General features: G+C 38.6%; 5 protein-coding genes across 12 annotated transcripts; 3 read left to right on the forward strand and 2 right to left on the reverse strand.

Annotated features, from left to right (window-relative positions):
• Positions 1–12,578: 12,578 nt before the first annotated feature.
• Positions 12,579–35,294, forward strand: tgm1.S (transglutaminase 1 S homeolog). Of its 2 annotated transcripts, none has more exons than XM_018241643.2 (15): positions 12,579–12,681; positions 19,501–19,796; positions 20,072–20,263; positions 21,312–21,530; positions 21,707–21,825; positions 22,136–22,243; positions 22,409–22,583; positions 23,419–23,557; positions 24,457–24,560; positions 24,692–24,780; positions 24,959–25,112; positions 25,804–26,100; positions 27,985–28,145; positions 33,978–34,114; positions 34,894–35,294. In XM_018241643.2, exons 2-15 carry the CDS (start codon positions 19,535–19,537, stop codon positions 35,033–35,035), a joined length of 2,298 nt encoding a protein of 765 aa, XP_018097132.1. In that variant the 5' UTR covers positions 12,579–12,681; positions 19,501–19,534; the 3' UTR covers positions 35,036–35,294. The 2 variants fall into 2 exon arrangements, with proteins under 2 accessions (XP_018097132.1, XP_041436106.1); XM_041580172.1 differs by lacking the exon at positions 12,579–12,681 and adding an exon at positions 12,745–12,768.
• A 15,732-nt stretch (positions 35,295–51,026) lies between these two features.
• gmpr2.S (guanosine monophosphate reductase 2 S homeolog) lies at positions 51,027–68,309 on the reverse strand. Of its 4 annotated transcripts, none has more exons than XM_018237082.1 (10): positions 68,219–68,309; positions 63,548–63,643; positions 61,734–61,853; positions 59,304–59,387; positions 56,919–57,092; positions 56,748–56,829; positions 56,317–56,423; positions 53,055–53,097; positions 52,376–52,535; positions 51,027–52,212 (listed from the first exon to the last, which is right to left on the reverse strand). In XM_018237082.1, exons 2-10 carry the CDS (start codon positions 63,632–63,634, stop codon positions 52,029–52,031), a joined length of 1,041 nt encoding a protein of 346 aa, XP_018092571.1. In that variant the 5' UTR covers positions 63,635–63,643; positions 68,219–68,309; the 3' UTR covers positions 51,027–52,028.
• On the forward strand, positions 68,252–72,757 carry LOC108707006 (NEDD8). The gene is made up of 4 exons (XM_018243896.2): positions 68,252–68,391; positions 70,224–70,271; positions 71,911–71,993; positions 72,496–72,757. Exons 1-4 carry the CDS (start codon positions 68,374–68,376, stop codon positions 72,578–72,580), a joined length of 234 nt encoding a protein of 77 aa, XP_018099385.1. The 5' UTR covers positions 68,252–68,373; the 3' UTR covers positions 72,581–72,757.
• A 4,185-nt stretch (positions 72,758–76,942) lies between these two features.
• On the forward strand, positions 76,943–86,036 carry tm9sf1.S (transmembrane 9 superfamily member 1 S homeolog). Of its 2 annotated transcripts, none has more exons than XM_018243897.2 (6): positions 76,943–77,135; positions 79,614–79,930; positions 80,012–80,612; positions 80,710–80,895; positions 81,303–81,576; positions 84,427–86,036. In XM_018243897.2, exons 2-6 carry the CDS (start codon positions 79,616–79,618, stop codon positions 84,818–84,820), a joined length of 1,770 nt encoding a protein of 589 aa, XP_018099386.1. In that variant the 5' UTR covers positions 76,943–77,135; positions 79,614–79,615; the 3' UTR covers positions 84,821–86,036. The 2 variants fall into 2 exon arrangements, with proteins under 2 accessions (XP_018099386.1, XP_018099387.1); XM_018243898.2 differs by lacking the exon at positions 76,943–77,135 and adding an exon at positions 77,161–77,322.
• A 6,303-nt stretch (positions 86,037–92,339) lies between these two features.
• XB22041731.S (uncharacterized XB22041731 S homeolog) lies at positions 92,340–97,623 on the reverse strand. 3 transcript variants are annotated; one of them, XM_018243900.2, is made up of 3 exons: positions 97,394–97,623; positions 97,025–97,283; positions 92,340–95,648 (listed from the first exon to the last, which is right to left on the reverse strand). In XM_018243900.2, exons 2-3 carry the CDS (start codon positions 97,161–97,163, stop codon positions 94,975–94,977), a joined length of 813 nt encoding a protein of 270 aa, XP_018099389.1. In that variant the 5' UTR covers positions 97,164–97,283; positions 97,394–97,623; the 3' UTR covers positions 92,340–94,974. The 3 variants fall into 3 exon arrangements, with proteins under 3 accessions (XP_018099389.1, XP_018099388.1, XP_018099390.1); XM_018243899.2 differs by having other exon boundaries at positions 97,025–97,307; XM_018243901.2 differs by having other exon boundaries at positions 97,490–97,622.
• Between the last annotated feature and the right edge of the window lie 19,256 nt (positions 97,624–116,879).

The raw sequence follows: 116,879 nt of genomic DNA on the forward strand, positions 1-116,879 counted from the left end.
ACAAACTCACTTTATTAAGAACTGGAAACTCTGTGTTATAATGTTACGTCACAATTCAGTCCTGTGTAAGAAAGTCACAGGATTAACTACTGGGCTTTCTGACCAAAAGCTTATTGGAAAATTGTCCATTACTTTATTTTGTGATTTTTCAATTAAGGGCTAGTCTTCATATATTATTTACATTGATAGATTGCTCAACTTTGTGTCCTGTTGTGAGCGCTAGCTATAATTATTTAGATGTTTTACTCTTAATATATGCCCTAATATTTGATTAATGATTTATTGCCTGAGCACAAAAAATTAGTTCCATGTTATTTGGGAAAAAACATAGAATATATAGTTAGGACTCAGTTACTACAAGTGCAATGTGCTAAGTGTCGAAATAGATGAATTTTCCATGTTATTACCAATAAAACTTTATTTCACAAAATTCCGGAATAATAGCAGGTGCCCCCTCAAATAGCTGTTACACACAGAAGCAAAAAACGTACTCAGAATAACAACCAAGGAGACACAACACAGGGGTCAATGGTCTAGTTTTTGTAGTAGGGACTAAGGAGGGAGTAGACTGGGAAACACAAAATATGCTTGGCACACAAAAACACTTTTATAAAGCATAAGCGGAGTGAACAAAACAAAGCAGATTGTAGGCACTGGTACAGGCAGAATTAACAGATAAAAAGGTAATCTCTGCTGTGAGGTCTCTAAGAATGAGCTGCACTTGACAATTCATTAAGGGACACAGATCGAAATTTAAAAAAAAAACTCAATACAGGAAAAGCCAAAGCCTCTATCCTTCATATAGCAATGGTGAAGGCATACAGCCATAATGTAAGTAAGGTAATGAAAGTCATAGTGTAATGAATAATCTTAAGGGTGCATTTAGTAATGTAAGTCATAAATTTTAAAATTGGAAAGCAAATTTTTTTTTCATTTTCTTTTTATCAACGTAGGTACAAATTTAAAGGAACAGTTCAGTGTAAAAATAAAAACGGGTTAAATAGATAGGTTGTGCAAACTAAAAAATGTTTCTAATATAGTTAGTTAGCCAAAAATGAGTACAGGGACCACATAGTTACATAGTTACATAGTTAAATTGGGTTGAAAAAAGACAAAGTCCATCAAGTTCAACCCCTCCAAATGAAAACCCAGCATCCATACACACACCCCTCCCTACTTTTAATTAAAATTCTATATACCCATACCTATACTAACTATAGAGTTTAGTATCACAATAGGACATGGGACATAACTGTTCAGTGAGTTTGCAATTGATCCTTAGCATTCAAATCAGATTCAAAAGCAAACAGGAATGACCCATGTATTGGGTTGCCACCTCACCCCTTAAAAACAGAACACAAACAACCTGCATGGCTAATTAGCAATTCCTTTCGATGCATGTTGCAGACAGAACTAATTTATGTGCAGTCATGCATCATGCATCTAAATGAATTGCTAATTAGCCATGCAGACTGTGTATTCCATATCACGAAAAAAGAACCGCTCCGAGTTTAACACTTCCTGTTTGCTGCTTCAAACGGGTGCTCAGTCCGCAGCGTCCCCACTGCTAGAATTCACATAGACATCCAAAGGAAGGACGGCACTCCAATACTAGGAATAAATGTTTATTCCAAACACATACAAGGATCCAACGTTGGATCCTTGTATGTGTTTGGAATAAACATTTATTCCTAGTATTGGAGTGCCGTCCTTCCTTTGGATGTCTGTGTATTCCATATGTGTCCAGTTTTAAAGGAATTGTTCAGTATAAAAATAAAAACTGGGTAAATAGATAGGCTGTGCAAAATAAAAAAAATGTTTCTAATATACCTGTAGTACATACCTGTAGTACAGCTGTGTCGGACCCGGTCCTAGATTGGCCCCCCTGAAAGGAAAGAAAAGTTGTGCAGCGATGTTTGCTCGCCACTTGCGCATGTGCACATTGGGCCTGTCATTCGCCCATGTGCACAGTGCGTCTGTCATTCACACACGCGCACAAGCTTTTGCGCATTTGCACTGGGCCCCCGAGGTTCACAACCCGGTGGGCCCCAACTGCACCAGTCGGACTCTGCTGAACAGTTATGTCCCATGTGGCCCCCCTTCAAGTCGCTGACTAACTCAATGTTAGGGAGTTAAAAAGCAGGAAGTAGTGTTCTGGCTATTATGTTAGACATCCAGTCACTCCAGCCTTTATACATTACATTTCTGGCTAACTAACTATATTAAAAACATTTTTTATTTTGCAGCCTATCTATTTACCTAGTTTTTATTTTTATACCGAACTGTTCCTTTAAAGGGATGAGGTGGCAACCCTACCCATGTGCCCCCCCCCTCAAGTCACTGATTGGTTGCTGCCTAGTAACCAGTGGAAACCAAGAGAGCTGAAAAGCAGGAAGCAGTGTTCTGTTACGTCACACATCCAGTCACTCCACCCTTTATATATTACATTTTTGGATAACTAACTAAATTGAAAACATTTTTCATTTTGCACAGCCTATCTATTTAAAACAGTTTTTATTTTTTTACTGAACAATTCCTTTATTAGTGTCAAAACAATGTAAGAATAAGGTTTAGTTTGTGTACAGTGGTGTATATCAGTGACACAAATTTCAGCTCTTAAAGTGACCAGGGGCAAGCACCCCTGCTAAACTGCTCAGTGTCGGACTGGCCCACAGGGATACCAGGAAAACTCCCGATGGGCCAATGTGTCAGTTGGCCCTCATGCTGCTAAACTTTTGGCCTATTTCATGGCCATTCCCTATTTCTATGAGAACAAAGAGGCTAAATAGATGGAATAATTGATTATAGTATGTAAAGAAAACAGACTAGGAGAATAGAGTTTGATTGAGGAGATGAAAAATAATAGTACTGAGAGTGGCCCCTGGTCTAAGGTTTTATGGTGGGCCCTGGTCTAAGGTTTTTGGGTGGGCCCCTGGTGTTCCAGTCCGACACTGAAACTGCTGCACTCTGCAATCCAAGGCATAGCTCTTACTTTTCCTCGTGGCAGGAGAGGCACAAGTAAGCTCTAAACCACTTTACCACAAAAAAGCTAAATAAAAATAATAAAGGACATAACAAAGCATTGGAGAGTATAAATGAATTACAAGGCCCAATGACAACAACACTTGTGGTAAAAAACCCAATTAGAAACTAGCAACTAAAAAAAAATGTGAATTGAAATATATGTTCTTTATAGCTTTCCTTCCCATGTCTTGCCATTGCCAATAAATACCAACTCTGAGTAGAGTAGACATCAAAAATAGCAGATTCAGATCCAGCAACAATTGAAGAGTATTCAGAATGACAAATGGCATGTTAGTGCAAAGGCCTGTTGCCATGACCCTAGTATTTTGTTAGCAGATTTACCTTTTAGCCCCTCATATTCCCAGCATGATTTTAGTATGTTTTGTATTTCTTCATATTGTGAGTGATTACTAGATCAACTAGCAGTTAAAATAGAGTTCGAAATTTGACCTAACTTACTATGTTACTATGTTACTTTGTTACTATGTTACTTCATCCAAAGCAGCAATATTTGTATAATGCTAAGGAATGTACCCTTTGTGTCTGATCCCCTTCAAGTGCACAGTGTTCAGCCACTCAGCCACAGTGTTCAGCCACTCCCTCTCAGCATTTTACAGTAAGGCTTCACCCTATATTTCTCCCTCTTCTCTTTTTTTTATCACCCCTACCAGAATGGAATAGAAAAAGATTCTATGAAGTTTGATACACAGCGGCATTTAGTAGCACTTGCATTATATCCCCAATAAGTGAGGAATGAAGATTGGGCACATTGTAAAAATACTGTAGTTGCACCTAATACAGTTGCACATATCATTCAATAGCCAATTGTGTTATGCACAGATACATTTGTTTTACTGCATATACTATGCACCTAACATCAGCCCCAAATATAAAGAATATTCCCTGTCTTGATGTATTGCAAGTTCTTGAAATAGCCCATGTGACAATATATTACCCATATATATCACCCATTACCCATATATATCACCCATAAGAGTCATATTTAGGGGGGGTATATATATATATATATATATATATATATATATATATATATATATATATATATATATATATATATATATATATATATATATATATATATATATATATATATATAATTAATAAATAGAATAGTAACCCATTCCAAATATCTAAACAGATGCAAAATATCAAAACAGTGTTTGCATCCGATTCACTGGGAGCAAGTCTTTGAGAGCACTGTGTCTGGAGTACAGGTCCCAACTGAGAATTAAAATAGGCCCTGGCATTTCAGGTACACAGAGGTCCAATCAGCCCACATAGAGGCCCAAACAGCTCCCACCAGCCCACTAAATACTGACTTTCTATGGCACCTTATAGCAGCCCCTCTGGCATTTGCCAGAACCCACAGATTGCCAGTCCGGGCCTGCTGGAGTGGTACCTCCAGCGTTCCCTTTCATTTGTAGGTATACAAGCAATCAAGTGGAAGTGAAGCAGCATGTTTGGACACAAGTAGAGCCACCTAGAGCAGGGGTCCCCAACCTTTTTTATCTGTGAGCCACATTCAAATGTAAAAAAAAGATGGAGAGCATTATAAGCACAAAAAGTGTTTCCGGGGGTGCCAAATATGGGTTGTAATTGGCTACTGGTAGCTTCTATGTGGCAACCTACAGGAGACTCTGTTTGACAGTACATCTGTTTTTTATGCAACTAAAGCTTTCCTTCAAATAAGGAATTGAAAAGTAAGCACCTGCTTTGAGGCCACTAAGAGCAACAACCAAGGGGTTGGTGAGCAAAATGTTGCTCACAAGCCTCTGGTTGGGGATCTCTGGCCTAGAGCGACAGGAGTCCTAACTATCTCTCCACAACCTGCATTGTTGGTTAATACTAAGGTCACTAACACACTAACTTTAAAAGAGAATTGATGAGTGAATAGCCTGGTATTAGCAGTCTTAAATTACTAATATCTCAGAATCTGCTAAAAAAGAAATAATAATCTGAATTGCAAAAGTGATCAGAGAAGCAAGAAGAAACTTTGCATCATTACATTGTTTGGGTCTTGATGGAGAAAGAGAAAAAATCACCTATCCCAAACCTTTATTATCTTGGCTAATAATTTGGGAATAAGACGGAATTCCCTAACTGGGGCCAAGGCAACATTTCTCAATATAATGGACAGGAAGAGGAGGCGTGACCACCATTTTTGTTTGCTGAGACAGGAAAAGATGTGTTAATGGATGCTTTTGATATTGACAGTCCTTGGACTGATAGCAGAGGAGTTTGTTTGAATTCAGAGATGTGTATGGAGGTCACATCTGGAATCCATCTTGCTGAACCATAGAATGCTGCAAGTCAGTACTGTTGATGGCCTATAAGACACATTAAAAATGATTGTATGACTTACTTATATCCATTATCCCATGCCAGTTTTTCCATATTTTCACTTTCTCTGCATCTCCGTCTCTTTCCAGTGTTTTACTGGTACCTATTTCTTTTCCTTTGTTCTGCACCATCATCCTCTTTTTTTTGGCACTGTTCCTGCAACATGTCTAGACACAGATATTGTAATGTAAACAAACCCATTTTCTGGCACAGTTCAACAATAATTCTTGTCTTAGAAGGAGGTATTGTTGGGGCATGCTGTTGTGCAGTGACGCTGTTCTACCAACGTCACAGGCCAGTCTGGACACTAGCATGCTATACTCTCATTGCCTAAGCTTTAACATTGTTTAGTGCCCATTTATTGCTAACTGCAAGTTGTTGTATACAAGACCTAAAACATGAGAAAAGGTACTGTATTACATTGTGAATTTCTGAAAACATAGATTACCAACAAACCTATAGTGCACCATGTTGTACATAATATCTGCCCTAGATACCCAAGAACCAGCAGTGAATATTGCACAACTCACTGAATAAGACAACCCCCCTAAATTCCCTTTGCTCAGTTATTTTTATTTCGTAGTTGTATTACATTTACTACTTGGTGTGAAAGCACTTTGAGAAGAAGTATGTAAAAAATTGTGTAATAAAATAAAACATAATTCCAAGCAACTTTGCAATATACATACATTACAAATTCTATATAATTTTTAAGTTCTTTGTACATGTATTGCTATTGGAAGCAGTGTTTGTCTGTCCCTTTCTATTCTCTGCCCTTGTGGCTCAGACTGCTGATACAATGTAAGACAAGCAGATAATTAACAGACCATTCTTTGCTGGGGAACTAAGACTTTTGAAACATTGTTTAAAAAGTATGAAGAAGTTAAGCAAATGCTGCTTTAAATAGCAAATGGTTTTACAAATAGCTTTAAATGTGTGTCACTTGAAAAAGGGCCCTTGGTGCCTGAAACATGTTGTGTTGACGCACAATAAAAGATTAATTTGCAGTTATTCTGCTTTTGTGTGTGCTTCCCAAATCTACAATTTTCCAACGCCTAAATTCAACATCAACAGATGCTTTACGCTATTAAATGTTACACTGCACAGTTGTGTAATGAACTATATCCAGGACAATGGGGTAGTAAAAGTGGGCTGTTTCAAAGGATCTATGGGCCCCATCTGCAGGGCATTAGCTATGATCTGAATTACACATATAGTTAGAATATTCTATAAATTCTATAAAGGCAATAAAATATTGCAAAGCCTGCAAAAAGATCCTAATCCCAGCATACGTCATACTGCTCTGCCCACTGCCAAATAGCCTGAGGTATTTCTCCTGTTCCTGGAATGACAAATCTAACCACACAAAAGTCTTTAACCTCCATTAACTTATGAAGGATCCGTCATATGTGGAACTATTGAACCTGCTCAGAGGAATGCTACAAACATTGGATAATGAAGACAGAGGAAAGATCTCCTTTACATTTACTGGAATGTGTTTAATTAATTACATTTTCTGCATGCAACAGCGGTGGTAGTTCTGCTGGCAGATTTAATAGTCAAGACTAATATATTATTAGCAGCAGTGAAAGGTGTGGATTTGCTTTATCACAGTCAGAAACATTGGATTGCCACTCTACAGCTGATGTAAAATAATGCCATTTGTATGATATTTCATTTGGCAAAGAAAATACTATGGCAGCGTCTAAATCCTTAAATATGCAAATATACCCATAGAAATGCTTTTTCTCCTGCATGATTATATACCCATCTAATATGATTTTATGTGAGCAGCATGGTGGCTCTGTGGATAGTACTTCTGCCTAGCACCACTTTGGTCTTGAATTTAATTCTGGTTTGAGAACGCCCTGAAGCATTGTGTTTTTTGAGTGACGTAATTAACACACAAGGGGATTGTCCCCTGTTTGAATCACCTTGAATGCTGGTACCTATTTCCTTTTTTATGAAGGATAGGTTATATCAGACAAATTTGATATTTATTTTATTATTTGCTATGAGGTAAGTAAGATGCTGGGCATCGGGAGCAGTAGATGTGATCTATTTGGATTTTGATACTGTGCCCCACAAACGACTGCTTTGTAAACTAAGATATTTTGGGCTTAATAAAGTCGTTTGCACATGGATAAGAAACTGGCTACAGGATTGGGTACAGACGGTGGTTGTTAATGGTACATTCTCTACTTGGAGTTTTAAGGTTCTTAGTGGGGTCCCCCAGGTTCTCGGTATTGTGTCCACTTTTAATTAACTAGTCCTTAGGGGAGGGTATTGTAAGTAATGTATCAGTGTTTGCAGATGAATGACACAATGAATTCCATCCAGGATGCGGCATCCTGGCAACAGGGTTTTGACAAACTGGCAATCTCGTAGCAGATAAGATGTTGATACAGTGAATGTAAAGTCATGCACCTGGCATGTAAAAATAGGCAGGCCACTTATACCCTTAATCAGGGGCCATCCTGGGGCTTCTGCCACCTGAGGCCGCCCCCCACCCTCCCTCTCCTCGGTTAAAACAACTGCATCAAAGCAAGCCAATAGCGTACTCTACACTAGCACAGCTGAATTTCCAGGTTAAAACCCAGAAATTTAGCTCTTAAAGTTACAAGAGGCGGCTTTTTGCTGCCCTTGTTACTGACCACAAGCTGCCGCCTGCGGCAAGGTTCGCACCTTGCCTTATGGCAGGAGTGGCCCTGCCCTTAATGGGACTGCACTAGGCAAATTCATTATGGAAAAGGACATTGGAGTCCTTGTAGATGATAAACTTGGCTGTAGCAAGCAATGCCAGTCAGCAACATCAAAGGCAAATAAGGTCTTGAGCTGTATTAAAAAGGGCATAAATTCATGGGAGGAAGGGGTTATTCTTCCACTGTTCAGATTGCTGTTAAGGTCCAATCTAGAATATGCCATACAGTTTTGGTCTCCAGTGCTCAAACAGAACATTATTGAATTATAGAGGGTACAGAGAAGGGCAAATAAGCTGGTAAAAGCTATGGAAAATCTTAGCTATGAGGAAAGACTGGCCAAATTGGGGATGTTGATGCTGGAGAAGAGGCGCTTAAGGGATGATATGATAACTATGTATAAATATATAAGGGGATCATATAATAATAATTTTTTTTTACATTGAGAGTTGTGAATCAGTTGTACAGGCTGATACATTAGATAGCTTTTAGAAAGGGTTGGATGGCTTTTTAGCAAGTGAGGGAATACAGGGTTATGGAAGATAGCTCATAGTAAACTTCAAAAACATACAGGCAGGTTAACTAGCTCCTAATAAAATTGACCCTACTGCAGGGCTGGAATTGGAGGTAAGCAGAAGAGGCACATGCTTAGGGCGCAAAGGTAGAGGGGCACCAGGCATGTACCTCTTTGTACATCTTTTGCTGTCTTCTCCTAGTTCAGAGGTGGGCCATGCAGGCGGGGCGCCCTAGGCAGCCCAGATGGCCAGTTCGGCCCCTCTCCTTCCCCCCTTCCCATCGAGCTTGCACGGTAGCGTTGTTTGTGCGCGTTAACGCCGGTTGCATAGTGTGCAAGCTTAGTTACAGGTGAGTCCTTTCTAGGGGTAGGCAGAAGAGGTAGGCAGAAGAGGTAATGGTTGGACCCTAGGCAGCTGCCTCTTCTGCCTACCCCTAGTTCCGGCCCTGCCTTAGTTCCTACCCGTGTTACTACGCCTATGGCAGTGATTGCTGTTTAGATGGTGTGTGTGCGTTCTTCCACACAAGGAGAGGTGCACCCTGCAAACTTGGCCCAGCATTGCCCTACTGTGTGTGAATGTGATGGGGCCCTTAGATTGTAAGCTTTACTGTGACAGGGACTTATGTGAATAACTTCTTCTAAATGTGTCACAACTATATATTAATATATATATATATATATATATATATATATATATATATATATATATATATATATATATATATATATATATATATATATATATATATATATATATATATATATATATATACCATAGGAATGAATGAAGCAGCACTCGATTAATGCAAAAAGTGTATTAAAATTCAGTACATCACAAAGCGACGTTTCAGACAAACTATGTGCCCTTTCTCAAGCCAAATCATTTGGCTTGAGAAAGGGCACATAGTTTGTCCGAAACGTCGCCTTCTGATGTACTGAATTTTAATACACTTTTTGCATTAATCGAGTGCTGCTTCATTCATTCCTATGGTGTATAATACAAGGGGATGAGACGGCGTCTCCTAGGGAGAAAGCACCGAGATTTCCACTGGCACACTGAAGAGAGTGCTGGGGCATACCCTACTGTTGTATACACATATAACCTCTTTGTCACTTTGTTACATAAATCTAATTGCCATAAGTGCTTTCAGCTATTGGACTTTTTTTATTGATGGTGAGCACCCTAGTTTGTTTTTTGAATAGTGAGTGCCGTTGGAGCGGTGTTAAAAAAAAATACATATATATATATATATATATATATATATTTTTTTTTTTTATTTTATTTTTATTTTTATATATAACAGATTAAAAAATGTTTTTGAAGGGTTTTTATTTACAAAATATGGGAATATACTGCTATTGCTAGCTAAAACTAAGAGAAGATGCATGATGCATTTGTTAGGCAAAAATAACGTATTGTTAGTCCAGCACTGGACTTCTGTTAAAATCTTCCTTATTTAAGTAAAACACAATAAAAATCTTAAAATATGAATAAGGTGTTGTTTTTTTTGAAAGTTTCCTGAGTGATTTGGGTCATTTATTGCAGAGGTCAGATCATGACTGAGGGGTTTACAGGGTGAATGACGTGTGGGTCGAGGGGGTTGAAATTGTCAGTCGTTAATTCTTTTGCTGGTAGGGTGGCCTGCATATTGTAGGGTGCCCCCACTTGAGCAGTTTACATTAATTAAAGGGGTTGTTCACCTTTTGTTTGATAAGAGTGATATTCTGAGAAAATTTGCAATTGGTTTTCATTTTTTTTATTATTTGTAGCTGTTGGGTTATTTATCTTTGGATTATTTATTAGCAGCTCTCCAGTTTACGATTTCTGTCTGCAAGGGACCAAATTACCATAGCAACCACTCGTTGATATGAATTTGAGACTGGAATATAAATGGGAGAGGCCCTGAATAGAAAAATCAACAATAAAAAAAATATGTAGCCTTACAGAGCATTTGTTTTTTAGATGGGGTCAGTGACCCCTGTTTGAAAGCTGGAAAAAGTCAGAATAAGAAGGCAAATATTTCAAAGACTATTTAAAAAATGACACCAGGCCCGGACTGACAATCTGTGTCTTCGGGCATTTGCCCGAGGGGCCGCTCGATATTGGCCGCTCGATATTTTGTTTAAATGGGCCGCTTCTCAGCTGAAACACAGTGCTGATTACCTCTGAAGTTTTTTGAGTGCATCCGGCGGGCTCTAGGACCGCTCCTCCGTCCTATCTCCGTTCCTGGCTCTGCCCCTCCCACTCCTCTCCTCGGCTCTCACGCTGCTGCTGCTGCTGCTGTGTGAGTGTCCCAGCTCAGCATGGAGTACTCAGTGAAGTAATTAAGGCCCCTGCAGGGGGGGGGGCTCCAGAAGCGGGGCAGCCCAGGCCTGTCCTGAAGGGGGGGGCAGTCCAGTCCTGTGGGGGGGGGCAGCCCAGTCCTGAAGGGCCCGGGACCACCTCGGCATTGGAGAGTCACCAGGTGGCTTCTTTACACCACTGCTCAGTGCCCAGGCCGGTTCGGTGCCCTGCTAGTGGCTCGCACGACACCTATAATCTTCTAGCTCAGCCCAGGATACAAACAGTGCGCAAGAAAACTTCCCTTATTATATATAATGTACCCCACTGCGTGCTGCCTGGCCCCACTCTTAACAGAGAATCTGTTCTATTTAAAAAAAAAAATTAATTCCACCTTTTGTCATTTTAATATGTTTTCTTATGTATGGAGACACAATTTTCTAAATTCCACGTTAACCGTTATTTATTTAATGTACTATACTGTGTTCACTGTATCTTTATATTGAATATATTAAAAGATTTTCACTTAACCCTATCCCACCTTTCTTCCAGAGCTGGCAGTGTGTCTAGCTTCTTGGTTTCCAAAAGTCAGAATGGAGCACATTTGGCTTCACTCATTATATATATATAATGTACCACACTGTGTGCTGCCTGGCCCCACTCCTGCTGGGGACTTGTACCCTGTTGCCTCCTGCCTACCCCGTCACATTGTTCCTCATGGCTCCTGGCACTCTATGCACATGCCGCTTGGAGGTGGGGGTAACCGATGTTGCTTAGCTCAGGCTTTTACTGACTGCACAGAAAGGCCCTCTTTCCGGGTGATCCTAACAGGGACTGTCCCCTTCACCCAGGACACAAGCCAAGCCTGAAGCAGGAGCAACAGCCAGGATGGAGGGTGAGCATTAAGCACTACGGGAACAAGCTATGTGGGGCCTATGTGAGGGATTAATAGCTTTTTTTACCCCAACATATGAGTGGATGTGTACAAGATCATCACATGTTTACATATGGGCTGCTTAGATTTTTTGCCCGTGCTGCTTTTTACCCCCAGTCCAGCCCTGAATGACACCAGTTGAAAAGCTGCTTAGAACTAGCTGTTCAATAACATACTACAGTTAACAGACTACTACCTATCCTAGTTCCAAATACAAATGTAGCCGCCATCGTTTATAGCCTGTAGCTGGCTCATCATTGCAGTGAAGTTTTCTTTTTGTTTTGTTCAAAGTCAAGTGTATTATATTGACAAGACAAACTGCAGCGGGATGAAAGAATGGCGGGAGAATGTGCTGTGTGCGTGTGTATGTTTGTGTATCTATTCTCCTGGCAGCCTCCATACAACAAGATGCACGGATAAAGAGCTTGAAGCTTGTGCAAATAGCAGCACAATACAGACAGGTATCACTCCACAGAGAAATTATTGCAGTTGTTTCCATCGTGTGGCTCAGCAGACAAGTCGACTTATAGTGCACTTATATCAAGTTATAAACTAATCATGCATAGCGTGAGGTACCCTGTGAGTAACGGGCTAGCAGGTGTGATAGTCACCCTCATGACGTGTGTTAGCAAACAGAGGACCCTGTAGTAGAACTATGATGCACACTGACACGGTTACATGTCCCACATTTCATGCATTCCTCTCCCTGTTGGATAGGGGAGAACGGGATGGGGCCGCCTTGCTGGGTGGGGATGACAGATCAGAACCACCCCGGGATTTAAAGCCACCCCTCATAGCACAGAGCTGACAAACACACACAAGCATCAAGGAGCTGTCATTATCGCCACCACAGCAGCTGCACACAAAGGTCAGTGCCACGTTTATTTCAGAGGGAACATGGGTCTCCTCCATCTCAGCGGAGTGATACAGCTGCTACACTAGGACTGCTGCCTGGGTAGTTTTCCATTCTTAATTTTGTCCGTCCTTTGCCAAGCACTTGGGGTTATTGAAAAAAAAATATACAAGTAAAGTCTGTGCTACCCTTTTCCTTATTTCTGATATTATGGATGTTCTACTTGTTGGTCATTCATTCTAGTTATACTAAAGCCTCTGTATCCCTCAGCTGGACCAAGGCTAGAGAAAAGAGGGTCCTAGACAATGCAGACTACAACTTCCAAAACTTAAACTCTCAAAAGCTCCCAGCAGTCTTAATGGATGCAGTGCGTGTCCAAGTGAGAAAGATGTTGTTTTTTTCCCAAAGTAATATATTCCTGTAACTACAGTTCTACATAAGGATCAGAGGAAGGGTTTGCGATAGACATCACTTGCTCCAGCTGTTGGCAGTCTGTCTTTTAATCTTTACCTTTTGTTTGTGGTAGTTTTATTTTATATATAATTTGACGGTCCAGTGTACAGACCCGTTTATTGTAAAGCATAGACGCAAAGATCCGATCGTACGAATCAACGTACGATAGGACTTTCCCATCTCCCGACCCTCCACTAACCATTCAGATCAAAGTCTTACCATTTCGATCAAATAAAGTAGTAAAAGAACAGATCAGCCGATGTTCTGCCCCTGACAGCAATCGTACGAAAGTTAAGTCCGACAAAAGCTAGTGACAGTCTTCCACTGAAAATCGTACGATCGGCAATACACGCAGAGATATTATCGTCAGCCAACAGAAATTTTCTAACCTGCCCGATCGACCAAACGACCGATCTCCAACGGACGAAAAAGTCGGGACTCTCCACACACCGTCCGAAAATCGTACCAAACCACGATTCGTACGATCGGATCGTTGCGTCTATGGCCAGTTTTAAAGGTTCATACTTATATTGTTCCTTATTAGAGGATCCTTGATAATACGGGTTGTCTATAAAAAGTCCATCTTTAAAAGTTTCCGCTTGCTGATGTGCATGACATAAATACCTTAGCATATGTTATGTGACTGCTGGAAAAGAACCTGCGACTGTCAGATAGAAGGATAAAGCGATTGGGAGGAACCTTATTTGTTTGCAACGGTTCTTGGTGGATTTAGAAAATGACTTGTTTTGTTTTCTCGGTTGCTGATTTAAATGTAGTCAGTTAAGTATTACTTGTCAAATTAAGCTACTTAGGACCTTTCTGTGTTTTATAAGTAAATGATTCAATTATAACATGCCATGGTAAACAGAATATGTCACAATTTTTATTGCAGTTAGAAAAGCTCATATAGCCATTGCAAGCTGCATTACTTCCCATAATTTGGAGCTTTCTGGATAATGGGTCCCATATATATATATATATATATATATATATATATACAGCTGTTACATATTTGTAAGCTGTTGAAAATGATTTCTAGGGTCAATTTTTGATGGGGGCTTCGTGCCCTATGAGAACGTAGTGGAGAGGGTCAAGGTGGTCATGACTGTAGCAATACTATTATGAATAAAGGGTGCCTTTTTTATTTACAATAATTGTAGATTGAGGTGTTAGTGTTGAGGTGTAGTGTTAGAGGTGAAGATCTTCTGTGCTGTTGGCTGGTTTCTAAAAAAAACAGCAGCATTTCCAAGGACAAAAAGGGCATGGTTATCAATGGGGGAAAGTGAGAGTTCATCCTTGTGAAATGTAGAAAAAGAAGCAGAATTTCACTATGGCAAACTGTGGGGAAGTTGAGTTTCCTTTGGGAGTCAAAAGAAGGGACTGACCCTAGAAACTAGGTATGTATATATATATATTTGTAAGCAGATTTATATCCTTTTCCTAGCCTTATTCAGAAGTAGGGTCACCCTGAAAGTAAATATCATTTATTGTATTTGAAAGTAACATTTACTCGTCTCCTTTCTAAAGAAAAGTGTGAAAAATGCTTGTAGAGCATACGACGTGCAAGCTGTACCCATATTGGGGCATATGAACACAGATTAAACCAGATGCACAGGCTTGTTCACCTCTAAAGTTACCCCCCTGTATCACATCCTAAACTTTAATATAAAGGAACAATAAGGAATCCAGCACCTGATACAGGAATAGGCAACCTTCAGTATTCCACATGTTTTAGACACACTCCTCCCAGCATCCTACTGGCATCTTTTGAAGTGCTGAAAGGTAGCTATTTCTATCCTTCTGTGGTAACTCAGTCGCTCCCCACAATGCTGGTTTGTATATAAATACACTGCTGTGGGACTGGGCAATCTGTGCAAGCCAGGCTGTGGTGCCGGTATGCAGCATACAGATGCCAACAGCCAAACGTTTAATCATAGCTTAGACATGGTACAGTCATTTCTCATTAAAGGGTTTCTTCCCTTTAAATTCATGCTTATATGTGTCCGCTTACAAACAATTATGTATTTGGTGTATGTCACACAGCCTTGCTGATTAAAGTACAGGTATAGGATCCCTTTTCTGGAAACCTGATATCCAGAAAGCTCCGAATTACGGAATGGCTGTCTCCCATAGACTCCATTTTATCCAAATAATCCAAATTTTTAAAAATGATTTCCTTTTACTCTGTAATAATAAAACAGTAGCTTGTACTTGATCCCAACTAAGATATAATTAATCCTTAAGCAAAATCAGCCTATTGGGTTTATTTAAGGTTTAAATGAATTTCTAGTAGACTTAAGGCATGAAGACCCAAATTACAGAAAGATCCGTTATCCGGAAACCCCCAGGTCCCGAGCATTCTGGATAACAGGTCCCATACCTGTATAACTGTATGATATTTGTATTTGATTTGAGTAACATGCACAGGTTCCTCAAACAGAAGCAAGCTGCCATATGTTTTGCACTTTGTACCCTGTCCCACAGCGAGTGACCACAGGAGCAGATATTTATTCGTGAAAGTAATGCAAATGCTCAAGACACAAGTTTGATAAGTGAGCACTAAGTTTACTGAAGGTGAACATGTCCTAGTGCTTGCTTTTGAAAAGAAAATAGTTCAAAAATTTCTGCACAGGTACCGAAATAAAATTTTGTACACAGGGGCACATTAACCTCTATTTCCAGCCCTGGGTGGTGGCCAGTCCTCTTTCCTGATCCACACAGGTTTTCCACCAACCTACCCCAGAGCAGAGCTAGCATTTGTTAGTGTAGCCTATTGGGAGTCCTGAATTATGTCAGAAACATGTGCAGAGGCCTTTTTCATATCACTAAATGTACACTATGCATGAGCACATTAAATTGAAAAAAATGGGGGAGTCCATAGTACTGGGTAACTGTCAGGGAAATTGGGAGAGTTCACAGGTATGCCACTTCAGCTCCACTCCTGTTCCATCCTAACTCTGCTCCCTTTCACTGTGACTTTACTTCATTTCAAACTATGAGCCCTGGCCCACCCTAAGCCTACTGCAACACAAGGATCTTTATCTGCCGTCATTTATACACTCATTCACTCCCACCTGGCCTTCCTGTATCTGTACTGATAGGCACTGCATTGGTCTGTGTACAGACACATGGAGTAGATTTCGGCATAAAAATGTATACTTTTCTATTCCAACAACATGCCTGTCAGTGCAGATATCAGGGTTGAGATTGGGCTGGAAGGAAACTTGGAAATAGTCTGCTCCTCCGATCAACTACCCCTTAAAGTGTGATGTGCAATGGTGCGTCAGGCTGGGGGTGGGGTTTGGGTCCTAAAGCGTCAGGCTGGGGGTGGGGTTTGGGTCCTAAATCTGAAGTCGGGAAGGGCATTTCGTGCCACAGCCCCAGTGGGCCCCAATGCTCCAGTCTGTGCCTGCCAGATATTATATGTTTATACACAGTTGGTAGTCTAATGGTAATTCACCACTGTTTGAACACAATACACTACATCTGGAAGTCAGGGCCAGAACTAGGGATAGGCAGGAGAGACATGTACTTTGGTTGCAATGGGGGGGGGGCCCTGGGCATGTAGGCATGTATCTCTTTTGCTAGCCTTCAGGGCCATAACTACAGAGGAAGCAGGCCTTCCAGTTGAAGGAGGGGCTAGGAGTGGAAGGGCCCATTGAGGCTATAATTAATAAGCAAATTTAATATATCTTGGTTGAATAGTCAAACATGAATATTTCGGGCCCTAAATTGAATTTGCTGTGGGGCCCAGTAACATCTAGTTATACCACTGCTTGCCTTCCACTAGTTTCGGCCTATGTGAATCCAGATTCCGCACACAATTCGGCACCTGTAAACAGGGCTGATGTGGGCAAGACTGTGCGTGAGTGTTTTGAGTTGAGCGGAGCAGCAGGTGTGGATGGCACTTGTCTTGGGAGCTCCCAGTGCTACGCCCAAGACTGCTGGAAATGCATGGCAGGTGTGTTTTCAGTGATTTAAGGTTTTTAATTTGTGCTTGCTTTTCTTAATTGTATATTGTTTAAATCTATAAGGTTGTAAGGGCCATTTATAAACGCAACTGCAATTTTTGATGCAATCATTTTTTACTCATAATGCAGAAAGGTTTCGTTTTGAGAATGTTTTTAAAATTGTTTACTGTTTTTTCTTTGCCTCATTCTGTATTCACCATTCCGTATTTACAAGAATTCGTTTTTTGCTGTGTGAAAACGTTTGAAAAATATTGTTCTCCCCGTACTGGCTAATTTTTCCCAGACTTTTCTTTAAAAAATGTACAGATATCATGAGACAAAAATTTCATCCAGGCATTAGAATATTTGGTGAATTTTTCCAAATCCATATGGTGAAAGAATTTTGCCAAACTTTGGAAAGAATTTTTGCTATAGGCTATGGTGTTTGAGAAACAAAGAAACATTTGCAATTTCATTTAAAAATTTTGTACACAGAGGAAATGTGAAAAAATACTTACATGAGGCTTTTCTAAAAAATGTAAAAAACATTTGCACTTGCAAAATGCAATTTATATTCAAATTCAGAAACTTGTCCATTATAAAATCCACACATTTTACTGTTGTTTGGTTCCCAGAGTCAGTGGGTTTCATTTTGTTTGTATGGGTTTCCTTTGGGTACTGCAGTTTCCTTCTACACTCCATGACATGTTAATTGACATGTTAATTGGCTCCTGATGATATTGGCCCTACTGTGTGTGAATGCTACACAATGTTGCACTAATGCAGTAACCCATATATAGCAATTATCTTTGATCAGTATATTGTAGGCAAAATAATGAATGTTCATATGTGATGAGTTGTTATGTTTTGGCCCACAGGTGTAAATCTGCTCTGTGTTAGGAAATGAGCCCCAACAAATCTATCAACCAGGCAGTAATTTTGATGAACTCTATGGAAAGTTAGCAGATATTTGAAATAAAAGTAGTAGAAAAAAAAGAGGGAGATAGAAGAGGGATGGTTTGTTGGACGTTAACTTCCTCTTCACTTTCAATTCTTATTTTGGTTTTCTGTGTTAAAGGAAAACTATACCCCTCAAACAATGTAGGTTTCTATAAAAAAATATATTGCAAAAAACAGCTCATATGTAAAACTCTGCTTCATGTAAATAAACCATTTTCATAATAATATACTTTTTTTAGTAGTATGTGCTATTGGGTAATCATAAATAGAAAACTGCCATTTTAAAAAATAAGGGCCGCCCCCTGGGATCGTATGATTCACGGTGCACACAAACATACCAAACCAACCTTACTTGGTCACATGAGCCAATTAACAGGCAGAGTTCTATCTTTTGCTTCCATACTTCTTCCTGTTACAGTTAGGGGAAAATTTACTCCAAATGCCAAAAACCCCAAAAATTTGTGTTTTTTTAGAATAAAATTCAAATTTTTAGTGGAAAAAACCCATACATTTTTCGGGATTTATTATACCCAGAGGATGGAAAAAGTCTGAATCCGAAAATCCGGCATCTTAGACCTGCCGAGGTTGCATATACTATTAGTTAATGGGATAAGTCCAAAAGATTTTTTGATCTGCACAGGGTTTCGTGCAATAACCCGAAGATTTCAGGGTTTTTGGGCAAAAATCTGAAAAAATCTGAGGTTTTGGGTGGAAAATATGAAAAATACGTATGATTCGTATTTTTCCCTTTTTTTTGTTTTTTTTTTTGCCCGCAAACAAAATTTTCGGGAAAGTGTATTAATAGATAAGGGAAACAAACCCGTGCGGATTTGGTTAGAGTTTTTTTCCGAAAATATTGAGATAAATTCAGACTTTGATAAATAACCCCTTAAAGTTCATGGGGTGCCAAATAAGGGCTGTGATAAGTCAATTTGGTAGCCCCAATGTGGACTGGCAGCCTACAGGAGACTCTGTTTGGCCTGGTTTTTATGTGGCCAAAACTTGCCTCCAAGCCTGGAATTTAAAAATAAGCACCTGCTTTGAGACCACAGAGAGCAACATCCAAGGGGTTGGTGAGCAACATGTTGCTCATGAGCTACAGGTTGGGGATCACTGCTCTAGATGAACACTGCTCAGTCAAGAGAGTGCAGTGAGAGAGCTTTTACTGTCACATAAGAGAGGCTCAATCTGAGAGCCTTCCTCGGATGATTTTTTTGCTCTTTATATTATCCTGTCAATGTTTATATCATCACAATAAGACAATATTATGAGTACAAATGCTCCAAATTATAGAACCAGCATCGGGCTAAACAGCCATAGTAAATTAACATCACTCATCTGCTAAAATAACTCCCAGCCAATAACATCTGTCTCTCACAGGGCTATTACTTTTCCTGCTTCTCTTTAAGAATTTAGTTCTGTTGATGTGTTAATTCAGATGTTTAACCCCTTCTTCCTTCTGATTACACAGAGCTGTTTGCTTTGCACTTACTGCCACATGAAATATGGCTCTGCGCGAGGAGAGGAAAAAGTCTTTCTGGGAGAACCTTTGCTCATGTTGCTGCGGAGACAGAAGCGAATATGAGCCAGACAATCCTATGAGACCAGTAGTGAGACCTGATGGAGGGAGGGACATAGACATTCCTGCTTCTCCTTCATCTAGACCTTCACCTGCATCACCTTCACCTGCATCACCTTCACCTGCATCACCTTCACCTGCATCACCTTCACCTGCATCACCTTCACCTACACCTTCCCCATCTATAGGTGAGACAGTAAGAGAAAACTATCCGCCCTGTCTAGTCTCTTCAGTCTTGTTATTCTGATGTGTTACCTTGCTGTTTTTAGTACTTGTCTTCTAATTACAGAATATATCTTCACACAGTCTTCTAATATTCTCTTTCCATCCCACCAACTCCTCTTTTTTCTTTATTAATCAATTTTATCTTGCTCACCTATCAGTCTCTGTAACATTTTCTCCCACCCACTGAATAAGTCCTAGGGCCTCCAGTAGATCTCTTAACCTATTCACTGAATTTCAGGGGGAGCACTGCAGGTTCAAAGTGTGGATTTGTTGAAGCAACGTGGAGGAGAAACACGTAGAGCTCACCATACTGATGAATTTGAATATGATGAGCTGATTGTGCGTAGAGGTCAGCCCTTCAAAATTTGTGTTACTTTCCAGAGAGCATTCATCCCCAAGAGTGATCAGATCTGTGTTGTGCTGCAAATGGGTAAGAATACAAAGTACTACTACTACTCGTATTACTGTGTATGGAACTGGTTGCCATAGGACTGTCTGTGTGGTAAAGGAGGGCCCCACCAGCACTAAAATTTACCTTGCCAGTACTGATGTCCAAGAAGCATTGCTTTATAAAACAGTAATTGCCATTAATTGGGTTATTTTTGTAAGCTGTTAAAGGAAACTCCCTTTTTATGTATTTACTTAAGTAAGGTGGTTTTAATAATGTATGTGTATCTCTAGATATTTCTTAGTTTGAAATTGTTCTTTATTCGTATAATTTGAAACAAAGGATCCACAAATCATTCTACCCATGGACTCTCCTTGACTATACAAGGACACTGGCAACATTGCTCCTTTGTCCCTTTAGATCCTGTGCTGTCTCTATATAAAAGTTGATATGTCAAGGGCAAGTAGAGTTTTTGGACAGTTGGCTTCTTTAATTCATGTAGATTTCTGAATACTTTTGCAGTTTGCATAATTTTCTATTTATAATGGTTTCTGAGATGTTAGCAGTTTTAGACAGCTTTAAACTGGTAGGAAGGCTTGGCTCAACAGCTCTCTTTGGCTGAGAGTGTCAGGGACCCTAACTGTGTGTGCACCTGCTAAGAATGCAAATATCTCAGAAAATAAAGGTAAATTGCAAAAGTTCTCATGTATATGAAAGGTCTACTCTATTTAGATCAAAATAATCATCAGCAACACTTTCAAGAGTAGCCTTATTGCAGTTTTCTAATACTGTCGTTTCCATGACCACACTGTATCTCTCTAAACAAGAATCAGATTTAGCAACATTTCCCTGTCCTTTGTGTGCTTCCTATTCCAAATCATTTGTCAGTCTTTGATTTCATGGAAGGCTGCCATGTTCTAACAGCACTAGTGGTTATGTATGGAGCAATTCTTTGTGGTTATGTTGCTTTATCTTGAGTTAGTTGTATGTTGCTTTATCTTGAGTTAGTTTTGTGTTACTCTTACACTCTTACTCCAACTCCATTCTCTTATGCTGTGACTATTAATACATCTCACTGGTTCTCTTTCAGCAAATGCTCAGCCAGTCACCCTTTCACAAGTTAATGAATTTGAGCAAAGTGGTTGGGGATGTCAAGTCGCTGAGGTCAGTGGTTCCAAAGCATTTGTATGGTTGAACACATCAGCTCAGGCTCCAGTGGGACTATACCAAATGAATGTGAAGACTAACAGCGGTGGAGGAGCAAACACCAATCTCAGGGTCTATATCCTCTTCAATGCCTGGTGCCGAAGTAAGTTTGGCATTATCTTAATCACCACTTCCAAAACATTCTCTGATGCCTAAATGCTACATCTCTACTTTCCAGTTTCTTTTTCGTGTCCTTACTTTTCTTGCTGTTTCTGACTCTAGCAGTATTTTCGCCATTTCTTTTTTAATGGTTATGGTTTGCATCTTTACCTCTAACAGTGGATTCAGTCTTTATGGATAATGAAGCATGGCGTTGTGAATACGTGCTTAATGAGATTGGCAGGATATATTATGGCACTGAACATCAGATTGGAGAACGATCCTGGAACTATGGACAGGTCTGAAACTGAGGCATAAGTGACTCTTTCTATACTCTTTCCTTTCTTCAGTCACATCCTTTTTACGAATATTGTTTTTTTCAAGAATGTCCCTTACCAGCTGTATTTTTTGTGTTTTTCTTTATTTCTCAGAATCTCAAAAATTGTGGGGATGTGTGCTTTATGATACATTATAGCTTTGTGATGATATTTAATGTTATTCTAACTATGTTAGATAAGGGGGGGGATAAACAAATGATTGACCATAGAGTGGGTTTTGAATTTAGATTATCTGGATAATATAATCTAAGACCAAATGTCTTTCCTACAGTTTGATAAAGGAATCCTTGATGCCTGCTTCTATCTGTTAGACCGTGGTCGTATAGGACCTGGTTCACGAGGAGATCCCATAAGTGTCACCCGAGTCATATCTGCCATGGTGAGAAACTTTGTTGTAAAGTACTATAACTAATATTTGTATGATAGGTTAACTGAGAGGAGGTGAGGGTATGCAGTTGAGGAGGGGTGGGGGTTCTTCTGCACTAGCAAGAATCTCCAGCAATTCACCTTCCTGCCTTCCTTTTATCTCCCTACTCTTCCACAGGTAAATTCAATGGATGACAATGGAGTGATTGCAGGAAGTTGGGCTGAATCTTATGCAGATGGAGTGAATCCCGTTGCCTGGGTTGGAAGTGTAGACATTTTACTCCGATTTCACCAGACTGGAAACCCAGTTAAATATGGACAGTGCTGGGTGTTTGGTGGTGTCACAACTACAGGTAATAAGAGTGGTATAAACCTCATGATTTATGAATGAATAGATGGCATGTCTTAGTATGCCAAGGTCACAAAAGTAGTAAGTCAACCAAATCAGTAATTGTCAACTGAACTGACCAAAAACTTCATAATCAAATTCAGTCATTAGAATTAGAAATGTATTCCTTCTTAGACATTCTTAGTGTTATATTTTTCTAACCAGAGCTTACTGGTATGCTCAGCTATGTATATTCATACACCACACACAATGTTATTTATTGGACTGTGGGTGATATGATGTGATTACACAACATTTGCCCATATGTCGTGAGGTTATCAAATGAGTGGATGACACTGCCATCCCACAAAGACCCAACAGAGGAGGACCACATTACTGTGCCAATGTGGTCCTTGTCCAATTGGGTTTCCAGACCTGCCTGATAGATATTGATTAACAGCCAGATATTGGTTGAAAAAGCCTTCCTAAGTGCCCATACACAGGCTAATAAAATGCTTAATCTATTGCTGTGTTTTGGCCAAGGACTGTATCTATAATTTATATTTTTGTCTTGAACGGTAGAACTATGCTTTATAGTATTAATTAAAAATATGCAAACGATGGAGCTTGAATTTTACCTTTTTGTAGAGGAATGAAACAAAGGGAAGTAAGTATATTACAGATCCACTAAAGCCAGACCCACTAAATTGTGACATGACAAATTATTTCTTGCCCCTGTCCAAAACAGGCCCTGCTGAAACTACATGTTCTTGTTTAAGTTCAAAAGTATATTGTCTTTCTGTGTTCTCTCCCTGTCCTAATTACTTTCAACAACCCTCTCTTTTTGTTTTCAACTACAGTACTACGATGCCTTGGAATTCCTGGACGAACCATAACCAATTTTGCATCTGCGCATGATACTGATGGAAACCTCACATTTGATGTTTATTTTGATGAGAACATGAAGCCCATTGAAGAAAAGAACGGTGACTCGGTTTGGTGAGACTGCAATTTTTTTGTACACAATTGCAGAGAGAAATTCAATCCAAGTTTGAATCCTGTACCTCCAAACACTTGTAGTATGTATGTCTCTATGTACAGTATGTCTCTAGTAAGCGGCTTCAGCACCAAAAGTCTAAATAGGTTCCAAATAAATAATTAAATGCCTTCTATAAGAAAATTCAGTTTTAAGCATCTTTTTATTATATATATATATATTTTATTAAAGCTTTCCAGTCATTTTAAAGTTATTTGTAAATGGAACTGCTTTTAAAAGCAGTATCTATCTGTCTCTTGCTATTATCTTCCCTTGAGGTCCTGACTTTTGAAACAATATCCAGCTTGTCAAAGGAGATCTAAACCCAAAAAAAATTGTTTTAATCTAAAGGTGCTGATTCGGCATCTTATCTGCCCTTGTATGGGGCCCTCCAACGTGCTTACCTGATTGATATTTGGGTGAAAATCTGACAAATGTTGATAACTTAATTTTCCCAATTGGATTGAGGGTTACATCAGCAAGTTGATGGGGTCTTCGCTTCAATGGTTTATTCCCCAGTTGGGGAAGCCCTCCATACACTGGTCAATAAACTGCCGACTTGGTCTGTCGGCAGCTTTTGTCGGCCCATATATGGCCAACTTAATTCTCTGACCAAAAGTTTCTCTCACAGCCATATAGACTGTCAAAATCAATTCAAGCTTGTACTAGTTAGGCATCCTGTATAAATTGCATTATTTCAATCTCAAGTTGTCTCCCTGCTATAATAAAATCCGACTCTTACCCACAAAATGTGTTTTTTACGCTCTTTCTTACGCCAAACAAATGTACATTTAGGCACACATCCACTTTGCATTATTTCTGTTTGGCATTATTTAATTTTCTCATGTCTGTTTCTGCCCAGGAATTACCACGTGTGGAATGATTGCTGGATGACACGCCCAGACCTACCTGCAGGATATAGTGGTTGGCAGGCGATTGATGCTACCCCTCAGGAGACCAGCAATGGTGAGGAAGCCCAACCTCTTTATTTGTTCTCATTTACTCGCACTAAATTCTCTTTTACCTTATTTCCTCCTCTACCTTCCCAATGTAGTTTCAGTTTTTTAATATGTTCATTCTGTTATTCCTTTCATCAGGTATTTACTGCTGTGGCCCTTGTCCTGTACTTGCCATTAAAAATGGACAGACTAATATAAAATATGATGCACCATTCATCTTTGCTGAGGTACTTTAAATCGGTGTGATTTATATTTTCAATTATTGTGTATGTCGGTGTGCATGTTGTTTACACTTTAGTATGCCTTTATTGATCATTTCTATCAAGTTGTCTGCTAGTCTGCACTTCGAACCTTGTTTGCCTGGTTTTGAAAAGTAGTTTCATCAATATATATTTATGTGCAAAGGTAAACAGCGACAAGGTCAGCTACCAGCGAATGCCAAATGGTCAATTTAAGCGGGTTCTTGTGGAGGAGAGAGCAGTTGGCCACTGCATCAGCACCAAGGCAGTTGGCTCTTTTGCACGGGAGGACATCACTTACCTGTATAAGTACCCAGAAGGTAAGTTAAGTGAACCAGATAACATAAATTATTATGAGTAGATTTATTGCAGTGAACAGACCTAACAGACAAACAGACCTATAATGTATTGTGTCTCAAAGCTGCACCCTACAAGTCACAGATGGCAAAGTAGGAGTTAAAATGTCAGTGCATCAATAAAAGGGCACAAATAGTATCGTAGTTAGAAAAAAACAGTGGCACAGTACATGGCTATAATGCTTGGTAAACCAAAAATCAGACCCGCTCGTTATAATGATATTTTAAGATGAAACTTTTTTGTATGGTTTTTCCTGCTGAGTAAAATGACATTTTTTAATGAGATTTAATTTGCTCAATGAAGCTGACAATGCGTTGTACCAACCATATTACATTTTACATTTTAGATTTGCCTATTGGAGGCCACTGTGTTATTAGACTCTGCCGATTACAGCTCAGCCCACGTATATAATAAATAGAAATCTCTGGCTACATGTAATGTTCCCTGTGTGGAATAAACATATCAGTATGTTTATATAAAATACTGACTGCAAAATCCTACCTGTAAATAAAGTATATAAGATGACACTGTTTTGGTTTACCTTGTGTCACATTGTGTTTGCCATAGGATGTGTGTGTTATAGTACAATAAGTCTTGTATCAAGTATCCGTTGTACTGCAATAGTCATACTGTTTTTACCTTTGCATAATCCAGGATCAGCAGAAGAGCGTAACTCAGTCCACACTGCTGCGCGCATTTCAAACAAACCACTGGCAGCTGTAGATGCATCTGCGAATGCTGTAGATACAAGTGACGTGTCGATGACTATTGAGTCACAGGATGGTGTTATCAGGGGAAGTGACATCAATGTCCGGGTAACGCTGAAAAATAACAGCAACAGTCGACGCTGTGTGTCTTTGTCGATGGCCGTTGGTGTCATGTTCTACAATGGAGTTTGCAAAGAATCATTCAAAAATGAGTCCAGAGAGGTGTTATTGAATCCAAGAGAAGGTTAGATTTACTTTGTAATTATTTTGTCATCCTATAACCTTACAGGGAGTTTAATAAAACCCTTCAGGACCCTTGGACTGATGGTGCATGGGCACAGGAGTGCTGGCTGACATGCCCAGTTGCACAAGCAGTGTTAAACATGAACATGTCCCCCATGTGAGAGTCTGGGGGCCACAGGTTCCTAAAGCAGAAGATGGGGATCCTGATTGACACTTATTTAATGTCATATTTGGAGCTGCGGTGGCAGATTCAAGGTTCCTGAGAAAGATATATAAAAAATAAAAACAATACAAATTGCAATAAAATGAGTTCAAGATATGGTATTGCTCTGTTAACAGAGGACCAAAGTAACTCACACCGAATATGCGGCTAGATAAATGTGATAAATACACATATTTCTATTTACAGCTTTATTCCCTCTAGATATGTAATAAGAAAATTCTTTTGCAGAGATGCTTAAGAAAAAGACAAGCAAGACAGCTATGTTTCATAATGATTAATCTTGTGCTTTCTGTAAATAAACATTTCTATATATATATATCATATCCGGTACATTTCACCCTTACAAAACAAAACATTACAATTATTATGTATATTCTAAAGGAAGTACACATACAATACACGCTGTCATAGACTTTATAGCAGGGGTGCCCAAAAGGTAGATTGGGATCTACCAGTAGACCTTTAGCTGGTGATCAGTAGAGCTCAAGACACTGTCAATAATCAGCTTGTCTAAATCACTCTGCTATTTCATGCTTTTCATTCACATATTTATTATTTTATAGTTATGTAAGAAATAGTGGTTTGTTAAATATAGCAACATACATTCTCTCATAAATTAATATAATGTTTAAGTAATATTTTCCATGGAACAGAATGCTAACAATGCTTTTATGGATGTAAATCATAATGGGACATCATCACTAAAAGTAGACCTCACATTATTAGTATGGGCACTCCTGCTTTATAGGCAACATGACATTTTTTCTTGTATTTGTAAGTTGGAACATATGCTGCATCACAAATGTCTGTTTAACCAGTAACTCACATATGTGATAAAAGGCACTGAGTTTGCCCAGGTGCAATAAGCTATAGTAACCAATAAGATGTCTGCTTTTAAATTGGTGACCAGTAGATGATACCTGCCCCAAAACTCTGCTTTTGTCTTTAGTTACAGTCCATTAATATACCCACTGTTTATGTACGCAGTGTATATAGGTAAGGGATCCATTATCCGGAAACCTGTTATACAGAATGCTCCAAATTACGGAAAGGCCGTCTCCCATATACTCCATTGTAATCAAATAATCCAAATTTTTGAAAATGATTTCCTTTTTCTCTGTAATGATAAACCAGTACCTTGTACGTGATCCACACTAGATATTATCAATCCTTATTGGAAGCAAAACCAGCCTATTGGGTTTATTTAATGCTTTCATGATTTTTTAGTAGATTTAAGGTATGACGATCCAAATTAGGGAAAGATCCGTTATCTGGAAAAACCCAGCATTCTGGATAACAGGCCCTGTACTGTACTTGCTGCTGGATAGCATCAGTTTAGACTCTAACATTTAAAGAGAGGCCTTCTCATCTTTCCTGATATCCCATGAACATTCAGCTGTATCATCACTTCAATGATTCTTTCCCTGTGTTCATTGATAATTTGGAGTGTATCATGCTACATTGCATTTTAGTTGTTTTGTCCTTTATTTTATTTCCATCATCCCAGCACGCTGAATGATTGAAACAACATAAACCATGAAAAACTACCACTCTGGAATATTTTTACTTTTCTTAAGCAAGTCAACATCGCTGTGATTGCCAGTGCATTTCTCTCTACTTTTTACTTGGTACATAAATAACCTATTTATATCTCTTCAACAGGAAAGGCAGTTGGGATGCTGATTAGTTACGCAGAGTACAGTAAGCATTTAGTGGGTCAGGGCGCCATGATGCTCACTGTGTCTGGAATAGTAAAAGAGACGGGTCAGAAACTTGCCAAACAGCACACATTTAGAACAAGGACTCCAGATCTGGTCATCAAGGTAATTTGTGGAGACAATAATCTAAAATCAAAATACTATGGTGTTATAGTTTGTTGAATTCTGTCAAGCTAATGCAGTAAATAGCTTCAGTGGTTAAAGGGAAGCAAGGGCAAGAGATTTATATAAAGTCACAAACCGTGAATCATAATCATCATGTTCAAGTTGATCTAATCTTTTTGGCATCTGGGCAACAATTTGTGGTTATCAATGGGCCTACAGAGAACTTTGGGAGTGGAATGCATCATCAGCTCAATGTGGCCCTTTTTCCAACAGGATTTATCAGCTTTCTCAGCTGTTATAAGACTGAACCCTGATTAGGTGTCTTTCAAGGTGGCCATTGTTTTAGCAATATACATGAACCAATAGATTACCTGAAAGAATCAGATCTGCTCTATTGACTTGAATCCAATCAGCCTTTGAATGGACACACACAGGCTGAGGTCAGTCCAAATATGCAAAAGGAGACATTTCCAGGCTGACCTCAGCTTCAGCTCCACTTTGTGTGTGTAAACGCAGGCAAATTCAAATCAATGTGTGGCCATAGCCTAAAGCTGGCCATAGACACAAAGATCCGATCGTACAAATCATCGCACGATCGGACTTCCCCATCTCCTGACCTGCCACTAACCATTCCGATCAAATAAAGTACAAAAAAACAGATCAGCCGATGTTCTGTCCCTGACAGCAATCGTACGAAAGTTATGTCCGACCAAAGCTAGTGACAGTATTCCTATCGTAAGATCGGCAATACATGCAGAGATATTATCGGCAGCCGACAGAAATCTTTTAACCTGTCTGATCGACCAAACGACCGATCTCAGCCAGACGAAAAATGTTGGGACTTTCCACACACAGTCTGAAAATCGTATGAATCCTAGATTCGTACGATCAGATCTTTGCGTCAATGGCCAGCTTAAGAGTGCCTCTGTCTGCAGGCAATAGCAGTTTATGGCCAAATGGGAATCAATCTGTTCTCTTATATTACAACACAGGAGCAAGATACATTTTTCTAAAGTGTATATAGTATATATAGTGGATAATGTACCCCCTACTGTAATTTATAAAGATATTATTAGTCACCGAGGAGTTATGTGACCATATAAAAGCACGACCACACAGAATTAGAGTGCTCACCTGAACGTAATTACCCTCTCGGGTGCCGGGTGCTAAACAGTCCACAGGACCTCCTGCTCAAGGTCCAAATAACTCGAACATCCAAAGAAAACTGTAGCACACCGATCAAACTTGTCTTGTGAAGAAAAGTGTTTTTATTGGCTCACGGCAGACATAAAGTTTGGCAACGTTTCGGGCCACGCAGGGCCCTTTATCAAGCCTAAACTTACATTCAAAGTACTGTGTTAAATACCAAAGAAAAAGAGGGAGGAGTGGAGAAACAATGGTAGTGATCCTTCACGGATTGGTTAAGATTCAATGCTAATATACATAATTAATTGATAAATTTGAATAATGGAGTGACACATGTGAATAATTTAGTGAATCCTCAGAGATAGGTTAAAATTCAAACCCTACATACATAATTAGTGCAATAATCACAGACCATTATGTTTGATTGGAAATTTTTTGTGCACCCATATAATAAAATATCCATAAAAAGTCCATAAATAGCAAAAACAAAAAAATAGTATGAACATTATGACACAAGTGTAAAAAAGTTACATATGAAAATATTATCACCTTAAAGTGCATATATGTATAAAAATTAATTTGTAATTCCCAATCAGGGAGAATATGAATGAATAAACTGAGGCGCAATCACGGTACTTTAACTGCATACTCAGCCCATTTTTCTCCCCAATAATCTTGGGTTATGCAGATCATGGTACCCGCACTCAGAAGGTTCATTCAAGGACCTTAAAAAGACAAAAATTGTTCGTTAGAATACATATGTATACACATAGTAGATATTTCAAAAAACCAGCACTGGTAAAAAGTCTGCCTACCTACTGATAAATAAACATAGATGGGGTATAGTCTTTATTCAGGCCCCTCGGCCACACTGTGTCCAACCTATGGATCCACTGCATTTCTAATTTTTGTAATGCTAGCAGTCTATTGCCCCCTCTCCTCTGAACTGGAACAGAATCAATTATTTGAAATTTTAATTGACTAATTGCATGTCCTGCGGATCGAAAATGTGCCGGTACAGGTAGAGAAGTTTGTCCTGTGCGAATAGTGGATTTGTGTTTAGAGATACGATCTCTAATCCTCTGGGTTGTTTCCCCTATATATAGCAAACCGCACGGGCATTTCAATAAATAAACAACATATGTAGATTCACATGTGTAGTACTGTTTAATTTTATACTGCTTACCAGAATGGGGATGATTGAAAGTATTCCCTTTAATTATTGAATTGCATTGACAGCAATGTAGACAAGGAAAAGTTCCAAATTTAGGCCTTTGTAAAAATAAGCATTTCTGCGATTTTAGGCTGCCAACATCAGCTTTGACTAAACGATCTTTCAAATTCCTTGCCCTTTTGTAGGCCAACATTGGTGGTAATTGAAAACTTGGGACTTCTGTCAGACAGGATTGTAACAGATGCCAATGTTTACGTATGATGTTCCCAATTTGTTTACTTGCCGTATTATACCGGCTTACAAAGGCTATCCTGTTATTATCCTTATGCTTTGGCACATTGGCAATTAACAATTCCTGTCTGGTTTGCTGGTGCACCTTCTCTAAATTGTTCTTTAAAATCTGTTTAGAGTAGCCTCTAGCACCAAACCGATCCACCATTTCTTTTAAATAAAAGTCACAGTCCTTTGAATCACTTACAATTCGCTTCACCCTCATAAATTGCGAGTAAGGAAGAGAATTTTTTAAAGCATCAGGATGGAAACTGGCAAAATGCAATAAATTGTTTTTATCAGTCACCTTCCTATATAGTTCAGTTTTAAGTATGTTTCCATCCTTGACCACTTTTACATCCAAAAATTGATGGAAGTTGGATTAAAATCCATTGTAAATTTTAAAGTCTCTTCTATACCATTAAGAAAATGATGAAAGGCATTTAGGCTCTCTAAGTCACCATCCCAGATCAGCAAAAGATCATCAATGTACCGCAGATACAACGTACAATGAGATCTAAATAGGGAATTTTTATATATTACCTCCTCCTCAATGTGGGCCATATACAGATTTGCATAAGAGGGAGCTACGTTGCTACCCATAGCGGTACCCCTCTGTTGTATGTAGAAATTGTCCCCAAATAGAAAATAATTTTGATGCAACACTATTTGCAATAAATCCACTAAAAAAGACTTTTGTTCCTCAGTATATTCAGTGGTATTTAAAAAATGAGTCACAGCTGATATTCCTGTGTCATGATTTATAGATGTGTAAAGGCTTGACACATCAAGACTGACTAATAGAACATTATTGTTGGTTAATGTGGTCCGATCCAATATATTCAGTAGATGTGTGGTATCTTTCACAAAAGAATTAGTATTCTGCACTAGAGGCTGTAATATCTTATCTAGAAATACAGCCAATGGTGATAAGACTGAATCAGTACCAGCGACAATGGGGCGACCTGGTGGATTCTCCAAGTTTTTGTGAATTTTAGGTAATGTGTACAATATTGGCGTAATAGGATTGTCTTTAATCAGGAATTTTTTTAGATCGTCATCCACAATGCCAGCCTCCATTGCATCAAGCACACAATTTGCAATGCACTGTTGTATGGATGCTAGTGGATCCGAATCGACTTTCTTGTACACATTACCATCTGCCAATTGTAGATAAATTTCATCCATATATTTTTGTTTATTCATTACCACCAGGGCACCCCCCTTGTCAGCTGGTTTTATGATTAAATTGTCATTATTAATAAGATCTTGTAAACATCGCCCCTCCTTGTACGTTAAATTGGACCTCTGTCCCATCAATGGTCTTCGCTTAATTTTTTGTTTTAAAACATCCACATCCGTTTGTACCAATTTAATGTAAGCCTCCACTACATTATCTGTCATGGGAGGCACAAACATATATATATATAAAAGCACGAGGCCGCAGGCCGAGTGCTTTTATACAGGTCACATAACTACGAGGTGACTACTAATATCTGTATAAATTTAAGTAGGGGGTACATTATGTATTATAATCTACAGTTTTGTGTCCAGTGTCTTCCTTCCTATATATGTGTAGTATTTTAATGGCTTTGCCCTATGTGCTGTAAAATTACACTTTTAATGCTGTTTTCCTTTCCCCACCCCAGCCCCCCACTTAATTTTATCCCCGTAGTTACTTTTTTTTGTGTGAAAGTACCTGTTTTTGAATTCGATGTTTTTTTCCCAATATGCCTTGTATCCTGCCCTGGGTGACGTCAGTTGCAGGGGAGGGTGAGGAAGGGGAAGTGTCAGAGGACTGGAGAATGATGGGTGGAGGCGGAGCAATACCGGAGATTGTGTGAGGGAGACAAATGGCATTGTGAGGGGAGCTAAAGGAGCCGACACGGTTACAGGTTACACGGAGGAGCATGAAAATGGATGTTAAGAAGGTGGGTGGAAGGGAGGGGGACTGAGAGTGAGACGGAGAGTCACTGTGCAAACATGAGGGAGCCCATTGAGCCATCATGTGAGGGGGGAGGTAGACTAAAGAGACACGGAGGGGGCAGGACCTGAGAGTGAAGCAGCCGAGAGTTAGTGAGAGCAGCGCGACAGTGTTAAGCTAGAGCTGAGCCAGGGAATTAAAAGGAAGGGGGGCAGAGTGGAGGAAAAGAGCAGCAGCGGCAAGTGCTCTCTCTCTAGTTTATAAACGGTGCGTTCTGACGCAAGAACGCGCCGTTTATAAGGATATAATTTACAGTCTGGTCCCATAGGGAAATGACCAGACTGTAGATTATATAGTGAATAAAGTACCCCCTCTTGTAAAATATAAGGATATTATTAGTTACCGAGGAGTTTCATGACCATATAAAAACACGAGGCCGAAGGCCGAGTGTTTTTATACAGGTCATGGAACTCCGAGGTAACTTCTAATATCCTCATATTTTACAACTGGGGGTACTTTATTTATTATAATACACAAATTTTAGTGAGTCATGTGACAGAAATGACATCACTACTCACCGTTTATAACTGATGACATCACTACTCACCGTTTATAAGGATATAATTTACAGGATATTCATGGCTTTTGTGTATTATATATATATAATATATATATTTATATATTTATGGCACTCTCTGCCATCACTCGCAATTTGCTGTTCCGTTTGCTAAGTAACGGGTCATGGGCAATGGACGGGTATACAGAAGTCTGCTGTGCCAATGCGCACACCCACCGATATGCTGCCTTATGATTGGGTAGAGAAGTCCCTTCATTTCTCCTGATTGGACATGGGTTTATAGGTAAAACAGAGTGGTATTTCAATGGCACGGTGATACTATGTTCTTATAAACCTTATTCCTTTACTATTCACTTCTTTTCTTAGTCCGCACTTTATGTTTTTCCCCATTATACCCCTGCACTTTATTATTTTATCCTGCACGGGCAGACTGATAGCTCGAGCGGTTGCCTAGTAACAACTTTTCACGCGATTTCACCGACATGAGTTAAAATTCTGTAGGTCTATATGTTGTCTGGCTTTTTGTTTGTATAGTCCTGACGAAGATCCCTGTGGGGGATCGAAACGTTGAGCTTAATAAAAATTCTATATTTTTGGGCATACTTAAAATCTTGTGAGGGCCACTATTCTTTACTCTTGTGTGTGTGTGTGTGTGTATATATATATATATATATATATATATATACTTGATGGGTTGTATTGTGAAATATGTAAGCGATAATGTTTGCCATTGTGTTGCAGGTTCGGGGAGCTGCTAGAGTTGGCCAACAAATAGTGGCAGAAGTTATATTCACAAACCCACTGAATACAACTCTGCACAACGCTGTTTTCCATGTGGAAGGGCCGGGCCTGCAGAGGCCAAAGGTTATACAATACGGGTATGTGCACTATGTTCATATTGATATATGTTCATATATCAATAAAACTGGATTGCATTTTAATACTTTTACTGTTCCATTTTCACCTTTCTGTTTCTTCACCTAAGGCCTACTTATTTTAAAAGGTTATTAGAACTTACTTACAACAAAGGTATTATTTTGGTCCAGACTCATCTTTCTAATGGCAATATTCCCTGTCTACAACATTTTTGCTTCTTACCTAAGGCCTAGTTATATTAAACGTTGCATAAAGTTGAGATGCACCATAGATATAAATACATAGTTAAATTTAAATAAAAAAAACAGTAACCAAACTCTCTAAATGACCAATATACATTCACATTTACAGTATATATATCGGTACCTATACTAAACTGTGTAGAACTTAAAATTAATTTGATATTATATTTGTCCAAGAAGTCGAAGTCATCAAAAATCTGCTTGTTTAGATCCTCCTTCCCCATCACACCAGATTTAATAAGCCACAATGATACATAGAGCTACAGAGACTACAGGCAGTTGATGAAAACACGTGGTTGCTATTTTATGCTCTCAGAATTACAGGATCTGACTAAGAAATTAAGTCTTTATATAGACTATGTCGACTTTGCGAATCTAGACTTGACAAATAGAGAAGGCACACAGCACAGATGATAAACTATTGCTGTATTCTACTTTAAAAAGAATGAGTGTCAAATGAGCATCTTAATAGTGAATATGTAGAATTGCAGGCATATTATTGCTGGTTGTGTTTAAATCTTCTGTTTCTTTTTTTACAGTAACATTGGGCCCCTCCAGACTGTATCCATCACAGAGCGATTCACACCTAGACGTCCTGGTCCTCGCCAGTTTATAGCCAGCTTGGAGAGTACCGAATTGAGCCAAGTACATGGAGTCACAGAAGTAGTTGTACAAGCCTGATAAGCACTAATGCAGAACAGAGTCATAGATAATCCAGAGCCTATCTGCAATATTAATTCAGTATTATTAGGTGATACAGGTGCAACAAGATGACCTCACCGTTGTATACCATGAAATGTGGAAAATGCCTTTTATCATGTTAAAGCTAATAATCTTTTGTGACATCAACTCAATGGGGCAAATTCACTAAGATGCGAAGTTGCGCCAGGCGCAACTTCGCCGCACTTCGCCAGGCGTAGTTTCGCCAGCGCTTCGCAAATTCACTAAAATCCGAAGTTGCGCACAGGGGTAGCGTAAGGTTGCGGAGTTGCGCTAGCGTTGTTTCGCTATATAAAGCGAAGTTGCGCTAGCGAAGGCTAATTTGCATACGGCGCGAAATTCAAATTTCAATGGAGGAACACGTATCTGCACTACAAATGCCTAGAAAACCTTCAAATCTGCAAATAAAAATTTTATTTTGCCCTAAACATGTGCCCACTGTCTAGGTAAGTTGCCATGAGTCAGGAAATGTAGGGGGGAGGAAGGGGAGCCCCAAAAAATTTTCGATCTTTTTCAGCCTATCAGCCATCATGTAGAAAACACGCCAGCGTTTTTTGGGACTTAGAAAAAATTTTGACTTTTTTTTAAACAATCCCTATCTACTCTATTGCGCTTTGCCAGGTCTGAGGTGGCGAAGGAAGTCTAGCGTAAAAGGTAGCGTTCACTACACTGCGCAAGTTAGTGAATTTGCGTAGTTTCGTCGCTAGCGAAGATTCGCCTGGCGTAAGGTTGCGAAGTAACACTAGCGAAACTACGCCAGCGTTCGTTAGTGAATTTGCGCAGTAGCGAAAATGCCAAACGCTAGCGAATTAACGCTAGCATTCGGCGCTTCGCACCTTAGTGAATTTGCCCCAATGTTCCTATAGGCATGTTACCGGACTTCCATTTTTTCTGTATTATCTCATTGCTTTGCAGTCTCATTCATTGGAGGGATTACAGTTGGCCCATTCTGGAGTAACTAGAGATGAAGTGTATTCCAGAATTCCATGGGTCCCAAGAGTTAATCACTGAGTCGCTTCCTATTAGAATCAATTACAATATCATAAATCTTGTAAAGCAAACCTGCAACCTGGATTAGGTATTGCAAGAAAGGCCAGATGTGTTTACTGAGAGATGCAGCAATTAGATGAAGTTTAGGGCTAGTCCACACGAGGAGATTCGGGGAGATTTTGTCGACTGGCGACTAATCGCCTCGTCTTTTGAGCGACTATCTCCCCGAACTGCCTCAACGTTTTTCCCCATAGGTTACAATGCAAAGTCGCCTGCGCTAATGCACACGTGGCTATGCGTTTTCAATAGTCGCCCAAAGTTGCCTCACTGAGGCAACTTGAAAACACATTGCATTAGGGCAGGCGACTTTGCATTGTAGCCTATGGGGAAAAACGCTGATGCAGTTCGGGGAGATAGTCGCTCAAAAGACGAGGCGATTAGTCGCCAGGCGACAAAATCTCTCCCGAGTCTCCTCGTGTGGCCTTACCCTTATGTGAAAAGGCTGTTTATGCCCCAACATCAGTTTTTTGGATCAATGCTGGACTTGCTACTCCTTATCTGCTGTCCCCTCTCTCCAATACCCTCTCCTAATGGCTTTTTTTTAAAAACATGATTGATGTCACATTTTAGATGGTTTGCAACAAGGCCACTGTATCTTCAGCATCCAAGATACAGTGTCCTGCATTCATTATGTAATACTTTATAGTCACTGTACTTGAAGTTTGAGACCTCAGCAGCCATACTTAGGTTTTACACACTGAGATTGTCGCTAATGGTGAGAGGCTAGATTAATCATACAAGTTAGGACTAGTAATAGAGAGTGATGTCACATTTCAGTACATAAGCTGTGTTAATATACTATGCAGATACATCAATACCACGAAAGTAAATATTTATAGTAATATAGTGTATATTAATGTACAGTCCGTTTAATGGAAAATGAAAACCTGGTTAATGCCATTCTGGAGCCTGCTCCAACTGCACATGCTACAGGTTGGTGATGACCAAGAAGAGTAAATGAGATGGTGCCAGCCAACCCTGTTGCCTTACTCTAGTTTTTATTACTAAATATAGGAAACTGTGAAGTTTAGGGGGGGTTCCTGGCGGTGTGGTTCACAAAGTGGAAGGAAGATTAACCAAGGTATTAACCAGGCTTTCATTCACCTTTGACAACTACCAGTGCAAACTTTGTGTTGCTGTTGTTATTTTTATTAAAAAAAGGGTAATTGTCATGCATGGTGCACTTGACATTTGTTTTTGTCCTAAAATCATGGCGGCAGATTAGTAGTGATGGGGCACATTGTAACACAGTTGTATATAATAGTGGATTGTCCCACCTGTGGCCCTTCAGCTTTTCTTGAACATTAGTTCCCGTCACCCCTTCTTCGACCCCCCCCACCCTAGTTGCTAGGGGTTGTACTGAATGCTCACAAAGAAATTATGTGTTACAGTCTCCATCTTTCCCAGCTGTACTTATTATAATCTATAAAATCATTACAACTACTACTTTCAACTGCTGCTATATTAGCAGTCACCACCTTTGAACTAGTTTCTAATTTACAGTTTTGGAACACTTATGATAATGAATGTTTGCTCGAGAAATTACATGATTTACGAAAACGTACAAAATTAGCATTCCGTTTTTTTTTAAATATTACTACGTTTCCCAGGATTGGTAGCTCTTGTGAGCAGGACAAACTCTAATACCTCTACTAGTTACTATTTGTATGTGTAATTGCTTTTCCCTCCAATTAGTAATGTTACAGTATATGTCTTGCACAAAAATATGCCTTTTCCCATCAGCCATTGTGCTTTCCTGTAGGGATACAGTGTAGCAAAGACCCTACAAATAATGGGAAATAAATCCTTAGAATGTATGCATTTTTTTTAGCCCTCTTTGATGCTGAAAATAAAATATATATTTTAAAGTTTTAATAAATATTTTTTTAATATTAAAGAACAATATGTGTATTTGTCATTTGTAGACAATAGTCATAATGAAAGCATTGATGTTGGTTTTTCAGTAGAAGACAAATTAAGGAATTTTGTCACTCAACATTTTGTGGTTAACAGTATAAATGACAACATAAATAATTAAGGTAATTAAGGTCTCCTTACTGTGACCTAGTTTGGAGAAGACATTGTTCTATTTAGAATACCTAAATTATAACACATCAGCAGGCACACCTCTGTCCCACCTGATCACTGCCTGTCCCTTAGGCATTTCAAGCCTGCAATGCACATACTGACTGCTTATTATTCAGCAGCTACTGTGTTTGTTCCCTTTATGGTTACCACTTACCAGTAACAACCATGAGATCCTTATTGAGAAACCAATGTTCAGAACTCTCTGCTGCCATCCATTACATTATCATCTTTCACAAGCTTAGGGAGCATTCAGATATGGTATTAAGGATCTATGTTGTATGTATGTTTATACATGTATGGTAATGGCATGGAGCACATATAATTACTTATGGGACCACATGCAGCAGATATGGATTACAATCCCAATCAAGACCTCTTCTTAAGCATCTCTAGATATGAAAGAGTCTCTGGAAAAATTCTTAGCTAAAAAAAGAACTTATGGGGGTTCAGACTTTTTGACCTTTTAAAGTGACATGTTCCTATAAAAACAACGGGTTCTATATTCTTTTGTTAGAAAAGTACCTGTAGTGATTTTTACAAAGTGCTATTTTCAAAGTAAAATTATAATCAAGTTAAACAAGGTGCTTATAGTGCTTTTTTCAAAATAAAATGACAATGAAGTTAAACAAGGTGCTTATAGGCAGAATGAATTAAAGCAAGGTGCAATGGTGTTTTCTTCAAACAATAAAACTCTGCATGTGGCTTCTCCACTCTCTGCTGGGATTAGCAATTTACAAGATTCCTTATTTCAAAACAGCATATCAATATCAACTCCAGGGTATTTTTTTTCTGTAAAAACATTAAAAGCAGGGACAGCTCACATAGTGTCATTTACCTTTATTTTTAAAAAAGGTTTTAAAACTTATTGCATTTACATGTGTTACACTTCTGAGCGTATAATCAAAATATGATGCAAATATGATGCATAATGTAGAGGTGAACTTTTGCAGTACAAAGAGATGGATTCTGCCGGCGTCTGCATCTCCCTTGCGTTGCAACTGGTACAGATGGAAGTGATGTCACACCTGATGCGTTTCGCTTTCCTTTCCCTGCTGGTTTCCTTATATTGCCTGCATTGCGATGATTACACTTCACATTGCTTTTGCAAATCTATTCAATGATCTTGGACCCCCCCTCCCCCATAAAGTCCATTTGGGCACACGGTTAAAAAAGCTGTTTATATTGCAAAAGCACTACATTCGCCTTTAAAGCGCAGGTTCAATCAATGAATAAATACATTAATACCTTATACAAATAGCAGTATACAATCCTCAAAACCATTCTTAAAAGCCGTATAAAAATGCTCTCAAATTAATATAAATGTTCAAACCTAGTCTGCATGGCATATATCCATTTACTTTCCCTTTGCAGTCTCCTCTCCTAATTTTTACCAACAATTTCAATACCTAAAATGTTTGTTTGTCTTAGGTCAATTTGCATAGGGTGGGTAATTTAAAGATGTACCAAGGTCTATATTATAAATGTTGGTGCAAATACTTGAAGTTAACACTTTTTTTAAAAAATGTCCAGGGAACCTTAATAAAGACAAGAGAGTTAATATAATGCCCTACACATGAGCCCACTGTAAAATGAATGTTCCATATGTTATGAAATGTCTTGAGAAAACCAGTTACCCCAAAAAAGTTTGTTAGGACTTTTGCAGGCAATTCCGCTTCAAAAAAGGTAAAGTCAATAGCGTTTTTTGAACTTTAATGCATTTTTGCAACACAGCATATGATGTGATTGACAAAAGATTGAGGAAGATGTAGCTTCTTTTAAGTACTTCCTCTGGTCTGAGGTGGCAAAGTCAAATCTGACAAAAGAGGTAACGTTCAGTAAAATCCGCACTTTACTGAATTTGTGGAGTAACGACCTTTCCAGTTTTTTTTCACTTTTATCTCTAAATCTAAAAAACGTATTTGACGAGAATTGTAATTCAATGAGTACTCCAAGTTAAAATCATTTTGGCTCAGGGTTTCTACAAATTTGAGTAGGGCGCCAGAGAATGAGACTCATGCTCAGCTTTGGATGGATCCATCCAACGCTGGCTGCAGGTCTCTTTCTCTGGCGCTGTTTCATAGGTGATATTTTATTCATATCGCAGGGCCCACAGTCAGACCTACTCAAATTTGTAGAAAGCCTGATCCAAAATGATTTTAACTTGGAGTTCTCATTGATAAATAATATACCCTTTAGCCAATTATGCCGAATAAAAAGAACTGCTCTAAACCAGAGGAAATGGGTGAACAAACAATCAGTATCTAAGGAGACTGGTAAAGATAATAGATGCACCTTTATCACATCTCCACACCACAAAGTATAAAATTGTCAAGTGGCTTGGCAATCACAGATGTGAGTTACATGAGTGTAGAGCTTTGTGTCATATTGTTTAGCTACTAGTTCATGCTATGTGCCTTTTTAAAAGGTATAGTTTAATAGGGACTCACTGTCTGAACTTGCCTAGCTGAGGTACACTTTAATAATCTCCTTTTCAAACAAAATGTACCGTAGCTGCCACCGCAACAACTGAAAGAGCATACGGCATATCTGATTTGTCCCCTTCATTTCAAATACCAGTCAGTCACATTGTTGTTACCTGTTACACACTCAGTTTTGTGTCAAAATCAGGGTCAGATATGTCACAGAATTAGAATGTACACTCCCTGATCAGCCTGCTTAATCTTCAGTTACAAGGGCTCCTTTTAGACTTCTCCAAACAGCTTATTGTTTATTGACACATTGGTGTCATGGCAATAATGGCCTCTATAAAATGACATGTTCTTTATATTTAAGACTTAATATTTAATAAAGAATAAAAACAGACGTGTCATTTCCTGTGCTATACAATGCTTATGTTTCATACTTTTAGAAATATAATCTAATCTGTTCCACCTACATGTACTGTATTTATGCCAATCCTGACTACAGCACCTTAAACATACTGTAAACAACACAAACCCTAGACCTTTAAAAAAAAATGAATAAAAGGCCCTTTAAAACACATTATTTATCAAAGGTCGACTTTTAGGGGCAAATTTACTTATTGTCGAATATTGAGAGTTAATTAACCGAAGTTGAAGTCGAAGTAGTTACCGCAATTCGTTCGTTCGAACGATTAAATCCTTCGAATCGTTCGATTCAAAGGATTTTAATCCATCGATCGAACTATTTTTCTTCGACCAAAAAAAGATAGCAAAGCCTATGGGGACCTTCCCCATAGGCTAACATTGACTTCGGTAGGTTTTAGGTGGCGAACTAGGGGGTCGAAGTTTTTTTTTTAAAGAGACAGTACTTCGACTATCGAATGGTCAAATAGTCGAACGATTTTTAGTTCGAATCGTTCAATTCGAAGTCAAAGTCGTAGTCGAAGGTCGAAATAGCCCATTCGATGGTCGAAATAGTCAAAAAAAAATTTGAAATTGGAAGTTTTTTTTCTTCTATTCCTTCACTCGAGCTAAGCAAATGGGCCCCTTAGAGTAATGGGAATTAATAAATTAGACTTTATTCACAATTCAAATGGTATGTTATTTATGTAAAAATTGAAATGTCTACAATTCTATCAAACTAGAATCGAATTCTTCAGAAAAAAAAAGTTTACTTTTCGCGTCAATTTTTTTTTTACTTTGACGCGCAACATTTTTTTTGATGCGCAACATTTTTTTTCTATCATTGGAGTCTATGGGGCATAATTTTCACAGCAAAACTTGGTAAAAATGTGGCTTATCACCACTATTAACACCATCATATAGTTCCACGGACCTCTGCCATTGACTTCTACATGAACCTGGCAGGTATTAGGTCGCGAATATTTGAATTAGAACTGTTTCCGGGGTCAAGGTGTGATAAATCTCACATTCAAATTCGAGTTGGTGGTTTCAAACTCAATTTTGTGCGTGTTGACCCCAAAAAAAATTAGAACGTTTGAATTTTAATTTACCATTCGAACCATCTGCCCCTTACTGACTGTAGTTTGTTGGGACAGATGGTACCAAATTGTGTCCATAGTAATTCATTCTTGCAGGATTGTATCCCTAATCCTAGCTCCTATGTTGTTATTATTATTAATTATAATAATAATATCAACTACTATTATTATTATTATCATTATTATCGATGATAAATAGATATCAACTAATTTCAAAGATCAGCATTTACTGAATTCAGTTATTTAGTGAATGCAGATAAAAACATATTTAGAAACTCAGTGTTTCCTTATGGTAGTTAAGTTGATTATAGATTTATCAATATCTGGCAATGGCAGTGGGAGTGACTGGGAAGCTTGCAAGGTAATTGTGCAATGACTCCACCTAATTCGGTGAAATACTCCTTGACATATACCCAAATGTTCTTAAACAATTTACACTTATAATGATGTGTCCTTTGAAGACTCAGCACTATTTCTTAAATGCATGACATTTTTGTTTGAACATGCTTGTAGTTTGTCTTTTTTCATATTGATGCTGTCACGATCGGCACCCTAAATCCAGAACCAGTGCTAGACTCCCTGGTCTCGGCTCTTACTTCTGCCTTTAACAGCCATCTTTCACTTCGGGAGGAGCCCTCAGGCCAGGGTAGATACAGGCAGCTTTCACGGATAGTCAGGCAGGCAAGGGTCAATACCAGTAGAAACAGAATAGTCAGGCAGGCACAGGTCAGGATAATCAGAGTTCAGAAGAGTCAGGCAGGGGCAGGGGTCAAAACAGAAATCAGAACAGGAATCAAACACACCCAGGATACTAGCAAGTAGACCTAATGACAGGCAATAAATTTGAACTCAAAGCCCCTTTAAATACCTTTATATCTCCTGCCACGGCGCAACAACGTCATGACGTTGGCGATGTTGCGCATGTAAAACCAGGAAGTGCGCGCCGCGTGCATCCTAGGACAGACTGTCGCGAGCGCCCGAAGGGGAATCATCATGCGGCGGGCGTCTCCATCGAAGGCGCTGCAAACATCCCGCCGGCCCACTAGACCACCAGGATGAGTGCTCTTCACAGATGCACTTAGAACTTACTTGTTTTCTTTTACTAGGTATATCACATTTTCTTAAAACAAACTCTTGGCGGTTTATTTATTGAAGGTTGGATTTTAGTGGTTTTAGAGATTTTTGTAACCACTACTAAACTTACAAACTCTAAAACCACGATTGTGATGTAATTTATGAAAATATAAGAATATAAAAAGTAGAAACAAAAAAAAAAAGCGCTGAATGAAGGGCAGAGACATCCGTGTCACTTAGCTTAATGCAGGTAGGAGATGGTTTCCACGTCTGCTGTTATCTGGTGCCTCTAGGGTGATTGTTACCCAGAGACAATTTATTCTTGTTATCTAGGGGTGTTGAAAGCAGAATATTATTGGCATCAGTAAAAGTTGGAAGTTCTGCAAACTGTAGAATATATGGTAGCTCATCTACATATCCCAGGGACACAAATGCAAGGAGAGTGATACAAGGTGGAAGAGCGCACCTATTGCTCACTTACAGAGCACTTACCCTCTCCCCCACGAGAGCAATGGCAAGCGGTGCAGTCAATTACTTTAGTGCCTGCACTATCCTGTGTCTCTGAATGACTTGCAAGATAGGGAGAAGAAGGGAGTGCCTCCTAAATGCCTCTCCCCCCTGAATATCTGCCACAACCTTCTTGCCCTTCTGTCTGTTAGAAATGGATTGTATCCGAATGTTTTTTTTTTGTACTATGCACATTGTGTCCTACATTGTAAAGAAGCCCTGCAATCTGTGGCACTTAGATCCCTTAAAGGGGCTGTTCACATTCCAAACAATTTTTTCAGTTCAGTTGTTTTCAGATTTTTCACCATAAATAAAGACTTTTTTTCAATTGCTTTCCGTGTTTTTTTTTTTGAATAATTTTTCTACAATTGAAGTTTAAAGTTTAATGTGCAGCTCAGTAATCCAGGCGCAGAATCGGAACTGTTACAATTTGAGACATTCGTTGATACATTTCTCAGCAGTATCTGTGGAATAATAGTAACTATTGTATCAATTCTAACAGCTGCCTGTAATGAAACTCAGGGATTCTGCTCAGCAGGGACAAAGATAACAAATGTATTAACTAAATGTATCCATTTAGAACAATTAAAGAGTCATTGATCCCCCCCAGCACTGCTTTGCAAAGTCATAAGGAGGTGAAAAATGAAACTTTACACTTCAATATTAAAAAAACAATCACAAATAGAAGATAGAAAGTCATTGAAAAAGTATTTTTTTCTGGTGAACTGCCTGAAACTAACAACACTGAAAAAAAAAAAGTGTGAACAACCCCTTTCATTCAATCTTACCTGTTTTGCCTATCATTCCTGTGCATAACTGTCCTGCCTGTCCCCTAATCCCTGCTCATTTAGGGCAAGGGCACACGGGCAGATTCGGGAAGATTTAGTTGCCTGCCGACTAATCGCCTCTTCTTCAGTGCGACAATCTCCGCAAACTGCCTTCCGAATGCTATAATCAGAAAACGGCAGTGCATTGGCACTCGGGGCTATTCAATTTCTGAAGTCGCCCGAAGTTGCCTCACAAGGAAACTTCGGGCAACTTTGGAAATCGAATCGCTGCGAGTGCATTGCCGCAGGTGATTTTTCATTTTAGCAGGCGGAAGGCAGTTCATAGTAACATAGTAAGTTAGTAAGTTAGGTTGAAAAAAGACCATCAAGTTCAACCTTTTGACTTTTTATATTATTTATTTTTTTTAACCTGCCTAACTGCCAGTTGAACCAGAGGAAGGCAAAAAAAAAACATCTGAAGCCTCTCGAATTCGCCTCAGAGGGGGAAAAAATTCCTTCCTGACTCCAAAATGGCAATCGGACTAGTCCCTGGATCAACTTGTACTATGAGCTATTTCCCATAACCCTGTATTCCCTCACTTGCTAAAATGCCATATAACCCCTTCTTAAAGCTATCTAATGTATCAGCCTGTACAACTGATTCAGGGAGAGAATTCCACATCTTCACAGCTCTCACTCTAATAAACCCCTTCTGAATATTTAGGCAAAACCTCTTTTCTTCTAATCGGAATGGGTGCCCACATGTCAGCTGGAAAGACCTACTGGTAAATAAACAGAGATTATTATATGATCCCCTTATATATTTATACATAGTCATCATATCACCCCTTAAACGCCTCTTCTCCAGCGTGAACATCCCCGATTTGGTCAGTCTTTCCTCATAGCTAAGATTTTCCATACCTTTTACCAGCTTAGTTGCCCTTCTCTGGACCTTCTCTAATACAATAATGTCCTGTTTGAGTGATAGAGACCAAAACTGTACAGTATATTCTAGATGGGACCTTACCAGCGCTCTATAAAGTGGAAGAATGACCCCCTCCTCCCGTGAATCAATGCCCCTTTTGATTCGGGGGAAGGTAGTTTGCCAGGCAACTAAATCTCCCCGAATCTGCCCGTGTGCCCCTGCCCTTAATATGCACATGCAAACAAGGGACCAGTGGCTCTGATATTACTACATTATTTCATTTTATATGGTATTGGTGGCCACTTTTCAGGATGCAGCGTGGATAATAGAATAGCCATGTTTTCCTAATTACCAGGGACACATTATTCACCCGGCCCTAGTTAATTTCAAGTTTATCCACAAATGTTTCATCCACGAAAGCATTTCAATGTCCCTATAAACAGAATTCACCGCTCTTGCACAGCTGGATTATAATAATCATTATAATTATATATCATGATAATCATGATGCCCCAATTTAATGGTACTATTGGAAATTATTTTTAAAAGTCAGTAACTATGCTAATTATAGGAAAGCATCTTTATTGCACACAGCTTTTTATTATCAACATATGATTAAGAACATTCCTATGAGGAAATCTGAAATGCTTTAATGCATAGTTCTCGTGTTAAAGAATCTGCTTTGTAAAGTCATCAAACTGTGAGCAAAATTGTCATATACTTACCCGAAACGAATTAAAGCGAGAGTAAGGATTTGATACTTATGCAGTATAAGAGTATAAGAGAAAAGCAAGTGTGCTAATGTCCAGCAGCAATTATAGCCTAATAGGAAAGAATACAGCAAAACACCTTTATGCTTGTGCAACACTAGTCAGGTGATCAGCTGGTGGACCAGTCACAACCCCCTTCCCGTCCCAACTGCAACCCCCTTACCCTTGCATTCCTTGTCTTATCTTGTATATCTGAGATTTTGAGGGCAGGGAGCAGGTCTGGGTTGGCCGGGCCCACAAGGGCCATGGTCTACCGGGTTTTTCCCCTGTGTCCCTCTTATCCAGTCCCTGCAAGTGATATTCATCAAAAGTGACATACAACAAAGTGACCACAACAGTGGGTACAATAATAAAGTTCTAGGTATGTCTATACAAAATAAGAATAATAGATAAGATCCTGAAAAAAAAGAGAGAACATGTACTGAATAATTTGTCATTTGTTATTTTGTAAATGACCATAGAATATTTTATATGACCTGAAAGTTTTAGACTTGTCAACCTCTTTTTCGCTAGAGATTAGTTTGTGTTCTTCTTATATTAAAACAATAATAGTATAATAGTAACAATGATCCTGCCCCTCTACATGCAGAATTTGTGCAAAAGGCAGTTATTTTGCTAGATTTTGTTTGTACTGGAATCAGTTATTTGAGTGAGCTTTAATACATCTGCTAGAAAAGGAAGCCCCCCTATAAGATATATTGGATCATTCATCTGACACCTAACCGAATGAAGAGAAACAGATGCTGAGAGAGGGATAGTGAAAATAAAATTGATTATTTCAGAAACAAAGTAGAATTTTTAATTGATTGTGTTTAGAAAGTTTCTTAGTTCAGTATGAGGAAGCTTATATTAAATGTATGTATCATTGTTGCGATAGTTCCCCTTTAAGCAATAGGGAGATAGAGCTCAACTGCCTCACCTCTGAGCACAAGTACTAAGAAAATGTAAGATGTGTTTCTGTGAGAACTTGCCAGCCTTTTATATCACTCATACAGTATACTGAAAAAACACAAGTGCTCTCAAGAATGTCAGTTGTTAAATCAGGAGCGTAACTACAGAGAAAGCAGACCCTGTGGCTGCAGGGATGCACCATGAAGCTCTACTTAATAAGCTATTTCAATATGTATGTTGGTAAAACAGGACAACCTTTGGATATGTTGGGGGCCCTAAAATGAATTTGCTGTGGGGCCCAGTAGCATCTAGTTATGCCACGGTGTCAAATGGTTTCATAGATGTTTGTTGCTCAATATCTATATAATACTTAAACACAACAAAGCTAGTACTTCTGATTGAGCTTTTCAAAAGTGCTGTCATGTTCTGCATTCCTGCAAAACATAAAATGTCCCTATTGACTTTTCTTTTTCTGGCAGATAGGTGCCAGCACACTCTTGTTCACAGCTTCTCCTGCTGGTGCAGATGCCTTGCTATTAGGAGTTAGTTCATAATGCTTGAACGTTTCCAAAGGCACAACAGAGGCATATTAACAAAGTCACACCAGTAATTATAAAAATAAAAAAAATAATAGCATATGAGTAAAGCGGAATCATCTTTTGGACTCACATTTATTTTATTTTACAAAAGATTTTGCACCTTGCAAATGTATTTCTGTGTTATAATATTAATGTAACTTTTAGGGGGTCAAGGGGACCTGTCCTAGCTGCACATATGCAGGTCTGGATTGATATTGAGAGTTGCCTAAGATTTGCTCTCCTTTGCCATGTGCATTATTGTGCATATTGTAGGTGTGCAAAGTGTTGAACACAATGGAGAGTGGGAACTCCCTTCAGCTCTGCTGCCAGATTTATTATTATTATTATTATTGTCCTTACAGCCTCCTCCCTGAAGATGCCAATCTATGGGCGTGCCTCATTTACCTATATAGAAAATACTGCTTTGCCTATAGGTTAAAGGGATACTGTCATGGAAAAAATAAATTTTTTCAAAATGAATCAGTTAATAGTGCTGCTCCAGCAGAATTCTGCACTGAAATCCATTTCTCAAAAGAGCAAACAGATTTTTTTATATTCAATTTTGAAATCTGACATGGGGCTAGACATATTGTCAATTTCCCAGCTGCCCCAAGTCATGTGACTTGTGCTCTGATAAACTTCAATCACTCTTTTCTGCTGTACTCCAAGTTGGAGTGATATCACCCCCCTCCCTTTCCCCCCCCCCCCAAGCAGCCAAACAAAAGAACAATGGGAAGGTAACGCTGGTAGATCTAAGAACAACACTCAATAGTAAAAACCCATGTCCCACTGAGACACATTCAGTTACATTGAGAAAGAAAAACAGCAGCCTGCCAGAAAGCATTTCTCTCCTAAAGTGCAGGCACAAGTCACATGACTGGGGGCAGCTGGGAAATTGACAAAATGTCTAGCCCCATGTCAGATTTCAAAATTGAATATAAAAAAATCTGTTTGCTCTTTTGAGAAATAGATTTCAGCGCAGAATTCTGCTGGAGTAGCACTATTAACTGATGCGTTTTGAAAAAAACATGTTTTCCGATGACAGGATCCCTTTAAGAATACCTCTCTTAGACTGAGAATAAGAGATAATACAGATGAATCCTAAAGTTTGCATGCACCTACGCTATAGATCAGGGGTGCCCAAAAGGTAGACTGGGATCTACCAGTAGACCTTTAGCTGGTGATCAGTAGATCTCAAGACATGGTCAACAAACAGCTTGTCTAAATCACCCTCCTGTTTCATGCTTTTCATTCAGATATTTTATTTTAAGGTTGTTTGTTAAATATAACAATATACATTTTCTCATAAATCAGTATTTAAAGGGTATGTAAAGGCAAAAATCCCATTTTTAATTTTTTTAATGAAAAAGAAACCTATCTCCAATATACTTTAATTAAAAAATGTGTAACTTTTTATAAGAAACCAGACTGTATGCAGTGAAATTCTCCCTTCATTTCTGCTATGGATAGGAATTGTCAGATGGTCCCTAACTGCTCTGCAGGGAAACAATCATACTTATGAACAGCAGGGGGGCCCCCACCTTACTTCACAGCCATGCAGGACTCAAGCAGTTTTGTTTGTTTCCCTGCAGAGCAGTCAGACACTGTGTAGAGATTTGTATTGGATTTTATTTTTACCTTTACATCCCCTTTACTGTTTCCAACTGCAGCTGCAGGGACAAAGATCATGGTGCCAGATTTAAACAGATAAACGGAAATTTTATTTGGAGGATTATTTTGCTGCAGCCACTGGTTCTGCAGAGTTGGATACATTTGTATTAAATAATACAAAAACTATAAAATCTACATTAGATTAAATGACAACACAGGACCCAGTGCAGTCTTGCTGTATCAGCTTCTGTCAGATATTATTTGACTTGTGCTGTTTTGATCATTTATGACGATCCCGAAGCAGCCCAGACCACACTGAGCATGTGCATAGTCTTGGTCTTGCAAAAATGTTTAACAAAGTTACAAAATGGTGACCCCCTGTGGCCAACTTTGAAAGCATAAATCATTTGTTTGATTAGGCTTGTGGTACAGTAAGTTCATGTTTTTATTTAGTATACAAAATACAGCATTTCTAGAATTATTCTATTTTAGACTTTAGTTGCCCTTTAAGTAATATTTTCCATGGAACAGAATGCTAACAATGTTTTTATGGATGTAGAACATAATGGGATAACATCACTAAAAGTAGGCTTCGCATTAGTAAAGTATGGCCACTCCTGCTATAGATGTTCAGACTTGATCCAAACTAAGATATAATTATATTTTTATTGTAAGCAGAACCAGCCTATTTTATTTTAGGCTGGAAAGCCCCAGGTCCCGAGCATTCTGGATAACAAGTCCAATACTTGTATATTGTGTTTTGTAACAACAGTGCCACCTGCTGGTCAGATCCTCTAACTGTACAGTCAAACACAATGAATTGGGATTAGCATTAGAAACCTTTCTCTAATCTTTCCGAAGCAGAAGAACATCAGAGCAGCCTCTTTCTTTCTTCTGACCACTTCCTTGACTACTTGGTGGTCAGACTGGTGGGAAATTGACCAGCAGGTGGCGCTGTTGTAACAAAATTCATTCATATTAACAGCACATATTTCCCTTAATATCTTGGAATAAAAAGAAAATAAACAATGAATGTAACTTACAAAAGGGCTTAGAATAGCACTCTCATCAATTTTACATTCACTCATTTTAATGGTTTACTTATCCTTTAAAGTGAGTTGTGGGTTGAGAATTTATTTGAGAACTTCGGTGTCCCTAGAAAGTTGACTGCAACACCATTATACCTAATCATACTGGATGTTGCTCCCAGTGGCCTCAAAGCAGGAGCTTATTTTTGAATTCCAGGCTCGGAGGCAAGTTTTGGTTGTATAAACCCAGGTGCACTGCTAAACAGAGCCTCAAAGTATGTTGACAATCCACATAGGGGCTACCAAATGGCCAATCACAGCCCATATTTGGCACCCCAGGAACATTTTTCATGCTAGTGTTGCTCCCCAACTCCTTTTACTTCTGAATGTTGCTCATGGGTTCAAAAGGTTGGGGATCCCTGGATTAGAGGATAACATTGGAGGAAACAGATATACTGTCGAAAAAGACGGTATTGTGATGACAGAAAGGGGCACAAGAGTAAAAGTGGCTTGCCATCCTGTCTGTGCCCAGGGAGTCATTGTACCTAACAATAGAAATACTGGAGGATGCACAGTGAGGGGAAAAAATGAAGAATTCTGGGGGACAGTTTCAGATTTTGCATTTGCCTTCTCTGTATAAAGGTCAATATAGGTAGGAATTATTTAATGAAAACTACTGTGTAACTATGTCGATAATGAAATTGGCAGAATGCAGCCGCATTACAATAAATAACACTCTTCGCTTTTGAAAGCCAAACCTTTATTGTTGGTAAGAGAACCAATCACATGCATCTTGATTCACAATCAAATCATGGAAACTGACAGTTAATTAAAAGACAGGGTGGGAATGTATTGTAGATAATGAAATAGCTGGGCCACTACAATGTTCATGTAGCCATTTAACAATAAACATCAATTTCTCTTGCAAGTTAATTGGTAAGAGTACAGATTACATACATTGAACATTATGGAAATTGGTCCTTCTACAGTGAATAAGACTTAGGGCGGGAATGTATTTTAGACAATGAAATTGCCAACATGCTGCAAAGTGCCACTTGCAGTTTAACAATTAAACAAATTAATTTTTCAAAATAATTAATTCTTATTGATAGAAACAATATTATATTATTGTTCATTACATTTAAAATCACAAATGCTGGCCCTTATACAAGAGAGGGAATATTACAGTTAAAATAAGTTGGGGAGGATTTCCTCTCACTACTAAAACTGGAAACAATTGACGAGTTCATCACATTATCTGGCTCACTTATTTATCTGGAGACGTTGACTCTCAGAATAGAGATTATCAGCAAATCTGGGAAGGTAGAATACATGTGATTAACATGTATGTGTAAATTGATGGAATAATAATGCACAGTAACAGGGCGGTGATACTGGTGGCAGTTATATGGCTACAGCCCTGAGAGCAGCAGGTATGCTGGCAGTTTGTTGTACAATCAATAGTACACATGTAGGGCTGACAAGTGACTGAAAAAAAACCTATGTAATAAATAGAATGCACTTAGTACTTATAAAAGTAACTCATATTATATGTGTATTGTATAAATGTCAGTTTAAAACAACAATTTGGCAACTCAAGGTAGGCATGTTGTGAAAGAAAAATGCCTCACAAAGTTCCAAACACTACTAGAAAGTCAGAAATGTAACACTGGAAGGATTCAGTGACTGCAAATACTCTATGGAAAGGAGCTACTAAATGTGGCATGTGAGGTCTGTCGATTAGTTACTGAACATTGGATTAAGCTGCTGGGTGACCCTGATGAATGTAGTTCTACGACTCAATTCTTTCAGTTTGGCGGCTCCAACATATGTGCAGCTGGAGCGAATCCCTCCGAGGATGTCTTTGATGGTGTATTCGACGTCACCTTGGAAAGGAACCTCCACAGTCTTCCCTTCTGAAGCCCTGAAGTGAGGCGAGATTGGAGGAGAACATATTTTAATAAACCAGTAAAAATGTTTGATCGATATATATTGAAAAGTTGTATAGAGTAGCATTAACTTTTACTATCCAGAAACTTTTTTTTTTGGTGGCGATCCCCTTTAAAAGAAACATTTGAGTTCCTCACCTGTATTCCGCCACCCCTCCAGCATGTTTCTTCATTGCAGTCTCTGAACTCATTCCATAGAAAAGCTTATATTTCTTGCCGTTCTTCTCAATTACCTCTCCTCCACATTCTGTGTGTCCTGACAGCATCCCGCCCAGCATCACAAAATCAGCTCCAGCTCCTGCAATGAGTAAATCCTTGATGAGTTAACTGGTTTATGTGAGTGCACACACTTAGCAAGCTCACTGATACTAGATGAAGCATCCACATTAAATACTGATTATGCTTCCAAAGGTAATAACCAACTGTAACTCCTTAATTATCAATGTTTTTTGTGAACTCAGTATGGCAATATGTGGAAATAAAAGCAACCAGCTCTAGTGAAATATAAATATGGGCAATAGACAATTACACTAGTCTATAATTGTGTTTAACACAAAATACAGATACATACAGATACAGTATATACCAGATGGAAGGAGTCACTATTTAGTGGACTTGTAGAGGCGGTTTGGGCCTCTGTGTACTTCATATGTCAGGGCCTATATTAAATCCCAGTCCAGACCTGGAAGGAGTCTTTGAATTCATATTTTGTCTGCACTGACAAGACATGCTGCATGAGAAGGTGAGATTTCTACTTATTTAATTAATTCTAATTTGACTAGGGCACCATTTAGACTCTTCAAACAAGGTTACTTACCAAATGCTTTTGAAACATCACCTGGGCAGCTACATCCTCCATCCTAAAGGTTCAAAAGAAACGTGTTAGTTTATAATTCTGATATCTGTTAAGTATTTAAAAAGATAAGCTTTACATATGTACAGTAATTACTTAGAATATCAACAACCCTGGAATATCTTGTAAGTAAAAATACACATATGGGCAAATTAAAGTGATCTAACAGATCAGATGGGATCAGAAGCTTGTGTATTTGTGGGTCAGCACACAACCTGATACATGCAAATAGTTTACTTTAGCCAATTCATTTTAGTACGATCAAAAGCAAGGTTCATTCATCAAATCAAGGACTCACCAGGGCAATCACACAGTTCATTGCTGAAATGTAAAATTCGAAATTGTTTGGCTTATTTTATTAGCATGATCCTTGTAAAAGGATAAAAATATTTAGTCATTCTTTACTTATCTGTTCAAATTGTATTAAAGGAATTGTTCAGTATAAAAATAAAAACTGGGTAAATAGATGTGCAAAATAAAAAATGTTTCTAATAGAGTTAGTTAGCCAAAAATGTAATGTATAAAGACTGGAGTGACTGGATGTGTAACATAATAGCCAGAACACTACTTCCTGCTTTGCAGCTCTCTTGGTTTCCACTGATTGGTTACCAGGCAGTAACCAATCAGAGACTTGAGGGGGGGGGCATATGGGTCACAACTGTTGCTTTTGAATCTGTGCGGAATGCTGAGGATCAATTGCAGACTTACTGAACAGTTATGTCCCATGTGGCCCCCCTTCAAGTCACTGACTAACTCAGAGTTATAGAGCTGAAAAGCAGGAATTTGTGTTCTGGCTATTATGTTACACATCCAGTCACTCCATTACATTTTTGTTTAACTAACTATAACAGTTTTTTTTTTATACTGAACTGTTCCTTTAAAAGCCCAATGGAGGGTGGACTGGTGGACAGGAAAAGACCTACAATTAGACACTGATCAACATTATCCAGTTTCTCTAATACACTATTGGTTGTCTGCTGTAACCAAAACTTCAGAAAGCAGCAAGACCAAATTTTAGTTGCCTTCTCTGAGCAAGTGCAAAATCTTCTTTATGCAACACAAATATTATTTGCCATCCCATCTAAATACCTCCATTTTGAAACATGAGTGTATGTCAGCATAGACATTGGTCTTTTTTCTTATTATACTCCTATTTTAGCTTTAATTATGGAGTGCACGAGAATTAACACTGGTTTTTAGGTACTTGTCTACTCAGTCTCCTTATTCAGACATCCATTTTGCTGGGACACACTGATCAATATAATAGTTGTGCCATGAAACATCCTTATATTAATGACCCATCTGAATCATTAGTCAAGACCCAATACTACATAAACCCTTATCAGTGATCCTCCAACAACTTGTCCCAGAACTTTTTAATGCTAGTGTTTTGCTTCTGAGAGCAGTGGTAGATTATGTAGATAATTACTAAATAAATATATTTTAGTCTAAGGGGCAGATTTATCAAGGGTCGAATTGAAAATTTGAATTCGTCAAAAACTGACTAGGGAGTTATTCAAATTCGATTCAGGTTTTTTAAAAAAAATTAATTTGATTTTCTAAATTATCATACTCTGGCCCTTTGAGAACTCAGATTTGACTATTCTCCACCTAAAACCTGCCAATTGCTGTTTAAGTCAATGGGAGAGGTCCAGGGATCAATTTTGAGTTGTTTGCAGCCTTCCTGACATTCAAATTTTTTTTTGGAGAAAAAACTCTTTGCGTTTTTAAAATTTGATTCGAGTTGTCGGGTCGATTCCATTAATCCGAGTTTTAAAAATTGGATTTTATAAATAAATTTTGATTGATCGAATTTATGGGAATTTTTAAAAACTCACATGAATTCGAAATTCGACCTTTGATAAATGTGCCTCTAAGGGTCAGATTTATCAAGGGTCTAAGTGAAAATTTAAAGCAAAAAAATTCGAATTACGAGCTATTTTTTGTGTGCTTTGACTAGGGAATAGTCCAAATTTGATTCTAATTTGAAAAAAAATCTAAAATTCTAAATTTATCATGTCATATCATGTCGACTTTGACCATTCGCTATCTAAAACCTGCCAAATTGCTGTTTTATGCAAAGTCAATTCAGGGGATAAAGGTATATGGCACTGGCCTAGCCACACGCCAGTAGTGAATCCAAATAGAAAAGAATGCCAATACCTGTGGTTGCAGCAAACGGGGTGATCCCAAATTTATTCAATGGTGCTATACAACACTTTTCAAATGATCAAAGGTTTTGGGACCGCATGGCCCTTCCTCATGGATCACCCCATTTGCTGCAACCACAGGTATTGGCATTCTTTTCTATTTGAATTGCTGTTTTAGCCTATGGGGGACCTCCTTGAACCTATTTGGAGTCAATTGGTGGACTTTGAAAAAACTAAGGTTTTTTTAGAAAAAACATTGAATTGAATTTGATCAAATACGATGTTACTTTGATTCGTACAATTCGAATTCGGTTTTTTAATAAATCTCAGTTGTTTTTTTTTTATTCGAATTTCGAAGATTCTTTGAAATTCGACCCTTGATAAATCTGCCACTAAATGTTAATATGGCAAAAATGCTAACTTTTGAAGATAACTGGTGCATGGAATTGTACTGTGGACCTAGTGTTCAGTAAGCACACATTTTTAGAGTCAATATAAAAATAATTTTTCATTACAGATTGATGGGCTGGCAATTTCCCAACACTTTTCACAGAAATCCTTGCATTCACATAAGCATTTGCATGGATTTACATGCATCATAGAATGTGACTGAGCTGCAAGTGTTCAGAAGTGTTGTTTAATCATATGATAAAAACGGGATTACAAATGATTTCCATGCAGCCAGCCAGACCAGATTTGTTAAAATGAAGAGTTTCCCTTTCAAAAAATAAAGTTACATAAATGTGTGATAAAATGCCATAATGCAAATAGATTGCAGCAATTTACCATTGGAACAGCGAATGCAAAAGGCTTAAAGGTACCCTTGTGCATCCTAATTATATAATACATAGCAACTGTGAATTATTTTAGCAACAAAGATAGGTAAGAAATAAACCAAAGGGACAAAACAGTGCAGTTGGTGACCACACATGCAGAAATCCACTGGAAATAGATGATTCATGCACCAAAAGTGGAAAATAAGGACAGAACCTAAGAATTTTCTTTCTGAAAAGTTTTGGATTCCAAATAGGCAATGTATTTGTTTACATTGATAGTCCACATTTTTTTATACTGACTGATATAATGTGGCCATTCAGTCCATGTGCTGCATCTGCACACTCAATAACGGCACTTAGCTGGGGGTATCCAACTCCAGTCTTTTTCCGGGTTGTACAGACAGAACCTAAAGAAGAAAAAAAGCACAAGTTACTGTAAGAGAATACTATGGAACAAGCACTCTGTAACCTGTACACTGTAATGTACAGACAAAAAACAACAGTAACAAAATAACATAATAGTTTTGTACTCAAGATCTTCTGCATTGATTTGCTTTGTGTGGCATGGCATTTTATGTATTTCAGGAAACATGGACTATGAAGCTTGGGAAGTGCAAGCAGATTCCTTTTCAGAATGTAGGCATTTCACGTGTGGGTGAATTCAGCCATTGTACAGGTATAGGAAAGTCCATAAGTGTAAATGAAGAAGAAGAAGTAACGTGGGCTAGTACCTGGTCCAATTCCAACTTTTATAATATCTGCCCCAGACAGGATCAGCTCCTCCACCATCTCCCCAGTAACAACATTTCCAGCCTATGGACAAAAAAGCCTCTGGTTAAAAGACGGGAAGAGCTAATATGTGCAATAGAAGAACACTAGACAAACACTAACTTCCTTCTTACCATAATAGTGTGCTTAGGGAATCTGGCTCTAACATCCTTCACATGTTGTACAAACTGCTCTGAATATCCATTAGCCACATCCAAGCAGATGTAACGAACCTGAGGGACAGCTGATAGGACTTTCTCTAAATGCTGGAAATCTGACTGACCTGTCCCAGAACTCACAGCAACATTCTGTGGAAAAGTAATATAACAAAACAGTGTAAAGACAAAAGCTTTGATTTTCAAGCAACCTTGAGAGCTAGTGTAAAGGAACCATATGAATCAAATAGTTAAAATGATTAGCATGCAGGAGATAAAACCATTACAATTAACAGTATACTGTTTAGTCTATCCCTCTATGTATATGTTTGTCTATATAGCTATCCACCTAATGTAGGAACGTGCTCATATTAGATGTATGACTATGAAGATTTTCATTCATCCAGGTCATGGTATATCTAGTATAGGTAAATCTAAAAACAACTGGACTTCTCCTGCACTTACCCACCTATTCAATCTTTCACTCTCTACTGGTACCTTTCCATCATTATACAAACAAGCACTAATCACTCCTATCCTCAAAAAACCTTCCCTTGATCCCAGCTCTCCCACTAAGTATCGACCGGTCTCCCTTCTTCCATTTGCATCCAAATTACTAGAAAGGCTTGTATACAAACGCCTGATCCAGCATCTCACTCACAACTCCCTTCTCGACCCATTGCAATCTGGCTTCCGCCCATCACACTCAACTGAAACTGCACTCACCAAAGTAACCAATGATCTTCTATTGGCAAAGTCTAAAGGTCATTATTCCATTCTAATCCTTCTAGATCTCTCTGCAGCCTTTGACACAGTTGACCACACACTCTTCCTTGACATTCTACACTCAGCTGGCATTCGGGACACTGCTCTTTCATGGTTTACATCTTATCTGTCTGACCGTTCCTTTAAAGTTTCCTTCTCTAAGTCTACTTCTACTACTTTCCCACTCTCTGTTGGAGTTCCTCAAGGCTCTGTTCTTGGCCCCCTGCTGTTCTCGCTCTATACAACTTCACTAGGGAAACCATTCAGTCATTTGGACTTCAGTATCACCTTTATGCTGATGACACCCAGCTCTACTTGTCTACTCCTGATCTTTCTAATTCTGTCCTTTCCCAAGTCACAGACTGTCTCTCTGCTGTCTCCTCCTGGATGTCACAGCGCCACCTGAAACTGAACCTTTCTAAAACAGAACTCATCATATTTCCTCCAAGATCTTCCCCTGTCCCTCAGATATCACTTACCGTAAACAACCCCCCCTTCATTCCACCACACAGGCACGCTGCCTAGGAGTCATCTTAGACTCTCATCTGTCTTTTTCACCACACATTCAAACACTTGCAAAATCTTGCCGTATTCAACTGCGCAACATTGCTCGAATACGACCCTATCTCAGTTCAGAATCAACTAAAACACTGATTCAGTCTCTCATCATCTCCCGCCTTGATTACTGCAACTTACTCCTCACAGGTATTCCAACAAGTCACCTTTCACAACTCCAATCTATTCTAAACGCGGCCTCTAGACTCATTCATCTAGCTCGCCGCTCAACATCAGCTGCTCCCATATGTATGTCCCTTCACTGGCTCCCAATCTCTTCTAGAATCAAATTCAAATTACTTACACTCACATTCAAGGCCCTTAATAATGAAACCCCTCCCTATATTTCATCTCTAATCTCCAAATACACTCCTTCACGAAACCTACGCTCTGCTTCTGATCTTCGCCTCACTTCTCCTCTGGTCACTTCTGCCCATTCTCGTCTACAAGACTTCTCTCGGGCTTCTGCTTTTCTCTGGAACTCTCTGCCACAAGCTGTCAGACTTTCTCCTTCCTTCCAAACTTTCAAGCGCTCCTTAAAGACCCATCTGTTTAAAGAGGCCTATTCGATGTACCTTAATTAATCTGTATCAAAAATGACAAAGTGTTTATACAATCCTAATGTCTCAATTGTACCCTAACCTTTTAGTTTGTAAACCCTATTGTACTCTGTAATCCTTGTCTGTTATCCACCATTTATTCCCTGTTTGCTATAACTGCAGTAAAGCACTGCGTATCTTGACAGCGCTATATAAATAAATGATGATGATAATGATGAACTGGACTTGCTGATTAAGTCCAGTTGTTTTTAGATTTACCTATACTAGATATCATATTAGATGATTGAAACAGCACAATGCATATATATAAGTTGCCATATATATATATATATATATATACTCCTGTAGACAAGTGAGCATGTTGGATTAGGAATGAATGGTGATTCATTAGTTGAATCTAGTAGTAGTTGAGTGTGAGATGGCTGGGTTATAAGTAATAGTAGTAATTGCTTGAATGTGAGAGGGAATGTAATTAAGCTCTTACCTCCAAGCATTCTGGGGAACTTGCAGCAAAGTCTTTCCAATCCTCCACTGTATAATGTTTGTGTACGGCTGTAAAGAGAGAGAACTGAGAGAAGAAGGTTAAATATTAGATAACAGAACAGAATTAAACTTCAGTAGAAAGCAAGCATTTTGGACAGAAGGATTTGGAGAGGGTTGATTAGGGAAAAAGATAGTGAACATAAAAATGGCAAAATGCATACACCAGATGGGCAGGAGGATGTGAACCTGCTCGTTGTAGCTCCTCTAATAAGAAGAAATTTACTATTAGTCAGTAACAACTGTTTTGATTCTTGTGGAAATCACCAAAAGAGAAAACACTGTTGTCTGTAGCAAGTAAAAATCGAAAAACCGTAAGCCAAATAATAATCATAGCACAGTTTGGCCCAAGAACAGAATCAACTCTGGACAAACAGTGAAAGAACACTGTTGAAAAATATTCAAGGAGACATACAGCATAATTATAACAATGTAACATTGCTCTTGTAAGTATGAATTGTGTGCTTTACCCTTTGTCTGCTTATTGCCAATTAAGGCCCTTTTAGTGCTAGACAAACATCATATGCTATCTGTTTATTCTTTCATAGACCTAGGCCCAAACTAATCGAATATGGAATTATTAGCAAACATGACAAGACAAATGGGCGCTCAAAAAATGAACAAAAACTTCAGTGGAAAATCATGTCCCTTTGTGTGGAACATTAACCACAAGGCTAAATCTGCATGCACAAAGAAAGCCCTGAAACAAGAGCCTTAAAAGCAGTGTCCAGGTTGGGGGCCCCACACAACCCCCAGCCCAGGAGCAACCCCCTCCGACGGCCCCCGACCCCAGGAGCAACCCGCTATGAGGACCCCTCCCACCCCAGGAGCCACCCCCTCTGACGGCCCCCACCCCAGGAGTAGGGTTACGACCTTTTCTGGAAAAAAATACCGGCCTTCCTATATATACTTATCTTTTTTCCCTATTAATAAAATTGGCCAGGTGGCAACCCTACCCAGGAGCAACCCCCTCCGATGGCCTGACGCCAGGAGCAACCCCCTCCGACAGCCCCCGACCCCAGGAGCAACCCCCTATAACAGCCCCTACCCCAGGAGCAACCCCCTATGACAAATCACTTTTCACCAATAGGTTTGCTTTTGTAAGTAATTGTTACTTGAAGTTCCTAAACCTGACTGTTTTAGGAAGTACTTCAAGAAATATTTTTACAGGAAAATTATAAAGCTCATACAAAGACAATGTTATGATATACTTTAAAAAAACGGTTTCATTTTAGGATTAAGTATGTGTATCTCTTTGAAACAAACAAAAACATTAATATAAAACAAATCAACTTTTTATAAGGTTTACATATCCTTTAGAATAAGAGACCAGTAGCTGCCCCAGTGTAAATAGTGCTGCCAGGGCCTGACAATTCATGAGGGTGAAGGAATGTAGGTGCCCCCCACCCCATAATTTGCACTTCATTCAGACCAACAAGTTAGTGTGTGGCAGATTTTTTTATCCGGTGCAAGATATCCCATTCATTCAGCCAGGGAAGAAGTGCTCTGTGCATAAGCATTAAAGAGCAAGTCAACCCCAAAATATAACAGTCTAATAAAATAAAACATAATTCTATGCAACTTTCCAAAATACATTTATTAAAATTTTCAGTGCTTTTAAAGTTATTTGGTGCAATGTTGTAAAGTTTACCCAGCAAAGACAGATCTGTTCATGAGTTGTCATGTCTCATGTTTCCAAAGAGCAGGGAATAGAACAAACAGCTTTCAATAGCAATACATATACAAATAACTTTTTATATAATAAAAAAAGTTATATAACTATAAAAATGTTTAATGAATGTATATTGCTTAGAATTATGTTTTTTATTAGGCAAAAAATGTGTGTTTTTTTACTATAAAATTCGAATTTTTAGTGGAAAAAAAAACTCAAAGATTTTTTTTAGGGATTTATTATAACCCGAGGATGGAAAAGAATGCCGAGGTTGCATATAAATCAATGGGAAAAGTCACGAAGATATCTTGATTTGCGCTGGGTTTCTTGCAATAATCTGAAGATTTCATGGTTTTTGAGCAAAAAAACAGAAAAAAAGGTGGAAAATACGAAAAAAAACGTGGGTTTTTCCAGCACAGAAAACTTTCATGAAAATGTATTGATAAACAAGGGGGGGAAAAACCCATGCAGATTCAGAAAATAATGAGATAAATTCAGACTCTGATAAATGGGCCTCCCCGTGTATTTTTTTGAGAGCTTTGGAACATGGGAGTTCTCAGAGGCCACTGAAACTTGTTATTCCTCACTGACATATAAGCCCAGTAGATTGTTGTGACTGCAAACAGAGGATTGGTAGGATGGTGGGGCAGATAAAATACAACACCTGTGCCATGTTACCTACTATAAACAAACAAGCCTCACCTTACACAGGGCTCGTGCCATCTCAAAGGTCCCTACAGTATCCATATTGGCAGCAATAATAGGGATTCCTTCATACGATTGTCCAGAGTTCCTAAACGTAAAAACACGGGTAAGCTCCACCTGCAAGGCAAATAATGGAAGTTATATTGAAGGAATCAACATCTTAATGCTTAATGCATCTGATAAATTGTAAATGAATCCACATCTTTAGATCAAGCAGCTAATAACTCAGAGACAAAAGCTGCACAGCTTAAAAACTCAAACATGTAAGATCTGATTGTTGATGAAACACAAAACAGACTAAAGCATGGGTCATACACCTTTCCAAACAAGCAGATCTTTGCCTAACAATGGCATTAGTAATGAGTGACATTTTTTGCCAAGTTTTGCCACAAAAATTACGCCCATAGACTTGAATGGGTTAAAAAAATTGTTGTGTGCCAAAAAATGTTTTGTCGCCCATATGCATATTGGCGAATTTTTGCCATTTCATACATTTTTGGTGATACGGATAAGATTCCCCCATCACTAATAGGCACTCATGTACCTGGTTAATAGGCAATCCACAGCCATACAGATTTTTCAGCCGTCCTGAGCAATATCTGACTATATTTAATTGAGGCTGTTCCCAAACATGGAAAATAAGCTGTGACCAGGAGTTGGCAGGTAATAGTGGCCAATTTTTCTTTTCTAAAACACAACTGGACACAAAGTATATCTATAAAAACAAATATAATTGCTCAGCCAGCTAAGATATCCCTTAGTAATGAAATGCACTAATAATGATAACTCCAGTGAAATCTTGGCCTCATTTTAATTGTGAAATGTTGTACTACATATAAGATTAACAACGTGGAGACATAATCATCACAATTTTCATAATTCATCCAGATGATGGCATGAAGATAAGGGCTGTCATATTCCAGTATCGGTAGCACATGAAAGCTGATAGACGAATAAAAATGTTGAGCTCTTTCAAAGATTGCTGCAAAGTAGGGCACCTCCTATTTGGGGTATTGACTGAGAGCTTTGGGCAAGAGGCAAAAGCAGTGCTGCCATTCACAGACTGAGAATTTCATCCCACCACACAAATGTGTTGCTGTTTTACACTATTCATAAGATTCACTGGGGCTCAAGGTTTGAACTCCAGCCAACGTTACATGATATGGCAAATTAAGTCCTCGAAGGATATTCATAGATTTACATGTGAATGTAGTGGTGCAAGATTTTGAATACTTTGCAACCCGCACCTAACCATACCTTGCTTAATGTTGCCATTTCTGGACCAACGCCCAACCTGTACCTGCACCTTCCTGCTCCATACACTACTTATGTGCACACCTCTTGTTCCAAAACAGGGAATTGGGACAGGGAGTGTACTTCCCTAATGTGATCCACACCCAGGTCTGGACTGAGATTCAAAATAGGCCCTGGCATTTTGAGTAGACAGAGGCCCATACAGCCCACACAGGGGCCCAAACAGCCCCCCACCAGCCCAATAAATAGTCATTGTCTGTGATAACTTACAGCAGTCCCTCTGGCATTTGCCAGAACCCACAGATTGCCAGTCCGGGCCTGTCCGCACCCAATACTAATACACAATGGCTGCCCAAATTTCAGCCTGAACCCACCCAACCTGATTGTTTCAGGTCAACCCGCACATCACTAATAACTGTAAGGAGAGTGAGATATGATGTTATCTATGGGCAGCATGATTTTATCAAGATATGGACTGTTTGATTAAACATAAACTGAAATGGTGAAACAAGCAATTTCTTGGTCAGCCCCAAAATGTAGTCTTAAAGTACACTCACCTCACTCCGAGACTTTAATGTGCTTCTCTTTGGTCGTAGCAATACATCCTTAAAATCCAATTTAATATCATTGTCGATTCGTGGCATTGTGGAGAACTAGCTGAAACATAGATATAGATACAGTGAGAAAATTACTGATTTATAGAACAAAGAGCACATACAATGGAGGCATGGATGACACATTAGAAAAGGGACAGCCAACATACAACCTTCCTTTGGGTAAACTACTTCTGCAGCAGCAGTTAAATCTAGAGTTTCTTACAAAAGTATTAAGAACCTTAAATTCTTGAATTTTACTGAATAATAAATCCTACTCTCAATTTTTTAATTCAAAGTACTGAAACTGAACATTAGTTTCAAGTTATAAAATATTGTGAGAAAAAAATAAAATTCCTTCACCTCTCAGTAGCTTGTATAAGTACATGTTCATGCTTTAATTATCTTAAATCTTTGAAAAAGGATACTTTAAGAAGACAAAGCAGGGGTGTGGCACTCTACAAGAAAGTCCCCTGAAAAGCATCAACCCAGGGCACAAATTACCATCCCTAAGAGTTTAAAGGGAGTTTAAATGGATAGCTACCTGTTAGATTTAAGGACAGCACTCAATAGTAAAATTCAGGTCCCACTGAGACACATTCAGTTACATTGAGTAGGAAAAACAACAGTTTGCCAGAAAGCAGTTCCATCCCAAAGTGCTGGCTCTTTCTGAAAGCACATGACCAGACAAAATGACCTGAGATGGCTGCCTACACACCAATATTACAACTAAAAAAAAAATACACTTGTTGGTTCAGGAATGACATTTTATATCGTAGAGTAAATTGTATGCGCAATGTAAACAGTGTAATTTAGAAATAAAAACGACATCATAAAAATCATGCCATATCCCTTTAAATATTTTGTTCTCTTTTAAAAGGATTCAGTGATGGGAATTTTTTCAAAACACACTAGTTAATAGTGCTTCTCCAGCAGAATCCTGTACTGAAATCCATTATTCAAAAGAGCCAACTCTTTTTTACATCTAATGACAAATTTGAGGTGACTTTCCCAAGAGCCCTCAGCCTTGCACTCTATAAACGTCAGTCTCTCTTTTCTGCAGCACTGCAAGTTGCAGTAATGTCAACCTCCTACTTTTCCTGCCAGCAACCCATCAACAAAATAATATGTTTTACTGTCTACAATTCACATTGACACTAGACAAATCTCCCAGTGTGCCGTAACCCTTAAGGGCACTGTCGCCTTCGAGATATTTTGCTCACCACAGGCAAACGAGCTCCTGAAAATACCTTTGAATTGCTCCCTATGTTAATCTATGCAGGTTACACTGACTTCTCACGTAATTGTTCAAAAATATGAAAGGGAGATTGTCATGCAATTATGCAAAACGTCAGTTATGCCTGCAGCAATATAAACAGGGAGCAGCCAAGACAATTTGGGGCACATTTACAAAGCTCGAGTGAAGGATTCGAATTAAAAAAACTTCGAATTTCGAAGTGTTTTTTGGGCTACTTCGACCATCGAATGGGCTACTTCGACCTTCGACTACGAATCGAACGATTCGAACTAAAAATCGTTCGACTATTCGACCATTCGATAGTCGAAGTACTGTCTCTTTAAGAAAAACTTCGACCCCCTACTTCGGCAGCTAAAAGCTACCGAAGTCAATGTTAGCCTATGGGGAAGGTCCCCATAGGCTTGCCTGAGATTTTTTGATCGAAGGATATTCCTTCGATCGTTGGATTAAAATCCTTCGAATCGTTCGATTCGAAGGATTTAATCGTTCGATCGAACGAATAATCCTTCGATCGTTCGATCGCAGGATTTGCGCTAAATCGTTCAACTTCGATATTCGAAGTCGAACGATTTTAGTTCCTAGTCGAATATCGAGGGTTAATTAACCCTCGATATTCGACCCTTCATACATCTGCCCCTTTGTGTTAGGAGATAGCATTGAATAGGAAGATCAATAGCGTATCTGGAAGCAGTTGAATTGTGCTGTGTTGGCTGTTTCTGAAGGCATAGGATCAGATATAGTGCCTACAGAGCAATATTAAAATTAAACAAAACATTTATTGGTTCCAGAATTAAATTTTAAATGGAAGAATTATTACAAGCACACAGTGTAATTTAATTAAAAAACTACACCATATAAATCATGACAGAATCCCTATAACGAGAATCTGAATCCCTGCTGATGAAGGGCAGCCTCATAGAACCACACCTGGTCTCATAAGGGAACTCCAAACAAACTTTTACATGGTTCATATCCACAGGTCAGTGTTATGAAGAAATGTTGATATTGTTAACCAGTACCAGAAGTTACCAGTATGGTGGTGAGCTGCTGTTCATAAGTAAGGTCTTGGCATCTTGTTAAAATAAAACTTGGAATGGATAGTGCATAAGTCAAGAAAATACTGCAAGAGAAGCTGTTTCAGTTTGCTAAGTAACATTAACATGGGCAAATGTGCATCTATTAGCAGAGCAATGTGGAATCCTAATTAGTCTGAGGCCTATATAACCTCTGAACTCTGGTTCATTTCGATACCATTTGCTATTTCTAAAGCATATAAGTCAGGTCAAGTTGAAAATATTTTTTTCCCTTTTTCATTGCAGTTACTGAATGCTTTTGTATTCTGTGCTTGAATAAACTTCCTTCTCTGATTGAAACTTTGAAATGGCATTGGACTGTATCATTGGAACAGACACTTACCGAGGTCCAGACCCCAAGGCAATGATCCTAAACAAGGCCAGTGGTTCAAGTTAAAAATGTGAATGGCTTACAATGGCCCAATGCCCTTATTATGCCAAAAACAAGATACTTTACACCCGGGGCGATCCTGGCCCCTCTGCCTCCTGAGGCAGCTTGCTGTTGCTGCCACCCGTGCGCTCACCTTTTTGCGCCGGAGGGGGGGTCCACGAGGGCGGCAGTGATGACCAGGACGCTAGCGCAGAGAGCATAATTGAGCTCTCTGTGTTAGAAGAGCTGAATTTCCGGTTTGAAAACTATAAATTTGGCTCAAAGTACCTGGAGCGGCATTTTTGCTGCCCCTGGTACCCAGTGGGGGCGCCGCCGCCTGAGGAGAGATTCTCAGCTCGCTTCATTGGCGAAGCGCCCCTGTTTAGCGCACTGCCAAGATTTTAAATGCTGTGATGCTTCTATCCTCTTAGACCTCACCGCCAGTCCGTCAATGTAACCATAAATTGCAGATAATGAGGAGAGCAATCCAGAAGCAGGTTTACTGCTACAAAGTGATTTATTTCAGACTGTAGTCTGAAATAAATCACTTTGTAGCAGTAAACCTGCTTCTGGATTGCTCTCCTCGTTATCTGCAATGAATGTCCTTATTATGTTGAAAATAGCATCATCCAACTAAACTAGCTTTAAGGAGAAGGAAATTCGATCCTCTTCCGGCTTCTTCTTTCTTCAAATTTCCCGGAGCAGACGCATGCGCAGTAGAATGAAATAGCCGGCTTTTTAGTTAAAGTTCTGCTTTTCAAACTAATGGGCATGGGCAACCACACGAGATCGCTCTGTGGTGCTCACTGGAATAACCCCGGGCCGGTGCAGTTTTCTGCTGATAGGAGCACCAGCCCGGGCAGGGGTGCTTCGCCAATGAGGCGAGTTGAGGCTGTCGCCTCAGGCAGCAGCGCCCCACTAGGTACCAGGGGCAGCAAAAATGCTGCTCCTGGTACTTTAAGAGTGAATTTCCGGGGGAGGGGGGGCAGCAGCAACTACTGCTGCCTCAGGCGGCAGAGGGGCCAGGATCGCCCCTGAGCCCGGGGTTTCAGGTAAGTAAATACATTCACTTGGGGATGAATGAAAATCTTCATAGTCATATTCACTTGGGGGTGGCTAACATCTGGCACCCCCAAGTGTAAAATGACTTTCCTTCTCCTTTAATGGACCTGAAGCAAGTGGATGAATTTGAGATAATCACCCCCCCAAACAGTGTACTTACCCCTGAAGAATCAAAACTGTTACTTCTGGAAGAGTTGTAAAAAAAAGAGTGTGGTGGTTAATAGTCTACGGCGTTAGATAAATATCACCATTGACGCTGCCCATAGCAACCAATCAGATCTTTGTTTTCCTGTTGTTGACTGTTCAAATTCTAATTGTAGCTTTGTTGCCATTAGAAACATTACCAGTGATATCTATCTCAAATGTAAACAGCCCTTCTACAAAGCACTTTGCACATTAATAACACACCCACCACCTGACGGCTATTTTACTTGTCCTATTGTTAAGAATGATATTAGATTCCATTAGAACATTCTTTTTTTTTTCAGGGAAGGTGGCAACATTACAGGACATGATTTGATCAATATTATTTAAATGAGGGGGAAAAAGAGAATTGTTGTGACAGTGTGCATCAGATGTGAAAATAAAGAGAGAAGCGAGAATGAGTTAGTCTAGTTATTCACTACAAGCCTGAACGTCACAACGAGGGAACCACGAGCCTCACAGGCACGACAATGACAGTATGGCAGATCCGTGACACACAAATGTATGAAGGTGACTGCGCACGACTAAATGTACAGTAAGAAGCAACTAGAAAAGAATATGAGAAACCTAGTATATGCATGTAAATGTGCTCTGAGCAGATTTCATTGAGAATGAACAGACAAATGCATTTTAAGAACGGACATATTACAAATGTATGAATACTGTACTTTGTCACGAAGAAGAACCCTGTCAGACGTTTCCCGGGTGATGTGACGTCACGCGCCCTGTCACTTGTAACTTCCGGCTTCCTACGCCGCTCCCGGAAGTTACGGCAGTCGGAGGCGGAGATAGCGGCAGAAAGGCTTGACACAAAAACTGCAGCATGTTGATCAAAGTGAAGGTAAAGGAGCTTCTATTATAAATTGGAGAATGCGGAGTAGAGGGAATGTGGGGTGAGATAGTCGACGAGCGAGGCTGCACCATGAGAGGAATCCTTAGACTGGAAGGAAGGGAGAGAATGAAAGGGGGATTACTGCACAGAGGCCAGGTGCATGGTGGGAGCTCCAGACAGTGGCTTATTGATGATAGATTTTGTTGCTGTAGCAGGGTGAGGCCAGTCTTTTCTGTAAAGCTTCCAATACTCACAGGAGATTGCGAGTATGTAAAAAAAAACCCCGATGTTATACTGATGACATTTTCAGGGATTTGAAAAAGTTGTAACAAGAGGGGAACATGCTGACCTTTGAGATAACTGTTAGTATGATGTACAGAGTGATATTCTGAGACAATTTGTGATTGGTTTTCATATTTTATTATTTGTGGTTTCTGGGTTATTTAGCTTTTTATTCAGCAGCTCTTCAATTCGCATCTTAACCAATCTGGTAACTAGAGTCCAAATTACCCTAGCAACCATGCATTGCCTTGAATAAGAGACTGGAATATGAATAGGAGAGGGCCTGAATAGAAGGATCAGTAATGAAAAGTTACAATACATTTGGAGCCTTACAGAGCATTTGTTCTTTAGAAGGGAGCCAGCGACGCCCACTGCAAAGAATCAGAAGAAAAAGGCAAATAACTATAAAAAATAAATAATGGAAACCAAATAAAATGTTGCTTAGAATTGGCCGTTCTATAACATAATAAAAGTTACCTTAAAGGTGAACCATCCCTTTAAAGAGCTGGCTATTAACAGATACTTACTTTTGATGTGATTAACTTTAAGCCTCACCTCTCAGCTCTCCCTAAACATTCCAAAAATTAAAGTTTGCTCATGTTTCTGTACTGGGAACTAAGCAAGCTTCTGGTAGCAATCCAGTTAATTGCTACATTCTAGTCACTTGTGTATGGAAGGGCAATCAAATAGTTACACTCCCTTTCTCTCAAATCAGCAGATGTAGCACTTTTTAAAGTGATCACAAAAGATAATTTTGTTTTGTGGTGGTCCGAAAAGAAGGAATCTCACTGACCACCACACTGCGGGGTTTGATCATGATTAATTAACTGTGTGCTTGCCTTTAAAAGGCTTGGTGTGGAAAAGTCTGTGTTCCACAGCAATTTTATATGGTAACTGAAATCTGTCCAGCACTAATTACAAGTAAATCTAAAAATATTATAAAACCAGTGTTTTGGGATACTAGTTTTTAACATAAAAACTGCACAATTATTTTAGGTAGTGGTTAACCTAATGATATGTATAGGGATCCACTAATTCAGGGTGATTATAACAAATTATAAAACTGGTGGCCCAAGGGCTGCAAAAAGGATTTTATTTGTCAGACTTCTCCCTTCATTTGCAGAAACTGTTAGGGTTAGCTAAATCCAAGTAGTGCTTCTCCTAAACTGTCAAGAAAAATATATTAAACAGTTGTATGATATATACTTTTTGTTCCCATGTATTTTTGAATATTGAATTTACATAGAACCTCTCAAGCAGCAAGTCTAACATCTGACATATAGCAAGAATTTTTCTTAAGGTTCTAAATCCGTATTAGAGCAACTTTCTGTTTATATCAAGAGCATAGTAGCTGTCTTATAAAGGCTTACTTAAACCAGGAATGGAACATATCTTGTGCACACACAAAATGATGCCATAACACTTTGACTACTATCAGATAGAAGACACATGACATGTAAACCCCCCTGCTTGTTCCTACTAGTAAAAGTAGTTTAAAGCATAATTTGTAAACAATGCACCTTTGTTTAGTATATAATTATCTTTTTATATTATTTCAGACGCTGACTGGCAAGGAGATAGAAATTGATATTGAGCCAACAGATAAGGTAAAAAGGTCTGCATGACTGTGCATACAAGTACAACTATTTTTTTTTTAAAATTATGATTAATCTCTAGATAAAATAAAACGAGACTGTTATAAGACACCTTATGTTAAAAATAAGTTTATTTCCATTTTAAAAAATCTGAAATCACGTTAAAATTTCATTACCATATAAAACATATACCAACAATGGTTTGGTGACAAAATAATATGCCTCTAGTACGAGTAGTACAAGTAAACTGATTTTTAACATAAGGTGTATTATAACTGTGTTATTTTATGGGAGTGCTGTTTTTCATTTAGATTTATAATTTACTTATTTACTTTTTTTTCCCAAATTCGATTTATAGCAGCTCTGTAAGTATATATTTTCCACAAATTGGTGATTGTTAGTGTCAGTTTAGTTCACCTTTATTTCATTTTTAATTCAGCAATTCTCCAGTTTGCAATTTCCCCTCATTTCAATATTCAAATTAGTATTAAAAAACATGTCAAGTTCTTTGGTAGACAGTTCAGCATTCAGTTTGGAAGTATAACAACTGTATTTTAAAATTATAGACTGTTGAATTCCTATTTTTTATATGTGGAATAAGTTTTGAATCCATAAAGGAAAATATTTCTCTTGATTTGGGATGTAGAATAATAGTGCTTTAATATTCATGTGAATTGAAATCACTACCAATTGTTTAGTCCAGTCATGTAACAGATGTGTACTGGTCAGAACCATGCAGTGCTTCATTTTCACTTATACTTATTACTTATCTGTCACTTGAAATACAGCCCTGTATTGTCCATTACCTGGCTACCTACAGAATGATTTAGGCATCATTATTTTTTGGATGCTAAGTTTGGCTTGTCTCCAGCTGTGTAATGCTTCTTTCACCATCTAGCTCTGATATAGGTACTAAAGTGTTATTTTAAGCAAACTAATTTGAGCTCCAAAAAGAAGACGCTCATAGGTTTTGGTCACGGAGGGGTACGTTATTTGTTAGCAGGAGTGGGTATTGACATATTTTCTACGTTTTTAAACTTAGTGAACATGCCAAATAATACATTTTCTCCCATATGTAATAAAAGGCACTAATTTTGCCCAGGAGCAGTAAATCATAGCAACCAATGAGATGTTTGCTTTTAAACAGGTGACCAGTAAATGCTACCTGCTGATTGGTTGCTATGGGTTACTGGTCCTGGGCAAACGTAGTGCCTTTATTTACATAACCCCCTTTATCCTCTGAGATCATTTGCTCCATTCTACTTTTTACAAGAAATTGATTTATAACTCATAGCTTGAAAGAACACAGAAGCAAAGTATGCATCTGCTATCAAGCAGACCAGAAAATGCTACCTTTTGGTTGGTTGCCTTGGATTACAAGACTTGGATCAACATTTTCATGCTAATACATTTACCTTTTCGATTCTCAAGCTAATTATTAAGTACCACTGACATTTTTGTGTCAAGGTCAACAATGTGCTGAATATATAGTTATATAGATGTAAGCACCTAATACAGTTTATAGGAGTAAAGGCATCAATATACACTGATCAGGAAGTAGCAGATGTAATTTAAGCCAGCAAGTCTAACTGAAAGTAGAAATTCTAGAGAATTTGCTTTGTAAAACGACTGATCTATTATGTTTGTGCAGGTGGAGAGGATAAAGGAGCGAGTGGAGGAAAAGGAGGGGATTCCACCACAGCAACAAAGATTGATTTACAGTGGAAAACAAATGTAAGTAGTAATGAAGCCTTTTATCCAGCAATAACACATATGTCCTACTTGAATCCTTTCTACGGCATAATAAAGCAATTGCAGAAATTGACAGAGAACACTTTGACACAACTAGTGCTATATATAACCATTTCTAGTAGCTATACTATTTTATTTCTATAATTAATATATATATATATATATATATATATATATATATATATATATATATATATATATATATATATATATTTATTTATTTATTTTAATAAAAGCTCTGTTTGTTTGAATTTGCGTATTCTAGAGTTTCTGCAGGTAACTGATTGGCATGTACCAAAAAACACAGAGGGACTAATATTATAGAAGCCTTTGTGTTGACATTTAGATACAAAAACAATTGATATGAAGCTGATATATGGGTAGACAAATGTTTCCTCTTAAAATAGCTGCTCTCACTTCTAGGCTGTAATCTTATCTTATTGTTATCTTTTCGATTCAAACTGTTTCCTAATTTCATCTCCAGGAATGATGAGAAAACAGCAGCAGACTACAAGATACAGGGAGGTTCAGTGTTACATTTGGTCCTTGCACTTCGAGGGGGTTGCTGAAGTTGGACTGCAGCCTACTGCTGTGTGGAATGTGGATGATGATGCTCCATCCATTGTGGGGGACTGCGGAGTGGACTGTAGTATCCCCCACACATCTGCTTGTTTGATTGTAAAATAATGATGTTTTTGTTTTTTGCATGAGTTTATTTTCATTCCCTAAATAAATGTTCCCATCTCTTCTCTGCCTCTTCATTGGAGCTGCTGTTCTGCTCACTTATATTGCTCCTGTCATAAACCCGAGCAGAGAAGCACTGAGAAAAGCCTCCTGCATCAGTAACTTAAGCTTATGGTGGTTGCTTCTTGTTGATAGTGGTATAAAACTGCTAAAACATTTTCAAATGCTCTAAATTGCAAACGGTCTTCAGAAGTGGTCTCTGAGCAATACATTCTTTTTAAATTAAGTTTTCTGCTGCAAGACCTTCAGTGCTAACATCTATTAGCACTGAAGATCTTGCAGCAGATGTATTATTTTAAAATGTGTTTCAAACATCCATATTGGATGCAGCAAACTCTGAATCTGATCTAATCTGAATGGTGCTACCGATCTTTCTATCTAGTTTTGGATTGTCAGAAAAAGGGGTGGCAAAGCACTTTCAAAGACAACAGTTGAATCGTGTGAGATTGGGTGACTTTGCTTTCAACCACCTTATACAAATGCATTATATTTTGTTTTTAGGGTTGTTCTTTGTGGCCACTCCAGGGTTGGTGGGTAGCATAGACCTTATTGCAGAAATATTTATAGCAATTTACAGTCTAATTAGTCCATCTCTTTGTCTCTCCTCCCTTTTCTTGTGTAAGCTGGTCCATGTCTGCCACTAGTTTGGTTGGACTGGGGAGGAGGGGTTTATGAAAATAAACCAAAATGTGAGTAAAGTAAAGATTTGTTACTTTGATGGTATTTTAACATTTACTCTCAGGGACATCCAAATTGTGGCCCTAAAGCTGGTGTGAACTAAAGCTTGTATCACTGTTGAGTGCATGAAAGCTATTGCAAAGATGGCGGTGTAAGTTATTCATCAAATACATAAAATGACTACATCTGCATTGCTCCAATATCAAATATAGTCAATAATTCAGAGCTATTATGCACATTGTAATATTTCCTGCACTGGTGTGTATTTTGAGTAACTGTTATACTGTTTCCATTTGAGATTTTAATATTACAGCTATGGAACCTTGTATCTGGAATGCTGGGACCTAGGGATAACAAATCTTTCCATAATTTGGATCTTCGTCAATGGTGGAGGCACTTTTATCAAAAATCGAATTTTGAATTCATGTGAGTTTTTAAAAACTCCCCTAAATTCCCCTCAATTTGCACTTCGACCAATGGCAATTTATTAAAAAGAAAAAAAATCTAATTTTTTTAAACTCAAATAAATGGAATCGTCTCACATAGGATTCGAATCAAATTCGATTTGCATGTCTGCATCCGTCATCGCGTCAGATTAACACTGCGACTTCATCCGACAATGAATTCACTTACCTTATTTTCGTTGCATGTGATTTGTCACTGGCGTTTTTTCGCAGCGCATCGGAACGTGCCGAAAACGCCCGCGTAGCCTTAAACAGCAATTTGGCAGGTACCAGGTTGTTGAATAGTCGAATTAGAGTTCTTAAAGGGACAGAGTATGATAAATCTCGAAAATCAAATTAAATTTTTTTTAAAAATTAGAATCGAATTTGAGAGTTCACATTAAGGGGCAGATTTATCAAGGTTCAAAGTGAAAATTAGAAATTCAAATATTCAAGGTTTTTTTTTTATGGCCAAAACTGTCAAATTCGACTGGAGAATTGTTAAAATTTGATTAGTTTTCTTAAAAATTAAATTTTCGAGATTTATCATACACTGACTTTAAGAACTTGAATGCGACTATTCACCACCTAAAACCTGCCGAATTGCCCTTTTAGTCAATGGAAGAGGTCCTGGGATCAATTTGGAGTTGTTTGCAGCCTTCCTGACATTCAAGTTTTTTCTGAGAAAAAAACTTGAATTGAATTCGATTCGAGTTTTCGGAGCGATCCTATTTACCCGAGTTTTAAAACATTTCGATTGGTCGATTTTCGAGTTCATGGGACTTTATGGGAGCTTTTAAAAAACCTTTGATAAATGTGCCTCTAAATAAACCCATTAGGCTGGTTTTGCTTTCAATAAAGATTAATTATATCGTAGTTTGAATCAAGTAAAAGGTGCTGTTTTATGGTTGGACAAAAAGGAAATCATTTTTAAGAATTTGGATTGTTTGCCTATGGGAGATGGCATTTCTGTAATTCTGAGCTCTCTGGATAATGGGTTTCCAGATAATGGATCCCATACTTGTACCATCTAAGCTTGTTACTATTGACCATGAAAATATGTTGTTTGAATGTCTGTGATTACAGTATCTTAATATGCCTTCAGTTACCTAATAACAGGATGCTATGCCTAGAAGGCTTTGATTTAGTTTTATACTGGAGGTGCTATAGATGCCTATATGTTGAGCTATTTTGCTCTATTTCATTTTAATCCTCATTGAAATTGTTGATAAAACTGGCATTAAATTTTACACCAAGTACTTTACATTTATTTCTGCCACAGTATGCGCATTTGCCTAGGATTTTACTAGCACAGAAATATATTGGATCCATGTATTAATAATATTTATAAGCACCAACATATTCTTCAAGGTTGTACAATAAAATTGTTTTATTTATTAAACATACAGATAACATGCAAAAATGCAACCAATAACTGATACAAGAGGGCATTCCAATATAAAATGTCAAATATTCGATAACTAGAATTACAGGAAGGCCATCTCAAATAGGGGCATATTTATCAGAGAGTGAAGTTAGAGATCATCACAGTCCTCTAGAGTGAAATTCCACCACTTTCCATTCATTTCTATGGGATTTTTAAAAGAGTATTTATCAATGGTGCACTGTGGGGATCTCTAAATTCACTCTTTGCTAAATATGCCCTATTGAGTTTATTTTAAGCAAATGGTTCCAATTTTCTACTTTTTTATTTGTACTGTAATGCATCCTGTACTTGATCCCAAACTAAGCTATCTTAAATCCATATCAGTGGCAATATGTACTGTACATATAGGGGCATATTTATCAAGGGTTGAGTTTCGATTTGAAAAAACTTCGAAATTCGATTTCAAAAAGACCAACCGAAGTGAAGTCGAAGTTTTTTTTGGGTTGAAGAGGTCTGTATTCGGATGAATTCTAATCGTACGATCGAAGGAAAAGCACATTCGATCGAATTCTATTCAAAGTTTTTCCCCTAAAAAACCTTTGATTTCTCAAAGTCCACCAATTGACTATATGGGTTCTAGGAGGTCAACCATAGGCTAAAACAGCACTTCGGCAGGTTTTAGATGGCGAATGGTCTAAGCTGAAGAGACAGTACATGATAAATTTTGATATTCGAATTTAGAAGTTTTTTTAAAATTCGAATTGAAGTTGGACTATTCCCTAGTCGAGGTACACAAAAAATAGCTCAAACGTCAAAGTTTTTAACGGGTCCTTGCTCTCCAGGTAGGCATTCATACTTGGTTACACGTCGGATAGTCTACATGGAAATCGTACGTGTAGTCCTACCCTTACAGTCGGCATACAGGAACTACATAACCCACAATGCATTATTGAAATCATGTGTGCAGGGAATTGGGGGTTTGGAGGATGCAGGCTGAGGACAGGTGGCTGTTGATACAAAGTAACAGTAGTCAGCCAGCTCAGCAAAGTAGTCAGACAGATCAGCAGGGGGCTAGGCTTAGGGAACTGTTCCAGTTCCAGGTCATTACAAATAGTGAAATTTCTGCATATTTTTTAATTGATGTATATTGCAAAGTTGCTTGAAATTGTGTTTACTTTTCAAAAAGTTTAATGGCATTTGTAAACTTCGTGATTGTGTATATTCACTTTAGTCCAATGCATATAAGGCTATTGTGTTCTATGACCCTGAGGAAATTTAAGGGATTGTTCACCTTTAAATTAACTTTAAAGGGGAACGCCACAAAACCATAACGAGTCGCTGGCCTAACAAAATAAAGTTATCAGGCACAGTTCTAATTATGTTTGTTGATTGATAGCATTTCAGTTAACCAGTGCTTGCTTATGCATGGATATATAAATGGCTTGACTGTATTGATAAGTTTATGGAAATGATAGAATCGATTTATTCACAACATAAGACGCAAACCAAACAGATGTATCTTGCCCTTTTTCAAAATGGCTGCGAAAGACTATCCGACGTGGAACCAAGTACGAATGCCTACCCGGAGAGCAAGGACCCAATATGCTGACGTGTTCAGTTCGGCTTAACGTTTGCCTGTACGATTTACTCTTACTTAAAACCTAATTGGAAGAATACATTGAGGCTATTGCTTAAAATAACATTTCTACTGGCGCATTTATGTTTTTAGATAGAAAAGCTTTACAAGTGACAGCCTGCTACTAAACTCCGTGATTTAGCGTTGGCTTCAGGCAGACAGGAGTCAAGTAGGCAACGTCACACAAGGTCTGTGCTTTGGGAAGCTGTCAGAGGAAGCCTGGAGACCGCGATCAGGTATGGAGGAATACAGTGCAACAAGGGATAAACTAGTTTAAATAATCAGATAGCATTTTCTGTTGAGGCGGGAACATTTAACTTACTCCTGCTTTGTTAGTGAATACGAGAGAATGACTGAATACATTCAGAGAACACATATTTCAAAGCCGCTTTACCTACAGTCCCATAACAGGAAGTATCCATGGTAATTATCAGTCTTATCGATTGGGAGCCAACAACTGTAATTTGGAAAGTGTGTACAGTACACAACACAACACAGGAGGGTCAGACAAGAGCCACGTATTGCACTTGGCTGGTTACTGCAGGTCCCAGCACAAGGGACATGATCATCCTAATAACTTCAGTTGTTTTAAATCGAGATAGAAAACATGCTACTATCTAAAGATACAGCACACTGTGCCTTGGATTTCAAATTACGTTTTCTTCTTATTCCCGCCCAATCTAATCTAAATGCTCCTAAAATGTGTCCTTTGGGCACCTAACATTTTATGATGTCTTTTTGTATTCCATACTATTCACTGTTCATAGACTTCCAGAGAATGACTAGGTTTCGGTGTAAGCATCAGGCGTTTAGGTAATACCTGTTAAAAAAGAACCTGTTGGACATGTTTCAGTTACACAGTTTGGAACACTTTAAACCATTCCTAAATTCCACAGAACGATTGTGTAATGAAGTAGCCTGGATGAATTAAACGTACCCTTGAATGTTTTAAAATGAATAAGCATGGCCCAGTTATGTAGAACCTTTTACATCATAAACTGCTAGATAATTAAACATACCCTTCTAACATCCTCTTGTAATTACAGTTCCAACGAAATAGTTTTAAATTGTTACAGACAGGTTCATGACTGATATAAAAATCAAAACACACTTCTTCATTCTGAACAATACTTCTGTTAGTTGATCGATCTGCCCATGGAACACATTGGCTAATGTTCTTTTAATCAGCCGTACACAGCAATAGCTAAAATTGCATCAATCCACTAAGGATGGGCATGTGGATATTAAGAGGCAAATGCCAAAATACATTCCTAAAAGTATACAGAATTTAGTGTGGCATAACAGCAACATAGCCTTGACAATAGTCAAGGCAGAGGAATTGGGCCTTACTGTTAATTTAGCTGTTAAAAAGATACTGACACTAAAAAACAACTCTTTTAATGTACAGGTATGGGATTCATTATCTGGAAACCCAGAAAGCTCCAAATTACGGAATGGCTGTCTCCCATAGACTCCATTTTATCCAAATAATCCAAATATTTAAAAATGATTTCCTTTTTCTCTGTAATAATAAAACAGTAACTTGTAATTGAGCCCAACTAAGATACAATTAATCCTTATTGGAAGCAAAATCAGCCTATTGGGTTTATTTAATGTTTATAAGATTTTATAGTAGACTTAGGGTATGAAGATCCAAATTATGGAAAGATCCGTTATCTGGAAAGCCTCAGGTCCCGAGCATTCTGGATAACAGGTCCCATACCTGTACATTAAAATTTACCTTATAGTTAATGTAAAAAGCAGTGGGCACATTTAGAAATGGCATGCCAAACGCAATGTTATGATAGATGAAAAAAAAATAGATTTCTGGGGTCAGTATCTCTTTAATTTTTTTTTCACAGGTCGGACAGGGTGTATATCCGTGAGTACACAAAGTACTTAAAGCAAAATCAAGAAATGTCATAGCTGAATTGATTTATTTTGCAAGAAAATGCTTCAGATGCAGTCAGGCTGTAAACCATTATTTCAGGGATTCTTTATACATTTTCCAAACAATGATGTGCTAGAAAAGCTGTACACAATAATAGTTTTTAGGCATCTAGGGTCAGGCAACTTCATTTGAAAGCTCTAAAGAGGCGGAAGATAAAGGAAAATAAATAAAAATAATAAAAAACTATAAAAATTATAGCTAATTGAAAAGCTGCTGATAACAGGATATTTTATAATATACTAAAATGTAATTGAAAGATGAACTACCCCTTAATATATGTGTCTAAGATACAGGTACATCCGTATTGCTGTTCAGGGCTATTTTTTTCACATTGCATATTCAAGGGGCAGATTGTATTTAAATGGCAATGTCATATAAAGAGATCCGTGGAACCTTGGGGGCCTTAAATCCATTTGAGGTTCCATATTAAGCCTACATGCCTTTGGTTTGAAAGCCCTGCTAAAAGTTACTGTTACATTTTCTTCATTATGCCAATTCTGATATGAGGCAGGATGAGATAACAAATATTTAATATACCATCACTTCTTAACTTGAAGCTACAGAATGCCACCATAATTAATATAACCAAGATATGCAGACAATGTAGGAATGCCACAGGTTCCATTAAGCCCTACTTGTAAGGTGTCCTTTTAATCACTGCACATTATTGTTACCTTGTTGTAGAAGCAGTAAGTGACCACACACTGATCCAAAGTACTCTAGAGACATACAGTTTAATGAACAATCCCTTCTTTTTTCACAGACATGTGTTTTCTACACCTGCTCTCACTATTATGTGTGTGGCTGGTGGCTCCATCTCCAGCCACTGGGGATAATCGATACAAACAAGGGGAGCCAGTGATGATGTATGTAAATAAAGTGGGCCCATATCACAATCCACAAGAGACTTATCACTACTACCAACTTCCAGTATGTGCTCCAGAGAAGATCCGCCTCAAGAGCTTAACACTCGGAGAAGTGTTGGATGGAGATCGCATGGCAGAGTCCTTGTACCGAATTGCATTCCGACAAAATGCGGAAAGAGAAACTCTTTGTGAGATGAAATTATCAATCAGCCAAGTGGGTGCTTTACATTGTGCTTTGCTTGATTTTAAGTTTCAAAATCTGGTGTGTTTATAATACTGATTTGCCTCCCTTTAGGTAGAGGAGCTGCGCACAGCTATCGAAGAATTGTATTATTTTGAGTTTATGCTAGACGACATTCCAATACGTGGATTTTTGGGTTACATGGAAGAGAGTGGTTTCCTTCCACACACTCATAAAATCGGACTTTGGTCTCACTTGGACATTAACATTGAATATAATGATGATAGAATTATTTATGCTAATGTCAGTGTACGTGATGTCAAACCATTCAGCTTAGATGATGTGAGGGAGACACTCAGTCTGACGCACACATATAGTGTACGTTGGTTTCCAAGTTCTGTAACATATGAGCGGCGTGGAGATAGGCTTCGGGATTCAAGTTTCTTCCCCAAGAGCCTGGAGATTCACTGGCTCTCAATAATAAACTCTATGGTGCTGGTCTTTCTACTCTTGGGTTTTGTTGTCATCATCCTAATGCGTGTCTTGAAGAGTGATTTGGCTCGATATAACCTAGATGAAGAAGGAACAGATGACATGGAACAAGGAGACAACGGCTGGAAGATCATCCATACAGATGTGTTCCGCTTTCCACCATACAGAAGTCTCTTATGTGCAGTCCTTGGTGTGGGTTTTCAGTTCTTGGCCTTAGGAACAGGTGATAGCCTTCTGTCTCTCCCACCCCAAACCTTACATTTCCATCTGTATTTACTATGCTGTGTAATAACCTTCCCTTTCCTTGGAATATTCTCCAGGTATTATAGTCATGGTTCTTCTGGGTCTGTTTAATGTGCACAGACATGGAGCAATAAATTCTGCAGCCATCCTACTCTACGCCCTAACTTGCTGTGTTTCTGGGTATGTGTCCAGTAATTTCTACAGGCAACTTGGAGGAGATCGTTGGGTTTGGAACATCATACTTACAACCAGCCTTTTCTCTGGTATAAATCATTCCTCAATCCCTTTTCTAGTCTTTATCCAAATGAATAATGTCTATACCTATAAGCACAGTCCTTGTCTGCGCTGTCAAATTATACATTATATTAATTCATGTTAAAAAAAAACATTTTATGGAGAAATTTCCTATATTTTGCTGGTGTGTTTTTTTTCCTGTTAGTACATATGGTAAAAGTAATAAATGTGTTTATTAGGCTGGTTCTGTCCATTTTCATGTACCCCTTTCCTTTCTGCAATATTTATTTACCAGAACCTTCTGTACAAATACCCTAATTTGAATCATGCCTGTTCTGTAACTTGAAGTGAAATCTCTAAAACCTTTCACTGGATACTTAGATGCAACCATACCTTTGCTTTTACTCCTTATTAACTATGGTTTCTATATTCTCAGCACCCTTTTTCCTGACATGGAGTGTGGTCAATTCAGTGCACTGGGCCAATGGCTCCACCCAAGCTCTCCCAGCAACCACCATTCTGCTTCTTCTCACTGTGTGGCTGCTAGTTGGTTTCCCTCTCACTGTAATTGGAGGCATCTTTGGAAAAAACAGAGCAGGAAACTTTGAGGCTCCTTGTCGGACTAAGAACATTTCCAGGGAAATCCCTCGTCAACCTTGGTATAAATCAGCACCAGTACATATGGCGATTGGAGGCTTTCTGCCCTTCAGGTATTTTACATATGCTCAGTTTCTATGCTTTCTGTTTGTAATGCATACAAACCATTCATACATTTGTATTTATTGTGCTAATTACCCTAAGTGAAGCAAATTGGTAACAAAAAAAAGTGCTAGGTGTGCGTAGGGTTCTCGGGAAAACACTGAATAACTTTATACTGCCAGAAACAGGGGAAGCATTCATGGGTATTGGTAGGTGTTCTTAAATCTGCTTGGTCTGTTGGAGTCTTATGTGTTCTATTTTTTTATTTGTATGTACGTTACAGGCATTTTTACTCTTCCTGATCGCTAACTTATTGCTGAGATATAATGCTTATTTAGCTCTGTTGTTCCCAGAATCACTGTAGTTGTACTCGCTGCCATATTATACAGCCCTTAATTTCCAATGTGGATGCCAAGTCCAAAAAATGATTCCGTACATGGCCTGACACTATGTAATGTATAGAATCGATCAATTTTGGCCTGAGAGAAAGACTGAAGTAGATGGGAAATTGCTATAGAACTACCAGCAATATTTTAGTATAGCAGTGATATAAGAAAACAAATGCAAATTGAGATTGCTTTATATATTAGGGGCAGATTTATTAACGGTCGAATAGTACATTCAAATTTCTTTTGGTCAAAACTCTCAAATTTGAATTGGGAATAATTCAAACTCGATTTGAATTTTAATTCAAATATCGAGATTTATCAAACCTTGACCCTTGGAACAATTCAAATTTGACTATTCGCCACCTAAAACCTGCAGAGTTCATGTATTAGTCAACTGTAGAGGTCCAGTGACCTATTTGAAGATGTTAATAGCCTTCCTGACATTCAAGTTTTTTTGGAGAAAAAAACTCAATTCAAGTTTAGATTCAAATTTTGTAGTCAGTAATATTCGTTCAAATTTTAAACGTTCAAATTTTAAACGTTCAAATTTTAGACGTTCAATTTTTTTCTTAAATAACCTCCCAATCGAATTTGGAGTATATTTGAATATTTGATTTAAAAAAAAAATTCACGTGAATTTGAAATTTGACCTTTGATAAATCTGCCCCTTAGTGCAGGTGGCTCTTCTTATTATACACAATGTTTTTATAGGGTTTTCTTTTTATAAGTGGTATTCTTCTGGATACAGCCCCATAGGGAGGCATGAGAACAGTTAACTTGTTCATTGAATACATTGGGGGGGTAGTGATGTGCGGGCCGACCCGGCACCCGTGGGGGTGTTTCGTGCTGCACAAAATCTTTTGTGACGTCACTGTGGGGCAGGCGCGGGTCTATAAAAAGAGGGCAGGAGCGGGCCTGGGCCAGGTGCGGTTCGGGAGGGGTCGGGTGCGGGTCGAGAAATTCTTGACCTGTATATCACTATTGGGGGACACAACCTCACTGAAGAGCAAATGTATTGCATTTAATAAAATTGTGTTAAGGTTTGCAAACACTCACAAACAAGCAGGTGTGCATTTTGCTCTGTTTTAGGCACATTGAATTCAAATTAATATATGCAAATAAATGTATACAAAATAAGGCTTGTGTTTTCTTTTCATGTGAGGATAAACTGCCACTTTCCTAACACACAAAATCTATGCTCCTTTTTGTATGTGTGTTGATCTGATGTATCAGCTTGGCATTTTGTATTTATAGTGACATAAATGGGTGTGAGAAATAAGGTTAAGGAACATGCAGGTATCCAGAACAAAATAATTTCAAGCCCTTCTCCAGATTCCAATTTTAGGTCACAATTTAGGTGATATTTTGGGTGACAATATTGCTTGTTAAATGTGTTCTAGCAGAACATATTTACTGTTTGTGCTCTGTTGAGCTTTCATGGTACAATACGATCTATGTCTTCTAAGTTGTCCACATGTTCTGATGTTGTTATAGTGTTATGTGTCAGCGAAGTTTCATGCTAAGTGTTCTCTGGGCTGCTGTTGAGAATCTAAGCTTAGCAGTTGTCAGATCTAATCAAAACAAGAACACAAAGTGAGGGTTACATCTGTCATAATATCTGTCATAATATCTGTCATAGTAGCTTATACTGCATGACTGATTATTAAAGGAGATGCTGAATGTAGTGGTTTCAATGCTGACACATAGGGGTTATTTATCAAAGTTTGAATTTTTCGAGTAATGTGAATTTTTTTAAACTCTAATAAATTCCATTTTATTCACAATTCGAATGGTATGTTATTTATGGAAAAAAAAAATCTAAAATTTGATCAAATAGTCCCATTCTTAAAACTCAAACCAATTCAAATTCAAATCATGTTTTCCCCGTAAAAACAGAAACTTGGCTTTTTCTCGTCAAATTTTTTTAACCACGATTTTTGGGGGGTCATTTTCTAAGCGAAACTTGGCAAAAATTTGGCTCATCGCTACTATTAACATCTTCAGATATTTCAAGGGACCTCTGCCATTGACTTCTACATGAACTCGGCAGGTTTTAGGTGGAGAATAGTTGAATTAGAATTAGTTTCCCGGGTCACGTTGGTTGGTTTTAAATTCGAATCTGTGAGTTCTGAATTCAGATTTACCATTTGGACCTCAGTAAATCTGCCCCTTAATGTGGATCTGAATTAATTTCTAATTAGCCTTGCATAAAGAAGTTTACATTGTGTGTATATATACAGTATATTGTAAATCTCAGTTAACTTATGGCAGCCCAGAGCATGTGCAGTGAATCAGTAGAAAAGAAAATGGAGGGCTACTGGGGGCTCACTGCTAAAAAGAGGTAATGCTATTTACTTTGTACAGAAGATCGGGATATGGAGTTTTATTATAATGTTTAGTAGTGCATAGCTTTAAGCTAGGGTTGCAAATAGAATCTTAAACTAATATTTTGTTCAATCTTGTCTTTTGCAGTGCGATCTCAGTGGAGCTATATTATATATTCGCCACAGTTTGGGGTCGGGAACAATATACGCTGTATGGAATCCTGTTTATTGTGTTTGCCATCCTGCTGAGTGTGGGTGCTTGCATCTCAGTAGCTCTAACATACTTCCAGCTGTCAGGAGAAGACTATCGGTGGTGGTGGCGCTCAGTCCTAAGCACAGGGTCAACTGGAGCATTTATCTTCCTCTATTCAGTATTCTATTACTGGCGCCGATCTAACATGTCAGGAGTGGTTCAGACTGTCGAATTCTTTGGATATTCTTTTCTAACAGCTTATGTTTTTTTCTTAATGCTTGGAGCTGTCAGCTTTACCGCATCACTTCGATTTATACGCTATATATACATAAACCTGAAGATGGACTAAGAGGTTGTATCAGCAGCCGCCGCTGTGCTTTATGTACTACATTTGTGACTATGGACTAAATATGGAAGAAGGGAAATCATATTTACAGTTCGATGATAAGTGATTTTGCAATAGTTGGGCAGTATGATTGTCTAGAAATAGACTGTGACGTGGAGAACCACCAACAGCTTGGTACATGCGTTAGCGACTATGGGGCATGTTTATAAAGCTGTGTAAATAAAGCGGCATTAGAATACAAATCTACTTTGCCACTTTAACTCCACGGTAAGTCTTTAAAATCACATGCATTGAAAAAAGCAAATATGTAGCAGTGTGAAAAATTCTGCTGGTAATAGGTTTTAGCTTTGAGACAACAGAATAACAGTATTTGGCACCACTTGCTCTTGGGATTTATTGCTTTACTATAGTTGCTTAAATGTGCCCAGTGGAAAGCCTGGGTTATTTTGAGTAGAAGAACCCTTTGAGCATATAATTTCTTAAATCTCAAAGCATGTTTTGTCCTGGAAAGGATTAAAGTCACGCCGGTACTAATTTGAATAAAAGTCGCTGTATTATTTTGAGAATTAATCATGCTATTTCCCAGCTTGCCTTTATGTGCAACTAAAGCCCTGGCACAATATCACTTTTATATTATTTATGTATTGCAGGGGGCTGCTATACCCATTGCTCTATGTAGATGCAGTCAATGCCAATCCTAAATTACTCAACTGACTGCAGATGTTATCAGACTGCCCTGTATTCTTAGGGACAAACCTTTCTCATTGATTTCAGATTACTGTTATATCCATGCTATCACTGCTAAGGATAATAAGTGATTGAGTGCCCCCCCAACAGTGATTAGTAGTTCCCTGGATGCAGTAAAAAACAGCCCCAGTTTTTATAGCAATTACTGGTACTTGCAGAACATTGTATTAAGAGCAATTTGCCCATGCCTATTGATTGCCTAAGCAACAAAACACTCAGAATCACCCTGTGTTTCACTGGAGTTTGCTGCTGCAGAAATTATTTTTTTATCATTAATTGAATCTTTTGGTGTCGCTGTAATTTCTTTTTTTTTTCCTCTCAATACTTTTCTTTCTAAAGCAAAAAAATTTTTTGGATTGTTTTTGATCTGTGCTGACAGAGTCTCCTGTATGTTATCTGGAAATCTGTACAATATATTTATATATTGATTTTTCTTTTTACAAAATAAACAATCACAGTTTTTTATTCTTTCGGGAGTTGTGTTCGGTGACAAACCTACTTAGCCACATACAGAGCTATATAACACTGCTTTAGGGCAAAGGAGACCAACAAGCTTGTGGGTGCCAATTTGTAATACATCTATTAGTGACTGTTCTTGAAAAAAGTGCACTTGTACCTGTGTTTTTTTTAAACCTTAAAATCTGGCTTGCTTTAGACATGCCATTTTTTCTACACTGTTGCTTTAGACATGCCATTCTAAAGCAGTAATGAAATGGACATATGCACCAGGCCCAGGTAGGGTTGCCACCCGGCCAGTATTTTACCGGCCTAGCTGTTAAAACACCTGCCAAGGCCGGGTATTATAAATTTACCGGCAATGTAGCTGCCGGTAAATGTAAAATACCCCTAAAAAAGGCCCTTGGCCCACTCCTAATCTGAGCAAAACATACCTTTTTTGCAGCCTTCTGCCCATCGCATGCCGTGGCTCCACCCCCTTTGACATCACAGCCCGCCCCTTTTGTTCCCACCCCACCACTGGCCAGTGAAAATTTTGTAAAAAGGTGGCAAACCCTAGGCCCAGGCTGTAAATGCCATAGACCAGTAGCTCATGAGCAACATGTTGCTCTCCACCCCTTGGATGTTGCTCCCAGTGGCCTCAAAGCAGGGGCAAATTTTTGAATTTTAGGCTTGGAGACAAGTTTTAGTTGTATAAAAAACAGATGTCCTGCCAAACAGAGCCTCAGTGCAGGTTGACAATCTACAAAGGGGCTACTAAAGGGCCAATCACAGCACTTATTTGGCTGCACAAGAACAGTTTTTATGCTAGTGTTGCTCCCCAACTCCTTTTACTTCTGAATGTTGCTCAAGGTTGGGGATCCCTGCCATAGACAGTCACTATTTACTGGACTGATGATTTACTGGCTTCTTTTTGTACTTGGCATGCCAAGGCCTGTTTTGAATACCAGTCTGGGCCTAATGCGAACGCAAGTAAGGTTGTATTGCTGAGACTGTAAATAACACACTTGGGGGTGTGGGATCATAGAAATTGGTATCCTTTAAAGGATCCTTTAAAGGAACAGTAACATCAAAAAATGAAAGTGTTTTAAAGTAATAAAAATATAATAACAATAATAATTGTGCTTGTAAAACTGCTGTGTTTACTTCAGAAACACAACTATAGTTTCTATAAATAAGTTGCTGTGTAGCAATGGGGGCAGCCATTTAAAGGAGAAAAGGCTCAGGTTACACAGCAGATAAGCTCTGTAGAACATAATGGTGTTATCTGTTATCCACTATTTATCCACTGTGCCAAATAGCCTTTTTTCAATTTCCACCATTGCTACTCCGCAGCTTGTTTATATAAGCTATAGTTTCTGAAGCAAACACATCAGTTTTACCAGTGCAGGGCAACAGTACATGATATTTTCTCATGCCACTTTCATTTTTTGGTGTTACTGTTCCTTTAAAGGAATGACCATAAAATCTACCGTTGCCCTCCACAACAATCAGTTTGTTTGCTATATAAATACAACTATAGTTTATAAAAACAAGCTGCTGTGTAGCCATGGGGGAATCTATTCAAACACAGGATAAAGAGTAGATAGCAGATAAGTTCTGAAGAATCCCATTGTATACTACAGAGCTTATCTGTTATCAGCTGTTTATCCTGTGCCTTTTCTCCTATTTCAGCTTTGAATGGCTGCCCCCATGGCTACACAGCAGCTTGTTTATATAAACTATTGTAGAGTTTCTGAAGTTTATTTTAAAATGCTTTCATTTCTTGGTGTTACTTTTCCTTTAAGCTTAACGGAGTTGTTCACCTTTGAGATAACTTTTAGTATGATGCAGAGAGTGATATTCTGAGACAATTTGGAATTGGTTTTCATTTTTTATTATTTGCGGTTTTTGAGTTATTTATCCTTTTTATTAGGCAGCTCTCCCAATTTGCAGTTTCAGCAATCTGGTTGCTATGGTCTTAATTACCCTAGTAACCATCCATTGATTTTATTAAGAGACTGAAATATGAATAGGAGAGGGACGGAATAGAAAGATGAGTACTAAAATGTAGCAATAATAATACACAGAGCATTTTGCTTTTTAGATGGGGTCAGTGACCCCCATTTGATAGCTGTGAAGAGTCCTAAGAAGAAGGCAAATTTTAAAAAAACTATACAAAATAAGTAATGAAGACTAATTTAAAAATAGCTTACAATGGGCCATTCTATAACACACTAAGGGGCAGATTTATCAAGGGTCGAATTTCGAGGGTTAAAAAAATATCGAATTCGAAGGATTTTAGAGCAAAAATCATTCGATCGAACGATAAAATCCTTCGAATCGAACGATTTTAAGTGATCGATCGAGGGATTTTTATTCGACCCAAAAAAAGTGCTGGGGAAGGTCCCCATAGGCTAACATTGGACTTCGGTACGTTTAAACTGGCGAAGTATGAAGTTGAAGTTTTTTTTTAAAGAGACAGTACTTCGATTATCGAATGGTCGAATGATTTTTACGAATCGTTTGAATCATTCGATTCGATGGTTGAAAATACTTCGAAATTCGAATATTTTTTTATTCTAATTATTCACTCGAGCTTAGTAAATCTGCCCCTAAAAGTTCATTTAAAGGTGAACCACCCTTTTAATGGTTTTTCTTGTCTTTTAAGGCTAATGTCACCCCAGGCACACACTGGACAGGTGTTGGCCCAAAATGCAGATTAGCACTTTTAGGTCAAAATCGTCTCTGTGTGCACTGACCCTAGGTTGGCAGGAGCAGATTGGCATTTAAAGTGTTTATTTATCAAAGTCCGAATTTATCTCAATATTTTCTGATACAAACTCCGATCAAATCCACTCAGGTTTTTTATGCTTATTTATTATCACATTTTCCCGAAAATTTGCTTTTCGAAAAAAATCTGATTTTCAAGTTTTTTCAAATTGTTTTTATCTGATTTTCAAGCTTTTTCCAGATTTTTCATCCAATTTTTCTTTTTGAATATTTACTAATTGCCCTACATACAGTCTACCATGAATACCATTAGACATGACAATAAGCCTGTATACACTGTAAACATACAGTATGCTTGTAACTATGCTTTCATGCTGTTCAATGAGCTTTATATGAAAGACTGTACAAAATGTGTTATGCCTTGCGCTTTTTGAGGAAAAAATAAAAATGATTAATGACTTATATAAAAAAAAGAAACTATTAGTAGGTGCCCCCTGTTTCAATAGAAAACCAAGAGCTATGACACACACAGCATTTAGAGTGATCAGGGTCATCTATCTTTGTTGGCAAAGGGATCTGCAACAAAAAGCCATAAGGAAAAGAGCAAAGTAAGCTTACAAAATGAATACAGGTAATTAAAAAGGTACAGCAAGTAATAATCACAGATGCATATTACATACAGTACTCTGAGAATGGTGGCACACTAACAGCGACTAGAACACCAAAATATGAACACAGATTGATCCCAGATCCCACTTTAAATAAGTTTTGAACTACAGTATATTGTGTGTGTCATTTCTTGTACTTGAACCAACTGGATATTTTGCATTAATCCTAAGAAATATGATTTGTGTTGAACCTCTGCATTTAAGGACAAGGACACAGATTTATTAAGGGGGGTTATTTTAGGCACTATTCAGTGAATAAAGTCGCTAAGTTTTTACCCCAGTCCAGCCGACCCACTGGTACTTTCCATCAAAGCACCACGCCATTTTTTTTACCACTTTGAGGCAGTTTAATTGAAGAACAAGGTGCCCATTTTGAGGTCACCAATCACAAATCATAAAAAAAATCCTGCCCTCTGGGCACTACACTGGGACCTTTGTGGACTACCAGCTTTGTGGATTGCTTACCTTACTAGATTTCCTCTTAACACCTCAGTCGTTTGGTCAAATACTCCCTCTGTTCTTTGCAATGGCAGGCAGCAGCCCTGGGAGTTCCTAACACATAGTAGCATTCTAGTTTTGTGTCCTGCTCTGAGAGCCCTTCCTAACATTATTACTACAAGACAACGTTCCTCTGGAAAGTGAACTTCAATATATAAAATGGATTAGTGGAATGGAGTGGCTGGCCCACCTGTTACATCCAAAACGCTCCATCTTTCAGGAGCCAGCAGCCACATTCTCTAACCAAAGAAAACCTATTATTTAGTCATGTATTTACTAGAACAAAATCCAATAACATTTGTGCGTGTGTCAAAAGTAAGTGAATCCTTAGGATTATCATAATTTGAAAGTGAAATCAGACTCTGGTGTGAGTAGGGTTGCCATCTTTTCTGGAAAAAAATACCGGCCTTCTTATATATTTATCTTTTTTCCCTATGAATAACATTGGGATCAACCATTATTTTTACCGACCAGACAGGTAAAATACCGGCCAGGTGGCAACCCCACTTTTTCTTGATTACTGAAGTGTTAACTTAATTATATTTACAGATTAAATTTGTTTTTATGATGGTTCCCGCTTAAATTTTAGCACATACATAAAATGATTTCCTGTTCAATATAATACTTAAGGTATGGAGATCTGGAAAACCCCATGTCCTGTATAATAAATTCTAATCCTGAACCTTATCAACTGGCTACTTTCTGAAATTATAGGGCAATGGAAATTAGGATGCTACCTGCTAATTGTGAATCAACCTAAAATCCTAACTGCTTCTTAATTAGTCAAGGCAGAAATTTTCATGCAGTTGCATATGTAAGGGTGGTGACACACGCTGTGATTCTGGGAGATTAGTCGACCAGCAACAAATCTCCTCTTCTTCGGGTGATTAAGGGTAAGACCACACTGGGCGTTTGGGGAGATTTGGTCGCCTGGCGACTAATCGCCTCGTCTTTGCAGCGACCAATCTCCTCAAATGCCTTCCCTGACTCTGTGCCGGCTAAAATGAAAAAACGCCGGGGCTAATCACATTCGGCGATTCATTTTCCGAAGTCGCCCGAAGTGAGCACATGCGGCAATTCGTTTTCCGAAGTCGCCCGAAGTGAACTTCAGGGCGACTTCGGAAAACGAATCGACGCGTGTGATTAGCGCCTGCGTTTTTTTTTTTTTTCATTTTAGCCGGTGCAGAGTCAGGGTTTGGGGAGATTGGTCGCCACAAAGACGAGGCGATTAGTCGCCAGGCGACCAAAACGCCCAGTGTGGCCTAACCCTAATCTCCCTGAAATGCCTTCCCGCCAGCTAGAATGTAAATCGCCAGTGGGATGGCACTCTGATTGCTTCGGCTTTCTGACGTCAACCGAAGTTTCCTTGTGAGGCAAGAAGGGAAAAGTCAGGTCCTGGGGCAACCTACATATACTTTTTAAAACAATTCAGTATATGTTTAAAGGGGATAACAAAGGGTTCATTTTGCCTAAAGCAAGACAATGTAATTCTATGCATCTTCCAATATACATTCATTTTAGTGGCTATAAAGTTAAAGCTTTAAGACTACTCTCAATGATATTTTGAGAGAAAGGTAAATGAGAAAGAACTTTCTTGGGCATATGCTTTAGAATTCCAAAATCTTTTCTATTACATATAAATACAGCTACACCATTTTCTCTGCCTCAGGTACACTGTAGTCAACTCTTTACATGAAGAAAATGAGTGTGCATGCTTGGCTCTGGGGGACATAGCATACAATGCTAGGTAAGTAATAACCCGCATCATCCCTAATATTCCACACACACACCCCTCTTCCTTTTCTTGTTCTCAAAATTGATCCCACTCGTGTCAAATCTTTCTCATGTAAATTTCACCTTTCAAACAAATGAAATTTTTAATGCTTGCACTTTATATACATTTTTTTCTTTTTATCCCTCTGTCCCTTGTCAGCTCTTCATTTTTTCCTTACCTTGATTTGTGCTTCCAAGTGTTTAAACATATTGAGGTAAGTGTCATTGGCCACTGTCATTATGACTAATATGTTGGTTGTGTCAAGTATATGGGGAATGTTGGTTATGGAAGTTTACATCTTCTACAGAGAAACTGAAAATATGTATTTAAACTAAACTATTGCTGGACAATTATTTGCTTCTTTTTGTACTTGGATGTGCCTTGGTTACAGTCATTTGACTGAAGCTGTATGTTGCAATTGAATTATGACTAATTTGTTTAACAGCAGTCAGAAAATTGGGATTATTGCTTGAAAGCCTGCACAGTGGCTGCAGGTTCTGTGCTACTCAGCATTTCTCATTATGAAAAGAAATCTTAGTATACTTTATAGACCCATTTGTAGTGTGATCATGTCTCACGTGCCATAGCCTTTAATGTGCACTCCTCCCAGTAAAACATAGTAATATATTGCAAATTGTTTTGATTTAAATAATGGGAAACCAATATGTGATTTCATGTATAATTATTTATTGAAACATCTTGAAAAACTAGATATACTAAGCAAACAACAGAGTCGTACAGGAGACAATTATGGCTGCAGATGTGTGCCAGAAAATAATTACATAGACATTACAAAATGGAAGAGTGTTTTTACTGTGAAGGGGCAGGACAGAACATGAAGTCCAAACATAGTCCAAATCTGGAATAATTAATTTTGTTTGTTTTTTTAACTCTACATTTTTATATATTGGGTGTCTCAAGTTACAAACCATTAACACACGAAGAGTGAAATTAACCTATGGGTGGATTTTTCAGGTGTTTTCACACCACGTTATGTTTCCAGACCTGTTTGCTAAATATTAGCAAGGAACTGTAACTGCATTGCCAATACCTGTAATAAACTCTATGCATTTTTCCCTAGGATCTACATGAGAATGTCAGGAAATCTGCCTGCAGTGCTATGGTGAAGTTTGTGCTTTCTATGAAACTTGTGTGCCGGAAGAATCCTAGTGAGGCCAACACAGCAGGTAAATAACAGCAGGGGAGGAGTCAGTGGAGGGTTAAATAAGTATGAAGGCCTGTCAAATGACATAGGGCCAAACTGATTGGATAAAAAGACACCAAAAAAATAAACAATATTTTGTCAGTTTTCCTCCCTAAAAAACAACAACATAGAACAGGCTAAAAGGTTGGGGCACATTTTATTAAAAGGGACCTATCACCCAGACATAAAAAGCTGTATAATAAAAGTAATTTTCAAATTAAACATTAGACCCAAATTCTTTTTTCAATTAAAACATCCCTACCGGTTATAAACACGTTTAAAGTCTCATCTGTCAATCATAGATTCCCTGCCCCTCTTCTGTGCCTGAAGCATAGAGGTGGGGTAGGCAATTATTGCATTTTCCAGTCTGCACTTCCTCTATTTCAGTGCACTGCCCACATTCCTCCTCCCTTCTCACCATCCAATTATGTAGCCAGTGCATGGGCATCAGGTGCCCCATTCTGGAGTATAAACAAACTTTTGGCATGATCCAAAGCTTGCCTTCATAAAAATGTCTACAAAATGGCACCTGCCTGCGTGCTCTGATTGTGGATTCTAAGACTAAAAAGATTTAAATAATTTTGTACAGTTTAAGTGAAGTTTACTTTGTTTGACTAACATCATAAAATACGATTTTGGATTATATCTTAAGGTGACTGGTCCCCTTTAAACAGTAACGTAACTAGAAGGGGGCTAGCCCTGGTGCGAGACCACTTGCCGCAAAGAAAGCCTGTAGGGCCCACATGCAGCACCCAGTACTATGACTTGTTCACTGTAGAGTCTGATTCAGGTGAGAAACACAGATATATTTCACTGATTGTATGCAAATATAATTTATATAGCAATATCTGTTTTCTTCCCCTCTCTTTTTTCATCTTTCTTATGTTTTTGTCTTTTTCTCTGTTTTGTCTCCTGTCCTATGTTATGCCATCATATCTGCAAGGGGCAATGAAGGATAAAGAGGCTGCTGTTGTGATGGAAATCTTAGAGGCTATGAATGAAGTGTTGAAAGAGATGAAGGGCCAATGTATGTCAGATGCAAAGCAACTGGAGGAAATCTGTATGTTTTAAAGCTGTTCTGCAGAGCAAGGTATCTGATTCATATGCAAATGCACAGCCAAAAATGACAGGGTGACATGCCATGCATCAGGGAAACCTGCAGCCCTCTACATCTTGTTTAACTATAGGACCCAGCACCGTATCTTTAAACTTCAGTTGTTAGTTGGATGCCGCATGTTGTTCATACATATACACACAATATATATATATTTACTTATCTGTGAATATATGAATGTAGAGATATGTAATGTGCACACCATAAGCAGGTCCGAATGTCGTTCTTCTGTGTTTTTTATATTTGTGTGTGTATACATATATGTATTATTCACTTGCTCACTTCCAATGTTCCCTCTAAAGAGTGTGCTCCTGCACGTGCGCTCAAATTTTCCAGTGTCCAGCGCACTCATCAAATTGTGGTGCACACAAAGAATTTTGGGTAAAAACACTACATTTTTTATTAATGCTGACCAGAGCACACAGGTTTTAAAAACTGTACACACAAGTTTAAAATGGGCGCACATTAGAATTCCTGTGTGCACATAACCAAGCAGGAATTCAAGGGAACATTGCTCACTTCTACTTAGACTAAGAACAGAAATTACATCTGTTTCCTGTACCCCCAGTCAGCATGTCAGGATTGCGAGGCTGAAGATGAAGATGATGAACAACAGGTGAGTACTTCCCTTTGTAATCAATCTGGAAACGGTGACATTTTTTCCATCTCCTGTTTGCTGTGCAGTTTGTGCATTTGTATAGTAATTACCATTTATGAAAACTGAATTGAGAAAACAATAAGAAAGTACATTTTCCTTTCATCGTGTAATGTCTTTTTTTCCATGCACTGTTCTTTCCTGCATTCTTGTCGTACCTGCTGCATTATTTTGCCTTTTCTTTTAACCTGTTGTGACATTGTTAGAATCCTATCCTTTATGTGACCAAAACATTCTGTTATGGCAAATTACTTTTTCTATCCCATCTGTTCATCCCAGACATTCTATAGTGCGCCTTCATCTTGACTGTGTATCGTTATACATTATTATCAAGTATGATGCTTTTCCACTGTAATGCTAGGTTGGTCAAATTCTTCATTGGGATGTACTGTGCTCAGTGACTCAGGGTGCTGTGTCCTTAAAATACTGTAGCATGTCTCAAGAGCAAATGCTGACCATGAACCGACTGCCAGGAAAGGTGGAAGGAACCAGAAGAATACTGCAGCAAATGTTCCACTCAGAACTGAGATCATAAAGATTCTGGGCTTTCTCCATATGCTTAGTCTGAGTTCTGGTACCAAGTCTGTTTTCTGCAGTGTGCCACAGAGCAGAGTTATACTGAGCACACCACCAATACAAGGAAGGATCTTGTTAGAAGTCTCAAAGTCACTGAGAAATGTAAACAGGCAATGCCAATCCCAGTTATTGCACATGGTTGGCAACACAGAGATGGTACTTGCAACAGGATAGACATTGGATATCGCAATCATCCAGCAGGCAAGGCTTAGCAAACTACACTGCGGTAAGAAAGCCTGTTCAGCTGCACCAATATCAGCACATTTCCTAAAGTGAGCCCGGGTCCATTCTTCACTGAAGGCAAGCATTGTGAGCAACACAGAAACACAGCGGTAGGTCTCATTCTGAAGGTATAGGAAGCGCAGAGCCACCATCTCCAAACCAAGTGACAGCGGCCAGCCAGTGAGCCAGAAAAACACCAGGAATCCTGCAAGCCAGACACAGAAAAGACAAACAATCATAAGACATGGTCAGGAACTAAAGAGTTTCTGTCCAATGCTGGGGGGCAGTACTTGCTTTATGTGCAGTTTTCTTTGTATAAGTTATTCATATAAAGGAACTCTTCAATACTGACCACCTCTGCATGCACCAAGAAGATAGTCTCTTTCCAGCTCCCACCTATAAGCTGCTGCCACAGCTACAAGAAGAGCTACATTTGCCTAACAAAGTATTTGGAAAGCCTTTTGTATATTAATGCATTAAACAACTCCTACATATACAGTATGTGCGAGTTTAACACCGTTGCACTGGATATCTTTTGTGTTCAGATGTTAAGACCGGCCCTGTATAATTATTAAGGTTAAGGAGGTTTTTCATAGTAGCTTAAGCCAAGTAAAAACATTTAAACATTAGATAAACCCAGTAGGATTGTCCTGCCACCATTATGGATTCGTGCAGCTTAGTTAGGATCAAGAACAAGGTACTTTCCGTAATTTGGATCTTCATACTTTAAGCCTACTAGAGAATCAGTTTGGATCAAGTACAAGGCACTATTTTATTATTACAGAGAAAAATGAAATAATTAAAAAAAAAAATTTGTATTATTTGGACAAAATGGAGTTTATGTGAGCTTTCTGTATAACGGGTCCCATACCTGTACTGTTTTATTATTGCAGAAGAAACTTTTTTTTTTAAATTGGAATTTTTTGCTTAAAATGGAGTCTTTGGGAGATGGCCTATCCGTAATTGGGAGCTTTCTGGATGATGCGTTTCTAGACAAGAGATTCCATACCTGTACAGTTAGGGACCTTTTATCTAGAATGCTCGGGACCTGGGGTTTTCCAGCTAACAGATCTTTCCCGTAATTTGGATCTTCATTCATTGTCTACTAGAAAATCATGAAAACATTAAATAAAGCCAATAACCTGGTTTTGCTTCCAATAAGGATACATTATATATTGGTTAGGATCAAGTACAAGGTATTGTTTTATTATTACAGAGAAAAAGAAGTCTATGTGAGATGGTCATTCTGTAGTTCAGAGGTTTCTGGATAACAGATCCCATACCTGTTCAATGTAACTTGCTGAACTGGTTTATTTTCTTATTTCTTTATTTTACCAATAATCCATGTTTATACTTTCTACTGCTTCTAGGATAGTCTTCCTACTAACGAGATCAAATGAACTGCCTTTACGGAATGTAATAGGAACCAGAAGTTTCTAATTTCTTAGACATGTTTATTTATAATATTATTTACACACACACCTGACAACTTACAGCTGAGCCAGATGTGTGCATATATGTATATGAAATCACAAGCCATTCAGCCTGCCAGGATATATTAGATAACAAGATGGTGTTTACCTGTAACAAGTGCATCTGTGATCATGAGGATGAGCAGAGAAGTGAAAATGGTCTTGTTCTGAATGACATGCAGAAAAATACACGGCAAGAGGTTCAGAGCATTTTTCCCAAGTTGCAGACTGAGAATGGTGTTCTCCATATTCCCTGGAGTGCGCAGACTGCAGTCCCTGCTATTTCTTTGTGCAGTTTACATTCTATAATGAACTTTAGTCTTTAGGATCCAACTCTTCCAGGAGCAAATGGCTGGCATCAGTTAAACCTGAGCACGAGTAAAGAGAGCCCTCTGTAAATACAAAGTCAGCTATACATGTGACTGCTCTATGCACTCTCTGTCACTGCACTGAACACCATTCCGTTTGTTCCCCGTACCTTTCATTTTAGATGTGTACTGTGCTTTTTTCTGTCAATTGTGCAGTCTCTTTGTCTCATGTAATCTCAAACTTGTTGCCTCAATCTGCTTGTTACCTGGAATGTCTCTGTGAGCTTGTCCCATATATTCGCTGGTTGTCAGTTGGCTTTATGCAGTGAATGCTTATTTGCACTTAAGTTGTGCAACCTGCAGAGCAGGTAAATCAGCCGGATCCAGTGGAGGCTGTCTTACAGTAAGGGAATGACCTCGGGCTGTCTCTGTGGCACGCCTATATCTCTGTCAGTCTTAGTCAGAAGCTTCCAGCCTGCTACAGTTTATGGTTCCTCTGTCACATTAATGATGTTTCTGTTCATCCCATATAAGCATGCCATTAAATCTCCTCTTTTTATCCCTTAATCTTATTTTAATATACAGTATATTCATAATAAATTCTTCATAACAACACTTCCTGCTGCCTAACAAAGGCTGCCTGAGCTTTGTACCTATTCCCAACATGGAGTACCCTGTTTATTTACTGATGGTTCATTTAAGTATTGTGTGCCAGCATTTTCTCTTTTTCTTTTGCCCAGGCGGAACTTGCTTGCAGGTTGATAGACACTGCGGGGGAGGGAATTCTTCTCTGGCTCCACATTTGCTCCATATTTTGAATTTCTTCCTTTGCTGCTCAATAAATCAGTGAGTTTGCTTGTTTGGCTATATTTATTCTTACATTCATGTTATATGGTTTAAAGGATTCGTTCAACTTTTCATTTACTTTTAGTACAATGCACACAGTGATGTTCCGAGACAAATCGCAATTGGGGTTTTTGAATTATATAGCTTTTTGTTTAGCAGCTTTCAATGTCCATTCTACCCTAGCAACCAGGCAATAGTTTGAATAAATGGAAGAGGGGCTGAATAACAAGTGTAATCTTACAGAGCAATATATATTTTTTTTTGGCTGCAAGCTGAAAAGAGGCAGAAGAGGAAACCAGATAATTTAAAAAATAATTGAAAAGCTGCTAAGAACAAGACATTCTATAACATACAAAAAGTTAGATTGAAGGTGAACCACCCTTTAATTTACATTGTCTCTTCTTTCTCTCTGTTTATAGTGTGTGTGTATATATAGAGTATACAAATATGTTTTAACTTTTCACAATATGTGTTGTGGATCACATATAGTATCACTACATTTTTTCTAGTGATCACTGGTTGCAGCCAGGCCCAGATTTGTCGAAAGGCCGCGAGTTTAAAAGTAAAATTCTCCATATTGTAAATTATAAGGAGTTTTGTCACTCATATATTGGTGTTGGGTCAGCCACGGTCTTTATATGCGTACAGAACTACTTTGTGACTTCTGCTGCCCTATATCATTTGCTGTAGGATATTGATTATTAACCTATGGGTTGTGACCCAGAAATTTTTGAAGTGTTACCAAGGTATCTTTCAGTGTAGTAAAACTTTCTCCTACAGTAGTAAAAATTATAAACATGGATAGTAACCAGGGCTGCTATTAGAAATCACGGGGCCCCGTACAACAACATTTTCTGGGCCCCCTGGGCCCGCCCACACTGGCGCCCAGGCCCCACCCCAGATCCTACCCACTCCACATCACAGTTAAAAGACCACACAGACATCAGCGCTAAACACGTAACCTGCCCCCACACACACACACGAGTTAAAAAAAGCTGTTGATGGTCAGGCCCCCTTATAAGTTAAAAAAATATACATTGGTGCCAGGGCCCCCCTCACAAGTTAAAAAAATTGGGGCCCCAAAAAATATTTTTTTAAAAAACATAGGTGCCAGGGCCCCCCTTACAAATTAACAAAAAATTGGGGCCCCAAAGGTGGGCCAGACGCTTTCAAAACTGCAGCACTGCCGGGCCCCCCTTCATGTTCTGCTGAAAAGTCATTTGCAGGAGGAATCCTGTCCGAGTCTGCTGAAGCTTTGGGGCCAACAGTAGTGCAGTTTGTACCTCGCATTTTCCTTGCACTTCTCTCATTGGCGTGGGATCAGCACCAGGAAGAAATGCTATATTTGGACTAGGAGTGCTGGCAGAACATGGTGGCTCAAGTATGCATCAATATCCTACTATGTGCTCCCATTCATCATGTTATACAGGGTGACAAGTCTGCTTTATTCTTCAAGCTGTACTCTGTCCTGTTCTACAGAACTTTCTTTCATGCCCTGATTATTCTCCAGATTTGTTTCATGACTGTTTTTTTGCTTCTTTAATTCCTTCTTACATCCCTAGCCCATGTGATCATTTATTTTCTTTTTTTGTATTTGTTCTGTTTCCATATCTTTTCTTAAAGCAATCTGCCACTCTTACAAGCAGTGTGTGTTGCACATTTCCTTTATGGTTTTTTTCATTTAGTTTTTACACATCTCATCCATTCCCATAGCTTTTCTATTCTGTACAGTTGTTCAGCTTCCTTGATCTGTAGACATTACCCAAAGCTGCTTTCTCTTCTGTGTTCTGTATTCTGCTCAGAGCAGAAAAGACAAGTTCTGGACAATGTTTGTGGAGCTGTGAGCCAGATGGTGTTAGCTCATCAGGATGGAGTCCCCATTGAACAGGTTTCCTTTCATATCCACTCATGAATACTGTATTCTTATAACCAATAAGAAATACATGTAGTACTTTTGTACAACATTTTTCAACTTTGCTTTAATCTCCATATTTATTTGTTCGGCCAAGCAGTATCCAGACTATTTCTGCATCTTGGTTTTTCCAGTATTTTTCCAGTAAGTATTTCCAGTGATGGTACATTCTTTACCTGATGATTTGGAGGAGAATTCTGCAGTGTTTAAGTGTGTTGCATACATATATGAGCGAGCCCCCCAGCAGGTACTCTGCACCACTAAAAAGCAGTGTTGTTCTGGATGCTATTCATTTAAATTGACTTTGTTTGTTGGGGTTTATGAATTGCAACCTTCCATTACATTCCTTGTGTCCACCCTTTGCTACAGGTTACCGCACAGTTAAAAGACCTCACAAAAGCATTTGCTAATGTTCTTGGGACAAAGGAAATAAAACCAGGTAAGGCATTTGATTTGATGTATTGCCTGTTCCCTACGTATCAGCACTATTGAGCTTTACCTATTGTCTATTTCAGTATACTCTCATTCCTGTTCATCTTTGCACTTAATATATAACTATATAGCTTCTTCACACTTTTATTCCTCTCTCTCTCTCTCTGTTGTATATTATGTTCTGGGCTTCTTTACCAGCCCAAGGCAACCCGTTTGCCTCCTGTAGCTCCCCAACTTCTTTTCTGCAGATTTAATGCACATACGCTGTGTCAGTTACTGAGCTTAGGGACCAACGTACAATATAATTTATGTATAAAATATTAATCTCACAATATAAGGCTGATTTTTAAATAATGCAGATTATAATATTATTATGCAGAGCTCATTGCGCATGTGTGTTACACTCCTCACAATGCCTGGATCATTACTTCTGTGGAGATGCTGAATCTTTAGGCTGGTGCAATAAGTTCAGGATATAAAATATGGCATTTTTAGCCACGCTCATTTTTAGGGGTTAGTTATCCTTTTACCTGTTGTCTGTAAGTTGGATAGCTCTTAGGACAACTTGGGTCTGACTACTGTTAGACTTAAACTTCAAAAAGGTGCGCTTGCTCTACCTCTTATATTCGGAGGGTGCTTCATATTAACTATGTATCTTTCACAGATACTGACGAGACTATAATTAATCTTCTGAGAAACACTGGATTTGCATTCTGCTGTACTGACTCTCCCTGAAGAGGCATCGGCTTAACACCACTATATATATCACAATAAATAATACTAGCTCTGGCTTCTTTCTGTTTAATCCTTCTATTGACATTGTTTGGTAAACACACTGCTGGGATACACCTTGTTCCCTGCATTCATAATGATTATTCTGCTGTTTGTTGTTTCTTTATCACTGAACTAATAACATTGCAGAAGGTTTCGATTCATGGACCTACAGTGTGCCAGACGATTATAGTTTCCTGTTCAATCCTTTTTTTTTTCTTTTTTTTTTTAAAAACGTATTGAATATTGTGTCTTCATTATCTTGTCTCTGGTATGTGGTATAACATGCAACAGCAACAAACTAGGGATGCATCGAATCCTTTGCGAAAGATTCGGCCGAATACTGAACCGAATCTGAATCCTAATTTGCATATGCAAATTAGGGGTGAGAAGGGGAAACATTTTTTACTTCCTTGTTTAGTGACAAAAAGTCACGCGATTTTCCTCCCTGACCATAATTTCCGTATGCAAATTAGGATTTGGATTAGGTTCGGCCGGGCAAAAGGATTAGGTCGAATCGGAATCCAGCTCAAAAAGGCTGAATCCCAAACCGAATCCTGGATTTGGCGCATCCCTAAACCAAACATTGTATAACATGCTAATAGCTTAAGTAATGGCAAATATGCAAGCTGCCTGGGGTCACATTATGCAGGATCCTTCCTACTACACAGCATCATAGGCAGAGCTTTTCACTCGGGACTTACAGTTGTGTTTAGAACGATAGCAGTGTGTTTAAAAAGTGAATTTTTTTTAACAAGCCTCAATTAATGGTTCAATTACACAGAATCAGCAACATGCATGCCATGACCGTTGGGTCTGTTTGTTTTCTATTATTCTACTACACCTACTAGTAAATTATTTGCCATGTAAAAATATAATTTCTACCAAAAACAGTGATTGATCAGGTTAGTGATGTCAGACTTCTATTATTCTGAACACAACTGTACCTAGCACTTTAGGTCACTGGAGATATTCACCAGGAGAAACCACATAAATAAGGCATTGGGAGAATTCACAAAAGTGGAGGAAACTATTTTTTCGAAGTAAAAGTAGTGTTAAAACTGGTGTATATACAATGTCCATATTCACAGAGAAATCTGGCAAAATACTGACTCAAACGCCACTTTTCATGTTCTGATGAAAGAAAGAACAATTTACAGACACTTGACATTTTTAAAATGGAGTAAAGCTCAGTGTTACACTTTAACCTGTGTCAGGTCTGCATTTAGGCCCGGATTTGTGGCGAGTCACTGTTTCACCCAGGCTTCATTCACCCCACTTTTAGGAGCACTATGGAAATTAGCATTGGGACCTTTCGAAACGTCACAGTGGCTATATATACTTTTCACAAATACACGTTTTTGACTTGACTTACAAATGATACCCTGCAGTTGCTGGTTCTTTCATATGGATGTGTATGTGTGTATATATATATATATATATATATATATATATATATATATATATATATATATATATATATATATATATATATATATATATAATTCCTATAAACTTGTGCATCCAATGTTTCCCCGCAAATACACATTGGAGTTCGAGTGCAGGTACCATCTGGATTTATATATAATCCTTGAAAAAGGCCCTAATGTGGGCCGAAATTTTGGATGTATAAAATGTACAGTATACAATAAAAATAATTTGATTCACTACAGATCTGGAGTAAGGGTGTATATTATTTGACCCTGCACCACTTGCAACTAAACATATATATATATATATATATATATATATATATATACTGTGTATATATTAAAAAAAAAAAATATATATATATATATATATATATATATATATATAAAAGTAATTTATTTCCAACATAAAATATGTGACAAAAATATGTTTTTATATATATATATATATATATATATATATATATATATATATATATATATATATATAAAATATTTATAGTTTTGTCCTTGAGAAAGGTTCCTGTGTGGAACCGAAACGTCGGCTTAATAAACCTTCATCTTTATTCATCAGATAACCTTTTTCCTCCTTTTTTGTGCAAATCCTGTGAGTGCCAGTACTTGAGACTCTCTATTTACAAAATTTACTTGAGCACCCAGGTCTCTTTATTTACACTCGAGGTGTGCAGCTTGTACTTATGGTGTATGTATATATATAGACAAATTCAAGAGTCCTCTGCACTCATGAGTGCAGAGGACTCTTGTATTTGTCTATATGTATTTTGTGGTCATAGCCTCATTGCACCCCCGCCTTATGGTTTTAAAAATGAGTGGTGAGCACAACTTTCCCTTGTTTGTTTTATATATATATAAAACAGGTGATCCCACTGGTGTCTAATAAAAGGGCAGCCAAGTATGGAGGTTTACTTTGAAAGCAGCAAGTTAAGTTGCAGGTAAAACCTAGTCCCTTTGTAAAATGTATAATGAAGCAATTCTTAATGAATCAGATGAAAATTAAGCGTAGGACTGGCCAGATATGGGATGACTTTGACGTAGTTGGCCAGCTTAAATATATTGCAATATATGGACAAACAATCCCTGTTTTGTTTAAAGGGTAAGGCATTTTTTAGTAGCAGTATGCACAAAATGTCTCTGTCTTAAATATATTGATAATGGGTTGAGTGCAGAGGACTCTTGTATGTGTCTATATATATATATATATATATATATATATATATATATATATATATATATATATATATATATGATTGCCCTAATGGGTCCCATTAAGATCCCCCCCCCAGCAACTGGGGGAGCCTTACGGTGACTGCAAATTCATCATGAATGTATAGGAGTGAGGTTGAAGTTATAAATCTGGAAGACATGAATGTTCTATAGATTTTATATTTGGATCAGATTACCTTGGTGATGATCCCTTTGAATTTTGGAAACAATTTGCACTCGGAAGCAATCTTTAGGGGTCATTTACTGTGACTCCGCATGCAAGTACAAGAGAACAAAGGCACACAAGAGTGTACCCTCTAGTGCTCATTTATAAAACACCTTTGTCCAGGGTCTGGCTGCACCTATCATCAAACTGGAAATCCAACACTAGTTGTATAAGGCAACCCTGTCCTTGCTGCCTACCATAGAGCAGGTGGTAAGTAGAGGGCAGGAGGAGGAATGCTTATGTGCCGCTCCTTGCTGCCCCTCATGAATACAGTTCTGCTGTACACACTGTACACTGGCAATGTTGTATTAATAGTGTGGGGAGGGGGGTTTGCAGGTCTCTGTGCTCTTTGAATTAAAAAAAAGGATTATGCTCGTACTTTGCACCCTGTGCTGCACTGTTGTCTGTGTTTCTGGGCTGCCTTGCCTTGGTCTGTCATATTAAACAAGGATTTCCCATAGGTTTATGATCAAAATCGTTAACTGTTGGCAAATTTTCAACAAAATAATCCTACCAAATATCATAAGGAAGAGGCCAAGCTAAGCAAGGCTGAGTCTTCAGGTATGTTCCTGTGTTGAAAGATCCGATTGTCATCGTGAGACCACGATTATCTCAAAACGATCGTACGAATTTTCCATCAACTAAAAAGACCAATTTGCCAGGAAAACAAAGGGTAGCTGCCTGCTTGGCCCTGCAAACATAGATAGATTCCACTGGAACTGATAAATATTTTTTAACCTGGCCGATCAATTTCCTGATAGATGTTGGCCGAAAAATCGTAAGATGTTCGATCGTTCGAATCCCACTAACCACACGATAATTTGACGGATTGGTCGGACTTCACCAAAAATCGGTCGTTCGGCAAGAGAAATCTTTGCGTCTATGGGGACCTTTACACACAGGCGTTTTTACCTGCGCTCCCGAGTTGCACTTTCTTCCGTTCACTTGCAAGGAGTAGACACAGTCAATTATTTTGAAGGGTGCTGTACTCACACAGACGCATGTATGCACCAAACACAGGTGAAATGCAACATGCTGCGACCCAACCTGCGTTTGGTGCTTACTTGCGTCTGTGTGAGTACAGCCCCCTTCAAAATAATTGACTGCATCTACTCCTGCGCTCCCCTGCGGCTGAATGGAAGAAAACGCAAAGTAGAGGAGCCCAGGTAAAAACGCCCGTGTGCAGAAACGTAACTAAAGGGGGACGGGCTCTGGTGTGTGCCCAAATTTTAGTGGCGCCCGGGCTGCCGGGGGGCCCTGAGCGGTGTGGGCCCTGGCCCGCTTGCAACCCCTGCTCCCCCAGTAGTTCCGCCAATGCCCATGTGTAAGAGCCCTTAGCAAGTTCTTTTAGTTCTATATGGTGTGCGTGTGAGCTCTCCCTCCATATGGCAGGTTCATTGGTGCCTCAATGACAAACAAGCATTCGTTCTCATTTTATGTAGGTGTTATCATGTTTGCATTGATTTCAAACCCTGCAATATGACAGGAAAAATGAACTTTGTATCTGTTTATGGCAGTCAATCTGTAGAATGTGCTTCCTTTAGGGATCAGTTGCCATATGTACAAGCAGCATTTGTACCGCTTACATTTAGTCCCCTCAGGAAATAGCTGACACACACTTTGCTTTAGATCTTTCCTTCTGATTGTTGCTCATTTTGCACTAAATATTAACTTTTATCCCCAGTGATCGCACAAAGCACTACTCCCTGCTATTAGATGTGAGTACAGCTGTGTTATCAGCCCATGCCCCGTACTCCCTCTGTGCAACACAACCAGGGACAAACGTGTTATGTTATGGCTCACTAACTAAAAATCAGACCAGGGTATACTAAATGCAACTCTTCTGGCAGCTGGATAAAGTCTTCCCCTGGATAAACAAGAACTAAATAAACCTAATATAATATATTTTTTAAATTGGCTTATACACATTCTTATATATTGCTGATTTACATTTTTCAGCTTTAGCTGCCACCTTGGGTTTTTCTGTGTGTCACTCACTGATCACCTGATTGTATGTGAGCACAGTGCCCTGGATGCCTCATATGAATTTTGGGACAGGCTTTAGTACAGCTATGGGATTTTTTATCCAGAAACCGGTTATCCAGAAAGCTCAGAATTACTGAAAGGCCGTCTCCCATATACTCCATTATAATCCAAATTTTTAAAAATGATTTAATTTTTCTCTGTAGTAATAATAAAACAGTATCTTGTACTTGATCCAAACTAAAATATAATTAATCCTTATTGGTAGGGATGCACCGAATCCACTATTTTGGATTTGCCCCCGAATCCTTTGCAAAAGATTTGGTTGAATACCGAACCGAAACCTAATTTGCATATGCAAATTAGGGGTTGTAAGGGGACACCATTATTTACTTCCTTGTAAAAAGTCACACAATTGCCCTCCCCAGGGCCGGCCTTAGGCCAATTGGACCAATTGGGCCCCGCACCTCTGGGGGGCCCCGCACCACAGGGCAGCACAGATAATATTTCCCTCAGCACATGATGCTGCCTGGCCTGCCCCCAACTTTGAGAGTCCAGCCCATCCCCAAATCCATAGGTCCAGCCCACCCCCAACTCTCATAGGCCCAGCTTTCCTCCAACCTTGATAGGCCCTGCCTGCCCCCAATCCAACCAAGCCTGCTCCCAAGCTGAATCGGCCCAGCCCCAAACTAATTGGCCCAGTCCACTCTCCTATTTCCTCCCTCTCTCTCTTACCCTGTGTGCCCCTATTATGTTACCTTGTCTGCCCCTTTCCTTTCTATTTTGTGCCTGTATGCCCTTATTTTCCTAAATACTTGGTGTGTCAGTAGCCAGCAACACTTTGTCTAGGGGCCCCGCCAACATGGTCCCAATTGGGCCCCACATGTGATAGGACCAGCCCTGGCCCTCCCTGCCCCTAATTTGCATATGCAAATTCGAATTCAGTTCGACCGGGCAGCCGGATTCAGGCAAATCCGAATCCTGCTGAAAAAGGCCGAAACCCTGGCGAAATCCAGAACCAAATCCTGGATTTGGTGCTTCCCTACTTATTGGAAACAAAACCAGCCTATTCACTTTATTTAATGTTTATATAATTTTCTAGTAGACTTAAAGTATGAAGATCCAAAATAGTAGTTATTCTGAAGCAAACAGTGCAGGACAACAGTACTATATCTTTCACTTACTTTGATACACTTTTATTTTTGTTACTGTTCCTGACACACATCATTGTATTCCACTAAGCAATGAAAGCCAGTGTTGGACTATGGAGTGAGCAGTATAAAAATGCTAAAAGGTACACAGTGTATGTAATAATACTGTCTTGGTTTCTCTATATACACTTTGCTATATCAAGGGACTTGTGCTTAATGAGAGATGTTCTGCCACACGCCTTATTTACAATTCTTTCGACCTGCCCTGCCCTAAAAGAACAATGAAGATGTTTATACAGCAAAAAAAAGCAAAGAGCTTCTTCAAGACCTTCACAATTGTTGTAAAACATACTGATGGCATTGGTTACAGACGTATTTCTAAGATTCTGAATGGTCCATCCATAATCCGGAGGTGGATAATTTCACCCTAAACTGTCCACGACCAGGTGCTCCTCACAAGATTTCTGACAGAGGAGTCAAAAGAATAATTAAAGTTGTCCAAGAGCAAAGGATAACTCATGGAGAGCTTCAGAAAGACCTTGAATTAGCAGGTACAGTTGTTTCAAAGAAAACAATAAGTAATGCACTCAACCGACATGGGCTCTATGCACACTCACTGCACAAGACTCCACTGCTGAAGAAAAAGCATATTGAGGCTTGTTTAAAGTTTGCTGCACAACATTTGGACAAGCCAATGAAATTCTGGAAGAATATAGTCTGGTCAGATGAGACCAGAATTGAATGGATGTCATTACGAACACCATAGTTCCAACAGTATACAGTTTACCCAAAGATTCCCTAGGGTCTCCCTTTCTTTGCCGGCTCCAAAAAACTCGTTTGGACGTTTGGATTACACACATCATGTTTGGAGGAAAATGGCACTGCACATACCAACAGTGAAGTTTGGAGGTGGGATGTGGGGCTGTTTTTCAGCATATGGTACTGGCAGACTTCATACTGTATAATTGAAGGATAAATAGAGAAATGTACTGGGACATTCTTGATAAGAATTTGCTGCCATCTACCAGGATGCTGAAGATGAAACGAGGGTGGACATTTCAGCAAGACAATGACCCCAAACACACAAGGAAACTCAAAGATCAGAGTTCTTAGAAGAGGCCCGGAACCTTTACATTTTGAAGACAGTTTGTGTGGAAGAATGGGCCAATATCGCACATGAGCAATGAATTTGACTAGTTTCTCCATACAGGAGGCGTCTTGAAGCTGTCATTACCAACAAAGGCTTTTCTACTAAGCATTAAATAAATTTCAATAACCGTAGTCAATACTTATTCCCTGTGTCATTCCACTTAACTACACATAATTTATGGACACATTGGTTTTAAGTTATTCTTTGGATTCTAATTCGGCTGAATACGGACCTATTCAAAACAAAAACTTCGACTTAATTTCGAAGTTTTTCAATTTGAAATTCGACCCTTGATAAATATGCCCCTTAATATGTCCATTCATATTTTATTAAGTATTTTTTTAGCGTCAGTATCACTTTAAAAAACATTTTTCTTGATCTTTGCTCCTCTCACCTCCACTTCACTCATGGTTTCCTCTGCTCTCCCCTTTTCTTCAACATATTGCAAGGGTTGTAACAGAGAGCAGCCATTCAGAAGAATGCTATTATGGGTAGGGCTGGATTTCATCTCTTTGCACCCATAGGCCGACTGGGTCCAAGCGCAGCCCGCAAACGCACCTCCCCCCTACAAGCGCATGCGACGTGCTATAGGCTGCCAGGTCCTAGCGCCCACTCACAAGCGCATCCTCCACGGGCACACGCACCCTTATAGATGCGGCTGGGTGGCATGCTGCCCCTCAAATTTTGTCACTCTAGGCCCGGGCCTTTGTGGCCTTGTCACAAATCCGGGCCTGATAATGGGGGTTTAGCCCATATGCAGCACTGGATTGTGCATTGCTCCATTGTCTGTACTCTTCTCAGTACTAGTCTGATCTCCTTAAAGGAACAGTTCAGTGTGAAAATAAAAACTGTATAAATAGATAGGCTGCGCAAAATAAAAAATGTTTCTAATATAGTTAGTTAGCCAAAAATGTTATGTATAAAGGCTGGAGTGAACAGATGTCTAATAAAACAGCCAGAATCCAACTTCCTGCTTTTCAGCTCTATAAGTCTGAGTTAGTCAGCGACTTGAAGGGGGGCCACATGGTACATTTCTGTTCAGTGAGTTTGTAATTGATCCTCAGCATTCAGCTCAGATTCAAAAGCAACAGATATGACCCATGTAGCCCCCCCCTCAAGTCTCTGATTGGTAACTGCCTGGTAACCAGGGTAACCAGTCAGTGTAAACCAAGAGAGCTGCAAAGCAGGAAGTAGTGTTCTGGCTATTATGTCAGACATCCAGTCACTCCAGCCTGTATACATTACATTTTTGGTAAAAACATTGATCTCCTATTTGACCAGATAGTTTATAGCATCTCATGGCCTGTGGCATAAATTTAAGTTACTGAGCCCCACAACAAAATCATTTAAAGGGCATGTAAAGGCAAAAAAATAAAATCACATTTTTACTTTCTTTTATGAAAAAGAAACTTATCTCCAATATACTTCAATTAAAAAATGTGTACCGCTTTTATAAGAAACCTGACTGTATGCAGTGAAATTCTCCCTTCCTTTACTGCTGTGGATAAGAATTGTCAGACGGTTCCTAACTGCTCTGCAGGGAAACAATCATACTTATGAACAGCAGGGGGAGCCCCCGCCTTACTTCCCAGCCAGAACTCAAGCAGTTTTGTTTGTTTCCCTGTAGAGCAGTCGGCGACTGTGTAGAGATTTGTATTGGATTTTATTTATGCCTTTACATCCCCTTTACTGATCTAAAAAGATAAACTGGGATTCTATTTGGATGATTATTTTGCTGCAGCCACTGGTTCTACAGAGTTGGAGAAAGTTTGTTTTAAACAATACAAAAATGATAAAATCCACATTAGATTACATGACAACACAGGACCCAGTGCAGTCTGCATATTCTGATTATATTGCTGATCCACTATATCCAACTATAACATGAAGTATTTGTCCTTCTTCTGTGTATATGTATAAAAGTCCCAGTCTTACAGCATATTGCACACATACTGCACAACAAGGCAAGTGTGCCTTACTTTCTGATGCTGGTAAAGCACAGACAACCACATAGACCAGAAGCATGGAGGGCTGGGAAAGTGTGCCTAGAACTAACTTTTAAACCAATTAAAATGAAACTTAACAGCCCAGATACACCTAGTATGCAGTCCAGTGGTGTAGGGGGGTGGGATGGTAATACAAATGACAGGCTAGTACTGCATATTGGAGGATTAATGATGTATTGGGTTGGGTCTTGGTATTGTTTCTGGACCATGCCAGCAAGGAAAAGATTAGAGCTAAATTTGGAGCGGATGAGGCCAGGGGCAATAAAAGAGGGAATTACAAATTTACTGGCAAGTACATTCAGGGCCGCCATGGGGGGGGACACATTTGTGCTGCACATTTCAAATTGGCTGGGCCCCCCTTGACAGCGTCAAAGTCATTTGTCAAACCTCCGAAGTCCCAAAGAGCCAAAGTCACAAAGCCATGAAATGGGCCTAAGGTAAGTTCCACTAAACACCAATGTTTTTCTTTTTTTTATTAAACCCTGACCACCAACGTTTTTTAAAAAACTTTTATGATGGCCCTGACCACCAATGTTTTTTTTAACTTGTTGGGGACCCTGGCACCAATTTTTTGCTTGTAGGGTAAAATTTGTCCTACAGGGCCCCATGATATTTGGTGGCAGCCCTGCTTAACGGGCCTGTCTTTAGTGGGCCAAAGACCGAACATGGGAAAGGGTTGAAACTCTACTCCATGCACCCTTTAGATTTCTCTTTTTGGGGGGGAGGATATCAGTGTGTGTTGAAAAGGCATTTGTTGTGTAGAGTACACAGGCAAATCATACAAGTGTTGCTAATGTGACAGGGTGATATAGTGATTTCACAAGATTTGACAGTGACGGTATAATGATACACATTTATATTTTATTTAGATTTGAGATCATAATTTCATTCTATGAAACCAAACAAAAGACCAAAAAAAATTGGCTAAATGAAGCAATAGATAATGTTCACACACATTTTGTGACTAACTTGAATAGCGTCTGTAGTCAATCCAGTCGCAACCCATGTGTGAACATTTTCCATTTAGCCCAACTGGAGTACAAATCTGCACCCTTTTCTTGCTGACATCAGCTCTCTTAGGTGGGCAGGAGTATCAGTGACCCAAGCATTATGTTTCACCATATGGGAACTCATGAGTTAATGCAGCTGCAGCCCATTATTTTCTGTACTGCGCTTCATGTGGTAGCAATTAGATTCATGGGGGGGGGTGCCTAGATATTGCCACCCCCCTCTCATGTGAATTTAGGCCAGCTCCCAACATTTGCCAGCACATCCCTCCTCCCAGCACCGCATACCTGAAGGGGACAACGAACCGACTGCTACTGGAACCTTTGGATTTCGTCTGACCAACAATGCCTAGTATTCCGGATCCGGGGAACTTGCACAAAGAAACACCAACGAGTGGATCAGAATAACAAGTTCCGTTTATTGTAGTCCAAACATAGGCTTATATAGGGTATAAGCAAAGACATCCTAATATAGTGACGTATCAGCATAGTTATTAGCATAGTATATGTCTGTAATAGGTATATCCTTCAGGATGGACAAGATAGAAAAGAGACAAATATGTGCATGCGCGTTAGCTAAGATATTTTGTCTGAGGCAAGCTGATAATATTGTTTTTAGTACATGATGATACTTATGCAAGGTTGTCCAAGAAGAGACAGTACAGCGTTGTACAGAAAAACAAGTACAGAGGCCTACAAGGGTCGGCACGTAGGCATGTTAACCCTTCAACCCCCTCTTTGATCATAACATGATCATCTAATGTGAAAAAGACATATGAGAATGTATTTTCTTCAAGTGAGAATTTTCGGAAGTACGTATCATAGAGCTTCCTAAAAAAGCAGGAAAGATATAAATTGAAAATAACAAGAAGAACAAGAATGACTGTAACAATAACAAGGGGATAAAAAATAGAATGGACGATAGCAGAACCAGTAGGTGACCAACCAGTAAACACATTATACCAATGGTGTTGTAAATCATCTTGTAACTGAGAACCTAAAGAAATTAATCTGTGTTTGGTAGCAACAGTTTTAACAACAGTATCATACAATTTATCAGTGTATTTGCGATATGCAGAAACAGTGTCAGTATGATGAATGATGAATAAGTGAATGAAACAGAGAAACAGGGAGTTGATCATTGGCAATAGGTAAAATTAACCTAAACTATAAACTCACCTAAATGCAAATAACCGTATTGAGACTACTATGCTCTGAAGAGGGGCTAGGCCTGTCTTCAAAACCAAGAACTCATTCTTGACCAGCAGAATTAACACAACTACATGCTGGAGAGTTCCTAATCCATCCCAATCTTGTTATTTGCCTAACTATACAAACTACTTCAGTTTAAAAGAATTAACATGAAGTATTACATATCTAATTCAATCAACACCCAAAAGATTCCATGCCATGTATTTTGAAATATTGCGTTTAGTAAACATAAGTCTCTTTATCCATGTTCCAGTGCCGTTTAGAAAAGATGGTTTGAATAAAGGCATCTGCAAAGGTATTGTCCCAATTATAGTTCTTAGAAGTGATGAACTTAGTATACTTGCATCTCCATGATATAGGCGTGTTCTTTTAGAGACAGGTGTCATCAAACTTTTTCTTTATAGTGCTTTGGAAAGAGACATGGAAAAGATGTCCGTAATTAAAGGGAACTGTGAAATAAGAATGGTTCCCATCTATCACCGATTTTGAATTATCAATAAAGAGTGTTCATTTGAAATCATCATCATCATCATAAACATGTAGCAAGAAAAACGATTGCCAAAATCTTCCACATGCTCAGTTGTTCTATAGAAGTAAACAAATTATAATGTTAGAAACTACTTTTATAAAGAATTTCAGAGTCAGGATCTCGAATCCTGATACGGTAGATGTGTTTAGCCTTAGGTTTGTACTTTGAGAAATTATAAACACAGTAAGTTTATAAAGGGCATAAAATTATAGCAATATAATGAAAACCATGAACAAGAAAACACTATCTTGCTTAAGTAAAACTAAATATATTATTAAATTGGAAACCTTTAAAAGGGTTCCACCCCTTATGCCTAATTGCCCTTGCTTCATATTGTAACTCTTTAATCTTATTTACAATTCCACAAAAAATATTAAACTTTACTATGGTAAACAATTCTCTTAAAAAGATTGTGGCGTGATATTAAAAAATTTGCTGTTACATTATCCTAATCTACAATTGCTATGGCAGGAGCTGAAGTAGCAATAATACAGGTACCATAGCTATTCTCTGGTAACTAAACATAAGCCCATGTACCACATATAAAGTAGTAGGTAGATTTCTATGTAATTAATCCATAAATAGCTAATTTTATTTTAGAATAGAATAGGTTCCAAAACTCTATACTTTTCTTAAAGTTAGTATCTGTCAAATTAAGAGTTGTTTTATAAATACCATCTTCTGCTCGTTGCTAAATTCATTAGCTTCATCTTTGGTTGCCTGTAAAAACACACTTAGACCAATCATTATTTTCCATGTGTCATTTAAACATGTTTAATGCTTTAATAGTGCTATTTTCTAAGCCATATATAAATAATAATTGTTATTGTTAAACCAGTTTATGAGCAGAAATTGGGAAAACTACCATGGGTAGTCTCATTTAATCAGTTGGAATAATGCCAAACACCCAACAATTAGTTCTATTTGCTTCCTTAGTTATTCTATTTTTGTAAAGTTATGTAATGGTTTGATTGTTTATAAAAATTACTTTTGCTAAAGGACATATGAACGAAACCAAAAATCAGTAGTACTCAAAATACAAATACATGCTTGTCGGGTACACTTGCTCTACTACAATTTGAAACATGTATCTATATATCTTTGTTATGTAATTTTACTGAAGTAGGTATTACTGATTGCACTTAGAAAGGACCTTCAAACCTTGGGTCCAAACTGTTCCTCACGTAATTTCTAATCACTACCCAGTCACCCGGTTTAAGATAGTGTGAACCAGTATTGACATTTGGATCTGGAATAGAATCAAAAACATATTTGTGTATTTCATTTAGACATTTCTGTACAATAGCTACATATACAATCCCATTCTTAGGGCTGACCCAGACAGAATGTCATAGGGTGACAGTTTGTAAGGGCCTTTTGGATTGGTGCATATTGAGAACAAATCAATGGAAGGAAGTTAACCCAAGATTTTAATGTTTCTTTCAGAATCTATTAAATTTTATTCTATATAACACCATTTAGGCTTTCAACCTTCCCAAAACTCTGAGGGTTATTTTTATTTAAGACATTATCTGACCTGTAAAATGTGTACCCCTATTACTTTCAATGTAGGTTGGTAAAGAATACCTACACATTATCTATTTAAAGTTTCTTAGCAGTTGCTTTTGTTGTAGCCTTGGCAACTTGGCCATGCCTCAGGCCATCCTGAGAACATGTCAATACATACTGGTACATATTCCTATGGACCTAATTTAGGCAGTTGGCTGTAGTCTATTTGTAATCGCTGGAAGGGTTATTCTGGTTTAGCAAAGTGCTGTCTCGGAGATTTGACTATCTGACCAGGATTATGACGTAAGCAGGTAACACAAGAAAATACATATTTTGCAACAAATGCTGGAAACCCAGGTGCTATTCAACTTTTCTAAACTGAAGCAGCCATTGCATTCTTACCTGAGTGCGCAAGTCCATGAGTTAGATGTGCCATCATAGCATTCACTGTTTTTGATAGACAGTATAGTAGGCCATTTCTCCATGTCATCCTTGGATGCTCCCAGCTTTGACCACTTTCCGTTTTTCATCTCAGGGGCCTAGTCCTGTATTGTAGCCAGGATATCCATGTGCAACGGCCCTTTGTGGTCTTTTCGGGTGCAAATTACTGTCATTATAGGCAAGAGTGCAGCTGACTTGGCTCTCTCGTCAGCTTTTGCATTTCCTTGTAGCTTCTGGAATCTGAAACTTTGTGTGCGCTTGTACTTTAAGAATGGCTACCTCAGTTGGAAGCTGTAATGCTAACAATAGCTGTTTTACTAAATTTGTATTTGTATTCTTATTTGGTTTACCTGATGATGTCACAACATTTCTGGTCCTCCAAATCAGAAGATAGTCAAGACAAATACCAATACAGTACCTGCTATCAGAAAAGATGTTTTCCCTTTGACCTTCCACTAGTGTGAATGATGCGATGAGTGCTTGGAGCTCAGCTTCTTGAGCTGACATGTGTGGAAGTAGATTCTGCTGAACTAAAACATCAGACAAATGTTACAACAGCATATGATATTTAGCATCCTCAGTACAGTAGCAAGAACCATCAAAAAACAATTCACAATAAGGATTTAACAAAAGTTCATCTTTTACATTATCAAACCCATGTACCTCACTTTGTCAGGGTGTGTGAAGCATTTGATGTATCCCAATGTCTTTACAGATTTGTTGAATCTATCTGCAATATCTGAAATGGGTACATTGATTGTACATATTTGGCTGTGATAGATAAGAACACGGGGCAAACCACACTCTTGATACTGCATCACACCTCCCCCTTTTTTAAATGTGGGTGAGAGGCAGCAACCAAATGACTGGGCGAATCCCCTCTCCTTGCGCCCTGGACAGTGGGTGCTATGGGATTTTGGGCAGGGGGGGCCGTGGGTCTACTTGTTTGGACAAAGGTGGGATGGATGACATCAACTAGATATCCATCGATGATAAAGCCCATACATCAATTAGGACACATAATTCGGGAGGTACGGAAGGTTCCTCCTTAGACATTTCTTTTAGTGACAAAAGATTTACTGTATCTTGGGCATTAGTCATCTCAGACACTTACTGAGGTGGGACAGAAACACACACACTCAATCCGGAATGCAGTATATGGTGCACCCTAGTTTACAAAGGATGCCCCTACCTATGTCAGGGATGGGGGCACTGATAAGAAAGGCAGCTTGTGTAGATACGGGACCCCTACTTGGGCTGTGTTAGCAGGGTTAGTGTCCCAATTCATTTTAGCTAGCAGATGTTGGTAATCCGCTGGACCACACACATGTTTGATTATAACTAACATATCAGTCCAATTAGGGTTATGGGCACTATGGATAAACAAGAGTTCCTGTCCAAATTTGTGTGGATTAGTACGAGGCTGTGGAACGTCTTGAAAAATTTTTCTAAGATTTGGTGCTGTCCATGGAATGAGCTTTCTGTCTTGTGTTAATGAGACGTGCTGCAGGGACGCCCGCTACCCCCCTTTTTCTCTACGGGTGGGGTAGAGCTTGGCTGCGGGGCTGAGAACTGCCTGTATCAGCGCTGCTATTTTCAGCACTGAAAGATAAATTGTCTCTTCTCACTATTCTCTATTTTCTAACTTAACCCTTCTACTAGCAGATTTCTCTTTGCTTTCTAGCTTCCTCTGATTCTACGGCACTTTCCTGACCTTCTTCTATGTCACTTACTTTACCTTCTTCTACTGCACTTTCTGATTCTTGCTCTCCCCTGCTCTGATTACGGGAAACATTCCTAGCATAGGGAGTTGATGGCTCTATGTAT

Source organism: Xenopus laevis, chromosome 1S (genome assembly GCF_017654675.1).
Source record: "Xenopus laevis strain J_2021 chromosome 1S, Xenopus_laevis_v10.1, whole genome shotgun sequence".
NCBI lineage: Eukaryota > Metazoa > Chordata > Amphibia > Anura > Pipidae > Xenopus > Xenopus laevis.

Bases quoted from the DNA above. Each gene is read 5' to 3' on its own strand.
- XB22041731.S (XM_018243900.2), bottom strand. From the start codon at position 97,163: ATGGAGAACACCATTCTCAGTCTGCAACTTGGGAAAAATGCTCTGAAC. The intron at 95,649-97,024 runs GTAAACACCATC...TCTGGCTTGCAG, and splicing joins CACAGATGCACTTGTTACAG to GATTCCTGGTGTTTTTCTGG.
- LOC108707006 (XM_018243896.2), top strand. The intron at 70,272-71,910 runs GTAAAAAGGTCT...ATGTTTGTGCAG, and splicing joins ATATTGAGCCAACAGATAAG to GTGGAGAGGATAAAGGAGCG. The intron at 71,994-72,495 runs GTAAGTAGTAAT...TTTCATCTCCAG, and splicing joins ATTTACAGTGGAAAACAAAT to GAATGATGAGAAAACAGCAG.
- tm9sf1.S (XM_018243897.2), top strand. From the start codon at position 79,616: ATGTGTTTTCTACACCTGCTCTCACTATTATGTGTGTGGCTGGTGGCT. The intron at 80,896-81,302 runs GTATAAATCATT...CTATATTCTCAG, and splicing joins TACAACCAGCCTTTTCTCTG to CACCCTTTTTCCTGACATGG. The intron at 81,577-84,426 runs GTATTTTACATA...TGTCTTTTGCAG, and splicing joins GGAGGCTTTCTGCCCTTCAG to TGCGATCTCAGTGGAGCTAT.
- gmpr2.S (XM_018237082.1), bottom strand. From the start codon at position 63,634: ATGCCACGAATCGACAATGATATTAAATTGGATTTTAAGGATGTATTG. The intron at 59,388-61,733 runs GTGAGGCTTGTT...TTCTTCTCTCAG, and splicing joins TGGCACGAGCCCTGTGTAAG to TTCTCTCTCTTTACAGCCGT. The intron at 52,536-53,054 runs GTAAGTAACCTT...TACTCATTGCAG, and splicing joins TGATGTTTCAAAAGCATTTG to GAGCTGGAGCTGATTTTGTG.
- tgm1.S (XM_018241643.2), top strand. From the start codon at position 19,535: ATGGCTCTGCGCGAGGAGAGGAAAAAGTCTTTCTGGGAGAACCTTTGC. The intron at 19,797-20,071 runs GTGAGACAGTAA...ACTGAATTTCAG, and splicing joins TACACCTTCCCCATCTATAG to GGGGAGCACTGCAGGTTCAA. The intron at 24,781-24,958 runs GTACTTTAAATC...TTATGTGCAAAG, and splicing joins CACCATTCATCTTTGCTGAG to GTAAACAGCGACAAGGTCAG.